General features: G+C 35.7%; 5 protein-coding genes, 2 long non-coding RNA genes and 1 other non-coding gene across 14 annotated transcripts; 4 read left to right on the forward strand and 4 right to left on the reverse strand.

Moving 5' to 3' along the window:
- Positions 1-4,507: 4,507 nt before the first annotated feature.
- On the reverse strand, positions 4,508-30,242 carry LOC128219072 (probable E3 ubiquitin-protein ligase MID2). Its single transcript, XM_052926891.1, has 9 exons — positions 29,858-30,242; positions 11,981-12,564; positions 10,969-11,064; positions 10,590-10,712; positions 10,152-10,259; positions 9,001-9,154; positions 7,848-7,985; positions 6,179-6,273; positions 4,508-5,610 (listed from the first exon to the last, which is right to left on the reverse strand). Exons 2-9 carry the CDS (start codon positions 12,548-12,550, stop codon positions 5,536-5,538), a joined length of 1,359 nt encoding a protein of 452 aa, XP_052782851.1. The 5' UTR covers positions 12,551-12,564; positions 29,858-30,242; the 3' UTR covers positions 4,508-5,535.
- On the forward strand, positions 20,104-27,651 carry LOC128219083 (uncharacterized). 4 transcript variants are annotated; one of them, XR_008258547.1, is made up of 6 exons: positions 20,104-20,127; positions 21,151-21,313; positions 22,403-22,479; positions 22,813-22,894; positions 23,673-23,803; positions 24,886-27,651. It is a non-coding gene; the product is annotated as an uncharacterized LOC128219083 (long non-coding RNA). The 4 variants fall into 4 exon arrangements; XR_008258548.1 differs by lacking the exon at positions 20,104-20,127 and having other exon boundaries at positions 21,098-21,306; XR_008258546.1 differs by lacking the exon at positions 20,104-20,127 and having other exon boundaries at positions 21,100-21,313.
- A 117-nt stretch (positions 30,243-30,359) lies between the features above and the next one.
- Positions 30,360-37,452, reverse strand: LOC128219075 (patatin-like phospholipase domain-containing protein 4). 2 transcript variants are annotated; one of them, XM_052926896.1, is made up of 5 exons: positions 37,216-37,452; positions 36,276-36,458; positions 34,515-34,754; positions 31,852-31,917; positions 30,360-31,165 (listed from the first exon to the last, which is right to left on the reverse strand). In XM_052926896.1, exons 2-5 carry the CDS (start codon positions 36,444-36,446, stop codon positions 30,884-30,886), a joined length of 759 nt encoding a protein of 252 aa, XP_052782856.1. In that variant the 5' UTR covers positions 36,447-36,458; positions 37,216-37,452; the 3' UTR covers positions 30,360-30,883. The 2 variants fall into 2 exon arrangements, with proteins under 2 accessions (XP_052782856.1, XP_052782857.1); XM_052926897.1 differs by lacking the exon at positions 37,216-37,452 and adding an exon at positions 37,068-37,162.
- A 1,066-nt stretch (positions 37,453-38,518) lies between these two features.
- On the forward strand, positions 38,519-49,075 carry LOC128219082 (uncharacterized). Its single transcript, XR_008258545.1, has 4 exons — positions 38,519-38,717; positions 41,567-41,762; positions 44,143-44,248; positions 46,039-49,075. It is a non-coding gene; the product is annotated as an uncharacterized LOC128219082 (long non-coding RNA).
- A 2,671-nt stretch (positions 49,076-51,746) lies between these two features.
- Positions 51,747-75,592, reverse strand: LOC128219074 (general transcription factor IIF subunit 2-like). The gene is made up of 8 exons (XM_052926895.1): positions 75,438-75,592; positions 74,175-74,254; positions 71,527-71,684; positions 69,262-69,297; positions 68,926-69,007; positions 67,328-67,424; positions 64,484-64,627; positions 51,747-52,763 (listed from the first exon to the last, which is right to left on the reverse strand). The coding sequence occupies exons 1-8, from the start codon at positions 75,522-75,524 to the stop codon at positions 52,653-52,655; spliced, it is 795 nt and encodes a 264-aa protein (XP_052782855.1). The 5' UTR covers positions 75,525-75,592; the 3' UTR covers positions 51,747-52,652.
- On the forward strand, positions 75,587-93,450 carry LOC128219073 (replication factor C subunit 4-like). Of its 2 annotated transcripts, XM_052926893.1 has the most exons (12): positions 75,611-75,660; positions 77,181-77,217; positions 77,775-77,903; positions 78,555-78,633; positions 78,930-79,009; positions 79,652-79,768; positions 83,415-83,484; positions 84,938-85,132; positions 85,825-85,950; positions 87,736-87,816; positions 89,024-89,140; positions 89,720-93,450. In XM_052926893.1, the coding sequence occupies exons 3-12, from the start codon at positions 77,782-77,784 to the stop codon at positions 89,816-89,818; spliced, it is 1,086 nt and encodes a 361-aa protein (XP_052782853.1). In that variant the 5' UTR covers positions 75,611-75,660; positions 77,181-77,217; positions 77,775-77,781; the 3' UTR covers positions 89,819-93,450. The 2 variants fall into 2 exon arrangements, with proteins under 2 accessions (XP_052782852.1, XP_052782853.1); XM_052926892.1 differs by lacking the exon at positions 77,181-77,217 and having other exon boundaries at positions 75,587-75,660.
- Trnan-guu (transfer RNA asparagine (anticodon GUU)) lies at positions 90,802-90,878 on the reverse strand. Its single transcript has one exon. It is a non-coding gene; the product is annotated as a tRNA-Asn (tRNA).
- Positions 93,451-97,818: 4,368 nt separating the features above from the next.
- LOC128219069 (uncharacterized) lies at positions 97,819-106,013 on the forward strand. 2 transcript variants are annotated; one of them, XM_052926888.1, is made up of 3 exons: positions 97,821-97,957; positions 100,579-100,655; positions 101,009-106,013. In XM_052926888.1, exon 3 carries the CDS (start codon positions 101,066-101,068, stop codon positions 103,268-103,270), a length of 2,205 nt encoding a protein of 734 aa, XP_052782848.1. In that variant the 5' UTR covers positions 97,821-97,957; positions 100,579-100,655; positions 101,009-101,065; the 3' UTR covers positions 103,271-106,013. The 2 variants fall into 2 exon arrangements, with proteins under 2 accessions (XP_052782847.1, XP_052782848.1); XM_052926887.1 differs by lacking the exon at positions 100,579-100,655 and having other exon boundaries at positions 97,819-97,957.
- The last annotated feature ends 13,095 nt before the right edge of the window (positions 106,014-119,108 follow it).

Here is a 119,108-nt window from a genome sequence, read left to right on the forward strand (position 1 = left end):
GGAAATCTTGTTCCGTTCCATTCCGCTAAATATCATTATCCTAGGGGATATTTATACTTTGCGGAACGAAACGGAATCACAATTTATAGAGTTGAAGACAAGGATTGTACATAATGCTGACTGTAATAGTGATATTTCAGTTTTATTAGTGCATGCACATTCAAATTATATGGCAAACATGTTTTTAAATTTAATTTGTTTACGATAATGATATAGTTTCCAACACGCACACTTAGGTCTGTAGGTAAGAGCGTCGGTCTTCGGGTCGCAGAGTCGCAAGTTCGATCCGGGAAGTTGGCAGTTACTTGCGGAGAACAGGTAAGTACGGGTACAGAATCCAGGAACACCGTTTAGGTTAACTGCCCATCGTTACATGACTGAAATACTGTTGAAAACGGTGTTATATAAGTTCCACATTTCTGTATTTGATTTATATGTTGTGATTTCTAAAAGTGACGAGTCTTCATTAGCAGGATATGTAGCCTGCGATTTTGTTTATGCATCATGAATGATTATTTATATGTGAAGTTTATACAAGCATTATAAAGGAGGAAATGGATATTGAATAACAAATCTTGTTCCGTTCCGTTCCGCTAAATATCATTATCCTAGGGGATATTTATACTTTGCGGAACGAAACGGAATCACAATTTATAGAGTTGAAGACATGGTTTGTACACAATGCTGACTGTAATAGTGATACATGTATTTCAGCTTTATTAGTGCATGCACATTCAAATTATATGTTTTTAAATTGAATTTGTTTACGATAATTATAGAAGTTTCCAACCCGCCCGCTTAGATCAATAAGTAGGAGCGTCGGTGTCTAAGTTCGATCCTTGGGCGGGCAATGTTCTCCGTGCCGATTTGATAAGACATTTAGTCTGACATCATTTGTCCTCCACCTTTGATTCATGTAGGGAAGTTGGCAGCTACAAATCTTGTTCCGTTCCGTTCCGCTAAATATCATTATCCTAGGGGATATTTATACTTTGCGGAACGAAACGGAATCACAATTTATAGAGTTGAAGACATGGTTTGTACACAATGCCGACTGTAATAGTGATATTTCAACTTTATTAGTGCATGTAATATCAATTTATATATGGCAAGCATGTTTTCAAATTTAATTTGTTTACGATGATTATTAATATTCTTTAGAATTTTATATAATACAAAATGAGTGTACTGGATATGACGGCCATTCGATACATATTAAAGAGGTCCTGATATCGCCAAAAAATATTTAGATTGTCTACTCATTTTTTTTTTTCATTCTTCAGTTTATATGAATAATAAATATTAAATTACTGCAACAAGTGCAAAACATTTAAATATATACATTTTATGGCGATAGGATTTCCTATATTGACTAAGTCAAGAACAAAGTTTTTTAAAACAGCTAGGTTGCATGTTATAAATTCGTGTACCTGTAATATACCAGGATGAAAAATTCCATTGACAAGAAAAAATAAATCTTGTTCCGTTCCGTTCCATAGAATATCATTATTCTATGGGATATTTATACTTTGCGGAACGAAACGGAACAACTGTTTGCAGTCCCGAAGATTTTAATATCCATTTAGAAGTGGGTTTTCAGATGGTTCAGTACGAAAAGCCCTTGATCGACTGTTCGCTAGGCAGTTTCAATATAGCATTATTATTATTTAATATATTTACATATTAGTAAAAAAATGCTGTGCCCCGTGTGGTGCCTCAATGTTTGTTCCGTTCCGTTTCGTTCCGTTCCGCAAAGTATAAATAGCCTTATTTTTTATGTTGATTGGACAAAGAAGAAGAAAGTAAATTGTCGACCTTGCTCTTTGACCGTCCGGAAGAAATATCTGTTCAACTTCACCTTAATTTAATTATGTCATTATATGGTGTTCCTAGATTGACTTCATATACTACAACTTATCCCAACGCATAAACATACATACTCATATCTATGCATCTCTCTATATCAAAAAAGGTCGGAAAATCATTATTTTTTTCACTTATAGCAATATTTTATTCGTCGATAATTTGCTGGCTCATTGGCTGTAGTGATGAAATGTAATCATTAAAGACTTCACTGACATAGAGAATGATGGTGTCAGACTTTAAATTATCCAGTTAATGCACTTTTCGCACCGGGTTCGACAACACAGAATTGTTGTAAACGGGATCCTCTACAATCATATGGAAAGGGGTCAGAAAAACAACGATGTCAAGTGCCTACTCAATACTCATACAGATAGTAACGATTTTATGGTTTATATTGAATTCGAGCTTTGAACCAAATAAATGATAGTATTAAATTAAACATACGTTAAAACACCACATACTGTAAAAATATATTCAGAGTTTATACCTTTCTTGACAGTTTCGTAGTAGTTGTGCGACTTTGAATTTGACACATCCAACGACGTGTACACCTGAGAATCATTATGACTGAAAAATAACATTAACTGATGTCTACGAGAATGAATATGCGTGCATAGATACAAAGGTACAATTGCAATTTCACAAAATCGAGTATCGTTTAGCTGTTATCCACTGTATTAGCCGAACAAGTACAGTGCTATTCTGCAACTGAATGCAAATCTTTCAAAGCGGAACATTGTTTGAAAGCCAGCGATGAAGACATGTACCGAGACATATCACCATGCACACCATTATGTTTATAAAGCGCTTGGTGTTATATTTAGGAATATACATTAACATTATTGTTTTTTTTATATAGTTATATATAGTTGTTTACTAATTTGCGTCAAATGGCAAACACCTTCATTCATAAACAGGTGAATTCTAAAACACTATAAAAAATGTTTTACTAAATGTTTTAACATACAGGTGCATTCTTATCACAGAAACTAAACATGCTGCGTCTTACAGTTTCAATACTTTATATCCATGCCTTTATCTTACCCATCTTCTCCTTTTTCTGAAATCAAATCGATAGTAAACATTGAAAGCGACATAAAAGTATGTTTGTGTTATTATTTCATTATCAATATATTTTGAAGGTGCATCTTGAAATACCATGTCAAGACTAATGCAAAGATTAAGTTTAATGTTTATGTTTCTTTATACTTTTGTCAACTGTGCTTGTTTCTGTAGTTTTTTTTATAAATACTGTTCCGTTCACAATAAGACATCATTCATTTATATGACTCACTTTGTTAATTCAAGCTTGATTGAATGCAATATGATTTACCATTTACGTTTAAACTTTATTCTGGATTGTTGGGATAAGAGTGAGGTTGTGCACACAAAGTAGTATAAACCCTCTGTAAAGCCTAGTGATTTAAAACATATTTGTTAGATGCTTCCTGTCCTTCGTTACGAGCGATGTGGTATAAGTTCAATTCATGTTGAAGACAGATCTTTTTAAATTGTGATATAGTTTTGAATACAAAATGCGTTTTACATTATATTACTGCTATCGGTGTACGAGGTTTTGTTTGCTTGTGAATAATTGCAGTTACCATCAATTTTATTTTAAAGGGACGCTTTTGTTTTTGGACCAAAAATTAGTTTCCCGAAAGTGCATTTGGAAACACTCATTTTTTGTGTCGCCTAAATAGGCGACATATAGGGGTTACTTTCCGTTTTCACTTTTCCGGGGTATATCTCGTAAACTATTAGTAGTATCAACTTGAAATTTCATATGTAGCTAGATCTCATTGAGGGCAATTAGTGCAGTTCACAAGAGCTGTTACTTTTGTTTATTTTACTCTTTGATACAGAAATTGCAGAAAAAAAAACAATTTGAGTACAAAAACTTATTCTGGTTTTAATCGGGAGCGAGCCCACCCTGGTGCAGTCAAGATTTTTTTTAGAAAACCGGAGCCCAAAATACGCGGCCAAAAGGACTTATACAACAGCTTATGGATATTTTAACCTTAATGGAAGACATTGGTAACATAACGTGATAATTTGATCAACAATCACATACTGAACATTTAATATGCTTTTGCCACAAAAAAGAAGAAGAGCGTAGGGCCTTGTGGGATAGCATAATTCACTGCTGTGGCGTGGATGCTTTTAAGTGTCTAATTCTTAAACCTCATAAGGGCCAGTGCGCAAAGGTGTTTCAATTTGCAACAACAAATTCTCATAATTGTTTGATGTTTCAACCAATTGCTAAAGCGTTAATTAACTTACTTGTAGCTAGGAAAGCTTGAGTTATGCTTACATGTTTTAGGCTTATGTGATCCATGACGTTTTTGTGTAACTTGTTACCATGCTACATGTATGCACGTTATGACTTTTGTAAATTAACGTTTGTTATGTACATAATTTTTGTATATCTATGTTTTATATTATACTTGTAAATATGTTTTGCTCTCCGTTATTGGAGGAATAAAACGTATCCATATATAACTCCTTTTTCCATTACGCATCAATCCTTTTGCAAATTGCGTTGCAAACGTTTAAAATTGCGATCTTCAAATATTTGAGCAAATATAAACATTTATTGAAGGGATGGAGCTGTCAGTATCTTACACTCCCTATGATTTGCCACACTTTATTTTTCGTAAAAAGTGCATTTTACAAACCATGAACGAATCCCTTTAAGAGATTGCAACTTAAACATTTTAGTAAGCACTAAGTGAACATCAACAAACAAAAGTTGTCTGTAAGTGGAACCTTTCTTTTGAGCACTGTATATTTTCTTTGTCGCAAATCTCTCAGAATCTCACCATCTACAATCTGAACTTTCGTTTGACAGATGCAAATAATAGAAAATGTATCCAAAAAGTAAACGTTCACGAATTACTTGCATATCATCGTATCCCAATCAATGGGTTTAATATTTAAAACGCTTTGACTTATGAGGCCTTCGCAAAGACAGTATTTAAAAAATGCAATTACTTATAACTGTTCATATATGTTTGAGTGATCTACAAAAAAACCGAGCTGGCGCTATATTTTCTGTAGATCATCAAAATTGGTCTCTTACTTACTTGGTGTATTGGGTACTTCAATCAAAATCAATATACGTAAAATTAATGAACAAACATTTGAAAAATTCTCGATTGTCATTCGCCTACACAAATATTCAAACACCAAATGTAACTATTTCCTCTCTTTATCTCTTTTGAGGGCACGTTATAATAAAAGTTGATTTTACCACGCCTGGAAATCACCTCACGGTTCTTACATCAACATCATATAGTGCAGTTCAATCGTAAATGCAATAATGTCTTACTCAATACTTTATATAATCAGAATCCGTTCGTCAATCCAACTGGCAGACACAGGGGCGTAAACACTTCATCATTTCCAGCTGCATTTTATATCTACATGCTATAAAGCAATGGATGGCCTCTTGATAAGGCACTAATACTTGGCGAAAATCAACATAATCCACCAACAAAGATAACGTGGAGTAGGAATTTGCCAAATGTAAAAGACAACAACAACAACACATTCAACAAGAAGTTGTTTATCACTCGAGTAGTCCTCCACATTTTTTGTGCTTAAAACTCGACCTAGTGATTTAGCATTTCACTGCATAAGTGGTTAAAATACTGATCCAGCTCTGTTCTACACGGGTTTGATTTCCTCTATGGCAGGAGGACCATACTCGTAAACATCCTGTTTGCCGTTCGGCCAGCACACCTGAAAACATATTAATATAATGCACCAGTCAACTGTAACCACGTCCCCCAAGGTCCGGGGAATAGCGGGGTGTTTAACTTTCGGTCCAGCAAAGCCCGGGTAAAATCCCCGACGAATGCCCCCGCACCCCCGGGACCTAAGGTAAGGCCTATTCCCCGCTATTTTTGGCGCGAAGACAAAACCACCGCATTCACCCGGAACTGCGCGGCCACCTGGATGGTAAAAACACGGCCCATTTCCCCGGTATACCCCCGGACCTCGGGGCGCAGTGGTTACATTTGACTGGTGCATAACTATATAAGTAATTGATCTAATGAAACATTTTCCGCTTTATTTTTACATGTTACGACAGTTCTTATCATCAAATAAATAAAATTCAAAACTTAAGTAAACCAAAAAGTAAAAGATTTTAAACATAAAAATTGAGAACTTCGAACCACGTTCCTTTCTATTTGTTAGTTTTGTTAATAACAACTTCAAAGAAAGTTTTTTATACTGACTTCATTTCGTACGATCTATTCTTCAGAAATGCTTTGCCAGATATGACCAACTACAGCCGGACACTTACTGTACACATAAGGCGATCAGTGCCTCTCTCCACGGCGATAACGGATCCCACGTGACCTGGCCCACCGTCAAACTGTCCGTTCTTCCAATCCTTTCCTATTGAATAACACATTTAGGTGGAGTTAATCATTATACATGTACAGCTATTGATCATGAAGAAAGCATCATTTTGTCCGTTAAACTGTATCTCTTCGAACATTATGGTTGGTAAAATAACATTATCAGCAGCACCGTCATAGCTTGTGTGACAGGAAGACGCGGGCGGTAAAATATCCAGACTATAAGTATCTATCATGTTTTGCCGGTACGGATTGAAAGATCAGACGCGAGGGAGCGCGCGTAAGCCGGTAACGAGGCTTGCCTAGTTACGCAGCGTGCCTGAGGGTCGGATATAATTATTATATTTTTCTTGCATATCTAATATTATGATTTGTGGGAAAATTGACGTAGAAAACGCACTTTTGTACATTTTACCAAAAAGCGCGTGCGACGTTGTGCACTGACGCCATTAGGCGCAGAAATTTATTATCACTATTGACGTCATATAGTTTCTCCAAAAATCGCGGTTTAACGATTATTTATTCTTTATTTTAAAGGCTTGCATACTTATAATTTTTATAACGCTTTATTGAAATGGCGTTATATACTTTTCATAAACCATACAATACAAGAAATAAGAAGTGGCGCGTTGTTGCGCTTGACTAATATTACATGGACGGTGAAAGACGGGTTTTTCCAGCACTGGTCACATGACCGGAAACACACGTCCGGTATGCAAGATTGGCATAAACCAACTACAAAGCAACTAGAAGATGTTTGCATAACGGACGTGTGTTTCCGGTCTTGTGAACAGTGCTGGAAAACCCCATGTTACACTACCATGGAATATGATACCGAATGCTACGGTAGTGCAAAATGTAATGGGGGTCAGAAACGTATTTTTAGGTTTGAGAGCTAGCTCAAGACTTTTGTTATAGACCACAAAAACTCAACTGAGTCCATGTGGAGTTGAAAATCATACAATCATAGAATATACAAGATTTCAATGGAAATCAATTCATGAACCACACCAGGAATAATGTTTGATAAGCAAAATAAGTTCATGTTTAGTTAAAAGTAAGAGTGTGTTATATTTTGCGTAAATTAACAGTGAGTGAGTGAGTGAGTGAGTGAGTGAGTGAGTGAGTGAGTGAGTGAGTGAGTGAGTGAGTGAGTGAGTGAGTGAGTGAGTGAGTGAGTGAGTGAGTGAGTGAGTGAGTGAGTGAGTGAGTGAGTGAGTGAGTGAGTGAGTGAGTGAGTGAGTGAGTGAGTGAGTGAGTGAGTGAGTGAGTGAGTGAGTGAGTGAGTGAGTGAGTGAGTGAGTGAGTGAGTGAGTGAGTGAGTGAGTGAGTGAGTGAGTGAGTGAGTGAGTGAGTGAGTGAGTGAGTGAGTGAGTGAGTGAGTGAGAGTGAGTGAGTGAGTGAGTGAGTGAGTGAGTGAGTGAGTGAGTGAGTGAGTGAGTGAGTGAGTGAGTGAGTGAGTGAGTGAGTGAGTGAGTGAGTGAGTGAGTGAGTGAGTGAGTGAGTGAGGGAGGGAGCGAGCGAGCGAGCGAGCGAGCGAGCGAGTATCCAATAGGAGGAATCATCGCTCAAGCCGTTAAGCACTATCCGTGCTTTCATATACTACGGTACCTCTTGTCACCGCTGTGTTTTGCTTCAAGTCAGGAAGTCTGGACGGCCTGACGGCAGGTGTCGGTCGCTTATTCATAGCAGGGGATCTCGGTATCCGCTCTGAAGGAGGCGGAGGCGCCTTCCGGGCCGGACGTAAGTCTGAAAACGTACGTAAGAAGGATCAACGTTACTTGATACTATACAGTTTGCTATACTTGCACCCTTTTGATACTCTTTCTTCATGAATATGCTGATTGAAAATGTGTCCTTTCTATTGAGAACAAGGCTTCAACACGCTTGAAATAAAGATTCAGATCATAGCACTGACAGTGCTGTAAGGCGTCCTAACCTACGCGGCCGTTCCATCAAGTATTGGAGCGAGTACACTGTTTAAAGTTATTAACTAGGTTATTGATCGCTCCTAGGGATTGAAAGCGTTCATTAAAGCTGCACTCTTATTTGCACGTAAGATTTACCACAAAACTTTTGTTTCCAAAATGGAGAAATAAATGTCAAAAACAATGGTTTTTGTGAACGACACCGAGTTTTATTTGCAAGAAATGTGCATAAAACACGGTATTTCTGCGTTATGAGACTATACTAGATCAGAGTAAATCCTTTAGCATTCACCAATCATTTCATATTTTTGCGTTTTCAGCAAATAAAAACACAGTTACAATCTTCTTATCAGGAATAAATATTTTCCATATATGCATTATTTAGTAAGTAGTAAGAGTGTCACTTAAAGATTTGAGTTTGACATTAAATATTCCGCTGATGATGTGTAACATGTAAGTCAGTTTGGCTGCAGTGGACCAGTACTATATAAATGAGTTTGAGTCATGCGAATAAACGATAAATTCGTGAAAGATACCGTAAAAAGGTGTTGCCAAAGAAATTCATACAGAAAAAAAAATGCATTGACTTATTTACTTGCAGGATTTCTATACATAGTAGAAGCTCATACATGGTGGAGCATCTGGTGGTCATTAGTGCACGTACAATCTTCACAACAAAAACATATCGATGGGTGAAAGCGAAAATCTTCATCTTTATTTAATGTCACTTAGAACCTTTTCGCGTTCACCCCTCGATATATAACTCATCCGAGGTTAAAATCAGGGTCAGTAGTACCACTAAGTGATGTTTATGGAAGGTATATGGTTGAATTTACCATCTTTCGCCCATTTCCATGATATGTTGGCCAGTTCCTTCTCTAACGGCCACGTGACTAATGTGACGTCATCTACACCTTTCGTCTGCGGAGGAGTATCGAAGCGTTCATCATTCAAGAGCTCGGACGCTCGAGTGGCGTGCGTGCGATATTGCTGAAGTTGTTTTGCGGTATTAAGTAGGTGGTATTGTTACGGGCAACTTTAGGACATGCATTGAGTTCAATATTACTCAAAAAAGTTTAAAATACAGTTTGCACATGTTCTTCAAAGATATACAATTATGCTTGTTAATTGAAAAAATAGCGACTTTTAAAATAAACTTTGGTCGACATGCGTTTTAATCGACTGCGTATAGATCATTTTTATAGATTATGCATAATTTATTTTATTTCAGATTCAGAGTTCAGAATTATTTTTATATATGACGTACAAAAATGTACTACTATTGACATGTATGATACTTTAGGGTTACAGTATGGAGTATTCCATTATATGCCGTTATGTTAAAAGCTGTACTCTCACAGATTTGATTTACCATTTTTACAACTTTTTTATATTTTGTCTAAATAAGAGCAAATTTTTACGTAAATAACTACAAAACAATGATATAAGATTGCTGACAAAAAATCAGATCATAGATTTTTATATTTCCTTTTGAAAATTAATGTTTTATGGCTTAAACCGTTACTATCGGTTTAAGAAAAATGCATAAAACATAATTTTTTAACTTTTATATAGAACCTGCGATGTAATTTTTTGTCAGCAGTCTTATATAAAAGGTTTCCATGGACTTTCGTAAAACTTGGCTCGTTCCTAGACAAATAAATAAAAAAAAGTTTTCAAAACGTTAAATCTGTGAGAGTGCAGCTTTAAACTTCAAATACGAAATCAAACGAAAACTGCTTCTTTTACACTCAAACTAAACAAGAAATGGGCTCCTTTAAATTCATTGGAATGCTGCAGTGTGTGATAAATCGATTTTAATAATATAAGTCTTTGTTCAAAACTTAACTTAGAACAATCATACACATTTATTAACATTTGGTGTATGTTTGTAGAGTAGACACATAGTCGTATTTTGTTTTACAAAAAAAAATGAAATCGTCTTAAGATGATGAAAGAGTTGAACACCATCCCAGATGAAACAAACCTTCATAAACGCCATCTTATTTTCCACCGCGAGACGCCGGATGCTGCTGATCTCGTCTGAAACATCCTTCTCCTTCCTCGAACTGTCGTCTGCTTTACCCATGAACGCCTGCAAAGAAAGGTCAAATAAATTAATATCCTCTAACTTGATATGGTTGCCATTTGATGTACAACATGATAATTAGTACATACATACATATAAAAGAAGCTCTCAGCCAACAACTATACAAAGCCAAATGTTATGTTGCATTAACAATCGTGCCAAAAATGTGACATTAATATCATATGCTGTTGTTTGGTCACCTCCAAAACCCTTACAAGGCACGGATGCCAGTTTTATGAAAATGTATGGTTCATAGTCAAAATGTATATTAGCCTAAGGGTCCCCTATGCTCATTAAACTGCACGATGTCGAGACTGTAGATTATTTAACTCTTACCTGCACCGTTTCCTGTTCTCGTCTGCTCAGTTCCTTCTTCATCTGCAACTCTCGCCTGTCCAACGACTCGCGCAGACGACCGAAGTACATTGTCAACTCTTGGCGCTTCTTTTCCGCGTCCGTCTAAAACAATCAACAAAACAACTGGCATTATGGTATGTTAGTCACTGTTTCTTATCAATTAAAGGTTGTAATTTAGTACTACAAAGAGCGCTTAGAAACCACAACAATTTTACCACAGTTAAAGGACGACGTTGCGTCCATTTATATTAACATGTACTGCCATCGGTTTCTATTGAAATAAAAAGCAATCCAATATGTAAGCATTTATCATTGTTCCATCTTATGTTGTTTTCAACAATTATATGAAAATCAAAACCTGTGTTTTCTGGGCTAATAATCGGCACGATTGTTGTGATGCTTTCAGCAGGCTCAGCCTCGATTCAAGGTCAACGGCAGAGGCCTTTAAAATGCCCTGAAACGTAAAGCATACTGTAAATTGACACCAGTTTAGTGACAATGAAAATACTAAAATTGAGCTAAATCCATTCGTCAAAGAATACTTAATACTTTTATTCTGTGGCACTTCCAGTGTATGTATACCACGTGATAAATTACGTCATATATGCTTCATCGGAGGGCAATATTTTGCTTAAAATGAAGACTTATTTAACAAAGGTAACATTTCTTTTACTACACCATTATAAATGAAACAAAGAGCAAGCTATGCCGCTTGAAGAGTCACGCCTTCGTTTTATTACAGGAGTTAGATATGGAGATTAGTTTCATCAAACACTTCGACAAACCTGTTTTCAAAGTTTAAAATGTTTTGACACTGCTCCGTCAGACGGCCGTATAGTGAAAAGGTTTGTCGAAGTGTTTTAAGAAACTAAACTCTCAATCAAACTGTGGTAAAAGATCAAAGGCGGGGCTCCGTAAGCGGCGTAGACTGTGCTATGTTTCATTTAAAATGGTGAAGAAATAGCAAATTTATCTTTGTTTCAATCTTCATTCGAAGCAAAAAGTTGCCTTTCGACGTAGCATTTATGCCGTAATTTATCACTATCCGACATTGGACTAGCTCTATATGGAAACATGGGACTGGAAAATCGAGATATAAGAGATCGATAAAGCAAGACTAGACTGTAGAAGCATTTCCCTTTAGGCATTATATGTTAGTTTATATTTAAATACGACGTCAAACACTATAACCTATTTAGAATGTATGATTGAACTCGTACATAAACCTTGTTTCAATTGTTTTGGCTATTAATTATCGTCAGACAAATTAATCACAAACATTTATAAATTTCACAAAAATTTGGCCACCAAAATTCTTATGACGTTTTTGCTAAAATAACACCTTTCAGAATTCTAAACGAACTACTTACATAATGATGTTCATACGCATCTTCAATGATGGCAAGGTTGTGACCACCGTGTTGCTTGGTGACACACTCGAGGCAGACCAGCTCTCCACACTGGCCGCAGTACAACTGGAACTGCCTGTCATGGTCTGTACACAGTATCCCGCCAGTAATTGCTGAACCATTCTTACACTTAGAAATACGAAATCCATGAGATTTATGGTTTGTTTGTGTCAAACAAATTAAACATAACGGTTTTGAACACGTTTTACAAAAAATCTCACACGTCATCCTGTGTTGTCTACAATATGGCAACTGGTCAGATCCTTCCGCCGGCCTTCTGTTTGGAACACCCTTCTCTTTCTTGTAAGTTTCAACAATTCCTGCCAGTTGAAAGTTTTTCGGCAGTTGGTCAATACCATTTCGCTCCAATTCGATTTCCTTACGACATTCTGGGCACCGGAACGTGAGGGAAGCAGAGAGTAGACCCTGGATACAGTGGTGACAGAAACTATGGAGGCACGGTAGGGCCAACGGGTCCACATAGAGGTCCATGCATATGGAGCAAGTCACGTGCTCTTCGAGTCCGGCCATTTTGACAAAAAAACCTATAAAATTTCAGATTTTGACTTTGACTATAAAAGGTATTTTAAAGCGGAAATAAATCAATGGAAGATGAATACAACTATTTCCTGCATGGGACAAAACATACTACCAATGGCTTTGTATTCCTGCTTTATGGAAATTAAAGACGGCGCTTGTTTAGCTTTTTACATTTTACGTCCGTATCATTGAGCATTCGTTTCATTTTCTTTTAAAGCTGCACTCTCACAGAATTACATATTTTGCGTAAATATTCGCAAACCAATGTTAAAAATTGCTGATAAAAGATCAGATAGCAGAATTAATGTTTTATGGCTTAAACCGTTACTAACGGTTTAAGAAAAAATCATAAAACATCAATTTTTGAACTTAAATGTAAAACTCTGCGATCTATTATTTTTTTTGTCAGCGGTCTAATATAACTGTTTTTCACGCATTTTAGCAAAATTTGCTCGTTCCAAGACAAAAAGTAAAGAAGTTGTCAAAATGTTCAAGTTGTGAGAGTACAGCTTTAAACCTACAGAATTTGAACTTTCACTTTCGACCGCACATGTATACATTAATTCATGAATTAAGAAGGGAAGAATATAATAAATTCATCAAGGAATGATTTATAAGCTTATACCATGCACAGTGTCTCAGTTTATTGATCAGAAAAGTGTGTTTAATAATTTGATGTGAAAGGCACTAATCTTGAAGCACCTGAACAAAAAAGTTAGATTTTCAAAGTATAAATGGTATTGTTAAGGTACAAACATTAATGAAATATAACAAGGAAGTGAAAACAAACATTGAACAGTGAATTATTTGAATCTAGAAAAAAATATTAAATCTAGAATGCTTAGACCAAGTTGAGATTGAGATCTTAGATGTCAACGCAGTGCATAGACCTATACACTATATGGATATGGACGATATACCGTGACAGTACGTACATTGGCGTTATATTCTATACCAGTATATACTGTGCACTATATTCTATTCATTTTCAGAGGTGTTGAGTGCTTCAACACCCCTGTTCTCTATACAATGTATACAGCCAGAGATTTTGAAGATTTACTTCAACTCCTCTGTTATAGTCTATATACATTGTGGAAGCGTGCACTATACTCTATTCATTGTCAAGAGGTGTTGAAGCAGTGCTTCAACACCCCTGTTCTCTATACAATGTATACAGCCAGAGATTTTGAAGATTTACTTCAACTCCTCTGTTATAGTCTATATACATTGTGGAAGCGTGCACAATACTCTACTCATTGTCAAGAGGTGTTGAAGCAGTGCTTCAACACCCCTGTTCTCTATACAATGTATACAGCCAGAGATTTTGAAGATTTACTTCAACTCCTCTGTTATAGTCTATATACATTGTGGAAGCGTACACTATACTCTATTCATTGTCAAGAGGTGTTGAAGTGGTGCTTCAACACCCCTGTTCTCTATACAATGTATACAGCCAGAGATTATGAAGATTTACTTCAACTCCTCTGTTATAGTCTATATACATTGTGGTAGCGTGCGCTATACTCTATTCATTCTCAGAGGTGTTGAAGCAGTGCTTAATGGTTAGTAATGCTTGAGAAGAAATGAAAATTTTGGCAGTTTTTCAGACAATTGAATTCTGTTTCATTGAGAGTTATCTTATATGACTGGATTGAAGGCATTCATGCTAAAGTCAGACTATTTTAATTATTTTTTTTAAAGCAAATGTGAAAACTCTTAATCAGTGACAGTGCAGCTTTAACATCCTTTTAGATTTAATCACTATGATTTCAAAATTATCAGACAAACATGATACTAGATGTATACTGTCTTGTTTGGAATTCTTGCCCTTATTCAGTATTGGTTCAATCATAGCAGTATTTATTTGAACTGCCTCTAGGTTAAAGTGTGATAAAATTCATAAGATGTCAAATAGATAATTATATAAGATTCACAATTCTTTGAAGGAATGAACTCCTGCTTACATGTCATATAACAAATTATGGACAAATACAGAACCTAATCCTAATAGTTTTTCTCCAGAATTATCAAAGGGGTCACTCTTAACAAAGATCTAGTATAAACTTAATAATAATTTCTTTAGTTTAACAATGTTATAAAATCTTGAAAGGCCATAGGCAGGTAGTTCTGACGTTCATACCCTTCAAAACCTTTGACAAGAGGCATGTCTATCAAATATAATTATGAATTACTGGTGTAAATGGGTAGTGGGTAATGCACATGTCAATTGTAACCACCACCACCCCCGTCTGGGGGTATACTGGGTGTGAATGCGGTAGTTTTGTCTTACCTATGGTATGTTGGATGCGGGGGGAATTTGGCAGGGATTTTAGTTCAGGATCAGTTCAGGGAATTTAACCTGGGGTAGGCTGGACCAAAAGTCAAAAGTCCCCGGACCTGGGGGCGGGATGTGGTTACAATTGACTGGTGCATTATGCTATTCATTTTGTTGCCCACTCTTTTGTTTTTGTTTGATAATCCATTGCACACAACTATAGATCAGGATCTCAAATACTATATATGTTGAAAATTGACAACTTTTGACATCAATGTTTTAGTTATAGTTATGAATAATGAGCGTTCATTCATTGCTTTTTTATCAAATCACAATCATAAGTGTTAGCAAAGCACACCACTTTGTGCAGTAATGTTTAATGCTGTGGCTCCTCTTATCAACCAAGCACTTGGGCTGTTGGTGGATAACCATTTCCCTAGTTTCCTCCCTGTCTGGTCACCTGTTTGAAAATTAAAACATTGATAATATATAATAATGACAAAACTTGAAAGTATTGTACACTATGTTTATACATTTGCTGAATTAAATGAATAAGCTAAGGAAATGTACATTCAAAACAAAAGGGCCAGCATGGCCCTTAATTGGTCACCTGATTAAAATGACCATGAACAAGTCAGTCAGGTAACAACTGGTTATGAAAGGTGTTGCTATTTGCTTAGCAGGTTAGTGGTTGCTGTGTTATTTGATGGTTGATAAGGACTCCTCAAAGAAGGCTGCTCTTTGTTAACAGAAATGAGAATTATGGTAAGCTGGTTGTTCCCATGGTCAATGGATGTTACGGTAATGAACCAGAATGTTGCTATGGAAGTAAATGATTACTAAGGAAGTAATTGGTTGCTATGGATGTTGGCTGTTGCTCAGGAAAAAATGGTTGCTAAATAAGGCATTGGTGCCTATAAAGGTAGTTAATGGATGCGTTGGAAGGAATTGGATGCTAAGGAAGTCATTGGTTGAATGGGGATTCATTTGTTGCTATGGATGAAGGTAGTTGCTAAGGCAATCATTGGTTGATAAAGAAGCCAAGGATTGTTTAGGAAGTCATCATTTTTTATGGAAGTCATTGGCTGCTGTAAATGAAGTATTTGATAAGGATGTCCTTGGTTGCTTATAAAGTGGTTGTTAAGGAAGACATTGTGAGTTTGGATTGTTAAGTCACTAAGTTAGACAAGTGGGTTCCTTAAGGGTACTACGAGGTCTACGATTTCCTCAACAAGGCAAAACCTTGCTTAACATCCTGCCAAAAGGTGATTATTATATTGTTGTAACAACTTGTTTCATAATCTTTGAAACTAAATACCTTTTAGTTTAGACATCAGTTTCTAAGGAATTCATACATTACTGCAGAAGTCATTGCCTGATTTGAATGTGTATCAATTTTTGTTCTAGAAGTCTATCATTAACAGGGGAACTCTGGTTAGGACAACTTTGACCCCAAGGACGAAACTTGAACAACATTCATAAAAAAAAATTATGAATTCTTTTTACTGCCTGTACAATGTACCTCGCAAATTCGGTAAAAAGTCAACTTTGGGAAAAATACAAAATCAGGCCAAAATTGCTTATATAATGGCAAATATACATTTTTTAACTTTTTTATGCATACCTTATGCTGTGAAAGAGTAAGACTTGTCAAGATTTTGTTTATATTTCAAGAAATTCATTGCTATTTTAATCCGGAATGTAATGTAATTTTTTTAATTTTGGGGAAAATGGAGTTTTTCACAATAAAAAAATCACTGACAATGAACTACAAACTCCAACATATAAACACCACATACACAAAAACAAATTGATCACATATATAAATTACTGAATATTCACATGGTCTTATGATATTATTGATGAATATTATAATGTTATTTTTAGATACCAGTTACGGGTAGTAGTAATGAAGAATACCAGATTACAAAATCAAAGTGGAAATTGGAACTATTAGAGAATCACTTTATTTGTGGGTAGGTCACTTAAATATTCATTGAGGTGAAAAGAAATTACCATATGATGTATTGCATATGTTTAACCGCTGTTGCACAATCATCATTTCCAAGTGACTGTCTTCATGTCCAGTACTAGCTTACAAAATCCCTTTCTAGAAAGTCAAAGACTTCATCTGATGCATCTTAAAAAGGAAGAATACAACACAATCATGAACACAATAAATGCAAATAATGTTGGGTATGCTTTAAACATGATTCAAATGCAAAACATCTTGGCAATTATTTCTAGAGCAATCTAAATGTCCTACATGAGATTTATTCTCTTATGAAAAAGTGATGTTTATGTACAAGCCAAATATACTAGAAATGTGTCAAGTGGACATTAACTTAAGTCTTGTGTTGCTTGGTGAATTGCATATACTGTGAATGAAGATGATTAACAAAAAAACAGGGATTTCTCATAATATGACAAAGTTTTTTTACCAAGTTTGGTAAAGATTATTGAGCCATACAATGTTTTTATCTGGACTGCATCGTCTTTTATTCTGGGCAGCATAATATGGAAATCCAGGCCATGTATACATCTGGGTTTTATCTGTAATGGACCACATTTTCCAAAATGTATGTAGGCAAATGAGTTACATGGAAATAAAAACTATCTATACATAATAATAAGTGATTTGTATACATGTGTTTACCTTGGTATTATATACCCATAGATATATTATATGACATAATATTGGGTTAATACAAAAAAATGAAAGAATATATAATTAGGTTAATGATAAATCAAGCAAATTTAAACTAACACAAACAATTATATGTATATATTTACATTATTTCACAGTAAAATATAATAGAAATTTATAAACATTGGCATAATGCTTAAATCAGGTATCTATTTCAAGGCAGTTGTCATTAAATCATAAAATTTAAAGCTGCACTCTCACAGATATACCATTTTTACAATTTTTTTGTCTTGGAAAGAGCAAATTTTTGCATAAATATCTGCAAACCAATGATATATGATTGCTGCCAAAAAATCAGATCGTAGATTTCTATATTTCCGTTCGAAAATTAATGTTTTATGGCTTAAACCGTTACTAATGGTTTAAGAAAAATGCATAAAACATTACTTTTAAAATTTAAATATAAAAATCTGCTATCTAATTTTTTGTCAGCTGTCTTAAATAACTGGTTTCCATGGATTTTCGCAAAAATTGCCTCATTCCAAGACAAAAAAATTGTCAAAACGTTCAATCTGTGAGAGTGCACCTTTAAGGTCAAAACTAGAAAATGAAACTTTAAACAATAAACTTAAAAACCATGACTTATGGTACAAGTATTTCCACATCGGAGCGGCTGGTTCTTACACACTGACAGTGACACACAATACACTCCACTCCTCTCCATTAACCCTTTATATATATATTACAGTCGAAACTCGTTGGCTCGATATCTCATGGCTCGATATCCTCGTTGGCTCGAACCAGATTAAAAGAACCGATTTTGTTTAACTCTTTGTTCATATAAAATTTGATCGGATGGCTCGATATATTGAGGGTCGATATTTCTCCACGCTCGAAGTCATTTTTGCGGTTCCAAGTAAGAATTTCACAATTTTGTTTGCTTGGGTCGATGTCATTTTCGCGGGTTCAGGTAAGAACCTCACACCTTGATTTGTTTTGTTGGCTTCATTTAGCACACGGCGCTAATCGATAAAAATTAATTCAATTTATTATAATTATTATCAAATTTGAATGACTTAACAGTTTGAATAAACATGCCATCACTTTATCTAAGTTCTTTCCCTAATTGTTATACATGTATAAATTTCAATGCATCCTTATATAACTAATAAGCTATGTTTTTGTTACCCACTGTTTAAAATTACTTGTTTGCTGTTTTCGCATAATTTTTATAATTAATAAAAACAATCAAATAATATTTTCTAAGTATCGAATAAGTGATGTTACGAACTTTAAGACGTGTAACTATGCCCAATTAATACTCTTCTTTCGCGGAGATAGCATAGCCAATAACAAACGAGGTAAACAAGACTTTTTGTAACGAATAATAAAAAAAATAACATTCTGTAAGCAATCCCGCTTGGCTCGATATTCTCGAGGCTCGAAGTATTTTGGCTGGTCCCTAGAATATCGAGCCATCGAGTTTCGACTGTAGTTTAAAGCTGACGGAGGCACTCCTGCCATGTACCGCTGCCACCATTTAAGTAAACCTGGGAGGAGAAGTGCCCTAGTGTGGAGCTTGAACCAACAACAACTGCTGGAACACTATCATGGCGCTGTAACCAACTGAGCTAACTGAACGGCTGGTTCTCATAGACACGATCTACATCTACAATAACTTTACAATGTACATGAATACATAAATAACTAAAGTATGAATGCAATGTATTCATGTACATTGTAAAGTTGATGTCTACTGTACTACTTTAAAAGACACATGCATGTACCCCAAAATTAGTTTTGACAGGCATGACTCACTAATGCCAGTTGTGAGCTTGTTCCTAGCTTCGATCAAGATATTTCTTCTGAAAATGACATTGAATACACTCTAAAGCCTAAAAGGCTGTAAAATATGCATTCAACATCTTGATAAGCAACTATCTTAAATAAATTAAAATATTAGGATACAGAATGATGTGAAAGAGACTTTAAAAATATCGCTGCATTGTTGGATGTTGGTGCTGTCATCTGATGATCGGTCAGCGGCAATGATTGAGGCAAGCATCAAGTATATTTAAATAAACATTGCACTTTAACAGATTAAATGTTTTGACAACTGTTTTATTTTTTGTCTTTATACAAGCCAATAAATGCATAAGTGCAAGAAAAACAGTGACACAAGACTGCTTAAAAAAACATTGGATTGCATATATATTTTAGTTAAAGCTTCACTAGTCCAAATAATTGTACGTTGACGGATTTTTTTTAGATTTTTGATATGGCGGGTTAAAGCATATAGCGTCTATAAAATATCATAAAAACAAGAAATATTACCAGATAATGTTATTTTATATTAGTTCCGTACACAAAAAAATAAATATCCAACTTATAATTATGAGTTTGACGGCTTTTTTTCATTTCATTCTGTCAAAACATAACGATATATACATGAAGGGCACCTGCAAGGCTTTAGGGCACAGTTTTAAATCGCTCGGAACATTTCGGCCATGGCCGAGTTGTTACGATTGTATAACGAGGTCTATCTCGAAGCTTTATCGGAGGAGGCCGAGCTATTACGATTGTATTGAGTTGTTCCCCTTCGCATAATTGTTGTCTGTGTCAGTCAACTTTCGTTTTATTGGAAAGGTAAACAACTTGTTTTAATGCACTTAATGCTTGTTTAGTGCAAAATAACATTTCACTTACATGGTAAAATATGAATATAACTCTTTATGATCAATTTCAACCATAAAATACTTCACTTAAAACAATTTCAAAATTTTAAAACACCCCCGTTTTTTGCACATTCCCGTTTAGACGTTAGGGATTGGAAGAATCCCGTATAACACGTCTATTATTTTAGACTAAAGCTTCACTATCACAGATATACCATTTTTACAACTTTTTTTATTTTTTGTCTTGGAAAGAGCAAATTTTTGTATAAATATCTGCAAACCAATGATATAGGATTGCTTACGAAAAACCAGATCATAGATTTTCATATTTCCGTTTGAAAATTAATGTTTTATGGCTAAAACCGTTAATAAACGTTTTAGAAAAATGAACAAAACATCAATTTTTGAACTGGTATATATAAAAATTTGCGATCTATATTTGTCAGCAGTCTTATATAACTGGTTTCCATGGATTTTCGCCAAAATTAGTACATTCCAAGATAAAACATAAAAAAGTTGGCAAAATGTTCAATCTGTGAGAGTGCAGCTTTAAGAAAATGATGTTTTATGCATTTTTCTTCCAACTGTTAGAAGCACTTTTAGCCATAAAACATTTTTTTTAACGGAATATGTCAGCAGGCTTATATCACTTATTTGCATATATTAATTTACACAGAAACTGGCTCATTCAAACTCCAAGACAAAAATAAAAAATAACAAAGTTGTCAAAATACATGTATGTGAGAGTGCAGCTTTAAGGAGTACTTCGTTATATCAATAAAATATACTCGTTAAACTGTCAATTGTTTACGTATCTACATAAATTCAATTACCTTTTGAACTAGAAAGTGTTATATTTTCAAAGAAAATAGCCATATACCTCTGTTCAGTGTCGGTCAAATTCGATGTTTCGAACCCGTTTGAACCTCTCTCGCGCGTGCTAAATACTAAATGACGCAATGTTTTGGACTGGTCTTCATTTTCTTCGATACAGGCACAACCGAGCGTAAATATTAAGCGAGAAAGTCTAGTGGAACGATGCAGGGTTCATTGGGTTTGTTTACAAAAATTCAAGCATCCGGTTAAGAAGACGACAAATAAGAATGGTATTAAGTTGGAAGAATGGAACTCCTTCCTGATTCCTGCACATGTAAGTTGTAAGTATTGACTATATCGGGATACCATACAGGACACTCAAGTGTTATTTTATATTTTCTTAGTTATCATGCAAATGAAAATAATCACTATCATTTAAAAGTTATTCAGGGATAGTTGCAAATGGTTTGTTTACATTAATTAGTTTTATGAATTTAATTGAATACACAAATTTTTATTAGAGCTTTGCACCAAATTAAATTCAGTTCATTTTACGGGAGTAACCCACACTAGCGGATCCAGAAAAGGGGTGGGACCCCCCCCCCCCCAAAAAAAAAAAAAAATATTCTGTAAAGAATCTCAGGACAATTATTCAAAAAATCTTTTGATCTTTGATATCATAATGGTAATTTTTTTTTACCAAAATGCAAAATGTAAAAAAAAAAAATCAAGTCAGAGAATGTGTTGGAACCGGTGTCGCCAAAATTGCAGTCCAGTGTTGTATCCACTGTGCTATGAAGGCTAATCCTAAACAGTTGGAATATTTAATCTTTATACCTAACTTGTAATATATTGGCGATTTTTTTTTATTGTAAATTATGTGGTACTTCAGTTAGTAAGTTTTAATGCATTGTACACATAGATACCAAGTTTATGTCAGTTTTCGTCAATTTTCTTTTTTTCCGCTATTTCATTAAACAGATTACAGCCCCTTTTAAACAAGTCTTTGGGAGGAACTGTTGGGGATTGTTATTAAAGCTGCATTTTCACAGATTTACCATTCTGACAACTTTTTTTTTCATCATGGAATGAATCATGCAATGTTAGTGCATAAATTATGTCCGCGAACCATGATTTAAAACTGCTGAAAAAATATCAGATAGCTGTTTTTCATATGTACGTTCATAATTGTTGTTCTGTGACTTAAATTTGAACACTTTCAGAAAAATGAAATAATAAGCAGATTTCTCAATACATGACTTCTGTTTTATTGTTAGCAATTAAAGGCATTGATTCTCTGAGATAATAATAATGTTAAAACAGTCAATCTGTGAGAGTGCAGCTTTAAGATTCATTTTTCCTAAGATCAGCCAAGTTAGTATTATAGCTAATTTTAGCTTAAAAGTAGGTGAATTTTATATTTGTTTCAGACCAGATACTCTTGAGGGACCAATTTAAGGGCAAACAGACAAACGTTTTGATGCAAAGAAAGCATTGGATTTGAAAGGTAGATTTTTAACACATATTTACATGTACTCAATGTCATTTACTAGTATAACATAATGTATTCAAGTATAAGATATTTCAAGTATTTGGTCAGGTTGTTAGGTTTAATTGAAACTGTTAAGCAAATAAATGAAAGTCCATGCAATTTTGCATGCACATGTTTGTTGCATGCAGATTTTACTCAGATGGCATAGGGTACAGTTACTCTTGTAACTTGCTTAAAATAAATGCAAATGATTCTGCATGTGTCTGAAGTCATGTTTTATTTTTTTCTACAAATTGTTTTAAAAAATGCAATTGTTTGATTTCCTTTCTTATGTGTTATGCATTGCAGTTCCCATGGAGATGAAAAATGGAGAGATTCTAAAAGTATGAAGATACTCCTGTGTATAATGAGGAAATCTTGTCAGTGAATGGTAAGTTCTCTTTGGATTAATTCTATGTATAACAATATAAATATGAGGTAAGCCAAGAAATGAGAATTTACATAATTATTCTGTTCAAACATACATTGACATATTAAATATAAAGACATATGTATGATTTGTCTCTGCTATTATACTCCTACCACTTGATGGTTAGGGTTCATTTGGACAAGTCTTCTATTATCCATAATTCCAAATGCTTCTGAGATTTCTAACACATATTAAATATGTTGAGGAGAAGTGCTGTGCAAAAAAACATTTTTGTTTATGGTATTTTAGAGTTATTGGTCTTTGATTATTTTTCTTTCACTTTTCTATGTTTTTGAGGTATTAACTTCAAACTTCATGCACATATTGGACGTGATAAGAAAAATAGCTGTGCATATGAATCATTAAATTGTGTATGGTAGTCAAAGAATTGTAAACCTTTGATTATTATCTTTATATTTTTTTTATTTTTTTTCTTCTCTTCATAACTTTTTTTCATTTTTTACTTTAATTTAACAAAACACTATTCTGTTTTTGGTATATTAAGGATTATTTTCTTATGTTTATTTTGTGCTTGGCAGTTTTAAAATTATTGCCTAATTGGTTACTGTATGCTTAAAAGCAAATATCACTCTCAGTGAAACCTCTTATTACAATAGGTGATAGCTGTAGTTTTTCATGGAAACAAGTGTTTGACAGTATGAGTCATTTTTTAGTAGCAATATATTATGTACATTTAAGGTATAAGTTCTCTTTTGCTAATCGTTCAGTTGTTTTTCAGTTGTTGCAATTGTGGACCAGGCCAGAGTTGTACTAAACCAACTAAGACACAATGAGATACAGGAATGACACAATGAGAAACAGGAAACAGGAAAGTGATGACTGATTGCCACCTGTTACAAATTCATCTAGGTACAGTTTTTTATTCCAGATTTGATACAACTGTAAACTGTTTTATGCATGCTATGATTATGTTCATCATGTTTGTTTAAGACCCTGATGATGAGGACTAAACTATTGATTATCCCTTGCCAAAAGGCAAAGTGGATACAGTAATTGTGTAATTGTGCACGTGTGTGTGCGTGTGCACGGAATGTAATCTTGAGCATAAATCCCCCAGGTATTAACTTCAAACTTCATATACAGATAGATCCCTATTGAGAAGAAGTGCAGTGTTAAGGGACCATAACTCTGTTTACAGTTCTTTTTGTAATAACCCTTTGTTATATTTCATACTGAGTTTTTGTCTGCAGCAGAACTTGAAAAGTCTTTGAGGTGTTGATCTCAAACTTCAAATATGTACAGATAGATCTCATTTAGCAGAAGTGCAGTGCACAGAAACCATAACTCAAGATTTTTTTTGTAGTAGTTGCCCTTTGTTAGTTTTCAATGTTATCCTTTGTTGTAATGCACAGTTGTGATCATGCTCAAATATGCTCATTGACATTAAAATTAATTGTCCAGGTTCAAATCCTGTAATAGAAACAATTATTTTCTTTCTGTGTTTAGCAAAGTTTATATGAACTATCTATCAATGTAAAATAAACTAAGATTTGTGTGTTTTTATCGTTTCTTATTTATTTGTATATTTTTTGTTACATATTTTTATGTGCATATATATATAAAATCTATATCACAAAAAGTGTGGCTAATTTGTAATATTAAGATATAATATGTATAAGAACTATCATATTTCAAAATCAACCATAGAGCTTTTGCAAGATAGATATAACTTAATGTATCTGATGAACAATAATGTGATTTTGGGATGCCAGCAATAACTTTTCAAGGTGAAAATATGTTCTTGTCATTGATTTTACATATAAGTAATCAGTATGCAAAGCCCTTTCAAATGATACTTATATGGGGTAACTATCAAATTTTAACATTGAAGCCAATGGCACAAATGAATGAAAAGCTCCTTAATAGTTCAATATTTGAAGCCAACAATGGAACTGTGTTTATGTATTGCTTAATGTTCCTTTTTCTTTCAGAAAACTCCCCACATCCAACAAGAGACAGTCTGACTTCAAAATCTTCATTGAAGGCAACTTAATGGACAAGACATCCGTCACATAAAGATTCACTAAAATTGGAATGATATACCAATTTTAACTTTTAACAGACAAATACATTATAGATTTGAAAATAGATTACCCTTAGATAAGTTGGATGATTAACATTTACCTCAACACAGTACAAAGTGCTCATGTTGAACTATTGTGATTGATCATAGTCTGTCCTTCATTTTTATTAACAGTTTCATACAGCGTTAACACTTTAGTATGGGGACTCATTTTTAGCTCAACTTTTCGTAGAATATGGAGAGCTATACTACTCACCCAAGCGTCGGTGTCGGTGTCACCCCTTGGTTAAGGGTTTGCGTGCAAGCACACATAGGTTAATATCTCAGCAACTACTTGAGGTATTGCATTGAGACTTTATACAATGGTACTCAACCATCCAACCTACTTATTTAAACAAGTAAGATAACTCTAGTTTGCATTTAATGTAAATAATAGGCCTTTATTATTTGACTTAGAAATTCTGGTTAAGGTTTTGCATGCAAGCACACATAGGTTAATATCTCAGCAACTGCTTGAGGTATTGCATTGAGACTTGATACAATGGTACTCAACCATCCAACCTACTTTTTTTAAACAAGTAAGATAACTCTAGTTTGCATTTAATGTAAATAATAGGCCTTTATTATTTGACTTAGAAATTCTGGTTAAGGTTTTGCATGGAAGCACACATTATATCTAAGGTTAATATCTCAGCAACTGCTTGAGGTATTGCATTGAGACTTGATACAATGGTACTCAACCATCCAACCTACTTAATTTTCCAAGTTATATAACTATAGTTTGCATTTAATGCAAATACTTGCGTTTATTATTTCACTCAGAAATTCTGGTTAAGGTTTTGCATGTAAGCACACATAGGTTAATATCTCAGCAACTACTGGATGAATTGCATTGAGACTTTATACAACCACCCAACCTAATTGAATAATCAAGTTAGATAAAAATTCTGGTTAAAATTTTGCATGTAACCACATTTATGTTAATATCTCAGCACATCATGTATTGCATTGAAATCTAATCTAACAGTGATCCATGCATGTTTCGCCAAAACTTTTCAATCCTTTCACTGAAAAGCAGCGGAATAGTCGAGAGCGCTGTCTCTGTGACAGCTCTTGTCTCTTTGGTCTTTATTCATACTGGCCAGAATATGTTTACCAAAAAAATCTTAGTAGAGATTGATAACTGTTCAGGTTGGACAAAAAGCATGTAGGTTGTTTGTTCTAATAATATAAACTGTAAATGCTTCAGAAACTATATATATAATTTTCATGATATTTGTCAGTATTTATTCTCGTCAACATTTAAATAATATTAGGTGAAACTTGTTTATTGGTCAAAATGTGTTTGATTAGAGTGGCCTCAAGTTCCACTTTATATGAATGAAATTTGGTCAAGTTTTAGAAAAAAACTATGTTCTAGTTTTATAGGCCATATTCTCTTCCCAAGCCCTCCTTAAAGAATGAATGTAGGTAAGATGAAACAGGAGTCACTAAATCAAGTATCAAAAGCCTTAAAAATTGCTATTCATAGAGGTATTGTTTCCTCATCATAAATCACAACTTAGCCAGCAAGACTTTACAACAAATAAGGCATAACATGTAAAAAGTTAATAATTAGGCACATATTTTAGTGAATAAAATCTTGTGAACATATTATTGAAACAAATAATGTGTCTGGTTCTGAGGTGAGCAATAAAGCACATTGCTTAGTAACAATTGAGCTAGCTCATTATTAAAAGTTTGTTTTAAACATGAATTAAATGAATGCAAATCATATATTATTATTTTTAATCTATATTTTTTTTTAGTTACCTTGTTCTGTTGTTAATTTCCATACTGACTTGGTCAATTATGGCTAATTGTCTAATTATATTTTAACTTCTAACCTAAATGTTTCATTGTACTTTTGAGTGTTCTGTTAACTATAATGCACATTATCCTATATGACAGTATAAATTCAATAAAACCATGGTTATTAAGTTCCATACATATTGGAGCACATGGTAAGCCTCTAGAAATGTCACTTCTTAAACCTAGATTCTTGATCTGTTCGCCACATTGTTTTGTTAATTTTTTGTTTATAAAAACAAATGATTGTTTAATGTCAAGGAAACCTTTTTAAAGTTAAAATGTAGATGTACATAGATAACTGTCAAATATTATTTACCATTTAATAACTGTCTAAAGGCAAAATTTCCATTCATTTTTATATTTGATTTGGGTCCCTAGGGTCATGGTCACTGTAACTAAAAATAGAAAAATGCTTGGTACTGAATAACTTCAGTTTTAATACATTTAAAACTGAATCTCACAATAAAGGCTGAAGTTCTTGTTGCATTGCAGCATTTCTAGTTAACTTTTTAATTTGACTCTTTTTATTGCTTTCGACAGGCACATATTACATCATTATTGTATTCATTTTTAAGACAAAGCCTCATTTAATTGAGCGTGCTGTCCAAAGACAGCTCTTGTTGACATAATTATAAGACACCTTATGTTATGGTTTATATGAACAATAGCTGTTTCTGTGTATGTTTTAGAAGAAACTTCCATTTCTTATCATATTGATGGACATAGATATACATACATGTACGGGATTATTGACATCAGATTCTTAGGATTAAATTTACTAATGTTCTGTTCATGTTCAAAATAGATACAGTTATGGTAAATGCATAGTCTTGTTTGTTTATAACATAGACAACCATGTCTTTTGGTTGTCCTGGTCTCCTGTCCTGTTATGTAAATTGGGTTTTATGGACATCTTCGATATTGTAGGTCCAATTCTAGTGTCTAGCTGGAAAAGTATTTAGCCTAGGGAGACCTTAGTTTGGGTTATCATGTTGGATATGTCTAAATGTTGGCATGTCGGGAAATGGCAATTTTAGGCTATGACAATTTAAAAATGTAGACGTTGCTGGGCAAGGCTCCACACCCAAGTGACTGTCGCATTATATTCTTGAAAAAATGCCTTGGGATTTTGGTTTGTTATGAATTTTGCGAGTCTGGCAAATATCTGCATTATAAAATTCATCGACATACAGGTGACAGAGAAAAAGGTCAATTTTCAATGATTTCAAAAGATTTATTAACTAAAAGGGGATCATCATAAATGAATACAGAGAACAAGGTTAGTTGATTTGACAGAGGATTGATGCAGAGCTTCAAAAATTAAGGAGACAATTTCAGAAAAATGCACATAAATGATTTTTGTTTATTTGTGTTGTTTGATAACTGCTGTGTGTCGATTTTTATTTAATTTCATTTTACCCCCCAAATCACACTTCACACAATACATGGTTTCTACACTTTAGGTTTGTTATACTGTATTATAGTATCTATTGAATACAGTAAAATTTCTGGTCATTGTATTGCAAAATTTGTGCTAATAATTTGCAATTTCAGAAATTCTCATTTTTATTTAATTTTTCAAACATTTTCCCCAAAATTCACATTTCACAAAATTACATAGTTTCTTTACTTTTGATATATTAAACTGTAATATTTATGAAATACAGTAATTCTGGTCATTCTATTGCAATATTTGAAAAAGTTATTGGCAAATTCCAGAAATTCTCATTTCCATTTAATTTTTCATACATTTTACCCCGAAAATCATATTTTAAAAAAAAACTGTGTTTCTATATAATATATAATAATGTTAAATGATATATATTAGCTGCAGTAGTTCTGGTGTTTTTATTGCAAAATTAGGCAGAGTTATTGGCAAAATTCATAAATTGTCATTTTCATTTAATTTTTCCAACATTTTACCCCAAAAATCATTTTTTGCGCCATATAATTGTTCTATGATTTAAGTATATTAAATATGTTGCCTGATATGACATAAATTCATCAAAACTATTTTTGTGCAGTTTTCTTCATTTTTTGTTCAAAAATCTCCGTTTGTATACATTGAATAGAGAACAGAGGTGTTGAAGCACTGCTTCAACACCTCTGAGAATGAGTTTAGTATAGTGCACGCTACCACAATGTATATAGACTATAACACAGGTTCAAATTTACAGATAGAGAATAGTGCACGCCACCACAATGTATATAGACTATAACAGAGGAATTGATGTAAAGTTTCAAAATCTCTGGTTGATACATTGCATAGAGAACAGGGGTGTTGAAGCACTGCTTCAACACCTCTTGACAATGAATAGAGTATAGTGCACGCTTCCACAATGTATATAGACTATAACAGAGGAGTTGAAGTAAATCTTCAAAATCTCTGGCTGTATACATTGTATAGAGAACAGGGGTGTTGAAGCACTGCTTCAACACCTCTTGACAATGAATAGAGTATAGTGCACGCTTCCACAATGTATATAGACTATAACAGAGGAGTTGAAGTAAATCTTCAAAATCTCTGGCTGTATACATTGTATAGAGAACAGGGGTGTTGAAGCACTGCTTCAACACCTCTTGACAATGAATAGAGTATAGTGCACGCTTCCACAATGTATATAGACTATAACAGAGGAGTTGAAGTAAATCTTCAAAATCTCTGGCTGTATACATTGTATAGAGAACAGGGGTGTTGAAGCACTGCTTCAACACCTCTGAGAATGAATAGAATATATACCGTGCACAGTATATACTGGTATAGAATATAACGCCAGTGTATGTACTGTCACGGTGTATCGTGCATATCCATATAGTGTATAGAGTCTATGCACTGTGTTGATATAAGATATCAATCTCAACTTGGTCTAAGCATTCTAGATTTAATATTTTTTTCTAGATTCAAATAATTCACTGTTATTGAATCATTTTTGAAAGGTTGGAATCTAGTACTTACTTTGTTTCCATACCAGGACTTACCTTTATAAATCAAGTATATCAACATTAAACTTGAAGGTTATCAAACATACCATAAATTAAATCCTCCAGTTTATCTCAACCTGTCTACCTCTCCGTTTAAAGACACAAGTTATATTATTCTATTGTATTCCCGTTTCAGTGGTATGCCTTTTAATGGAGAAACGCGGAGTTGAAACTGTAATTTACAAGTAGTACATGTATAACACTAATGAATAGAAGAATGCGGTGCAAATCGTACTTAAAGCAGTATTCAATACTTTACAAACATTTGTGGTATTGATTTTGTTTCCGTGTCCTATTTGTCGATACTGACTGGCGGTAGTTTATTTCCTTTGTAAGCACCGAGTTATCAATATTATATCTAGAAGCAAACGAAACTCTACTCTCAACATCATTCAAAATCATTATGACAAGTTATAGCAGCAGCAGTAGCAGCAGCAACAGTAGTAGCAGCGGTAGCCGCAGCAGAATGGTTTTAGGGTACGTCGCCAACATCAACACTATGTAATATATAAAAAATATACACTTATTTATTCATGCATTATAATTTTATTCATGACTCTATTATATTCAGGAGAATCAATGCTAAAATTATCAAACAAGTTAATTCAGATGTGTTTTAATTCGCTTAAACAACTCATATGTAACACACGCACACACGCACGCACGCACGCACGCACGCACGCACGTACACACACACATCGGAGCCACTGTCTTTGGCTTGGCATATGGTGTTATTTATTTGGCATTAAAAACACTCTTAAAGACCTAGTCGAAGGAATGTTTGGCATGATAATCCCCCGCTATGCATCTTCTGCTAATTGCACTGGTGTCACAGTAGGGGCCAGTTTCCTGTATATTAGTTTAGGGCCATTTAGGGTGCAACAATATAATGAAAGTTCCAAAACTGAGACTCAGATTGGAGATCTGATAAGAGAGATCAAGGCAAGTTGATTTAGATCAATACACAGAGGTTGTGTACTATACACCGATTTGGGTGGGGGGGGGGGGTGGACTTATAGAAGGCTTTAACTAGGCCTTTAATTTCAAATATTGCAACACCTCATTTCAGTCTATTAGCTTAATTTTTCTGTCATAACAAAAACCATGGCATCGCTGTAACCCTGTTCGAAATATCGCACAAGAACATCACGTGACGGTGGGAACATCGCGTGCACAGCGCGTGCCCCGTTCTTCTGGTTTACTCGGAATGTTTGGTTTTTCATGTGAACATGCATATTTCGACCTATATCGTCTTTCGGACAGATGTCTTGATGCCCGGAGAATGGAGAAACTGTTACTGTTCGGCCGTCCGGAAATGTGATGAGATTGTTCGTTAACCCTCCGTCCGTTTGGAACTTAAAGAAAATAAAACAGAACGTGCTGTTGCTGTATTATTATAAATAACATCACAAATAAAACAATGCTTTCGATATACTGGATGTTCTACGCTTTGACTTAGTTTAAATAAAATAATAAAGGGCAGTCCATGCATGTTTTCATATTGAATGCCCCAGACACAAGACAGACAACTCAAATTGACTGTTTAGTCATGACATTTTTCTCTCCCTTGAATCATATTTTCTTTAACTACACCCTTTAAAATGAAACAAAGGGCAGTCTATGTCGCTTAAAGAGCATCGCCTTCGTTTAACAACCAAAGTTTGATAAGATGATTAGTTTCATCAAACACTTCGACAAACCTGTTCCCTAGTAATGTTTTGATAGTGCTCCGTCAGACGGCCGATTAGTGAAAAGGTTTGTTAAAGTGTTTTAAGAAACTGAACACTCAGTCAAACTCTGTGATAGTGAAGTTATCTTTGTTTAAAGGCTTCACTCGAAGCAAAATATTGCCTTCCGACGTAGCATTTATGACACAATTTATCACGTGGTATACACACACTGTTTCCTGATAAAAATCATTATTATTACAATTTTTAAAATAAAAAATCCTTTATACAGCACTTGCCAACTTCGCGTTAACCTTATATCTAAAAAGTAACTAAAGTTTACAAAATGGAAATTACATTAACAGCATTGGTACCTTTCCATCAATTTTTGGGGGTGCCAGGCCGATGTAACCGGGAATGTAGCAGCTGCTGATCAGACACTGAAATGGAAACACACCTTAAAAACACAAAAATTCATTTAAAAAATATATCTGAAATACAAAAAAATTAAAACGGCCAAATTCCACCAATATAACAAGTAAAATCTGGGGGAAATGATCTTTTTGAGAAATATCTGGTACTAATACATACTAGAGTTTATGAAGTGATTCTAGAAATAGAAAAGGGAATTCCGTATGCCAAAGTTAAACTTTTCAAAATGCATTTGTGTAGCTTTATTTTGAAATTTTCTTTCAGCTAAATGGCCTAGTTTAAGCCTTCTATAAGTGACCCCCTCCCCCCAAAAAAATTCCAAAAAAAATCGGGAATGTAGCAGCTGCTGATCAGACACTGAAATGGAAACACACCTTAAAACACAAAAATTCATTTAAAAAATATATCTGAAATACAAAAAATTTAAAACGGCCAAATTCCACCAATATAACAAGTAAAATCTGGGGGAAATGATCTTTTTGAGAAATATCTGGTACTAATACATACTAGAGTTTATGAAGTGATTCTAGAAATAGAAAAGGGAATTCCGTATGCCAAAGTTAAACTTTTCAAAATGCATTTGTGTAGCTTTATTTTGAAATTTTCTTTCAGCTTAAAGGCCTAGTTTAAGCCTTCTATAAGTGACCCCCTCCCCCCAAAAAAAATAAAAAAAATCGGTGTATAGTACACAACCTCTGTATATTGATCTTAATCTACTTGCATTGATCCCTCTTATCAGATCTCCAATCTGAGTATCCTGCTGGGCAGTTTTGGAGTTTTCATTATAATATTGGACCCTTCAGGAAATTGGCCCCTACTGTGGCACTTTTGCAGCAGAAGATACACAGCGGGGGATTATCATACCAAATATTCCTTAAACTAGGCCTTTAAAGGCCTAGTTTAATCCTCCTCTAAGTGACCCCCCCCCCCCAAAAAAAAAAAAAAAAAAAAAAAAAAAACAACAACAAACAAGCAAAAAAAACGTGTATTTGTACACACCTTCTGTGTATTGATCTTAATCTTATTGCCTAATTGTCTTATCAGATCTCTGATCTGAATATCCTGCTGTGCAGTTTTGGAGGAAATGGACCCTAAATGGCCCTGAGCCAATAAACGAATAAACAGGAAATTGGTCCCTACCGTGACATCAGTGCAATTAGCAGAAGATGCACAGCAGGGGATTGTCATGCCAAACATTCCTTAAACTAGGCCTTTGAGAACTGTCTATGTTATCAAATGTACCAAACAAGAAGTGAATCACTACTTTACTTTTGATTGCGTTTATAGAAGCATTTACGCTCGGGGACTCGCTCATGTTTGGTAAAATGCACTTTTTTGGTTTGACGAAATAAAGTGTGGCAAATCATAAAGGGTGAAACAACTCCGATACTGACAGCTGGAAGCCCTCAACAAATGTTGATATGTGCTTTTTTTTATATTTTGTCTTCGAACGAGCAAATTTTTTGCGAAAATTCATGTAAACCAGTTATATAAGTCTGCTGACAAAAAAAATAAATCGCAGAGTTTTTTAAGTTCACCAATTGCTGTTTTGTGCATTTTTCTTAAACCGTTAGTAACGGTTTAAGCCATAAAACATTAATTTTCGAACGGAAATATGAAAATCTAGGATCTGATTTTTTGTAAGCAATCCTTTATCAATGGTTTGCAAATACTTACGCAAAAATTTGTTCTTTCCAAGACAAAAAAAGTTGTAAAAGTGGTATATCTGTGAGAGTGCAGCGTTCAAGTAAACGACTTTGAATAGCGTTGGCATCGCTTTTCAACTGAAAAGGTTTTTTTTTAATGTAGTTATCCTTATGTTTGTGTCTTTGTGGGCGTGTAGTTTTATTGTAAGTTTTCTTTTTTTCCTTTTTAAAACCAGAATATTTCTTTATGATTAAAGAGAATATTTTTTTCTGCAATATCGTTATCAAAGAGTAAAATAGTTATAATATATGTGTTTTCAGATGCATTACTGTAAGAACTATATTGGTACCGAAACGTAAGCTAGTCCCTTTAAGTATGTTGAAGATGAACAAACAGACGAGATATTGCCATACTTACAGATATGAAGGACCCGAATTTTTTTATCCTGTTTATTGAGGCGTTTTCATAAATGCAACTCTAATATTATTTTATTACTTGTTAGGGCAAACTATGTTATATTCACCATTCCTATTTCCTTCCATTAGTTGTGAGCGTTCGGGGGAGGGGGGGGGGGGGGGGTAAGCTTTTTTATACTCGCATTTGGGCCATGCCCATTCGGCGAGTGCTCCGTTAAGATTGTTAGTAATTTTAGTTTTTTTTAGCAAAGCGCACAGACAGAATTTAACCCTGCTTAGAGCTACCCTGGTTCTTTAACGTGCACCAGCACTGTCACACGGGACCCCCATTTAACGTCCCTCCCGGAAGACGATTAGTATTTTTTAGTGATGCGACAGGGAATCGAACTTGTAATCCCTGGATTGATAATTAAGTGTGTTACCACTAGGCCACGGATCCGTGTGTTACCACTAGGCCACGGATCCGTGTGTTACCACTAGGCCACGGATCCGTGTGTTACCACTAGGCCACGGATCCGCCGCAAGCATTCACATGGACTTACCTGAATGAGTTCATCTCTTGAGGTGTATTTTGACACGACTGTGTTCTTTGGTAGACTCCGCCCATCAAATGACGTCAGAGAAATATAAAGAATGCCATTGGCTCTATGGTGAGCATCATGTGACAAGGTACTGTCGATAAATGCCCGCACCGAATCCAGCAGGTTGTAATTAGGAGTGAATGACCCAAGTGGCTTCCGCCTCACTTCGTCCGATAAGGCGAGGTTAAACTGTGTACACTCCTGAAATATGAAACGATTAACTTTATTTTAAAATAATGTATCTAAAACAATTCATAAATGTCCAATACCATTATAAACATCTAAATATCGTGTAGTGTTTTAAAGCTGCACTCTCAAAATTGAACATTTTTACAACTTTTTGTTATTTTTTTTTGTCTTGGAACGAAATATATATTTGCGTAAATACCTGAAAACCAGTGATCAAAGACTGATGACAAAAGATCAGTTCGCAGATTTTCATAATTCCTCTCTGAAAATGATGTTCTATGCATATTTCTTAAACCGTTAGTTAACGGTTTAAGCAAAAAAAAAAAAACATTGAATTTGGAATGAAAATCTGCGAACTGATCTTTTTTCATCAGTCTTTCATCACTGGTCAATTCCAAGACAAAAATTAAAAAAAAGTTGGAAAACGGTTAATCTGTGAGAGTGCAGCTTTAATGTTTTGATTGACCTCGCGCATTTGGGCTGGCCAGACAGCTATTCATCCTACAAAAAGAAATGATATATTCCATGCCACGGTGCGTGTAAACCACGTGATAAATTGCGTCATAGATGCTACAACGGAAGGCAATATTTTGCATCGAATGTAGACTTTAATCAAAGATTACTTCACTATTTTTTCACCATTTTAAATGTTACATAGCGCAGTCTACGCCGCTTACGGGGCCCCGCCTTTGGTCTTTTACCAGAGTTTGATGGAGAATTTAGTTTCTTAAAAATTCGACAAACCTTTTCACTATACGGCCGTCTGACGGAGCACTATCAAAACATTACTAGGGAACAGGTTTATCGAAGTGTTCGATGAAACTAATCATCTTATCAAACTTGGTAATAAAACGAAAGCGGTGCTCTTTAAGTGGCATAGACTGCCCTTTGTTTCATTTTAAATATATCTTTGTTTTAAGCCTTCGTTTTAAAGGCCGAGTTTAAGGAATGTTTGACATGACAATCCCCTGCTGGGCATCTTCTGCTAATTGCACTGATGTCATAGTTGGGGCCAATTTCCTGTGTATTTGTTTATTGGCTCAGGGCAATTTAGGGTCCATTTCTATAATAAAACCTCTAAAACTGCACAGCAGGATATTTAGATCGGAGATCTGATAAAACAATTAGTCATTTAGATTAAGATCAATTCACAGAGGTTGTGTACAATACACGTTTTTTTTTTGTTTTTTTTTTGTTTGTTGTTGTTGTTGTTTGTTTTGTTTTTTTGTTGTTTTTTTTTGTTTTGTTTTTGGGGGGGTCACTTATAGAAAGATTAAACTAGGCCTTTTTAAGCAAAATGTTGCCTTCCGATGTAGCATGTATGACGTAATTTATCACGTGGCATACACACACTGGGCCATATCAGTATTATCCATCGTTTTAACTAAGAAATATTATCTTTTATGTTGCCAGAAAAGCTGGGTACTCTTTTATTACCCATATGGCTTCTCAAATATAGATTAAAACATGCTAACAAATACTAATTCAACAATATAATAATGATGGTAACAAATAATTCCTAAAAGTTCCTACTTCGACTTTCTCTGGTTCACAAACCAGTACAACTCCTGCAAGAGAGCCCGCTGACGCACCGCCCACTCGCTCAATCCTCGACAGGAACTTGGGCGCGCTGCTACGTAGAGCCTTTAATACACCCATATGGTATATGCCTAAGAATCCGGCGCCACAGAAGGAAATGTTCATTTTTCTAACGTGCTGAAAAACGACAATTTTTTTTTAATTATAATTGTGATCTCCGGTGATTTCTAGAGATTTATCATTGAATTGAAAATGGTATTCCTCTGTCCTTTTCGTCATAACACTTAAAATTAATATATATTTCGTCTTAAATACTAGTTATTTATTTAGCATTCAATAAATTATTTTCCGAATTTCTTTTATAAAAAAGCCGTAAAATTATATTTTACAAAGCTGGGACACAATATCAACGAAGTTATTTCCGAATTGACGATACGTTCGCATTCACTTTAGCGCGCTTTTCAGAAAAGGTACAATTAAAAGTCATCTTAAAAGTTATGTCATTTTAATGTATACCATAACAAGAAAACAAATGTTTGTTTCGGTGAAAACCAAAACGTGTGTTTTTCTCGTGGCTACACAACTCTCGAAATATAGCTTTTGGTGCTTACTCGGTAAAATATATTACGATCTTACACGCACACTTTTTTTATTTGACAGGATGATATTCTGTACATTTTCTACAATTTTAAATAGTTTCACGAAATAAGATGTTTTTCCTATTTTCAAAATGGACGTACATAACAAGCATCTATGTCTAGGGTTAAATCCGCAAATGTGGATTACCGGAGTCCGTGTTCCAAACGATGTCAAAGATTACTATCCTTTGTACCTCTCCAATAATTCCAAAATTAATCAAGGCAAAGAGAAAATATTCAATTTACTTCCTATTGTAGAAGACTGATTTCAATAAATATAATTAGCTTGCACTTACAGAGCACTCTGTCTGCCAAACATGTTTTAAAGTGCATCACTAACCGTCATGACCTTCCATCAGAAAATCTGGAGCAAAGGATAGTTTTAAAAATTATTTCTCTCTGAGTTTTGTTAACTTTTACGAAAATACATCATGTAGTGTGTTAAAAAAACAGTAACAACTATTAATTTGTTCCAAATGATCAGATCATTTATACAATGTGCGAAAAAGGTAAAACAAATGAACGGAATTAAATGTTCCCTAGTTTGCTACATTACATAATTAGTATAACCGTAAAGTACAGTAGACGTCTATTTTGGGGCAAATCGCCGGATATGTATAGTTCCCTATTTCTGCAAAGCGAAATTTTATTCTGCTTACCTAATAACCCCATATAGGGTTTTCTAAGATGAGGCATACATTAATCTAGTAATATTTCATGAAAACCACTTATCAAACATTAGCATTGAAATATCAAAATTGCGTTTATTTGGTGCATTAATACTGACGAACTTCTTACCGGTATGACTAAAATGCGAAAATAAGGTTATTTTTATGAAAATAAGATTTTGATAAAACTCTGAAAATGTATGCTATTTACAAACTACAATTATTATTCTGTGCATTGATAACTTAAATTGATCTAGTTCATTTTTAAAAAAAATAATTTAACAACATACTTTTCTCATTATTAATAGTTACATTTGTGTTTCTATATAAATGACTTGTTCACCGTCATTTATTTTGTATTCTGTATTTATATTCGGTTAAATAGCAATAACATTTTTATGTTTATGCTAATAAAACGACGACTTGACTACGCATGTGTTATGTAGACCAAATAAAAATATTTCAATATTTTTGGTTTAAAAATTGTCATTTACGACAACAAAGGGACAAAGTACCAGTTTAATAGTATATTTTCCTTTTTTAAATATAATTTTATTTTCGCGAAACTAACATAACTTTGTTTTAGCCAATAACTAACTATATTTTTTGTCAAAAATGTTATTTTCGCCAAAACCAACCCTATTACCGGATTTTTATCTAAATCTTATTTTCGCGAAAATAATTTTCGCCCAAAATAACCCTAAAGATTATCAAAATCTTTAATTTTCGCGAAAATAACTTTATTTTAGCCCAAAACTGACGACATTGATGTCAAAAAAAATATTTTCGCCAAATTAACAATATTTTCAGATTTTTATCAAAATCTTATTTTCGCGAAAAAAACTATTTTCATAAAAGTAATCGTATTTTAGTAAAAAAATATATGCTATTTTCGCAAAAATAGGCTATTTTCGTATTTTAGTCTTACCCACAATGCGGAAGTCCTGTCTCGGCTGCTCTGACATAGGAACGTTCTTTGAGTTGTGAACGATTTTGAAACGCCGATTAGGTTAAAAGGACACATAAAGATGTCTTGGGAAGCGTACAGTAAACAAATTAGGGAAAGTGGATTCGTGGCAGGAGGTGTGTACGACCTGACAGGCAACCCGTGGACAGAATTCTGTGACGATGTAAGTAAGGGCATTTCGTGACCGGCTTCTTTTTGAGTTTTGTGAACTGAAATTGATCGTCGTCAACTTGCCTTGGGAATAATATTCTTATTAATGGTCAAAAGTTATAACAACAAACCAGGCGTTTAGATTGCCATTTAACTTAATGTGTTGTTAACCTATCAAGTGATGTTCCAGAATTTTGTCACAGACAAACACTGTACATAACAGGTACCATGAACTTTGACATTATCCCACTTTGACTGTTTAGTGACCATGCCCAACCACTAGTCTAAAATAATAGACGTGTTATACGGGATTCTTCCAATCCCTAACGTCTAAACGGGAATGTGCAAAAAACGGGGGTGTTTTAAAAAATATTGAAATTGTTTTAAGTGAAGTATTTTATGGTTGAAATTGATCATAAAGAGTTATATTCATATTTTACCATGTAAGTGAAATGTTATTTTGCACTAAACAAGCATTTAATGCATTAAAACAAGTTGTTTACCTTTCCAATAAAACGAAAGTTGACTGACACAGACAACAATTATACGAAGGGGAACAACTCGATACAATCGTAATAGCTCGGCCTCCTCCGACAAAGCTTCGAGATAGACCTCGTTATACAATCGTAACAACTCGGTCATGGCCGAAATGTTCCGAGCAATTTAAAACTGTGCCCTAAAGCCTTGCAGGTGCCCTTCATGTATATATCGTTATGTTTTGACAGAATGAAATGAAAAAAAGCCGTCAAACTCATAATTATAAGTTGGATATTTATTTTTTTGTGTACAGAACTAATATAAAATAACATTATCTGGTAATATTTCTTGTTTTTATGATATTTTATAGACGCTATATGCTTTAACCCGGAATCCTGATCGGAACAACTACCCACTTTTGATACTAAACAATTTGTACGTGAAGGATTTGCCATATCAAAAATCTAAAAAAAATCCGTCAACGTACAATTATTTGGACTAGCCCAACCACCTGTATGAAATCTTTCGCCACATAATTTTACTTTTAATTCATTAATTGACACATAATTTTACTTTTAATTCTGGGCAGAGATTTTTCCCATGTGTACATTAAACTCAAGAGTTAGACCCACATTTCCCTCTGCATTTTTTATTTATCAAGGCCAATGGAATGAATTTATTGACTGTTCGGAGTTTGTATTTAAGGCCCTTGGAGGGTGAGGCTGAGTATAAGGTAGAAAAGTGGTAATCAACATGATATTGATTGAATTCCCAACAAAATATTTTGTAAACCATTGGCTAATAAAAAATCCTTAAATCCACTCAACTATTACTATATGTAAATCAAACAAAATATAGTTGTGAAAGTGAGAACAGACAAAATCATTTTCATAACCAGTAAAACGAAAAATAGACCAGTTTCCTCCATATTTCAAGATCACCCCTCGAAAGTTTCTTTTGATTGTCCACCAGTCTCTATTCAAATTTTGTAAGAATCCTCAAGTCCGCGTCATTTTCAATAATCTTTTCGAAAAAAAAACCACAACTGTACATTTTTAACTTTACGTTAGGCCAGCAAGTTCAAATGTTTTCTTGATAAATATATTCTGAGTGGGCATCTTAAGAAACACGTGGCCAGAATAAATCCAGGTTACGGTTCGCAGAGGGACATTCTGACCGGATCGGCACAAGATAACGCAAGTTTTTATGTACAGCTGGTTCTTGTACCCCATTGATAGCCCATGAGGCTTATCGGTTAGTTAAATATAGTTGAACAATATTGTATGTGATGACCTGGAATCAAGTGAAAGTAAATTATTAATAGCCGTCTGGGTCGAGTTTTGTTCAATCACTTTGAGTAAATAATGTGATAATACCCCAATAAGTGCCAAGAGACAATCTAAGTGGACTTCAAAGTTCATAAAAACTGAGTGTAAATATATATCCTGGGGTCGTGTTTTTTATGGCATAATTCTATTATGCCCCCTTCGAAGAAGAGGGGTATATTGCTTTGCACATGTCCGGCGGTAGATTGGTCTGTTGGTCTGTCGGTAGACCAAAGCTTGTCCGAGTGATAACTCAACAATTCCTGGACTTTTGGTCATTAAAATTGACATGAAGGTTGGGCCTTACCAGTAGATGACCCCTATTGATTTTAGGGCTCATCGGGTCAAAGGTCAAGGTCGCAGTGACCTTTAATGATAAAGAATTTTAAAACTTGTCCGAGTGATTACTCAACAATGCCTAGACCCATGGTCATCAAACTTGATATGGAAATTGGGCCTGACCAGTAGATGACCCCTATCGTTTTTTGGGGTCATCGGGCCAAAGGTGAAGGTCACAGTGACCTTGATTGGTTAAAGGTTGTCCGAGTGATAACTCGATAATGCCTGCACCCATGGCCCTCAAACTTTAGTTGGAGGTTGGGCCTGACCATAAGATGACCCCTAATGATTTTAAGGTAATTTGGCCAAAGGTCAAGGTCACAGTGACCTTCAATGATAAAAGGTTGTCCGAGTGATAATCAACAATGCCTGCACCCATGGCCCTCAAACCTGACTTGGAGGTTGGGCCTGACCAGTAGATGACCCCTATTAAATTCAGGGGTCAAAGGTCAAGGTCACAGTGACCTTGAACGCGAAAATTTGTTCGAGTGATAACTCAACAATGCTTGCACCCATGGCTCTCAAACTTGACCTTGGGTTGTGTCTGACCTGTAGATGACCCCTTATGATTTTAGGGGTCATTGGGTCAAAGGTCAAGGTCACAGCGACCTAGAACGAAAAAAGCTTGTCCACATAATCCTGACAACATGGCACTCAGGGGGGGCATAATCATTAATGTTTGACAAACATTTCTGTTTATAATTTTTTATTTTTTTTTCAGCCGAAGTATAAGTTCAATGGGCCTCAAAATGTTCCAAAGATATTAAAGGCCATAAAGGAGACTGCTTCCTGTGGAGAACAGATCTATGTCAATGATATGAAGCACATGATATTAACAACAGACGACGATAAAATTGGAGAGCTAACCGGCAAACATGAAGGGAAATCTTCATTAATTGCCATGCGCTGTGTACAGTGTAAGTAGATATTTTTTTATTTATGTATATTTGAGTGATAATCAAATTTGAGCTCTTTTTTCATAAAGAAAGTGGAGGTACATGTATTGTAAGTAACAGTCAGTAACAGCCTTAAAGTGTCAGTGTCTGCATGCAAAACCTTCACCAAAGACAAAAGTAATCAAACATTCAAGACATTCAAATTGAACTTGGAAACACATGTCAGATACAATAGTAAACACAGGTATAGCAAGGCCCATTTCTATAACTTAGTGATTATCAATTTATTCTTATTTCGACTGAAAAAGGCAGATAAGCGTTGGCGAACGCTCCGCATTGGTAAAGGGTTAATAGTGTTATTTTTATTTTGAAATGACATATGATGTTTTATAAATACCAGCTTAGTTTTTATTATGCCCCCCCTTCAAAGAAGAGGGGTATATTGCTTTGCACATGTCGGTCGGTAGGTAGGTCGGTCGGTACATCCGTCCGTCGGTAGACCAAAGCTTGTCCGATTGATAACTCAACAATTCCTGGACGTATGGTAATCAAACTTGACATGACGGTTGATCCTGACTAGTAGATGACTCCTATTGATTAAGGGGTCATCTGATCAAAGGTCAAGGTCACTGACCTTGAATGAAAACAGGTTGTCAGAGTGATAAATGGACAATGCCTGCACCCATGGCCCTCAAACTTGACTTGGAGGTTGGGTCTGATGAGTAGATGACCCCTATTGATTTTAGGGGTCATCGGGTCAAGGGTCATGGTCACAGTGACTTTGAAGGCACACTCCACAATTTCTGGACCGATGGTCACCAAACTTGACATCAAAGTTGGGCCTGACTAGTTGATGACCCCTACTGATTTTGGGGGTCAGTGGGCCAAAGGTCAAGGTCAGAGTGACCTTTAACGCGAAAAAGTTAACAAAGCTTCTCCTAGTGATATCTCAACAATGCCTGGACCAATGGACCTCAAACTTACTTGGCGCTTGGGCCTGACCTGTAGTTGACCCCTTTTTATTTTAGGGGTCATTGGGTCAATGGTCAAGGTCACAGTGACCTTGAACACAAAAAGCTTGCCTGTGTGATAACTTGACAATGCCTGCACACATGGCCCTAAATGTTTGGCAAACATCTCTTGTTTAAGGAATGATTTGCATGAATGATGTCATTATCGGGGTATGAACGCAGTTGGGCTTGTTGAAGTGTGTGCAGTCCGAAAGGACTCCATGCATACTTAAACAAGTGTTTATATCTATGATAATGCCATCAATCATGCACTTTATTACTTTTATTTACACCAAAAGTTCATTTTTTCTTTTCAGAATTGTTAAAAAATATTTTATTTCATGGTTAACCAAAAGTTCATTTTTTCTTTTCAGAATTGTTAAAAAATATTTTATTTCATGATTTAACCGGAAACAGTTTATCATATTATGTAACAATAACGCGGCAAAAAAATAATCACTTTTAAGCAATGATTTGCGTTGAAATTTATTTGCGTTTATTTAAGGAATGGAAGTTGAGGTGTAAATATTATTGCTTTAATAAATAAGATTATTTGCTATGTTACAATAAAATTATGGAAACTACAGGAACAATCCCAGTAGCAAAACATTGAACAAAGATCTGTTTGGAAGCATAAGGATCAGGGCCAAACAACACAAAAATCATACAATGCTAAAGAACAGCAATCCTTACAGAACAATAAAAAAATAATTATTTATAAACGTTTGGATAACAAGACCTCGTATGGTCAGCAAAATTTAAGTAATAACTCGCTTGGGGTTTAAACCAGTTGACAAGCACTTGACCTCACTCTTGTCTCCATATTTATCGATACATGCAAAAATAAACATATTTATGGTTAGTCTCAAGTTACAACCATTTTGGATGATGGGCGTGTAAGAGACTTTAGATGACTCCTGACAGGCAAGATTTATACAGACTCTGTGAGAATGTCATTGGGGGAAAAAGTTGCTAAACTTATAGCTATATGGCTGAATATATTTGTCAAAAGTGGAAGTTAAAGCTGCACTCTCACAGATATACCGTTTTTACAATGTTTTTTATCTTTTGTCTTGGAAAGAGCAAATTTTTTGCATAAATATCTGCAAACCAATGATAAAAGATTGCTGACAAAAGACCAGATCGTAGATTTTCATATTTCCATTAAAAAAAATGTTTTATGGCTTAAACCGTTACTAATGGTTTAAGAAAAATGCATCAATTTTTGAACTTATTAAAATCTGCGATCTGTATTTTTTTGTCAGCAGTAATGTATAACTGCTTGCCATGGATTTTTGCAAAAATTGGCTTTTTTTCAAGACAAAAATAAAAAAAGTTGTCAAAATGTTCAATCTGTGGGCTGCAGCTTTAAATTATGAAGTACTTTTCAGGTGTGGTCATTGGCATTGGTGGGGAGCAGACAGAGCCCAGAAATCTTAAAGAGAAGCTCTTAAAAGTTGCAGATTACCTTGCAACCAGCGGATATTAGTATTAAAGGTAGGTTTATACAAGTTGGTTGATGTTTTGCTATTTAACTTTTCTACTGAGGTCTATTCTGTCCTCTTTTGTTCATCATGTTGTTGTTTATACTCTTTTTTAGCTTACCAGAGCACGAAGTGCTCAAGGTGAGCTTTTGTGATAGGTCTTTGTCCATCGTCTGTCCGTCAGTCCCTCCGTCAACAATTGCTTAAAAAAAATCTCCTCTAAACTACCTGGCCAAATTCAATGAAACTTCACAGGAAGCTTCCTTGGGTGACCCTCTACAAAAATACAAGGGGTCACGATTGATTAACAACAACAAAATGGTCGACTTCCTGTTTTGCTTTAGAAAACATCTTTTCTGAAACTACCACTCCAAATTCAATGAAACTTTACAGGAAGCTTCCTTGGGTGACCCTCTACAAAATACAAAAGGGGTCACCATTGATCAACAACAACAATAACAGCAACAACAACAAAATGGCTGACTTTCTGTTTTGCTTTAAAAACCATCTCTGAAACTACCACTCCAAATTCAATGAAACTTTACAGGAAGCTTCCTTGGGTGACCCTCTACAAAAATACAACAAGGGGTCACGATTGAACAACAACAACAACAACAACAAAATGGCAAACTTTCTGTTTTGCTGTAAAAAACCATATCTCTAAAACTACTAGTGAAGTCCAAATTCAATGAAACTTTACAGGAAGCTTCCTTGGTCAACCTTCTACAAAAAGGGGTCACAATTGATCAACATCAACAACATTCTGACAAACTTTCTGTTTTGCTTTAAAAAACATCTCCTCTGAAACAACCAGGCCAAATTCAATGAAACTTGACAGGTAGCTTCATTGCATGATCCTTTACAAATATAAAACAAGGCATCATCAGGTAAAGATATGTTTAAATTGCAACATTTTTATTAATGCTTTATCACAGAGTTGTGGCCCTTAGATGAGTGTTTAAGGGCCATCATGGCCCTCTTGTTTAGAAATGTCAATGTATTGTCAAAGCGCTGGTAACTTCTATGGTTCAACAACTTTCAACTTTGGTCACAAATGAATAAAACATCGAAGATGTTCACATGAAACTTGGTACAGATGTTAAAGTTGACAAAACAGATATTTGTAGCAAGGTGTATCACTCAAACTAAACTAGGAGTTATTCCCCTTATCAAGCAACAAAAGCTTCCATTTCAGCGATTTATTTCTTAAAGAGTGAAAGCAATGTCTAAGGTTGTGAGAAATCGAAGGGATTCCTTTCGTTTCCACTAATTTAACTTTCTGGTTGACCTCCTAAAATGAACATCAGTAGCGGTTCCTACCCAGGAAACAGAATCAAAACGTGATTCTTGAATCTTCCAGCCTTAGTCACAATTGAGTCAGTGCTCCAGCCAGGATTTGAAATGGGCAGGGTGCTAGGTCTGAAAGGGCATTTCGATGCGCATTGAATGAGCCTAACGGGGCACTTGCAAGGGCCATTGTTCAATCCATTTTGTGTATGTGTTGTAACTGCTTTTAATACTATATACTATAATATCTTTACTTGAGTGTCAAAGTGATGTATATTTATTATTTTCATACTTCTTTTTGAAAATTTACTCTTGTAAAAAGGGCGGAGCAGGGTGTAGTATAAGGTCAGAAAGGTGCTGGAAAATGGCAGTTTATAGTGCCCAACCCTTGTTTAGGCCTAGCTGAAGCACTGAATGAGCTTTGATAAATAAGTACAATCCCACATATTTATTCTATAAGTTTCGATACTTCAATGAAGTTCTTTATATAAATGTACTCTTTCTTTCATCTTTCAGGTTGTGACATATAGACCAGTTTACCAATTAAATCTCCAGTTCTATGCATTTAACATCATCAGCTTGTGTTTGGGTCCTTGCCAGCTACAAAAGTGCATTTCATTTGTGAATTAAAGTGCCAAATTGGATTTTGTGATAATTTTGAAATGGCATTATGCCTGAAGACAGTTTTATTATTTACACATGGTGAAAGAATAGTTTTGCTTTTGGAGAGCTCTGCATTACTGATGTAACTTTAATTATCTTGTGTAGAGTTATGTCTGCCTTGCGTTGACCCTTTTTTTGTGTTGTCTGCATATTTTTCTTTCATATATTGTCAATTTATTTTCTTTTTTGCGGTGCGTGAGAACCAGGGGTCGTATTCATAAAGAATATTAGCGAAAAAAATTCTACCTAGTGGAAAGTTTCCTTATTTCTAAGTTGAATTTAAAGAAAATTAACAATGTTTGTACATCAAAAATATGAAAATAAACAATAAACATTTTAACCAATACATGAATGATTTTGATGAAATTAGAGAGTATTTTGAATATTCGTTATGAAAAATAGCGATTTGTTCATTCAGTTGAAAATATTCTCTAAATTGCTTTTAAAATGAATACATCCCTGGTATTAAACCAAAATCAAAAATTTTAGTAAGAATTTCTAAAACTGTAATGGTTGATAATGTATGAAATATCTGTATTTGTTTTAAGTTTGTTTAGAACTACTAATTAGGCCTAAAAAAAATAATTGTTTGGTTAGGGTTACATCCTTAAAAAAAATAGGTAGGGTAGGTAGGCTTTTTATTTTTTTTTATTTTTTTTTTTTAGTAGGTTTTATATAAGAAAATAATTTTCATCATTGGAGAATGGTGTTAAAGCTATCTTCTGTAGAAGCATTTAAGGTTTAAACTTAATATTAAAAAGCAATTTAAAAAAAAACGAGATTTTTTTTTGTTTTTGTTTTTTTTTTTTAATTTTTCTTTTGACTATAAAAACAGTAGGGTCGGCGCCTATTCCGTAGGTAGGGTCGGGTAACCCGAACCAAATGTATTTTTTTTTAGGCCTTAATAGATACATTCTCATGATTTTCTTATTATATTAACCTTCTAATGTACAATATAGGATTGAACCAATATCAAAATATTACTTTGATTGTTAGACTAGAATATGTCTGTTTCTTTATTAAAAGTTTGCACATCAACAGAATCAGAATAAGGATGTTTAAATGAATCAGAATGATAAACTTGTAATAATACCATAAACTGATTTAACTCCATCGATTTTTTTTTTACTGAGTTCAATTTTAATGCTATGAACATTTAAGATCTAATGGATTATGTATCTCAACAGTATTGTTTTGCTTTATAAGTCAATTTTTGATCATTTTTGTCAAACTTTGACCCCATTTTCAGTATTCAGTTGTGTTTGTTGGTAATTTTTGCCCAAATATAACTACATTTTACACTTGAGGTTGTGTACATGTATTAAAATAACTAATCCAGTATACATTTCTATTTCCATAGTTTATTTCATATTTCATTTTCCATGTTAAGAATGCCATACCAAAGTTCCAGTGATTACAAGACTATGTTTCTTTATTATTATTTGATGAAGTGTATCCATTGAACATTTAGTTTATACACATGCTCAACAGTTGGTAGAACAGCCATTATGTGCTAGCAAGAGTTTATGTTTGTGTTGGTAGAACAGTCATCATGTGCTAGCAAGAGTTTATGTTGGTAGAACAGCAACCATGTGTTAGCAATAGTTTATGTTTGTGTTGGTAGAACAGTCATCATGTGCTAGAAATAGTTTATGCTTGTGTTGGTAGAACAGCCACCATGTGCTAGCAATAGTTTATGTTTGTGTTGGTAGAACAGCCATCATGTGCTAGCAATAGTTTATGTTGGTAGAACAGCAACCATGTGTTAGCAATAGTTTATGTTTGTGTTGGTAGAACAGTCATCATGTGCTAGCAATAGTTTATGTTGGTAGAACAGCAACCATGTGGTAGCAATAGTTTATGTTTGTGTTGGTAGAACAGTCATCATGTGCTAGCAATAGTTTATGCTTGTGTTGGTAGAACAGCCACCATGTGCTAGCAATAGTTTGTGTTGGTAGAACAGCCACCATGTGCTAGCAATAGTTTGTTTGTGTTGGTAGAACAGCCACCATGTGCTAGCAATAGTTTATGTTTGTGTTGGTAGAACAGCAGTCATCATGTTCTAGCAAGGGTTTATGTTTGTGTTGGTAGAACATCCACCATGTGCTAGCAATAGTTTATGTTTGTGTTGGTAGAACAGCCCTCATGTGCTAGCAAGATTTATGTTTGTGTTGGTACTGAACAGCCACCATGTGCTAGCAAGAGTTTATGTCTGTGCGTTTATCTATGAGGTTTGGTGCAATTCATATAGCATTTAGTTAAATAAAACAGGTTTGAGTTCATGGTCATTGTTTTAACATTATTTAGTTTGACATTGCATCAAATTAATTGCCCTGCAACTTTTCTGCTTTGTGTCATTTCTTATTTGGTTTGATGTGTAGCTGGAATTATGATCATGCATATATTACAAAACGCAAATATATGTAAAATAAAATTTTGAAGTACGTTTGAAGAAGATAATTGGTTTCTTGTAATATTCTTAACATCTTAAGCCTCAGAATCTTTTAAAATGGCACAAAGTTTTCTCACATTTAAGTAACTTATTTTGTTTAACTGTCATGAGAAGAAAAGACTGACAACTTAAGTGATTTGTTATTGATATGTTAAAATCGGCTGATGCTTGTAGTGGTCTTCGTTTCACAATCCTGCCTATCCTGCTTTTTATGATGTAAAAACTAAAAAAAGTATGAATCTGTAACAACACTTTTTGACTAGGATGGGTTTTATTTCTCAATGAACACATATTGACAAATAATGTTAATGGCTGAACTTTTCTTTACAAGGAGGTGGTGTTTGAATGAAACCATGTGTTTCCATGTGTGCTATTATGCTGTAGATTTCAACTGTAGTATTCATTCCATGTTTAATACCAATAAAAATAAAACCTAAATTTGTTGTTTTAAGCTTAACTGCTTTTCGAAGAAAGAGTGGAGCTAGAACTGTATAATTGGCATAGCCTTTGTGTGTTTGTCATGCAAAACTTTGCATTTATCTGTATCCAACAACTAAAAAGCTGCTGTAAGAGGTCCAACCCACAAATAAATTTGTTCTGACCATACAGTTAAATTTTGAAGCCATTCCACCCCCATATAATTTGATGCCATTCCACCCATACAATTTGATGCCATTCCACCCCCATATAATTTGATGCCATTCCACCCATACAATTTGATGCCATTCCACCCCCATACAATTTGATGCCATTCCACCCCCATATAATTTGATGCCATTCCACCCATACAATTTGATGCCATACCACCCATACAATTTGATGCCATTCCGCCCCCATATAATTTGATGCCTTTCCACCCATATAATTTGATGCCATTCCACCCCCCATATAATTTGATGCCATTCCACACCCATATAATTTTGTGCCATTCCACTCCCATATAATTTTGATGCCATTCCACTCCCATATAATTTGATGCCATTCCACCTCCATATAATTTTGATGCCATTCGATCCACTCCCATATAGTTTGCTGTCATTCCACCCTCATATAATTTGATGCCATTCCACTCTCATATAATTTTGATGCCATTCCGCTCCCATATAATTTGATGCCATTCCAACCCCATATAATTTTGCTGACATTCCACCCCCATATAAGTTTATAGCCATTTCACCCCCTTATATTTTTCAAACATAAATAAGGTTATTTGCTTGTTGATTATTATGTAGTAAAATGGATGACCAAAAGTACATCACACTGTAGATATTAGTTTGTATATGCCCTTACACAGGCATAGAACAATCGAAAATTCATATACATGTATTATATATGATGTATATGTGGGTCTGATTTCTTACTTCACCTGGCAGCTGGAGGGCTGAAACATTTTCGGCCATGGGTTTATGGGGCGCTCTTGGGGTCAAAAGCGCACTGCTGTAGAAGAAAAAATGGCTTTTAGAAGCTCTTTTGAGGGCTCTCCTGACTTTAAATTGAAGCAAACTTGAATATTAACTTAAACAACTGAAAGCAAGCAAATATTTTTTTCTGGTTCAAAAATAAAATAAAAAATAAATATATATATTTTTTTTTTTTTTTTGGGGGGGGGGTCTCTTGGGCAGTTAGATCCGCTGAATTCCGCGGACAAATCACATCCCTGTACTTTGACTGTTACCATGACCTAATGACCTGGAAGCAACGGGATATCTCCTAGTTAGGGGCTACCTACCACTGAATTGTCATGGTCCTAATCAAACTGTTTTAAAGAAATTCTGCAAAATAAAGTTTTCATAAGACTGTTGACTGCAACATTGACCTACTGACCTAAAAACCAACTGGTGCAAGAAATTGGGGTAGAATGGGAAACTGTAAACAAAACCACAATATGTTATTCCTTTTGGCACAGTCAGTTGCAATGTGTTCATTATTTAGATTAGTTTATAAGATACTCATAAACACTAGTCCTTGATCGCCCTGGCAGTGATAAAATGGAAGTAAAGTAAAACTGTCGTTTGAACAAGAGGTCGAGAACCGGCAGTCCCTCGAGGTCGGCGCTTGGTCCCAAACATTTTTCCTTCTATTTTCATATTAAGTATACCTACGCTGCATTGAAACCTAAATATATCGAGGAGTCGAGCAATATAGTCAGTCCCAAGTACGCAAATCATGCACAAAACCTTATGGCTCCCTCAAGGTCATAATTTCACACTTTTTTCTGAACCCGTGTTACAAAATAAACAAATAATTGCTAGGTGTTAAAAATTTCGCAAGTTGTAAAAATTGCAATGACAGTTGAAAGGCAATTTGATAAGGTGTGAAAAACCGTTTATCACTGTTTATGCATGACCGATAGTAGTTGATAAGCGCATTTGAGAAGATAATTATGAGAAGTGACGAGAAGTTAATTGTGAGAAATGTAAATAAGTAATAAAAATATAATAAACACTGCCATGTCGATCCAACATCGGGACCTCTGAAAAGAATTCCTTCTTGTCACTTTGCTTTGCAATATGGCAATTTTGTTAAATAATAAACATTTCTATTATATTCATTTATTGATATTTCTTTTACATTTTATATTTAGTATACATTTAGTATACGACAGCTTTTGAACATATGAGTGATTTCCACAACACAACACATAATCGGTGTCTTAGTTAACAGACGACTTCAAACTTAAAATACACTGAAAGATATTTTATAACAGACTGGAGAATTGAAATTCGGTTTGCTCAAAACATTGGTTCCCTTGAGGTTTTGCCTCGGTCCCCGGCATCCTCGAGTGATCATTGTCTTAATGTTTGTTCCAATTAATTTCAAAACACACTCAACATAGCAACCCAAACGAATAAAGTATCACAAAATTAAGAATGATCGTACCGCATGATTACTTTTTTGAATCAATCTTTAGGTGTAGGAGTAATAAATTTCAACAGTTTTATTCTTTTTGTCAGTTCAAACATAGTTTATTTGACGTTGCACATATTTATTTTTTCTCTGTAAGACTGACATTATATCTAATGGAAACTTTTAATCTTATGACCCTTTGTTGTGTGCATGTTGAAAAGATGGCCCCTATATTATTCTTTAACAATAACAAAACAAAAGATGCATTATATATTTTAATGTCAAAAATTCATCAAGCACAATAATGGTATTATCAATGTCAGACAACATTGTTACAATGGCATGATCAGTGTCAGACAACAATGGCATAATCAGTGTCAGACAAAAATGGCATGATTATTGTCAGACAACAATGGCATGATTAGTGTCAGACAGCAATGGCATGATCAGTGTCAGGCAACAATGGCATGATCAGTGTCAGACAACAATGGCATGATCAGTGTCAGACAGCAATGGCATGATCAGTGTCAGACAGCAATGGCATGATCAGTGTCAGACAGCAATGGCATGATCAGTGTCAGACAGCAATGGCATGATCAGTGTCAGACAACAATGGCATGATCAGTGTCAGACAGCAATGACATTATCAATATCACACAACAATGCTAAAGTCGATGTAAGTCAACAATGGCATGATCAGTGTGGCATGATCAGTGTCAGACAACAATGGCATTATCAGTGTCTGACAACAAATGTCATGACCATAAATAATCATGAAATAAAAAATAACTTAAAACATTGGTAATGTATTCATTTTAGAAATATTCACATGATTTTTTTCTTATTTAGAGCTTAATATCATTATAATGTATTTTGGCCACTTCTGTATGACTATAAATATGAAGCAAAATAGCTAAGACACTGGGTTTGAATGATACTTTCAAATTATTGATCCTTATTGATAATCACTGATGAACACTTCAAAGTTCTGTCCATGTTTGATACAATTTTCTCTTCTTACAACATGACTGGACAATTGCTGAGCTTCACAAACCACACGTAAATACAAATACATATTTAACAACATGTCCTGTTGCCCAGCAACAAATGACCCGCACAGACCCTGCACTCTGTCCTTTCACCTTGACCCCTATTACCAAGGTCAAGGTCATTTATCCTCCTTGTAATGTCGGTACTCAGGTTTGAGTTCCCACATATTTTTGTGTGGTGCTTTCATGTTGTATGTACATAGCTCCTTCAAGATCTCCTTCAAGTAGGTCTGAAAAATACAAAACAATGTATGAAATGAAAGAAGGTCAATTCCTGTGGATTAATTATATGTGCATCATTGGGCCAATTGTTCAGAACATAATAATAATGTTAACAATGTTGTTAATTGGACTTTTGTTAACTTTCAAGTCTTTAATACTTTCAAAGTTTCATGGACACAAATAAGAACTGCAGTACTTTTCACAAACATTGAGACAGTTGATTCAGCAATGCTATTTTATATCAACATATAATTGAATATTATCCCTTTAAAAGTTAACAAAGATGTTGTTAACAATGATGCTGTTAATAACGTTGTGCATCGTTGTTAACTTTAACAAAGTTCTTAACAATCAGACCATTTTTCCATCCAAAATAATAGTTGTTTGTTTGTTTTTGCTGTTCTGAACCACTTGCTTGCCAAATTAATTGCTTGGTAAAGCTAAATGATTCAAAATCTAGTCAGTGATCCCGTTGGCAGAGACATGAGGGTAAACACTATTGATACCGTTGGCACAGAGACATGAGGGTCAACACTAATGATCCCGCTGGCAGAGACATGAGGGTCAACACTAATGATCCCGCTGGCAGAGACATGAGGGTCAACACTAATGATCCCGCTGGCAGAGACATGAGGGTCATCACTAATGATCCCGCTGGCAGAGACATGAGGGTCAACACTAATGATCCCGCTGGCAGAGACATGAGGGTCAACACTTATGATCCCGCTGGCAGAGACATGAGGGTCAACACTTATGATCCCGCTGGCAGAGACATGAGGGTCAACACTTATGATCCCGCTGGCAGAGACATGAGGGTCAACACTAATGATCCCGCTGGCAGAGACATGCGGGTCAACACTAATGATCCCGCTGGCAGAGACATGAGGGTCAACACTAATGATCCCGCTGGCAGAGACATGAGGGTCAACACTAATGATCCCGCTGGCAGAGACATGAGGGTCAACACTAATGAAGGATAAAACAAACAACCGGTATGGGCAGTTGACATACCTACATAGGTAGGAACTCCACCATTCTAAACTGTTTGCCATATATGTAACATTAAAGCTGCTCTCTCACAGATTGAACTTTTTGACAACATTTGTATTTTTTGTCTTGGAATGAGCCAATTTTTGTGATTTTTATATTTAAGTTTAAAAATTGATGTTATATGCATTTTTCTTCAACCATTAGTAAAGGTTTAAGCCATAAAACATAATTTTTGAATGGAAATATGAAAATCTGCGATCTGATCTTTGGCAGCAATCTTTTATCGGTGGTTTGCAGATATTTAGGCAAAAATTTGCTCTTTCCTAGAAAAAGAATAAAAAAATTGTAAAAACGGTTTATCTGTGAGAGTGCAGCTTTAAGATCATAATGACCAAATTCATCATGGTATTCTGAGAAATGATGATGAGGATGTTATCACAATGAACATTTCTTGATTTTAAACCAGACACATACTGTAGTTGCGAAGAACAATACGAGGATTGAGTGCCAGAAGGCGCTAAGTATCATTTAAATAAAGAACAGATATAACTAATTCTCTTTCGCCCTTCAAATTAGATTGTGTCCTGGTGCAGACCAAACATTTCAAATCAATAAAGTTACAGCCAGACATTGAGCAGATACATATTGTATGTTGCAAGGATGATAACTGATTAATCCATAGTTGAACAACTTTTAATCAGGAAAAGTGCTTGCCTTTCACATTTGCATTTTATCTGCACCATATACATAGAACACCCATTAGCTAGCCGGCAAAAACAAAGTATATTTAACTTCAGGAGTGATAACATGGGTTCTAAGAGATCGGAGATAAAGAACGAAAATAGAACCTCTTCACTTTCACCTCCCGGAATAGAATATTAAGAATACTTAGTACTGGTACAGACCGAACAGTGGCTCAGAACCACACAAATCACTGTACAGTACAGACTGAACAGCGGCTCAGAACCACACAGATCACTGTATGGTACAGACTGAATGGTGGCTTAGAACCACACAGATCACTGTACAGTATAGACCAAACAGTGGCTTAGAACCACACAGATCACTGTACGGTACAGACCGAACAGTGGCTCAGAACCACACAGATCACTGTACAGTACAGACCGAACAGTGGCTCAGAACCACACAGATCACTGTATGGTACAGACTGAACAGTGGCTCAGAACCACACAGATCACTACAGTACAGACCAAACAGCGGCTCAGAACCACACAGATCACTGTACGGTACAGACCCAACAGCGGCTCAGAACCACACAGATCACTGTGCAGTACAGACCGAACAGCGGCTCAGAACCACACAGATCACTGTACAGTACAGACCGAACAGCGGCTCAGAACCACACAGATCACTGTACAGTACAGACCAAACAGCAGCTCAGAACCACACAGATCACTGTACAGTACAGACTGAACAGCAGCTCAGAACCACACAGATCACTGGACAGACTGAACAGCGGCTCAGAACCACACAGATCACTGTACGGTACAGACCAAACAGTGGCTTAGAACCACACAAATCACTGTACAGTACAGACTGAACACCGGCTTAGAACCACACAGATCACTGTATAGTACACACCGAACAGTGGCTCAGAATTGCTTTTTATCCCAATGAGTTCATATAGGAAGTTAACAAGAAGTGGGCAAGTGATAAGACAAGGCAATATTGCCTCTTTCTTTTGAACAAGAAGTTAATACCATTATCTGCACTTTCAAATTTCATTTAACATGCGTTTAACTAGGTGAACAATATATTTACACAAGCTTAAATCATGCCTCATTTGTTCCAAGTTTTGTTTGATTAAAGACTAGCACCTCTCCATTTAACCCAGATAAATGACATGTGAATTGACAGATAAGTAACAGTCAACTCAGCAGAAAATTATATTTAAAAAAGCATTTATGGACTACATTGAAATGGTTCTGGATCAAATACAAACAAACATCAATCAAAGGTAAAATTCTCCATGTATTAAACTGAAGAGTACTTAAAACCAACCCTAAAGCCCATGAGGCAATATTTTCCCCAAAATAACATGAATGTTTCCAGGAGAGAAGTCAGTTCTGGACAGTATCATTTCAAATCCCTATAATCTATAGTAATTGGCAATTATTGGCCGCCTGATTCACTAGATTGAACATCTGGGCTGCATTACTTTCAAGCCCCAAATCCTATGCAATGACACAGTCGTATATCACAGAGCCCCGCAAGGGTTCATAGAAAAAGTGCATCTTTTTCATTGAATCACTCTATTTTAATTTAGCATTATTTTGATTCAGGTTTTTGCTCTAAGGTAAAGAGCAATATACTGGTTATCTTAAACTAGAAGATTGCAAGTCTGATGTGTTGCCTGACAAATTACTGTCGGCATTATAGCTGTAAGATTGGCATTTTATTCATTTATAGTAGGGATGGAAGCGAATATCCGAGTATCCGGATATCACGCATGTATTCGGATACCAAAATGGGTATTCGAATATTCGTTAAGAATTAAAATTTCAATGAAATAACTTAGCAGAGACATAGCAATTGTTATAAAACTTTTCAGATGAAATATTTCAGGTGAACAACAGTGTCTGTCGCGAAGCGGGTATGTGTCACAAATTGTCTGCTAATTGGGTGTTTGCACAAGGCGTGATATTGTGTCCTTGTGCAGCACCATGTGAAGTTCTATGACATTGTTTACAATAACAAGTGTTGTTTTTATGATCTCAGATGTGCTTAATTGACACTAATTGGCACTAGTTGATATTAAACGGATTGATCATTAATCCGTAGGAATAGATCGTCCAATCACAAGATAAGGGTCGTGCAATCAAAGCTATTAATGACCAATAATATTTTTGATGAATATGCATGAAGAAATTATTGCTATCTGAACAATAAATACAAAACATTTTGTCTTCTTATCCTTTCCGCAATTATATCCTTCATTACAAAACACCGCAGAAATTGTAGGTATTGCATAAAATCAAACAATGTAATGAAATAAAATTGACTATCAAATAATCATTTAACATGAAACCTGCTGATAAATAACAAACTCGAAAGCACGTGGCAGTAACAAAGCAACCACCGCGGCCGAAGTGACTATCAAATTCGCGAGGTGTTTAAGTGGTATTCATCATGAGTTTTATGACGTAAAATGAGTTGTTTAGCTTTGATTATAACATTATAAATTATTAAGACTGAGAAAGAATGAATGAAAACGCGAAAGTGCCATATGACGAATTATAAATTAAGTGGACAATTATGTCAAATAACAGAAGGTGGGTGACATATAATAGGAAATTTACTTATTATGAAAACAATGTGATACGAGTATCCGGATAGTATTCGAATACTTGATACGAATATCCGGATACCGATTTGGTATCCGGTTTCCATCCCTAATTTATAGACAATGATGTTGCCATTTTACCCTCAAGTGTAGGTGGCATTTGAACTGAAGGTAACAACTTTAATCCCGACAAAAATTAACAACGCAAAGTAACAAAGGGCAATAACTAAGCAAGATTTACGGATCTTGTTTAGTGCACTTGCCCTCAATGAAATCGATCTTTAACTATTAAGTTTCAGGTTGATACCTCTTATTGTTTACGATATATGTCCCTGACAAAATTTAAGCTTGAAAATTAACTAAGGGCAATAACTCTAAACATATACATGCAAGAGTTACTGTTCTTGTGCACTGCACTTGCCCTCACAATGAGATCTATCTAGCTATGAAGTTTCAATATGATGCCTCTTATATTCTTCAATATATGCCCCGGACAAAACTTTAAGCATGAAAATTAACAAAGTACTCTTAAACTAAGAAAACAAAAGTTACTGTTATTGTGCACTGCACTTGCCTGCCATGAGATCTATCTACATATGAAGTTTCAAGTTGATAATTCTTAATATTCTACATGATATGCCCCGGACAAAACTTTAAGCATGAAAATTAACAAAGGGCAATAACTATAAAAATATGGAAGCAAGAGTAACATATCTACATATGAAATTTCAAGTTGATACCATCAAGATTTATAGTTTACAAGATATTCCCCAGACAATCTTGTGCACTGCACTTGCCCTTAAAGAGATCTATCTAGCTATGAAGTTTCAAGCTGATACCTCTTATATTCTTTAAGATATGCCCCGGACAAACTGTAAGCATGAAAATTAACAAAGGGCAATTACTCTAAAACTATAGAAAGCAAAAGTTACTGTTATTCTGCACTGCACTTGCCCTCCATGAGATCTATCTACATATGAAGTTTCAAGTTAATAACTCTTATATTCTACAAGATATGCCCCGGACAAAACTTGAAGCATGAAAATTAACAAAGGGCAATAACTATGAAAATAGGGAAGCAAGAGTTACTGTTCTTGTGCACTGCACTTAAATTGCCCTCCATGAGATCTATCTACATATAAAATTTCAAGTTGATACCATTAATAGTTTACCAGAATTGCCCTGGACAAGTGAAAACAGGACGCGACCGCTGTCCCTGTCGCCGACAAAAGTAACCCCCATAATTGTTGCATAGTTAGGCGACAAAAAAATGATATTTTTTTAACTTCATCAATATTAGTGTATGGAGGGCAACCTGGATTCTGTAGTATTTAAACATCTCACCCAATGCAATACAATAATTCATTTAAAGCATGAATTGATTAATAAATTCATTTCTACTGCCATCATAATTATTTTCCAAGCACATTATATAAACAAAAGCTTTTAAGAATGAATGTTTGAAGAGGCTTGAAAATTAATCTTCTACTTGAAAATGACTTAATAATCAATGTACATTAGATCATAGAATCAAATATATTTTATCATGAAAATGCAGAAAAATGGGGATTAGGTATCAGTAATTTTAGATAAACAAGATATATATTCTTGGAATGTTGACATGAAGCTCAAAAAATCTATCATTCCAAATTGCCTGATGTAATCTAATGATGTCTCAAAGAGCCATTATCTTACAAGTCATAAACATTCATGTCATGAATCTGAGTGCATTATAGTGTTGTGTATACCACATTATAAACTGTGTCATAAATGCTACATGTTGAAAGGCAATATTTTGACTTTAAACAAAGATGACTTCACTATTTCTTCACCATTTTAAATGAAACATAGCGCAGTCTACGCTGCTTAGGGAGCCTGCCTTTGGTCTTTTACCACAGTTTGACTAAGAGTTTAGTTTTTTAAAACACTTCGACAAACCTTTTCACAATACGCCCGTCTGCAGGAGCACTGTCAAAACATTATTTTGGAAACAGGTTTGTCAAAGTGTTTGATGAAACTAATGTCCTTGGTAGAGTTGTAAAAGAATAATTATTTTGATTTAAGTTTTCATTTTAAGCAAAATGTTGCCTTCTAACGTAGCATATGTAATTTATTTATATAATTCCACACACTGCATAAATTTGACATGAAAAGTGAAATACAAGCTGAACAGTGCCACAGTGCAAACACATCGCTTTAGTAACTGTTATTGTTATTCAGTTAAAATGGGGAATAACTTTTACTTTATTATTATATATCATATTAATTGTCTTCAATTTCAGGTTTTATATTTTCAGATTTTAATGCCTGAATAAAGCAATTAATAATGTGAAGTTCACTAAGAATCTAAGTCAAGTTTTCCTACTTTGAAAAAAGCAGCAACTCTCACATCAAAGAAAGTATATCTGAGGTAAAGAAAACATTAAGACATTCTAAATCTAGCTTAAATCAATAACGGAAAGGCTTATCTACAAATGGGAAACAACTTCTAACAGGAAACATATGGCGGAAACTGCTAGGAATGAATTTCTCGGAAAACTTTAGACAGATAAGGAGATTACCACAATCAGCCCATTTAAACACCCTCAAAATATATCGGCAATCATGAAATATTGTAACAGATTGATAGGCATTATATTGCATGAGATTCCACCAGACCTTCTGGCTACTCATTTTGTTGTGATCAGAAAAGCTCATGATCTGAAGATGAAGTGATTTGTAAATTGTTTCTTATTTTTCAGGCATCCAATAATTTTATTGTATGATCAATAAAAATCCAAGCATTTGAGAGTAATGTTGGTCAAGCCTTATTGATTCAGAATCTGAACCAAGAACCCTAAGGGGCACATTTTTGTGGACCCTCATAATGAACACCAGAAATATCATGTTTTTTTGCCAAGGAAAATAACTTAACTGTCAGCTTATATGTGTGTTTAACATCAAGCTTAAATAAATCATTAAACTTCAGCTTATGACGAGATCGTTCAACATTTTCATTAATTTAAAGGCCTTATGTATTATGAGGCATCTTTGATGGAAGGAATAATAATGAACTGAGTAGAATACCAGCATATACAAATTCAATTGTGTAACATAATATTACAACATTGAAAATGGGATAACCCAGAAATGATGTCCTCTGAGAGTGATTTCAGCTCATACAATGAGAATTCATTAAGAGAGTCATATAAATATTGCGCAGACATTAAATATATTGCTCAAACTGGTAACCTTGACCTTGAGCCAGAATGCCTGAAATGTGGGTTCTGCACATCGCCTCGTTCTAGTGAACATTTGACCCAAGTTAAATGATTCTGTTAAGGAGGTTAGGAGATACAGAGCAGACATCAAATCTACACCTCGAAACCTTTGACCTTGACCTTGAACCAGCTCCACAGGAATGTGGGCTCTGCATGTTGTCTCGATGTGATTAACATTTGACACAAGTTAAATGCAAATGCTCAATTTTTTCGCTATGTCAACATCCTATTTCAATCCCTGAGGTCGAAATTTCACATTTTTCCTTGTTTCATATGTCAAACTGTAGACCGAGTTGTAGGTGCGAAAATATTCATGATGGTTTGCAGCATGTCACTAAATTACCGTGCATGTCAAAATAACAAACTGTCATAATTGGAGATTAATTGATAAGTGTGAATAATTTAAGTTGTTTGTTTATGTTTTTGATTAAAGAGACATTTATTGATCAAGCTGTTCATTGAAATGCACAAGGGCGCCGATGACACCATCATTGGCAAATTCGACAACATTGAAAGTTTCATAACGAAGACATTTCTCTATACTGCATTTAGCAATGATATTTGGACCATGTGTACTGTTTTGCAAACAAGCATCAATGTTGTCCTCCGATGATCCTGACTTTGACCTTTTGACTAACTTTTTTATTTTTAAAGCAACAGAAATAAAATTTTGACCATGAGTACAGTTTTGAAAGCAATTATTTTTTGTCAGATGACCTATACTTGACACATATTAAAATAGTTCATGCAACTAATCTGCTTACAACACTTTCTGTTCTCAGATGTTGAACGTGCAATGTTTTCAGGTAACACAAACACAAAACGTGAACTAAATGTTTGTTGCCAGTAGAGCATAGGCACTTATGGGCCTCTTGTTCAATAATACATTTGCTGTTTTTAGGACAGAAACAAGACAGTTCAATTGCAGAAGTCGGACATCGGACATGAATCAAACTCAAACAAGAAACGCCGCAATGCAACGAAACCAGGTTTTTAATGATTGACAGAAGAACTTCAGCCTGTGTCTGTTTTTCTATTTTTGGTAACAGTGACCTTGACCCTATAGAACCCAAATGCAATCCATTGAAAGGTATCCATACACTCTTCCTATAGACCAAGTTGGGTCAGGATATGTCATCCCTAACTAAAGTTATTCAGTTTCAACCGTTTTTCTATTTTTAGTAACAGTGACCTTGACCCTAGGGACCCCAAACGCAATCACATGAAAGGTATCCATAAACTCTTCCTGTACACCAAGTTTAGTCAAGGTATGTCATCCCTAATTAAAGTCATTCAGTTTCAACCGTTTTTCTATTTTTAGTAACAGTGACCTTGACCTTGACCCTAGGGACCCCAAATGCAATCCCATGAAAGGTACCCATAAACTCTTTCTATATACCAAATTTAGTCAAGATATGTCATCCCTAACTAAAGTCATTCAGTTTCAACCGATTTTCTATTTTTAGTAACAGTGACTTTGACCTTGACCCAAGGGACCCCAAACGCAATCCCATGAAAGGTCTCCATAAACTCTTCCTATAGACCAAGTTTAGTCAAGGTATGTCATCCCTAACTAAAGTTATTCCGTTTCAACTGTTTTTCTATTTTTAGCAACAGTGACCTTGACCTTGACCCTAGGGACCCCAAATGCAATCCAATGAAAGGTACCCATAAACTCTTTCTATAGACCAAGTTTGGTCAAGATATGTCAAACATTACTAAAGTTATTCAGTTTCATCGGTGAGTTTGATGCCGCCCCGCCCGCCTGCTCTCCCGAATAACGATGTTCGCCATTCTAATAACCAGGTTTCACTATGTGAAAACCTGGTTAAAAAAAAATGTGTTGGGATTGAGGATATTTTTTTGAAATTTGGATGTGTCAAATGTTCATTATCAGGATTTTTTTGCCTAGGTCCAGACAAAGTCGACATAACAAGTTTCGACTGTATGCTGAAGAGTAATTCAACCAAAAGTATAAATACTACAGGGGTCAGAACCAAAACAATTGTTTTTTCTAAATCTCTGAATAGACTGGTGAAAACAAAGCTCAAAGCTGTTGACAAACATGTTTTTAATTCAAAAGGATGATTTTTTTCTGTTGATGTTGCAAACACTCAACAGATATTCCTTGTCAGTCTGGATATAATGCTTCAATGGTTTTCTACTTGTGCACATGTACTTGTTTGAATATGGTCTTAAAAAAACAAGAGCTGTCACAGAGACATATCTACATATCTAATGTTTCAATGCAATACATGATATATTTGCTGAGATATTGACTTAAATGTAGTTACATGCAAAATCTTAACCAGAATTTCTAAGTCAAATAATAAAGGGCAATTATTTGCATTAAATGCAAACTAGAGTTATCTAACTTGGTTAATTTAGTAGGTTGGATGGTTGAGTACCATTGTATCAAGTATCAATGCAATACCTCAAGTAGTTGCTGAGATATTAATCTATGTGTGCTTACACGCAAAACCTTAACCATAATTTCTAAGTTGAACAATAAAGGCCTATTATTTGCATTATATTCAAATAATTGTTATCTAACTTCATTGATTTAGTATCTTAGATAGTTGGGAATACATATCCAAAGTTTCAATGCAATAACTGATATATTTATTGAGATAATGACTTAAAGGTGCTTACATGCAAAACCTTAACCAAGGTGTGACGCCAACCCCGACGCCGACACCAGGGTGAGTAGTATAGCTCTCCTTATTCTTCGAATAGTCAAGCTAAACATAAGGTAGGGCCTAAAAAAAAAATACATTTGGTTCGGGTTACCCGACCCTACCTACGGAATAGGCGCCGACCCTAACGTTTTTATAGTCAGTTTGAAAAAAAAAATGAAAAACTAAAAAAAAAAAAAAAAAAAAATTTCTTCTTTTTTTTTTTGCTTTTCAATATGTAGTTTAAAACCTTAATTGCTTATATAGAAGATAACTTTAACACCATTCTGCAATGATGAAAATGACATTCTTATATAAAGCCTAATAAAAAAAAATAATAAAAAAAAATAAAAAGCCTACCTACCCTACCTATTTTTGAAAAGGATGTAACCCTAACCAAACAAATTTTTTTTTTTAGGCCTAGGTAGGGTCAGGATAACAAAACAATTTTTCAAAGATGCACTCTTATTCCCAAATAAGATAAACCATAATTAATAACATTGTTTTAATATTCCAAAAAGCATGAACAAATGTCGAAAAAAGAGGTTCTTATGAAGGATATGGAGTTTAATTTGAAAGAAATTATCATAAAACACGGTATTTCTACCTTATGAGGCTATAGTAGACCACAGTAAATCTTTTAGCATTCACCAATCATTTAATATTTTTTGCGCTTTCAGCTGTTGATTAGACTGTTATAATCTTGTTATCGATACTTAATATTTTCGATAAATGCATTATTTAGTTAGTAGTTAAAGGTTTATCAGTCAAAGTTGATGTTTGTTATACATGTTTATGTATTGATTTTAAATAAGAGTGTCACTTTAAAGTTTAGCCTTACATTATGAAACGATTAATATACAGTCATTCTAAAAGTAAAACATTTTTACAGGCAAAATATTACATGAAAAATGATAAGTGATTGAAGGTTTATAAACTTCACAATTAAAGATTGAGCCATACCTCTTCTAATGTTATCTTGAATCTACACAGTGTAACATTATAATGATTACCAGTTTTGAAGTAAAGTTAAACCAAATTTAATAGCTACAGTATAAAAGTCCATAACAAATTGTCAAGCTTATCTTTATAATTGAACTTAGGGAGAGGTTTTCCCTGTTTAAATTAAAGAAGAAAACATAAAAGACTGAGAATTTTCCTAATTTTGCATGTCAGAAATGTATCTATGTTTGATCCACGTATTCAAGGTCTGACTTATGATTCAGTACTCTTAAAAGCATAAACTAATTGACTTGTAAATCCTTTACTTTTAAAGTAACTATAGCATGTCGAGCACTATAGCATGTCGAGCATAAATTGCTACTCAGAATGTCCCTATTGATTTTTACACATTTTATGAAAAAGGTGTTTCTGACAGTCATAAAATACAACTTAATTTTTTAAAATCACTTGTTTGGATATTTTAGTCTGTCAGAATCTAAGCTAAGACTTCAGGCCGTCCAAAAACTTCAGTTGTAAAATTTTAACATAGCACATACCACAGGCTGGTTGGTGAGTTTCACGAGGTCCTGAATGTTGTAGTATTGATGCTTCTCGAATATCTCGAACAATCGATTTTTCACGACTTCCTTATCGTCACGGATACGCTTCCCGCCTTCTTTCATCTTTTTCTCATGTTCGATCTGTTTAAAATAATTAAATGAGTTATACTATGAAGATATTACATAATCTAAAAGTCAAAGTTTCATGAATTTAACAATATTGGCAGTATACAGGTCTGGTAATACTGCCTGAAGGCCAGGTCAACGCCCTGGTAGGAGGATCAGCCTCTGGTGCGAACACATTTTTCAGTACTTTCAAACTCCTTAGAAGAGCTTACAGAGAATCCCAAGCTAGTAAATCAAATCTAATTTCTAAGTCATATTGACAGCTTAAGCTGCCTGTAACAGGCAGGTCAACTCTTATATTACTTAAAACATTTAACAGACCAATGCCAGCAACAATCAGTGTGTGGCCAGGACAGCAGGGAAAAGACAGAAGACAGAAGGGGGTGGGGATTGCATCCCTGCCAAAACTGCCTCACATATATTTTATGACATTGATACATATTCTACTGATTACAGAATATTTTGAGATGATGACTGATTTAATCCATTTCTTCAAATTCAATTTCGACATATACTGTTTAGGCATGAATCCCTCATACGGTAATCAAACGGACAACCAACTATTTGTCAAGATTAACAATAATCAGCCTCTAAAATCTTACAGAAAAGTAATAACGGTTTATATGAAACTGGTAGAGTGATAATGAAAAAAAATGCTCATGATTGGTAATAAGGAGAGCGATCGGCTAACAAAAACATTATTATATGTTTTATACTTCTTGGGTTAAAAGGAAGTATACAACCCGATGCTTGAAGTCTGTTTCAAGACGGACAAACACACAGACAGACAGAGCAACTTCTTTATGCTTCCCTTTGGGGACACAAAAATTTAAGATATCAAAGTTATCAGTATTACAATTCAGACAGGGATGGTAAAAGACTGTTAAGTTCAGTCCTGAAAATGTATGCTGTTGAGCTTGTTTCTAAAGTTTGTTATCTATTTCAGAGTTATACTATTTTTACTGCAAATGTCACACAGACTTTACAGCTATTTAATATTTTTACTGCCAATATCCAGCAAATGTTACAGCCTTACTATAGTCTGACATTGAAAGCTTTCAATCAAGATTTCAAGATTGATCCTGAACTTTATTATCCCTGAATCCCGAACTTGAGATGTTGTGTTTTAAATCATTACACAAAAATAATGAATCACATATTATTTCACAAGTCCAGTTAAATTAGAAATTGAAACAACAAGATTACGCCCTACGGTTGAGGATTTTGCAGGACTAAGCTATAAACATTCGTAAAAGTTGTAATAAGCTCAGTTGTTAAAAATTAAAATCATTTAAGAAGTTCTGCAAGCATTTTTCAAGTGCTCAAAGGAACATTATAAGTAAGTATTACAAGGGCTCTAACAGCTGATTATTGTCAATCGTGAAACAAGAGGCCCAAAAGGGCCTATGTTCTACTGGCATGGCTCTTGTGGTCATTTTCAATCCAGAGCATGTACGTTTGAGTAATTGGCAACAAATATATAGTTCACTTTTAGTGTTTGGGTTAGCTGAAAAGGCTGCACGTTCAACATCTGAGGACAGGAAGTGTTGTAAGCAGATTAGTTGCATGAACTATTTTAATATGTGCCAAGTAAAGGTAATCTGAGGGTAAAAAATATTTGCTTTCAAAACTGTACTCATCGTCAAAATTTCATTTCTGTAGCTTTAAAAGTAAAAAGTTGGTCAAAGGTCAAAGTCAAGGACATCCGAGGACAACATTAATGCTTGTTTGCAAAACTGTTCAAATGGTCAAAATTTCATTACTGTAGCTTTAAAAATTAATAAAATAAGTCAAAAGGGGTGGGGCCAGCTTTTGCCCAAGGGGTATTATTTTAAATGATATCAATTGCATCATATGATGCTCCACAACAAATATCAAAGGTATGGGCCTTGTGGTTTGAAACAACATTTTGAAAATATTGACACCCAGGGCAGTGCCAGTTTTGACCCAAGGGGCATAATTTGAACAGCCATGGTAGCCATTTCCCAATTTAAGGGGGATGGGGGGGGGGGATACAATCAAAACTGAAGACTGTATCATGTTCACAAGCAATTGTTTACAGACAAACTGATTTTTTAATACTTTCAAGGCCCATAATCTAGGCATGCTTGGTCGGATCTGGCTGGTTTTCGAAAGGAACCAAGCTCTAACGGATATCTAAATACTGTACAAGTTTCATCAAGATACAATCAAAACTAAAGACTGTATTGTGTTCACAAGCTAGTGTTTACACAATAGCATTTTTTTATACTATCAAGGGCCATAATCTAGGCATGCATGGGTGGATCTGCCTGGTTTTCAAAAGGAACCGAGCTCTAATGGATATCTAAATACTATACAAGTTTCATTGAGATACAATCAAAAATAAAGACTGTATCGTGTTCACAACCAATTGTTTACACAATAGCATTTTTTAATACTATCAAGGGCCATAATCTAGGCATGCATGGGCAGATCTGGCTGGTTTTCGAAAGGAACGGAGCTCTAATGGATATCTAGATACTGTACAAGTTTCATCGAGATACAATCAAAACTGAAGACTGTATCAATTGTTTACAGACGCACGGATGCACATACTACGTACACATTACCATCGCATAAGCTCTTCTGGCCTTTGGTCAGTAGTTTGGCCAGTAGAGCTAAAAAAGTAATCCACTCCTTTGGTTTAACAATAATGAATATCTATACGAAGGACAATGTAAAATGTATACACACATTTGCTGCATGGTTGCTGACTGGCTTGTAGGAGTTGGGGACGGTGGTGATCTGTTTGATTTCACGCTTTGGCTTGTTACAAAGCTCCCTCTGAAGTCTGAAGGAAAAAATGTTGAGATTATTGTCTGAAATACAAACAATGCAAAACACATACAGTTTTTCTCATCAGGTAAGATGAGAATCTTACTATACATGTTATTTTTTTGTCATAGTGAACATGTTTATTAAGTTTAATGTGAATTTCTACAAAAAAATGTTTTAAGTAATGGCCATAACTGAGCGTATGATGAAGATTTAACATTTACGACGTCAAAGATTCAGATGCATGATAAAACTATAAACAGCTATAAATCAACGCTTTGAATGCATGAGAACAGTATTACTAGCTATGACATTTAGGCTTTGAATGCATGAGTACTATATTAAAGGCTATAACACAAGGCTTTGAATGCATGAGAACTATTTTAAGACTGTGGCACAAGGTTTTGAATGCATGAGAACTATATAAAAGGCTGTGGCACAAGGTTTTGAATGCATGAGAACTATATAAAAGGCTGTGGCACAAGGCTTTGAATGCATGAGAACTATATCAAAGGCTGTGCAACAAGGCTTTGAATGCATGAGAACTATATCAAAGGCTGTGACACAAGGCTTTGAATGCATGAGAACTATATAAAAGGCTGTGGCACAATGCTTTGAATGCATGAGAACTATATAAAAGGCTATGACACATGGCTTTGAATGCATGAGAACTATATAAAAGGCTATGACACATGGCTTTGAATGCATGAGAACTATATAAAAGGCTATGACACAAGGCTTTGAATGCATGAGAACTATATAAACAGCAAACCCATCAAGGTTATGAATACATGACAACGGTATTAACATCTATGACACAAGGCTTAAAATGCATGACTATATTAACATCGAAGCTATGATTGCATGATGATTATAGTAACGGCTATGACTTCAAGGCTATGACAATACTCTTCATTGAAAAAAAAGATGGGTTTAAGGATATTGTACATTTCTGAATTCCAGATAGGGCTTTATGGCAAATTTTACCCCTAGATGTCTTTTCCAAAGAGGATGTCACGTTTTTAAAAAATAATGATAATTACCAATAAATATATTTCAAAAGGGAGAACCTAAAGAAATGAAGTCTTATTCAATTATCATTTCTAAGGTCAGTGCTAAAACAATCACTAACAAACAACATGTTCTCTCACGCAGACATTTCCCCTTAAAACTGAACAGGGTTTAGTATTGTAAAGGGAAGTAATCCCTGCATTAAATTGCATAAGCTCCACTTTTCAAAATTAAACTGATTTATACCTTACTTACAGAGTTGATACACTCACCAATTGTTAAGAAGAATGTTTTGATGAATTCTGACACATTTTAATATGCAAACGTTTAAAATCCATTGTGTTTTTCAAATTTCTCAAAGTGTACTTTTGCAATTACCGACCTTATCTGGAACTCTGACATTTGTAAATTTAAGACGATGAACATGTGCAAGTTTTGGAGGGAAATCAAATTTTTCCACTTAAAAGTATATTAAGCAATTGAATCATCACGGCTCCAATGCGCACTTTTTAAGCTGGAGGTAGCTCTTGTCTGCTACAGGCCGGCACTCGGCTCTCTGTATCACCTTGCCTTCGATGGCTACTCGCTCTAAAAAAACAACATCAGATTTTAGAATTTTAACAATTTTTTTAAGTGAAAGGACAGAAGCTGTTTAAACAATTTGTGTCGTTGATGCACAGTGCATGATGATTACATTCAAAGGCTAAATGCCAGGGGTACCTGATCTATATTTAAATGATGTGATGTTATGGTAACCTATATTTTTTCCTTATCTTTAATTTGAATTATGCAATGACAAATTCATTACTAATCATAAATTTATCATTTTGGTTTGAAATTACCTGTTATAATTTCTGCTGCTGAAGAACTGGGCTCACCTGAAAAATATGGTAACCCTTTAATTTCAATTTATAGGACTAAATTCCCATTCCGCTTATAAGATGACCCCCTAATTTTGCCTATGAAATCTTGTGTTTTTTTGTATGGACTTATTTATAAGACGTAGTCAATTTTTGAAGCAAATTCAGCACTTCATTCTCTCCAAGTCTGTGATTAAGTTCAAGCTAAGCAGTAAATTATCAACTGAATTTGTTGAATTGCTTGAAGAAAATCGCTGATTTTCTTGTCCACTGTGAGCTTTCTAATGTGGAGGTTAAGAATAGAACAAGGTAATGCTGTTAAGGATTTATTTTACGTGCGGTTACGGATTTATTTTACGGATCTTATTTTCTTATGCTCATTCAAATTTGTACTGAATTCAAACATTCCTGTGATGATTTGAAGGTTCACAGACGACAATTTATTGATTATTATTTTTCTAATTATATGGTATTTTCTAACTAGACTAGACGCAATGGTAGGAGTAAAATGGGCTCATACAGTATTCGACTGACCAATTTAAATACAAACCAAGCTTTTGATCTCACCCGCTCGTGTTTGTGATGTCACAAATTGTACTGTTTGATCCAACACACACGACATATTCCAATACATGTGTTAATAAAAAAAACTTTAGCAGCTGTTCGTTTGGATTGCAGTTAATGGGACTTAAATGAGGCGAAATAAAGAACCATTGATGATTGCGGATAAATTAATGTAACAATTAATGAAATGTGTATTGAAACCTGTCAGTTAGTCTGCATGATATACCGTACACAAAGCCTAATCGTAAGAAAAAAAATAAAGTTTTATTTCGGACATGGAAAAAATAACATGGTGAACAATATCCAAAATAGTTTCCTTATAAAGGTAGCAAAATGTATCTCCTGTGATCAACCATGTGTTTGGACAGACAACAAGCATTTGCCAATTAGAAGATATCGTATGTTCATCGTAGTGAAACAAAGCAGATGGTCGTCTTAATCCGATGGTTGTGACCTTGTCACTTTTATTGGGGTGTCATCAACAGACAATAAATCGGTCAGTTGAATACAGTTATGTTGAATATTACTGATTCTGATTGTAGTGTATTCTTTCTGAATATCTTATAGCCTCACTTATGAGACGGGCCCACTACTGTAACGTTAAAATCTGGACCCAATTTCCGTGTCTTTTAGTCGGGGAAATACAGTACTTCACCAGAATGTTCGCCTAAGTAATGGCAAAACTAAGTTACAGTGGAAACTCACTAAACCGGATCTACACAAAACCGGAATCCTCGGGATACCAGACTTTTTTCAGAGTCCCGGTTTTCCCCTTCTATTTTCAATGTAAAAAAATCCCTACAAAACCGGAACCCCGGAATTCCGGACAAAAAATCGAGAAAATTTGTTAGTTGTCAACGTAATTTTACCTCACAAAACCGGACGTTTATTTGTTCAAACATGTCAAAATAATTTTGTGTATTAGGAATTCGCGATTCGTGTGTCACTTTGTTTTGACAGCCGGTGCGTCGTTAAATATTACACCTGTGATGTTGTGAAAACTCGATAATCGATAATGATGATTGTGCTGTGGATTGACTGTCGCGCGATAATCAAACTTGTGAAAAGAAAATTGATTGAAACATTAATTTGTTTGTTGCAGAAAATAAAGAACTAGAAACGGTTATTTAGTGATCATTTTGGAGGGCTGTTTTATCTAAAGACTTCTATGATTCAATCAAATTAGAGCGGTGCGTTAATTAAACTATCAAACATACTAAACAAGCATTAAATTACGGGAGTTGTTTTATTTCAAGACTTGGAAAAAAGATGATTATAAAAACGCAGAAATGTTTAATTATGCTTATCACTTTTGCAAGTGCTTTAATCATGTCTCAACCTCTGTCTAAATGTCGGAGAATTGAACTGTCCCTAGAGGACAAAAGCCGTTAAAGGTTAACTCAGTTAATATTTTGAGTAAACTTACTCCGTACATCAAATCCTCACTAAACCGGAATCCTCACTAAACTGGAAATTTTGCCCAGTCCGGACCTTGTCCGGTTTAGTGAGTTTCCACTGTACTTACAAATCATTGTTCAGCTAATTTGTGTTTTCTCTCGTTGCTGTAACTTCCATTGCATTAATGTTTGTCAAACAATGATAAAAAACAATATCAGAACCATTTGCACAAAAAGTATTTTAGGGATATTAATCCAAGCCTAGAACTAAGCCAATAAGTCTTACTTTTCTTCTCTGAGAAGACGACAAGATTTTGGTTCCCAACTCCGGTAAGCAGGAACTTGTGTTCTTTAGGTGTCGTGGAAGGCATGCCGGGAACCAACTGCTTGGCCTGGTCATCGTTTGTGGAGAATGTTACCTCCGGCTTAGCTCCTTGTACACCCCTGAGTTATTACAAGTAGGCCATAAAGTAAATCAAATCACATAAATGAGTTACTAACTCCTTAAATCCTTCCTGTAAATGACACTCAAAAAGACTGAAAAAAAGAGATGTAATCAAACAAGACATTGCTTGGTATGCATTATCTCTGCATAAGAATTTTGAATAAGAAAAATAAATTCTTTGGTACTTTTTTAGTACTGGCATGAATAAAATTCAATAAGCAGATTTTCTAAAACATTTATGGTACAAGTCAGTTTAATGATATAATCAAACAAGAGCTGTCACAGAGACAGCGCGCTCGACTATTCCAGCGCTTTTCAGTGAAAGGATTGAAATGTTTTGACAAAACATGGATCACTGTAAAATTAGATTAGATTTCAATGCAATACATGATGTATTTGCCGAGATATTAACATAAATTTTGTTACATGCAAAATTTTAACCAGAATTTCTAAGTCCAATAATAAAGGGCAATAATTTGCAAAAAAACAGTTATCTAAATTGGTTATTCAAGTAGGTTGGGTGGTTGAGTACCAGTGTATAAAGTCTCAATGCAATACATGAAGTAGTTGCTGATATATTAACCTATGTGTGCATACCCGGTACATGCAAAACCTTAACCGGAATTAACCGGAATTTTTAAGTCGCATAATAAAGGGGCAAAAATTATAGAATATGCAAGATAGAGTTTTCTCCCACCTCAGATAAGTAGATCCAATAACTTAACCATGCTAGATATTCTTATCTTGCCCACGGGCGAAGATAAAATGCCCGTATGGAACTCCTTTTAATGGTCACCACATTGTAATTACCTCCCTTGTTGAAGACTTTCGTCAGTAGCATCAAGGAAATCCTGTTTAATGGTATATTAAAAACGCTAATTAATTATTTCTCCCTTCAAATGTCACCATAAAACAGTTTTCACACACCATTCAAGAAATAATGCTTCATTATCCTTAGAACTATTTAAAAAGACCGATTTGTCTATCATCATTTACTTGATCATTGCGCGCATATCCATGACAACCACATGATATCGCATATCCATACGCAATTATTTTCACTAAGCACAAAAGAGTTCCAGCACAAAATACATTTTTACTTAATTTTGTTTAACTGAGGTGGGAGAAAAAGCATCTACCATAGCTGCTCGTGTAAGATAGGTTCATCCCGACCCTCGCGCAGGGTGTTTTGCAGAAACTCGGTAAACCTTGTTTCCGCAAAACACCCTACGCTCGGGTCGGCCATGGAAGATACTTATAATCTTTCCTGATTTATTAAAAAGTTGAATGGTTGGGATCCTGTGCATAAAGTTTCAATGCAATACATGATGTACTGTGAAATCATTAATGTTCGTGGGGCATTAATGTTCGTGGTTTTCGTGGGTTGGGTGATCCACGAATTCAAGATCCCACGAAATATAAACCCTTTATTCACTTTTTCAATTGCCTTGTTACGTACATACTCTAGTATATTATTTACAGAGGTCGCAGTATACAGTGTTAAAACCTGTCTCACTGTATAACTAACGATTATTATTCTGTTAATATATTATAACTGCCTTTAACAAATAATGAACCAAATCAATTAAATGTGTTTTATGCAGCAAATGACAGTAATAAGCACGTGTTTAAGCGTGTTCTGTTAATGAAAATCTCCAAGTTTACAAGATGTGTGTGATGACTGTCTGTACTCGATTTTTTTTATTTTATGAAATAATTAATCGATTACTAGTACATTGAAGATTACTAAGCACCGAAGGTGACAATATACGCACCTTTTCGGTGTTTTCACAGTTTGCAAAATTCTTAATTGGCATTCAATGGCTTCCCCTATCTGTATTTATGATCAGGGTACATCTTCTTTTATTACCTTTATTCCCAATTAAATCGATAAGTGACATGGGTATATGCATTAATTGGCATGTCTTACCACATTAGCGAGTGTCATAAACCGAGTGACGTAGAAGACGGAAATCACGGGCCAACCACGAAATTTCATGCCCACGAACATTAATGATTTCACAGTATTTGAATTTCTATGTTGAATAAAAAAAGGCCATAATTTAAATTTAATGCAAACTAGAGTTATCTTACTTGGTTATTTAAGTAAATTGGATGCTTGAGTACCATTGTATAAAGTCTCAATGCTTACATGCACATCCTTAACCAGAATTTCTAAGTTGAATAATAAAGGGCAATTATTTGCATTAAATGCAAACTAGAGTTATCTAACTTGGTTAATTTAGTAGATTGGATGGTTGAGTACTAGTGTATAAAGTCTCAATGTAATACATCAAGTGGTTGCTGAGATGTTAACCTATGTGTGCTTGCACGCAAAACCTTAACCAAGGGGTGACGCCGACGCTTGGGTGAGTAGTTTAGCTCTTCTTATTCTTCGAACAGTCAAGCTAAAAACTACAAAGGCTATGACTCTATTGTGAGCGTCCAATCTGGTAAAACCCCAACAAATAGTCAATACATGAACCTACTTTAAACGGGTTATCTTTAGTCTTCCAACGTCACATTTCCCAGAGTTCTTCTTCCATTTCTCCGACAAATACTTAGGTACCTTGAAGACAAAATAGTGGTTTAGTTTGTGACAACCCAGATAATGTAACAACTAGCATTTATACTGTTTTCTTGGACAAAGGGGTGAACTGTCACTACTGGGTAAACAGAAGAGCTGAGCGCTATGGAAGCAACAAACCACTTTTTAAAAACCAATTCAGTTAAAACAGAATCAGTTAACCAAGATAATGAGCCAGTAAGGTTAACCAAGTCTTCATTAGCATGCACATGGTTCTAACATTTATGACTGGTAACATGATGGACATCATGTTATTAGTCCACCTAAGGGGCCGACCGAGTCTTTTGATGATTTTTTTTACTATAGCAGACTCTTGATGTCCACCATCCCAGCAAAAAGTAAAAACGGCCCTTTCGCAGAGATTCTCGTGGCCCCAATTTTTAAATCATCTCCGTTATAAACTCAAATTACTACTAAAATATTATTGCCTGCTATTAAACACATATTTATATATGTCATTATGTAAAAACAACATGTTCAAAACTAGACTATATTTATGCGAAAGTAACAACTCTAATGTCAAATTTAATCCAGGTTAGATCACTGTGGGGTATATATTGAACAATTTTGACATTATTATTCAACATAGATGCACGATATTACTATTTATTCTTTCACCCGGTGATGAATGGTAGAGAGTTGTAGCATTACAGGGATACATAAGAAATGTGAAAATAATAAAAATTATGATCGCTCATTATTGTAATCATGTTACCAAATATTCTATCCGTCAGACACTCACCATCAGCAAGAAATCTCTCCACAAAGATATGTGACCGGGTGCTTTCATCTTAAACAGTGTAGCAAATGTGTGAAGTCATGCATTCAAATGGCGATAATTACTAGTTATTATCACCTTTCAGGCAGTGTGCCATCACACAATAGCCACTATATAATACATATGTGGTTCACTTGGTCCTGAAATGGTACACTTAGGAACTTGTTCACTTGTGAAATGGTTCACTTTGTCCTGCACCCCTTTCATGACATGAACTATTGAGTAGGAGTTTGTAACCGGGCGGTACCGAGCAAACCCATAGGCCATACACCTGTTAGGCTAGTGAACAACGACAAAAGTTATTCTATCCGAAATGTTTCTCTATCCGAATTATAATCTCTCAGGAAAAGAAAAATTAAAAGTTTAATTGGAAATCAATTGACTGACCTTTACCAACCATACTCCACGACCTGCAGCAGTGAGGTCGACCTCCTTGACCTGTTTTACTTTCTCTTCGTCGATATTTGCGGACATTTTAGGTTTTTTTGTGTTATATGTTTCTTTCGTCTTTCTTTATTTACCGAATCAGTAAGGCGCTTGAGGAAGACAAATCAAGCGCCTTCTCTCTCAGATTTTGGCGGGGTTTTTAGTGGAAAAAAGAAACAAAAAGGTGGGTAAATCATCTCTTAAATAATGTACAAAACGACATTTTTCAAACATTGGCTTAACTTCTTTTATTGTAAGATCCTCTCATTTCGTCTTTTGTGATACTATCTAGGAAATGTCAAAATGAAACACATTTTCGCGACTGACATTTATTTTCACAATTGTCAGCACAATCTGTCTCCAGTCCAGTACTAAAGTACCTGGGTTAGTTTGACTCAAAAAATATTTTTAAAAAATAATAAAACCCTGGCAGTCACAGTGACTGAGAAAATGTGCTGCCAGACCGGTCGAAACTCAGAGGCCTCTCATCAGGGCGAGTCCTCTACTGACTGAGCTACTGGACCGCTTACACACCACCTCATTACATGTTAGGTATCAGCAGCGTGACACTAACAATTGGACATTCATTGTGTTCACTTTATTAGCAAAATGTTGCTTTCTGACATAGCATTTATGACGCATTTTATCACATGGTATACACACATTGATATAACCAGGCATAAATTCCAATACCGTAATTCACCTAAGAGTTTGGACACTCTAAATGTTCGGACACCCATAATTATTTTCCAAAATAATTTATTTTGCGTACTTAATTTTCGGACACTCAAAGGACTTCAATCATAAATTTCACAGTTAACAAGTTTCACAGACGAAGATTATTGATTTTTATCTTTACAATGCCTGGCTAGATTACCTAACGTATACACCCCTGTGACAAGTTAATTAGTTAATACTACCCATCCTAAAAGATTTATTGCCTGTTGAAAAGGAAGTGTGATATATTTATTGGAGGATTAAAGAAACAACAAGGGGAATCAAGGGACTAAGAAAACATAGACATGACATGTTTGTAAAACGATCTGCCAATAAACTTCCAAACTTGTACCACACTTATAGACTGTATGAAGCAATAATCGTACAGTTATACATTAATCATGCATAGCAATGTCCTTGCTCTCCACGAGATCCTCGTGGGTATAACTGTAAGTTATGTGACGTCACACAGTGTGACTCTTTGATCTGAAGCCGATACAATGTGTTTATTCAGTTCAATGCATGTATAAAATGGTGTTTTAATTAACTTAGTGAAGGATTTACACTTATAGGCGTAATAAATAAGTTTGACCATTGATTACTATGGATAAATTAATAAGTGGTAAAATGCAAACATGAAGAAAAAAGGCAGGTTAAACAAACATGTAAATAAATTGTAAAAATGGTAATTTTCTATGTATTCGGACAGCGAAAAAATAATTAATTTAAGGTGTCCGAACTCTTAGGTGAATTACGGTAGATTGTATCTCAATGCACTGGTAATTGGCACATCCAGGATACTTTTTCAAGCATTTATGGTACAGGTGTAAAAAAACATTAAAGAAGAAAATATATCACTCAGAAATATCGTTAAATGAATCATGAGACTCTCATTATATTAAACTAAAAAAACTTCTGTTTTCTTTAAGAGTAAAAGTACTGGAGTAGAGTTTATATTTCAATGGGAAAAACTAACCTTATTTTCAGAGGGGACAGTGGAAATAAACACCACCACTTATATAAGGTAAAAAAACAACCTGTGATATAATAACAAAATAGAAAAATATGTCAAAAGGTCGAGTAGACAGAATAAAACTTTAACCTTCAGACGGACAATATCGAGAAATGCGCTCTGAAACAGATAATATATGTGCCAGGGCTTGTGTCATTTTAAAGAGGATATGGGGCTGCTATAGAGGTCCGGTGGAACACCGCTTCCTTTGAGCAAATATTCTATTCTTTTTATTAAATAATTGTAAATCCTTTTCATACTTTTTTGAAGTTTTATATAAGTTCTATTAATGCGCATAATGGATCAATGTAACTGCTAGGAAGCTGTATATCGCAATATATTTCTTACAGATTATTTTATCAGCTCATGGCTTAGTTATTTAATGACTTATTTCTTTTAAGAACTTTATCTAAATTATGAATTATGATAGACATAAAAAAATAGACTATTTTGTTATATGGTGCATTAAATTGCAACGCCTTTTTTGTACAATAACTGCCCCCTTTCCTTAAGACACTAATCTACAATAGTTTGTCATTTTGATAAAAAAAAGAAGAATCATGTTCTAGCTTCAGAATGCATGCCTTCCTGAAGACAGGAACCATTGGTCCGGGCAACAAGGAGAAAACAGATCAGCCGGCAGGCACATCGAAAGACTCCAAAAAGAAGACCAAACATGTACCATGGGTGGAAAAATAGTATGTCTTTCAGCGTGTGGTGACGTGTGCAGCAGTTACAAAGTTAAAATAATAAATAATAAAAAATCACCTCTACAGAAACAAAAGATCCTCAAGCTAAATTTTCATTAAACAAATATATGAAGAGGCATGTTGAAATTTTCATTAAATGTGTTGGCTTAATAATCACAATCAGCAAATGTGTATCTATCAATAATTATTAATCATTCCTCTGCCAAGGACTTGCAAACATTGGGCTGGATGGCCCATCAGACTTGAAAACTAGGGGTCATTTTCAGAAATGGTAGGCCTGTCTTGTCAGAGTGACAATTTAAAATATTGATAGAATCTTTATTATAAATGGTGATTTTCTATTAAGCAACTATTTATTATTATATAAACATTCATTTTACCTTATAAATGTTGTCACATATTACAGCTTAAACCTTTATGAACAATGATGAAATTGGCAATACTCTTGTTGATAATACTCTAGAATTTTGATGAATTTTAATTTTAACCACGCCAAGCACTGCAGGCTTGGCAGATCACTTATAAGTTGTCAAAGAAATCAGTTTCCTCTATTTCTTCCGTTATACTTTCCTATGTACATTTAAGGTTAATGAAATTATTTTATAAAATACTATAATAATGCTGATTGTGTGTTTCCAGTCGACCAAGGACGATGGATGATGTGGCTTACCAGGATGAAGTTGTGGCTGTTCTGAAGAAGTCTTTGCAGGGATCAGATGTAAGGTTACACCCTGTCACTTGAGTTCAAGCAATTAGTCCAAATCCTAACTTTATTAATTTAAAAAAAAAACAAAGGCAAATAATATCAAATCAGATGTTGATCAAAGCCCAGCAAACATTAAACAGTGGTGTCCTTTTTGGCTTATAATGCTAATAATTAATACAGTAATTTTGTATGTAATTAATATACTGTACACTTCTGTGCACATGGTTAATGTTGACTATAAACTCAAGTACTTATGACTAATTTCTCAGATTTTGTCTGAATCTGAAGTGATTCATTTCTACATTCAGCTTCCCAACTTGCTGTTCTATGGTCCCCCTGGTACGGGGAAAACTTCTACCATCCTGGCAGCATCCAGGGATCTGTTTGGGTAGGGATCAGGGTTCTCATTAAGATTCGATTAAACTGTCTCAAATAAAGTTACCGGCCAGTATCTACTTATTCTACAAAAAACTCTTTCACTTATTTTTCCATATTTGAAATGGCCAAATTGCCATTTGAACCAACTTTTTTGGCCAGCAGTTGTTTCTTTTTGAGAACACTGGTAGGGATAGTTTCATTCATACAGGATATTACATGAGTCACAATGAATTAGATATTCTATATTTTGAACGACCACAAATGTGATAGAATAATTCTATTTATATCATAATTTGATTGTTTACTGTGCTAAATACACTTCTGCAAAATGCTGTTAAAATATGACATGTCAAAATTATAACACTAGTTTTACATAAAATTTCCAGAATAAAATGTCAAAAATAATTATATAACACCAATCAATGTTGGTGATGCTGTTTATGATATAAAATTATTTTTTTAACTTGGAAAAATGTTTTGTTAGAATTTGGCAAATTTAATTAGTTTGTTTAGCTAATCAATTATATAATATGGAGAGGTCAGAAAACTTTTATTAACTAAGAATATTGAGTGTGATTAATCAGCTGACCGGTTATAGCGAGCTAACATGTTGGGATAAAAACCAAAACTACTGAATGCCGACTTCTTACAGAGATATATACAAGACAAGGGTGCTGGAGCTCAACGCCTCTGACGAGCGAGGAATCAGTGTGGTACGAGAGAAGGTGAAAAACTTCTCCCAACAATCCGCCAGCGCTGTCAGACCAGAGTAAGTGGTTAAAGAAAACACCAAATAATCTCGAATTTGTATTCCACATAGATATATATTCAAATAAAACTTGGTACACATGTTTCCAGAAACAATAGGCGCATGTGTAGCAAGACCCATAACTCTGGCTTAGATTATTGTCCGGTACTGCTCATCGTTAACCCTTTGCATGCTGGGTAAATTGTCGTCTGCTAAAAATTGTCGTCTGGTTTATTCTTAATTTCTTTCAGTTTACTTAAAACTTTGGGGATATATTGACTGAGTGGCAAACAGCTTGGAACCTGACCAGGTGCCGAGTTACTCGGTGTCTGGTCTGGTTCCAAGCTATTTGCAAAGCCTTTAAAATCACCATTAGGGCTGCCACGATATACTGGTATACCGGTATATCGCGGTACGAAGCAAAAATAAACGTACCGCGGTACAACATTAGTGTACCGTTTTTTTCCGTTAAAATTCAATTTTCAAAATTTTCGGTCTTTTCATAATTGTTTACATATTTCTAGTCCAAAGTTAAAGACTGAAATGATATAGAAGTTTTGAACTCCGTGATGGTTTTATTGTTGTGTTTGGTTCATTTGTTTTTAGTTAGATATGTTCTAGTCAACATATGATATCATCATATCTATGAATTGTTTAAGCACTTTGCTATTTTGAATAAAATCTTCCAATTCGAAACAATATTATTAATACCCCCGGTACACAAAAATATCGCGGTACGTATCGCGATACGCTGCTCTTGTATCGCGCTATACCGCGATTCGGTCTTGGCGTATCGTGGCAGCCCTACTGCCCATTGATAATTGTCGCCTGCCAAACCAAGGGTTCGGGAGGGGGATATTAATTTGGAGTTGTTCGTCCTTCTGTCAAACCTTTTTCTGTCTGGAACCTTATCTTGCTAGGGATTGGGATGGTAAAGTTCAAACTTGGCCAGAGTGCTCCTTTTTAAACGAAACATCTACCATAATAGTTTGTCACATTGGATCAAAAACTTGGTCACTATTCAAAATCTTAGAAATTCTTTGCAACAAACTAGAGGCATTATATTTGGTCCAATATTCACCAAACTCTATCTGAATGGTTCACTTGATGACCCCTTTAAGGGTCACATGTAATAAAAAATTAGGTCACTAGGATTTTTGTTTTGATCCATATCTTGGTAGGGATGGGTTAAATCTTTTGAACATACTAGAGGCAAGATAAGTTGGTCAAATATTTATGAAAATTATTGAGAAGGTTTTCCTGAATAAGATCATTAACTAGTGTGAAACTGGGTCACAAGAGGTCAGAAACTAGGCCAAATCTTTGAAAATCATGTCAGAAACCATAACCTGATAATCAGAGTATTTGCCTTGATGAAATCTGAGATTAGTTTGAAATTGGTCACAAAGGGGAAAAACAAGGTCAATAGGTCAAGTATTAAAAAACTGTGAATACTCTATAGGCTTCATTTTTTGCAATATTTCTAATCCAATCTTGATGAAACCAAATCAGATTGTTTCTCGTGATAAAATCTTGTTGGTTTGAAAATGGGCAATCATAATGTGGGGTCAAAAACATACCCAATAGTTATTAGAGTCCATCACTCTGCAGCCCTTGTTGAAATATATCAACAACACATGATTTTCATTCCATTTACTTTGCCTTATAAGGTGGGGATATAATTTTAACAAATTTGCTTGTTTAAAAAGTAAAGTCAAAATGTATAGCCAGGCCTTTGTCTACCCATTTCAAGGGTCAGATTATCTCACCCTTTCCCAATGCCTAATATGTTTTATTTTTCCAAATTTTGATAAAAAAAATCCCAAATGAAATGAAATGCTGTCATAAAAAGCCTGGCTTCTCAACTTTCACTTTGCCCCTTACCCAAGGAAATAATTTATTTGAAACAATTGTTCATTTACAAATATAAATGCATTTATCAGCACTTTGGGGTGACATTCGTGATTATTTACACTAATTTCACAATGAAATGTAGCCAATAATGATGATTTCGTTGATTATTTTTATTCCCAATGTTGGCACTGATTTCACAACTTAAAAAAACTCAATTTTTGCAAGTACTTTATCCCACATTGTCAAAAAAGGCCTGAAATTTCTTCCCAAATTTGTAAATTTAACATCACCAAATTTCCCAATTTGTTAAGGGTCTTTTTCCCAAAATGGACAGAAAAACCCTTATAGCAAGTGTAGGCATTTATTATACCTCCCTTTCGGAAAAAGGGTTTATTGCTTTGCGTTTGTCAGTTGGTAGGTAAGTGGGTAGACCACAGTTGTCCAAGTCAATGCCTTGACCTAACTTGACTCGGAAGTTGGGTGTGACCAGTAGGTGACCACTTTTGAATTTGAGGTCATCAGCTCAAAGGGTCAAGGTCACCATGACCTTGAAACTGAAAACTTGTCTGATTGATTAGTCACCAATGCCTAGACCTATGGTCCTCAATCTCGACATGGAGACTGGGTCTGACCAGTAGATGACCCCTTTTGAGATTGAGGTCAAAGGTCAAGGGCACAGTGACCCTAAAAAGCTTGTCCATTTGATGACTTGACAATGCGTGCAACCATGGCTCTCAAACTTGACATGAAGGTGTGTGACCAGTAAGTTACCCTGGTTGATCATCAGGCCAAAGGTCAAGGACACAGTGACCTTGAATGCAAAAAGCTTGTCACAGTAAAAACATTTGACATGAAGGTTTTGGGTGTGACCAGTAAATAACCCTGATGACCCCTATTGATTTTGAGTTATCAGGTCAGATGTCAAAGTCACAGTGGCCTTGAATGCAAAGAGCTTGTCTGAGTGATTACTAGAAAATGCATAGACCTTTGGTCCTTAAACTTGACATAGATTGGATGTAACCAGTAGATCACCCCTAAAGATTTTGGGGTTGTTTGAGAAAAGGTCCAAAATTCTTGTGCATTTGAGTGTCCCCAAATTTTACGTGGAAGTTTGATGTGACCAATAGATTATCCCATTAGATTATGGGGTCTCTGTGTCCAAAGGTCAAGATCAGAATATGAAAACCTTTGTCCAAATGCTAACTTGACAAGGCCCATAATGATGGTCCTCAGCTGGATGTGGAGGCTGGGCGTGACCAGTAAATTAACCCTATTGATTTTGGGGTCATCAGGTCAAATCGGCTTGCATTTCGGTCCATGAAAATGTTTAGTCAATTGTCCAAATATTCCTGACAACATGGTGCTCAGGGGGCATAATGTTTGACAAACATCTCTGGTTTATTGTTGAGTTATGTCCTTTATTTGAACTGAAAAAGCAATAACAAATGAGTGTTCACGTTTTTTTTTTCACTTCCCTTGACCCATTGAAATACCTGTATCTTTCTAATGTCGGATGTCCAAGCCTAAGCATCCACTGCCCTCGAGAGACAAAGACTTACCAATAAACTTTACGATGTTTAATCAATGCTTCAGCTTATCTATTATTCAAACAAAGGTTGAGATACTGTCATAGTCTTGGTGTCAGCATCGTTGTGCATCAACTTTTACCTTGGCCAAATCGCTGCACACGTCGTTAGCAAGGCAAATAACTCTGACTTCAATATATTTTGAGTTATGCTCCTCAATTGACAAATTTATAAGCAATGTGTGTGTTTTGCTGTGCTCTTGTTTATGTCAATTTATATATTTACAGTGGTAAACCCTGTCCACCGTTCAAGATAATCATCCTTGATGAGGCTGACTCCATGACAAATGCAGCACAGGTAGGCTCACTCTAACATTATTATGAGCTTGACTTTCAATGGTTCAAATTTGCTTCGATAAAAAGATGTCTCTTTGAAATTTTGGCTAATGTTGCTTTGTTTTATTGCTTTAGTGCAAGTATGGGCCGTTAAAACAGTCTTGGCTTGTTTAATCAAGAATTTCATATACAGTATTGTGCACTTGACGTGAATATATTCTTTGATACTTAAAAAGTGTTTAACAAGGAACAGTGAATATAATACCAATCAGTGCATTCAATGCTTCACCTACAGCAACTATGGATGAATCTCTGTTATTATTGAAACATATTGAAACAACACCATGAAAGAAAAGTATCCAAATAAAAAAAAAAAATCTAGATACAGAAGGAGTTTCCTATCAGTTTCTAAGACTTTTACCGACCAAGTAACACGGCACTCCTAATTCTTTGGTCCACTGATCAGCTAACGGAGGGTGTGAGAGTGAATAGCCGAGGAAAGTGTGAAATTACATTTCATGTCCGGTATGCCAAAAATCTGCAAAGGAAAACGTAAAGTGGAAGTTCAGCGAAGAGTGTACTGTAGTATTGTGTCTGAAACGTGTTTTGTATGCATCATTTCTAACATACAGTACATTCAGGATTTTATTATGGTCTTGGGTGTTTTATATGTGAACACAGTGGATCTATGCAGAAAAGATTCCATGCAATGTTTTAAACCTTAATTACTACATAATTAACAGAATGCAATTCAATTTTATCTGGAAAATGTTTGGAACTGTCTGTGGTTACCTGAAGTTGAGCTTCTGTCATTCCATGAAAATTTGGTGTCCTTGTTTCCTGTTGGTGTTTACTGTGACACTGTTAGTGTAGAATGTTTTAAAAATGTTAATTTTGAAATTGCACTGTAAATACATGCATGCCGGACAACATTCTTGTTCATATACCACATATGATAATTCTCGGTGCAGTTTGAGTATGGAAGAAGTCAACAAAATAAATATTCAATACTTTTCTACAAAATTGTAAGACTTTAAGACCAGGGCTTCCGTTAAAGGAAGTTTGGAAGTATATTACTCCCTAGAAATGGGTTAAAACTTACAAAAATAATTCCTTGGAAGTACAAAAACTTCCATAATTTTGAAGAAAACTTCCAAAGTAGAAAGCTTGGAAGTTTAAAATATCAAAACATTTTGTCAATATTACTTTTATAGTCATAATTTCAATCAGTTTAAGTGTCTTAAGTAATGAATTATAATAATATAACTTAAAGTGCAAATTATTTGATTTTTAATATATTTGTTGAAAAACAGTTGAAAAAGATATTGTATTATGGAGACTTGAACTTCCATTATTTAGTGTAAAACTTCTAGAAATGATAGACAGGAACTTCATACTTCCAGTTTCAATTTCTTAATGGAAGCCCTGCTTTAAGATTCATGTTAAGTTTATAGCAAGTTATTACATGTTTTCAGTCAGCCTTAAGAAGAACCATGGAAAAACAATCCAAGTCCACACGCTTCTGTCTGATCTGCAACTACGTCAGTCGTATAATAGAACCCATTGCTTCTCGGTGTGCTAAGTTTCGCTTCAAGCCACTCGCTGAGGAAATCTTGACGAAAAGACTGCGGCATATCTGTGAGGAGGAAAAAATAGCTTGTGAAGATGAGGTATTTTTCAAATTATGCACACAAATACCCATAATTTAGGTAAATGGGAACTATCAGTGAACTGCACATAGTTTTCATTGTTAGATTCACAAGTTCCATTTCCTTATGCCCTGATAAGGTCTGGTAGTGGATTAACTGGTTTGAAAGTCATTAGCAATAAGCAGTGTCCATTGATTAATAAACAGATCTCTGGATAAGTCAAGAATAAGGGCCTCAAATATTTGCCACAGTGATTGTACTAATTTCTTGCATCAATAGGGATATTTCCCACAAAAAGTCCAGAATTACGAACTTTAAAATCCCATAACTTCAGTTTTAGTATAGACATTTAAACAATTTAAACAGTTCTGTAAATGTCTTTTTATGTAGGTACAATTTTCCTACATGTAAATGCACATTGAAGAGAAAAAACACTCATGTTGCTACCTTTTGATAAACTCATCAGTCCTTCAAGATTTTCATTGACATATACAGTCGAACCGTGTGGCTCAAACTCCAAGGGATCGGGCGAAATACCTCCAGCCTCGGGGATCTGGAGCCAAGTAGGAATGATAACCTTCAGTATAAATAAATCGATCCTTAAAATCCAGTCGAGCCAACGAGGAAATCGAGCCAATGGGCTTCGACTGTAGAAGGTTATTCTAATGCACTGGAGGACAGTCTTACACTGAAGTATGTTTGTATTATACCAGGCACTGACAGCGCTGCTGAACACATCGGAAGGTGACTTGCGGAAAGCCATCACATTTCTACAGAGTGCTGGGAGGCTGAAGTCAGAGGCTACAATCACACAGGCAGACATATATGAGATCGCTGGGGTAAGTTATAGTTAAAACCATGGGAGAACCAACTACATGATACAGACATCAAACGTGAAATCTCTTTTATGACAAGCCAAAATTTGAGTGTTAAAATTAGGGATGCAAACGAATGGCAAAATTGATATTCGAATATTTGATAATTCTTTCGATCGAATATTTGATTACCGAAATACATATTTTGGAAGATATAGTAAACTACAATTATTATTCGCTTAAGTATTAGCCGGAGCAATTTTTCCCTACTTTGTCGTATCCAGTACTCGCGGCGGACCCCGATTTTCCCCAAATGTTCCTTTGAAAGTCGCAATTTTCAGGGGAAAAAAAACAAATACATTATAAACAGACACAACAACAAAATTTCAATTCCGCTGCTTTTATATGTGTTTACAATGTGAAATAAGATGGATTCCTAGTCAATTAACGTTTTGCGCCAACGAAGGGTCTTTCCGTAGGACAAGCAGCCTCATTCTGAGATTGACCTCTAAATTGACGAAATATAACTATGGCAAACCCAAACCAACTAGGGAACTAGTAAAATAATAAAACACACAGCTGAATTTGCAGCCGAGACAAAACATTGGTGTTAAAGCTGATTCCTAGTCAGTTATTGTAAAAGTAGGGGGACTTTTTACAGTAACGGACGATATGTCTCTAAATGACATATAACACGTCACATGTTTAGTGTATTGTCATCACATTTACACCTCTGGCATTAGGGGCCAGTCGTTGTAAAAACAAAAGAAACATACTTTATAAACAAAAGGTGTTTTAGGCAAAAGGTTTTTATTCTCTTTATTGAGAATTAGTTTCATTACTCTTTTTTTTCAAATATTCGAATATCGATTTTGACATTCGAATACCAAACGTTTGATCGAATATTCGAATAATTGTTTGCATCCCTAATCAAAATGGCACCCTCACAGATTTACCATTTTGACAACTTCCTTATTTTTTGTCTATTATTGCGTAAATATTAGCAAACTAGTGATATAAGGTTGCTGACAAAAGATTAGATTGCAGATTTTCATATTTCTGTTCAAAAGTTAATGTTTTATGGCTAAAAGCCTTACTAACAGTTGAAGAAAAATGCATAAAACCTCAATTTTTAGCTCGTCTGTTTTTCGAAGAAAAAAAGTCGAGTTATTGTGATAGCCTTGGCGTCGTCGGCGTCGTCTGCGTCTGCGTCTGCGTCGTCGTCGTAGTCCAAAAACTTTAACCTTACCTCATAACTCAAAAACCGTTCAACATTTTCACATTAAACTTGCTACACGTGTTCCTATTAACACTATGCATGTTTATAGCAGGTCATATAATTTTGCCTTTAATTAATATTGAGTTATCCCCCCTTTTCGACTTGGAATTTCATCAGACGAGCGTTGGCACCCACTCCGCGGTGCTCTTGTTGAACTTAAATATGAAAATCTGTAATCTGAATTTTTGTCAGCAGTCTTATATCACTGGTTGTCATGCATTTTTGCATAAATTGGCTTGTTCCAAGACAAAAAAAATTAAAATGTTGTCAAAATGTTCAATCTGTGAGAGTGCAGCTTTAAAAGCAACATTGAAAATGTTAAAATGTTGTCAAACACTATTTTCAATCAAGTACTTTGTCAAAATGTTCAATTTGTGAGAGCGCAGCTTAAATGTTCTACTTTGCATTAAACATGGTAAAAACTTAATAATCCATCCTTATGATCAAGCATTCATGAAGTTATCTGACCCACAAATATGTGAATTTGTGCCTGTTTCTTCTTATTTGTGATATTTGTTAATTACTTCTAGGTTATACCAGATGACGTTATAGACGGTCTCATCACTGTTTGTCATTCCAACTCTTACGAGAAACTTCAGTCCTGTGTACAGGTACAATAGCTTTTACTATTCACTAACACAATGAATGTTGGCATCAATTTTGTTTTTAAACTTTGTTGAAATAAACTTTGTTCAAAATGTTTTACTTTTCCCTAATAAACAAACATCAAACAGCAGCTGGCTAAAATACTCATTTGAACAGTTTTTATATTTCCAAGCCCTATATAGTTCAATTTTCTTTAAAATACCATGCTATTTATAAGACATTCTCAGAATGTCAGACTCTTATTCCTGGAACACTATTTATAAAAAAACCTCTTGTTCGACACTTCAAATGTTTCAGTAAGTCACATTAAAGGTGGTTAAGATACAGAATATAATCAAAAAAGTGTCTCTGATGTATCATATGGTTGCACTGCCATTTCATTTTTTGCAATATATTCTATACACATGTGCAAGACTTCAGCCAAAAAGAAAATTCATCTGAAAATTTCCGGAATATACATTGACCAACACCAGATGAGTCATAAATACAATTGTAACTATCCCATCTTCATGAAACTTAATCAGAATGTTTTGCCAGCATGTTATTTAAGACCAGTGTGAATATGGGTCATCTGTGGTCACATACTTGGTCTGTAGGTCAAATATTAAGACAACGTTTTGTGTTCATCCAATTTTCAAGAAACTTGGTCAGAATATTTCACAGCATTTACGACCGGTTTGAATATGGGTCAACTAGGTAAAAAATGAAGAGAAAATTGTGTGTTAAAAGTTTCTTATTTCTTTCATAAATTCTTGGCAATTATTCAATTTTCAAGAAAGGGTGTTCATAAGTCTACCAGTCTAGTTCTATATTTTGATATTGTATATATGACCTTGCATACTTTGTATGTTTCTTTCAAAAATAAAATCTGTTTAAACCAAGAAACTCAGTCAGAATATTCTGAATTAAACCCTTGTTAAGATACAAAATATGATTAAATAGTTTCTCAGTATCAGATCAAGGGATTTAAGCATGGCTAATCAATTCACTGATTCCTCCCTATGTGTTTTCTCATGCTACTTCTATGTTGGTGTGTAAGTGTAGTATTTGAGATCAAATATTGGGATTTAGATTTTTAGAGATGTTGACAGACAGTTAAAACAGCCTGATTAATTTTGAGGAAATTTTCAAAAGGGGAAAACCATTAACTCTTACAGACTTAATTGTAGAGAGTCAAATATTCTTGAAACCCAACTAGTTTACCTTATACAGGACCTGATGAATGAAGGCCACGCTGCGTCCCAGTTGATACTCCAGCTGCATGATAAACTGGTGGAGATGGACTCGCTAGGGGACAAACAGAAGTCTCTTGTCCTCGACAAACTCGCAGTAAGTAATGCTGGTCTTAACATGGAGTTATAATGGGCTATTTAAAACTGACTCCTTATGATTACTTATCTGTTTAGGATTTTGCTGTATCATCATTATGACCCCACCATTGGTATTTCAAACAGTTGCAGTATTAATTGTTGGGTTAACAATTTAGTAAGGAAAGCTTTGTCCTTACTATCTGTTCAGGAAAGTTAAAGATGCACTCTTACTCCCAAATAAGGTTTACCACAATTTATACTATTGTTTTAATATTCCAAAAAGGATTAATAAATGTCGGAAACAATGGTTCTTACGAAGGATACCAAGTTTAATTTGAAAGGAGTGAGCATAAAACACGGTATTTCTACCTTATGAGACTATAGTAGACCATAGTAAATATTTTAGCATTCACCAATCACTTAATGATATCAGTTATTACTATTTTCCAAACATGCATTGTTTAGTAAGAAGGTAAAGGTTTATCAGTAAAATTTGAGGTTTGTTATACAAGTGTATGTATGGATTTTAAATAAGAGTGTCACTTTAATCCTTAAAGTCATTATGAAGATAAGTCATTAAGTTGAAACCAATTTTCAGGTTGTTGACAAATGTTTGATGGATGGAGCAGATGAGTTCCTCCAGCTGATGGCCCTGTGTTCAGTGCTTATGAAGCAGATTTGTCAGCCTGATCAGTGAGCGACAGTCAACAGTTTCTACCTCTGTGACAGTCAACAATTGTAGAATACTTATGCAAGAAAAACAGACTAAAAGTCATAATAGTGATAAAAGTGTGGCTTAAGGTGCAGTCAACAGTTAGGGCATCATGGAAGTCAACAGTTTCGTGTACTCACACTTAAAAGATGTAAAGTTTTTGATGATATTACATTAAAAACTTCATTACTTTATTAAGGATTGTTGCCTAGAGATGCCTACAATCAAAGAAAAGGTTTAAAATAAGCCAATGAACAGTGGCAGTCAACAGTTGCTCTCTGAAATATGTGACTGCAGAGTTACGAAATAGTGGCTTGTTAAATAAGATGCATTTGAAGATACTTTTTTATTTAAGCGTACCGGTAACCAATATGTGCTTCGCAAAACTTGTGCCCTTTATGGACAAACAACTGGAATCCGAGTGATAGGTAATTGCTACTGTAACCACTACTGGAGTTTTTGAAATATTACACAGCAAGCATGAGATTACATCTTTTGTATCGTTGCAATGAGGAGGGTTGGGTGTTGTTACTGTTTTGTGCACTACTGCGTGCGCATTTTTAGTGCTATTCATTTATGATGTCATGTCAACAGTAATCACACTAGTTGTTTATAAAATAAAATTTTACTGTCTTATAATAGCCATGTCATTTATGATATAAATCTTAATATAGATACTAATCTGCTTTGTCCAGTTATGATGAAACACTGTCTGCTTTAGAAAGCCAACACCACCATTAACTGACTTGGTGGTGGTGTTAGTAGTTTATACTCCGGGTCCCGGCGTGAGCACATTGAAGGGTCCCAGAGTGACAGTTCAACCACCGCACACCTATCCTGGGCGGTGAACCAGTACTAGGTGCCTTCACTTCTGCAAGGAACTGACAACTTCTGTACATGCCAGGGGCAGTGGTACAGTGCGAATGGTCGTAGAAAGAATTTCATAACCAATCACAACAGAAGTAACCTGGTCCGCCCGGGAATCGAACCCGGGTTGTCCGATTAACAGTCCAACGCTCTACCGACTGAGCTAACCGGGCGGACCATTAACTGACTTGAAGCTGTAATTGGTACAAATTATGCATAATGAGTGTACAAATTATGCATTATCAGTGCAAACAAGTCTGATCTGGAATTATTACTGATTGTTGTTGTTGAAACAGTGAACTTTTTTGCTGTTCGTTTGGAATGTAAGGAATGTTCTCTGGTAAAAATTATCATTATGTCACATTCAGGGTTCTCAATAAGTTTTGGTTGAACTGTCTCAAATAGTAAAGTAAACAATCAGCTTCTACTTATTCTACTGAAAATTCATTTAGTTTTCCAAATTTGAACCAGCCCTATTGCCATTTGAACCGTCCATTTTGGCCGGCAGCTTATTGAGAACACTGCACATTAACATGTTTTATTATATGAATTATTTTTGCTTTGTTTAATGAAGTTAACCATGATAAATGTCTTGATATGCCTCAATTACTTGTTTGATTGACAGTTTTCCTTGCATTAGATATTAGTGAGGTAAAATTCTGGAACACTTGATTTCACAAAAGCAATATAAATTATATATATATTATTTAAATCAAATGTCTTTAAACAAAGGAGTTCAGTTTGTTAACGTAAGTTATTGTGTATGTTAAGCTCATCTGACCAAGTGCTCAAGTGACAGCTATGTTTGTTGCCAACATTTTCCTTAAAAAAAATTCTCCTTAACCACTTGGCTAATTGCTACCAAACTTCACCGGAGTGTTCCTTGGTTGGTCCTCTTCCCGATTCCTCGAAATGAATTGGTTTCATATAGAACGCTTGTTGTCATGGCAACCAAAAGGAAAAAGTTTGAAAATCTCCAGAAACAGCTGGCCAGATCTCAAAATAATTTCATAAAAACATCCTAAGGTGGTCTTTAATTGGATAACTTCAAGCTATGTTAAAACCTGGTTCACAAAAGACTTGCCAACGGGGCAGGGCTTATTTCACTGTATGTCTATATGAAAACTTTGAAAATCTCCTCCTCTGAAACCGTTGGTCAGATTTCAAAATAATTTTAAAGAAATGTTCCTAAGGTGGCCCTTTATCAAATTTAAGCCATGTTGGTTTGTCTAAAACTGTCCAACCTATGACTTTCTTAGCCACCCACCAATGACTTATTTATTTACAAATGACTACCTAGCAACTACTTACATCCATAGCAACCAATGACTTCCTTACCCATCAAGGACTTCCTTACTTAGTAAAAAATGGCTTTCTTAGCAACCATTGATTACCTTTATAATAAACTATATCCACAGCAACAAATAAATCTTTTTTTCAACCAATGACTTCCTTGGCAACCATTCACTACTTTAGCAACATTTTACTTCCTTGGCAACCTTTAAGGTTTAAGCCACCAATGACTTCCTTTCTTAGCAACTGCATACATCTAATTCAAACAATGACGTCATTAACAACAATTGACTTCCATAGCAACAGTCTGCTTCAATCACATCCGTTGTCCCTGGGAACAAATTGCTGACAATGTCTTGACTTCCATAGAAAAACTGTTGATTTCCCTTTACAAGGACCAACCTCCTTATCAACCATCAAGTTACTTGGCAACCACTTACTACCTAGGCAAGCAGCAACATCCTTAATTAATGACTGACATGTTGGTCATTTTAATCAGGTCGGTGATTAAGGGCTATCTTGGCCCTCTAGTTCTTTCAGCTATCATTACAAACATATGCATAAAGGTTAGTGTAGCTCGATTGTGTCATAAGCTAAAAGCCTTTAGAATCACTCTTCTGGGCTGGAAACCAGTACTGGCCCCAATATTACAAAAATATTCCAGTCAAATTGCAACCCTAACTCATTTTACAACATGAAAACATAATATGATTACAAATCTTGCATGTTTTTATACTTTTTGAAAGATGTTATATGTCATGAAATGTGTTGATAAAAATAATGTGTTGATAAAAAAAATTGTCATTATTTCAAAGAAACTTAAGTCAGGCCCTAATTTCTCGAAACTTCTTAAGCTTAACAGGCTTAAGTAGCTTATTTCAATTAACCAAAATACTTACTTAAAAAGAATTTAGATAAATGAAAAAATACTTATTCTGATTATCATGATGATAATTCCTATCTTAAGTATAAACACTCAGTAGTTAATATTACGAAATTTATTGAAAACCAAAAATAGTAAGCTTAGCTTAATCCTGTTATATTAAAGGGACTTAACAAGTTTCGAGAAATCGGGGCCTGGGCAAAAATAGACTTGAGTAATTGTTAAAAAAACAAGAAATTTACTCAAATACATTTCTGGCAGTAGAATATTATTCCCTTGAAATCTTCACCAAAGGCATAAATCAACATATTTATATATTATTACATAATAGGATGCCCCTCAAAGGTATAAAATCGTATGAGTTGAGACTGAGATGGAGTTTTGGCTATAGTTTTTTCGTGATATTGGAGCCAGGTGTCAATTTTGAGGGGCCATGAGAAAGTAGCCCTTGTGGGCTGGAGAGACAACCTCTTGGGTGAGAGGCGGACACCTTAACCACTAGACCATACTCATCCCTCAGTCTACTTCATTCTTGAAGACCAGGGACCAAACAGTTTATTCACCAAATGTAAGGGAGGGGGGGGGGGGGGGGGCATTTATGTTAAGGTAATAGCAAAAGGTACTTGTATATTCATCATCATAATCACTGAAATGTTCATGCATAAATGAAATGATATTATCAACAGTTTTGTTGAAGTCATTTCAAAATAAACACAAAAAAACATGAGCACTTGTCTTGTCATTTGTTAAACTACAATTTAAACCAAATTGTCTATACAGGGGAAATGGTTTGCATTACCTCTTACACGCAATGTGTTTTATATAATAAGAAGAGTGTATACTACTCGTAAGCATGTAAAACATTTCATCAGATTTCCTTAGTTAAAAAAAAACAACAACATAGAAATCATGAGTGATGTTATTCAATGATGATACATTTCAGAGCACTGATGAATGGATTCAATCAGTGGTTTCTTAGATGGCTTACAACAAAAAATGTTGGCTACTGGGCATGTCCTTGTAGTTTTCATTTACATTGGAAATACCATAATGCACTGTATTCAACCAATAGCTATGAACTTTTAATGTTTTGAGATCTGCAGCACTGATCAACTCAGAGAGGCTTGCTTAAAAAAGTCAATGTTGTCAAAAAAAACCTCCCAACATGGTTCAAGATAATAGAATAGAACTTGGTAGACATGTTGCCCGAGACAGAATGCCTACACATTTGGCAAGGCCCATTACTCTGGTTTAAAATGTTGAGTTATCCACTTTAAATATTGCTGTTCCCTCCGCAGAACTATTGTTAAACAATCTGTCCTCAATGTGTGTGCATTATATAGTGTGGTCCATGATCAACGATTACTAATATGTTCTTATTCTGCAAGCAGTTTTGGAAAGTTTATATAACCACATGCATGTGATATTACCAAAACTCAGTCCAACAAAGAGCCATGCAACTTGCTTGTCTGATACTCCTTAGAACTGTTTTGGTTTAAGTCTATAACAATTGCTATGCCTGTAAAAACATCGTTTTTAGAACTTAAATATAAAAATCTGCGATCTACTTTTTGTCAGCAGTCTTACACAACTGGTTTCCATGGACTTGCGCAGACATTGGCTGGATCCAAGACAAAAAATAAAAAAGATGTCAGAACGTTCAATCTATGGGAGTGCAGCTTTAAACAAAGAAGGTATAAAACTTTTACACTTGTGTTAACTGTTTTACCTTCCCTATTTGGAACTCCTCGGCCATTTTCCATCGAAAACAACTTCGGATGTATATGGACGGTTTACACTTTCAGAAATCTTTACATTTAACTACACTGCAAGTAGATCGCGTAGTAATTTCAATTTAGCAGTTAAACTTAATGACTTTACTCTTGGGAAATCTTAATTATTTATGCAATATAACACGTCACATTCAATTAATCGAAACACGTTAAAACACAACAATTAATACTATAATTCAGAAAATTACGAACTATTTCTACTGATATAACCCCGCGGCCTAATATTGAGACAAGTCATACATATTATAAGTGGTGTGAAAACAATAAATCCCTTTTTAGAAGAGATTTGATAGCGAATCTTAATACTATTAATACTATATTCAACGATTTGCACTCTTCACGGCCATGTGACATTGATAAATTGGTCGAAGAATTTTCGTCTGTCGTGCTCAAAAGTGCGGACCCGTATTTTAAGAAATGTATTTATTGCATAACAATAGTAATAGTTACATAAATAAATCCTTAAATGCCTGGATTGACCACGAATGTTTTACGTTCAAAAGGGTGTATTTAGAGGCACTCAATAACTTAAACGTATATAAATCAGTTTTGTGTGATTAAAAAGTGTGTATTTAAAACGCTTGTTAAAAAGAAAAAGACAGCGTATAGGACGCGTAAAGCTAAAGAATTGTGCCGTGTCGGAGTTGCGAAGTAAAAAACCAAAATAATTCTGGAACCACTTTAAATCTAAAACAAAACAGTATTTCAGACAATATTGACACCGAAACCTTTAAGGAATACTTTGCCGGTCTGTACAATGATATACGCTCTACACAAATAGACGAAATAGATAATTTTATCAACGATACTGTTTTTAATATCGATGATCCCACATTTGAGGCACTTAACGTTGCCATAACTCCTGAGGAAATTCGTCTTGCTGTAATAGGTATCAAACGTAATAAATCCTCATGTCCGATTAATAATTTACGAAATGAGTTTTTTATCGATACCATAGATATTTTAGTCGGTCATTTAACGGACTTATTTAACATGATTCTCGACGGTTATTTTCCTTTGTCTTGGTCATACGGTTTCGTCGTACCGATACATAAGAAGGGTGACGTTAATGACGCCAACAATTATAGAGGTATTACCTTAGTTAATTATCTAGGAAAAATGTTTACACTTGTGCTCACTTAAATTAGAGTCGAAAACTGGTTCGATGAAAATAACTTGCTGTCGTATGCCCAGTGTTTTCGAAAGGGATCTAGCACAGAAGATGCAATATTTGTTTTACATAATGTTATCGAAAATGCCATTTTTAATAAATTACAATTACCATGCGCATTTGTAGACCTAAAAAAGGCATTTGACTCTGTTTATAGGAATGCTCTGTGGTACAAACTATTTAAAATGGGGTTGGATGGGAAACTACTTAAAATATTTAGGGCAATGTATTCTGTGGTAAAATCGTGTGTCAAACATTGCAATTCCGTCTCCAATCTCTTTGATATTTCTATTGGTTTACGCCAAGGACAAAATACTTCGCCGGTATTTTTTGCATTATTCCTAGAAAATCTAGAACTGTTTCTACAACAGAACGTTGACTGTGGTATTATCCTATACGATTTATGCATTATGATATCACTTTTTGCAGACGATATGGTAATAATTGGAAACTCCGTAAATATAGCAAAAACTAAGGTCGTAGTATTCCGTAAAAAAGGACCGGTTAGGGCTAATGAAACTAGAGTCTATAGTGGCGTACCGCTTGAAGTAGTTGACAACTTTAACTATGAAGGCACAGTATTTTACTACACGAGCACTTTCGCTTTAAATAATCAATATGTAGTCGGTCAGTCTCTTAGGGCTATAAACTTATTAAACAAAAATATTTACAAATATGCCGTACCTCAGAAAATTGCACTTCAATTGTTTGACTCATTTGTAGGTTTCATCCTTAACTATGCAAGTTCTGTCTGGGGGTTTTCAAAATCGAAAAATATAGAAAAAATCCACCTAAAATCTTGCAAATCGCTTTTAGGAGTTAAGCAAAGTACATGTACAGCGGAGAATTAGGGCGTTATCCAATATATATGTATTAACAGATACGTGCTAATTATTAAATATTGGTTCAAAGTACAACAGTCTAATAATATTTTATTAAATTTGTTATACGGTAAATCAGTTGATTTAAGCGAGGAAGGCCTCACAATTTGGGCATCTAACGTTAAATGTTTACTTGAGGAGAATGGATTTTAGAAGTCTGGGTTAATCCGGGAAATTATAATGTCAAGCTCATTGCTCCAGTCTGTAAACAACGTTTAATTGATAGTTTTCAACAAAAGTGGCGTGCTGATATTGCCAACTAGTGCGAAACTTAATATTCTATATTTGCATCTACACAGTACGTTTGACATGGCTGAATATCTTAATTTATTATATAACAAAACTTATAGAAAATACCTCACTCAATTACGTGTATCAGCGCACATGTTACGTATTAAAACTGACAGGTACGGACAAAACAGACTGCCAAGAAATGAAAGATTATGATTATTATGCCATACATAGGAAATTGATGAAGAATTTCATTTTGTTATAAGATGTAATTGTTTCGATGACCTGCGTTCAATTTTTATTAAAAAGCATTCTTATGTAAAACCCAGCATGTTTAAATTTACTCAACTAGTTAGTAGTAATAACATTAAAGATGTCATGTGTATTCAAGCATTGACAGAGCGTCTTATTTATGACCGCTTTACCATGTAATGATTTGTAGTAACGATCTGATATGACTACTATGAACGTGGCCCTGAAGGGCCTCCGTTCAAAACAACTTTTGTAAAATATTTTTTTGAAGAAACCTATTAATAAATGATATTGTTTAAGTCGTAACCGTATAATCACTGTTGTGACCGCTAATCATCTGCATTTCCATAATGTATCTAAATAACTAGATAAACAGCTTCTTATATCTATAATTATTCACAATATTATTATACGTGAACATTCTCCATATTACTTGAGCTATTCTTCAATTGTTATTGATATTGGCTACCTTGTAACAATGATCACACGTTTGAATATTTCGTTTAATTGTGTATATTTGTTTGACGAGATGCTTTGTTGCATAAGTCGAAATAAACTTCTGATATACCTGCGTACGCCCGAGGCTGTTATCGATTGTAAATGGCCGAGGAGTTCCGAATGTTACATTCCATATCGTAATTTGTATTGAAAAGCACAGCTTGCGAATACACCACCGCTGACATTGTTGGTTTATATTCAGGCATTGATGAGAGTATGTGTGTAACCATGTAATTTAGATTTAAGATGCTTAAGGTTCGTATTTTCCTTTATATTTTGACTTAAAAGTTGACTTCAGTCATTAACGAAATAATTTTGAAGACGTGGCAACATATCAATGTTTCATGTAACAGTTTATGCTTAAGTAAACATGTAATCAACGTACATTGTAATGGTGTTTCTAAATTGAATAGCAATATGTTTTGAATGTTGAAAGCCAAGTATGAAAACGTTAAATGTTTGAAAACACATTTCGTTTTGAGGTTTTGTCTTTTGGGGAAGGAACACATAAATTATAACCTGTACAACATGTTACGGTGTGTTAAGGAGATTATTGATTTTGACGAAGGAATACTGTTTATTAGCTGTTGCATTCAAACGAAATACTTTAAAGCTGCACTCTCACAGATTGAACGTTTTGACAACTTATTTATTTTTTTGTCTTGAAACGAGCCAATTTTTGCGAAAATCGATGGAAACCAGTGAAATAAGAGTGCTGACAAAAAATTAGATCGCAGAATTTTATAAATAAGTTCAAAAAATTATGTTTTATGCATTTTTCTTAAACCGTTATTAACGGTTTAAGCCATAAAACATTAATTTTCGAACGGAAATATGCAAATCTGCGCTCTGAACTTTGTTCAGCAATCTTTCATCATTGGTTTACACATATTTACGCAAAAAATTCCTATTTCCAAGAATTAAAATAAAAATGTTGTAAAAACGGTAAATCTGTGAGAGTGCAGCTTTAAACCAAGCTGTTCCAGACAATTCAACTATTCAACTATTCGTAAGGAATCCGATCAACATGATAGTTCTCTGATAGCTTCATTAACAATATCTTTATATTTTGATGCCTGCTAACCCCATAGAATGTTTTTATAAGGTGTTTGATTGCTAACTACGTGAATGAATTGACAAAATAACACTATACATACAGGTATGAAAGCTCGAATGGTTGCTCTTTATATCAACTGATATCGGACATAAATGACTTATTTTGCAATCTTTAAAGCTGTACTGTCACAGATTTACCATTTTTACAACTTTGTATAAAAAAATTGTCCAAGAAAATTGTTGAAAAAAGATTAGATCGCAGATTATCATATTTCCGTTCGAAAATTGATGTGTTATGGCTTAAACTGTTACTAACTGTTTAAAGCTGCTCTCTCACAGATTGGACGTTTTGACAACTTTTTTTATTTATTGTTTTGGAACGAGCCAATTTATATAAAAATGCATGTAAACCAGTGATATAAGACTGTTGACAAAAAATCAGATTGCAGATTTATATACTTTAGTACACAAATTGACGTTTTATGCATTTTCTTAAACCGTTAGTAACGCTTTTAGCCATAAACATCAATTTTCGGAAATATGCAAATCTGTGATCTGATCTTTTGTTAGCAGTCTTATATCACTTGTTTGCAGATATAAACGCAAAAACAGGCTCATTCCAAGTCAACAAATAAAAATGTTGCCAGAACGGTAAATCTGTGAGAGTGCAGCTTTAAGAAAAAATCATAAAACATCAACTTTTCAATAAAAAAGTTGTCAAAAAGTTCAATCTGTGAGAGTGCAGCATTAAAGATTACAAAAATCATTACTTATTTTTGGCGTAATCTTTACATGTTCCTTTTCTGCACACAAAATCCTTTTAAATGGTACCAAAACAACACGGCACCCGGGCAGCAACAACACGATTTTAAATTTTTTAAGATGGTTCCGAAAACAGTTTTCAAAATGTTGTAATCGCGCGATATTGTATGTGTTTAAAGCTGCTCTCTCGCAGATTAACTGTTTTGACAACTTCTTTGATATTTTGTCTTGTAATGAGCCGTGTTTTGCGTTAATGTCAGGAAATCAGTGATATTAGACTGCTGACAAAAGATTACATCGTATTTGTTCATTTTTATATTTGAAAAATGCTGTTTTATGGCTAAAAGCGTTACTAACAAGTAAGATCTGTTCAATTTTGTGAGGTATCTTATACAGTCGAATCCCGTGCGCTCGAACTCCCAGGGACCGGTGAAAATACCTCGAGTCTCGGAAAAATCGAGCCAAGTGTAAACGTTGACCTTCAGTATAAATAAATCGATCGTTTACATCTAGTTCGAGCCAACGAGGAATTCGAGCCAAGCGATTTCGAGTCAACGCGTTTCGACTGTATTACTGTATTGATGACATTTAATGCCAAGTTTATGCAGTTTAATCCGAGACCAAAAAAAGTAACAAAAAATGTCAAAACTGTCAACCTTTGAGAGCGCAGTTTTAAAAACGTTTATATTAAAGGTTACACAAAATGTTTTAGAAACGGTTCAGAACATTGTCAAAACAGATTTTTATCACGGGATTTTGTATGGTTTTAAAAAGATGTCAAACATTTAAGTCAAACCATTGTATGTTATGTCATATATTCTTCTCTCAATGTGCACACTCTTTATTACATGTCCGTATTTAGGTTTGGTACATGAAATTAAATGACACAGGTCCAAGTCTATAAAACACTTTCATGTCCAATATCAGAATTGTTCTCTCAAATTCTTTGCAAAAGTTGCCTTATACGTTTAACAGATTTTGAGACAATAGTCAGGCTAAATGTGGTTTATGGAGTCACTACCGTCCAAGCCTCTCAAATATGTGTTCACTTTATTCAGTTGTAGGTTCAGTAGGGCGAGGATTCTTTGATTCACTGCCATGTGTCAATTAAAAGAAATAAAGCATGCAACCATGGGTAGGCACTTCCGAATTGGTGAACAGTCGAAACCCGTTGGCTCGAAATCGCTTGGCTCGAATTCCTCGTTGGCTCGAACTAGATGAAAACGATCGATTTCTTTATACTGAACTTAAACGTTTTCGCTTAGCTCGATTTTTCCTGGGCTCGAGGTATTTCCACCAATCCCTCGGAGTTCGAGCGAACGGGATTCGAATGTAATTAGCTCTCGACTGTCTTCCTAATATGGCATGTTCTTCATAATTGAACTTGTTACGTTACTTCCACGTTTTCTCATAAAACTTTATAAAAACGTATATAAAATTTAATAATTCAATTGATATCTTTAATTTTATTTAATTATTGTTTTTCAGATATCTTGATGATCAATGGGTCATTGCAAAAGAAATATTTGATAAAAAAGCCTTACGATGGAATACAACCGACGAGTACAAGCTATTCTTTCCAATATTATGGAAGATATTGGGGTGACACGGTTAACCATTGCAAAACGACGAAGGACTTGGCTTATGAAAGAAGCGATACGATCAGTAAAAGTTTCATTGCAAATTTACAATGCAGCTGCAGAAACGAGATTCAAGAGATTTTACTTTGGAAGCCAAAGTGAGGCAACGACTACTTTAGATATGGGATCAGACATTGATATGCTCTATTGTATTGAAGGTAGTCAAGTTATATGCAAAATGGGTGATTGGAAATATGGCACCAGTAACTTGTTTGTTAAAAAGGACGAACACACTCCGCCACAACACTGCAACCTTTTATTGCTGAAACTTGAAAGCCCAGAACCTGATAGGTTCTTTTCTAGTTTAGATGATGCATCTGATGATGCAATATGTTTAGACGAAGAAGGCAATTCTTTTCTGCTCAATATAGTCAGCTCTTTATATCTTAAAGAGATTTGCCTTCCTGACGAGCACCTGGCAAAACATGGTCCATCAGTTCACTGGGACCCCAATTTTGATTTTGTAAAAGCTTTCAACTGCCCAGCACTGCCAGAAGAATGTAAATACGCCTTTGCTAGGCCGCGTCCAGGGCATTGGCCAAGTGCAAGACTGCTTGACGAAGCAAAGACTGTTGGCGCGTTTGTTGTACCTCAGTGGTATAGCGAAACCCCAACAAATCCGCCGAAACATCCAAATAGGGGACCGTGTTTGAACGATTACTTTCAGACAGTAAATAAAAGAGCACTACTTGAATGGAGATTTTCAACGTCAAACATGGAGAGGCTTTTTGTCTTTGATTGGAATTTGCAACAGTTGAAGGCCTATGTTCTATTGAAAATTATTCGAAAGACATTCCTGAAACCTGTAATTGGGGACAGACTTAGTACGTTTCACATGAAGACGGCTATGATGTTCACCATTGAAAGCTATCCTCCTCATATTTGGACGGATGATAACATTTTGAACTGTGTCAGCCTTTGTCTCACAACTCTGCTCAGATGGATGAAGCTGAAATACTGTCCCCATTTCACAATTGCTAACGTTAACTTGTTCACTGGAAAGATTCACACACACGAGCTACCCCGATTGATTGAACTTATTTCGAGCTTAGTTTCAACCCACATGCAGTGTGTTTTTGATATTGAAATGGACTACATTGGCGAAAGACTTTTTAGCAAAGTTGCAGGCTTTCGATGTCCGTGTCCATCTTGGATTCAAGCTAATGGCTTGGTGGCAGTTTCGATGGCAGCCGAATACACTAGCGAATACTTCAAATGCTTGGTGGAGATTATGCACGGACTCGAGAAGATGGACTACAGCGAAGTTGTTTTGATGATTCGACGGCAGACTGGTATTTTGAAAAAGTGGTGTGACAACGGAAGCGACCTTGAAAAAGAAGCTGCTGGTGTACTTCAGCCGATGTGGTCAACAGCATCAATCAGAGTATCTAAGTGTATGGAGCTGAAAAGAAAGATCCCACAAAAGATTATGGAAATGAATACTTTGCGAGATGATCTGGGTTCAGTTCCATGTAAACTGAAGTATGCCTCAATGTTCTATTGCAGTGGTCAGTACAGCGCCGCGGCAGCGATTTTGTCTGCTTGTGAACGAAAGCTCGCCACTGCTGGATGGCAAATAACACTCATACCCGGTCGCGAATGCAGATTTCCTTTAGGAGGAACGCACAGCATATTTATAATGCGCTCCAACATTGAACTTTTCCATTCCATCATAGTGACGAGTGTTGTGTTTTCTCGCCACGAAATGCATTCTCTACCTGGACGTCTTGTATATGAAATGTTCAGAACTGTTACCAACGAGGACAAGCTGGATAGACACCCATACACGGACATCTGGATGGATTTTGCCGTGGTTGATCCTGTCCCTTTCCTGTACTATCTGCAGTTTCTTACATACACTGAAATGGGAGACGCGAACGAAAAACAAAGAGCTTTGGACAAGCTGGTTGACCAAATCAAGTTTGATAATGGTCAGTTTGAAACTTTACTCAATATGCTTGGCCATTGTTTAGAATTGAACGGAGAATACGTGGGCGCCTGGAGTCTCTACAAAGCATCCCTGAGTCGCTTTCGTCGCAATAACGCGACTGTGTGGCATATGTGCATATTAGTCAATCTGCTTATCAGCAATTGTTTTATCGCTAAATAACAAAGCGTATATGTATACAGTTATAATGATAAGAGAAGTTTATTGTTCAGATCTTAACACATGTTTCGAGTGAAGCTGGAATCACCAAAAACATAATCTTTAATTTATTTATTTTCGTTTGTATTTGAATGCCAATTGAAAGTACACACTGCTGTTTTCATAATTAAATGAGGACAATATATTGTTAATCAAAAGAGGAGACAGTGTGTACCGAAAAGTTTTACAAAGAAAATAATACAAATATGCCTGAGCTGCCTAGGCTTTTATTTCGAACAAATCTCAGATTTGAACATCAACATGAACAACTGCTACATATAATGACAAAAGTGATTCTGGAAATGATAATGAAGTATAGATCAGGCGTATTCCGTTAATGTTTAAGTGTTAATTTGAGTATGTGCATGGCATGGTATCTCCGTGGTTTGGTGTTTCCTACCTATGTTTGTAATGCATCTGTGCGCGGCAGGTTGTCTCCGCGGTTAGGTGTTCCCTACCTATGTGTGTTATGCATCAGTGCGCGGCAGGTTGTCACTCTAGTTTGTTCTTCCCTAACTATGTATGTAATGCATCTGTACGCGGCGATTTGTCACCCTAGTTTGTTATTCCCTAACTATGTATGTAATGCATCTGTGCGCGGCAAGTTGTTTCCGTGGTTTGGTGTTCCCTACCTATGTGTGTAATGCATCTGTGCGCGGGAAATTGTCTCCGTGGTTTGATGTTACCTACCTATGTGTGTTTTGATCTGTGCATGGCATGCTGTCTCCGTGGTTTGTTGTTCCCTACCTATGTGTGTAATGCATCTGTGCTTGGCATGCTGTCTCCGTGGTTTGGTGTTCCCTACCTATGTGTGAAATGCATCTGTGCGTGACAGTTTGTCTCCGTGATTTGGTGTTCCATACCTTAGTGTGTAATGCATCTGTGCGTGGCAGGTTGTCTCCGTGGTTAGGTGTTCCCTACCTGTGTGTAATGCATCTGTGCGCGGCAGGTTGTCTCCGTGTGTAATGCATATGTGCGTGGTAGGTTTTCTCCGTGGTTTGGTGTTCCCTACCTATGTGTGAAATGCATCTGTGCGTGACAGGTTGTCTCCGTGATTTGGTGTTCCATACCTTAGTGTGTACTGCATCTGTGCGTGGCAGGTTGTCTCCGTGGTTAGGTGTTCCCTACCTGTGTGTAATGCATCTGTGCGCGGCAGGTTGTCTCCGTGTGTAATGCATATGTGCGTGGTAGGTTTTCTCCGTGGTTTGGTGTTCCCTACCCAAGTGTGTATTGCATCTGTGCGCAGCAGGTTGTCACCCTGGTTTGTTGTTCCCTACCTATGTGTGTAATGCATCTGTGCTTGGCAAGTTGTCTCCTTAGTTTGTTGTTCCCTACCTATGTGTGTATTGATCTGTGCATGGCAGGTTGTCTCCGTGATTTAGTGTTCCATACCTATGTGTGTAATGCATCTGTGCGTGGCAGGTTGTCTCCGTGGTTAGGTGTTCCCTACCTGTATGTAATGCATCTGCGCGTGACAAGTTGTCTCCGTGCTTAGGTGTTCCTCACTTATGTATTTTATGCATCCGTGTGTAGCAAGTTGTCTCCGTTATTATTCGGCTCCAGAAATGTATCCCCATATTAAATGCCAATCGGCGGGAAAAGTGTTTTTGCTAATTATGAAAATGGTCGTTTTATTCACGTTTATTTAAACGTAGCTCTCGGTGCAACCTTATGTGAAGCATGCGTTGCAAATTCAAGGAAACAACCTTTCAGCGGGGAATTGTTCAAAAGAGCCAAAGTTTTTATATAAGCACGAGATCTGATATGTGCGAATCCATGCTCGGCGTACCATTAATTAGCGATTGTTGTTATTAAAACAAAAGTTATTTCTACAAAACCGACTGTCTTTAGTTGTAAAATGTAGTAGCAGGAATTTATTCATAAATCGATACATAAATTTTACTCAGTTTACTTGTATATTTAGAATACAACCTACATTTTTATCCAATGCAATTGCAGATAGATACCCATTAAGCACTATAGACTTAATCATTAGGAATATTAACTTTCGCAGGGGATTAAAGGTCCGCCTTCTGCCAATCATCCGATACACACTCCCTGCGTCAGATTTTGCGTTGTAAATGTATCAGCCAATGAGGTATTCTAAGTCAGTTAGATGACCTGAAGTAAATTCTTAATAAATAATAATGGGTGGAGTCATCTTACTATTACTTGGGCTGCAAACTTTCATTGACAATGTACGTGGAAAATGTTGTAACGCTGTATGATGATGTGGACCAGTCAAAATGTGTCGGGTAATGCACCAGTCAATTGTAACCACGCCCCCTCAAGGGTCTGGGGAAAGCGGGAGAAATGGACCGTGTTTTTACCTTTCTTGTGGCCCCGCAGAGCCGGGTGAATGCGGTGGTTTTGTCTTTGCGCCAAAATAGCGGGGAATGATCCTAACCTAGGGTCCATTGAGTGCGGGGGCATTTGGCGGGCATTTTACCAGCAGTTCGTACACGTAGAGTAGGGATTTTACCCGGGCTTGGCTTGACCGAAAGTCAAAGTCCCCGCTATTCCCCGGACCTTGGGGGCCGTGGTTACAATTGACTGGTGCATAACGCTAGTTGCACGCTGGGTTTTTAAAAGAAATCATGTCCAACAGTATTCGTTCACTCTGACACTACATTATTGGTGTATTTATATGATAGAAGCTAGTCATGTGTCCCTGATGTACGCATACCAATGCATGTGAATCATCTGTTTTAATTAGCCATACACACCCGCATGGTTGAGAATGTGGGTGTTTTTTTTTTAAATATTTATATGAAAAACTACAGAAACAAGCTCAGTAGCAAAAACATACATATATATATATATATATATATATATATATATATATATATATATATATATATATATATATATATATATATATATATAAAACTAGGTATGTTTATCAAAATTGTTAGGTTCCGCCTTGGAACGGTCAGTAAAATGTAAATTTACATGAGGGTTTAAACCAGTGCACAAACCTCACTTTTATCCCAACAATCCTAAATAAAGAAACAAACGTAAAAGGTAAATCTTATCAAAGTATGCATTCACTTGAGGAAACTTAATAATAAAACAAATAATGATAAACTTATAGGTAAATCCCAAGTACTTCAATGATTAGAGATACCAACTCTATCTACAGACGAAGGAATACAATTCAGAGCACCTAATGCAAAAACTTTTCAAAGATACGATGCAGTCATTGTTTGAAACAATGAGCATCACACACAGTCTGCCTTATAAAATAAAAGGTTTAAAACTGTGTGATCATAGAGTTTTATAATAAAAAGCATCATTGTACTAAAACTGGGAACAAATAACGAAAACATTATTAAAAATCATCACCAACTTATAAAACCAACTTATTTTCAATCATAAGGTTGTTCAGTCCCAACGTATATTTTAATACAAAGCAAATCTCATCCTTAAAGATGCACTCTTACTCCCAAATAAGATTTACCACAAGTAATACTATTGTTTTAATATTCCAAAAAGGATGAATAAAGTCGAAAACAATAGTTCTTATGAAGGATACCGAGTTTAATTTGAAGGAAATGTGCACAAAATACAGTAGTTCTACCTGATGTAACTATAGTAGATCACACAGTAAATATTTTAGCACTCACCTATCATTTAATATTTTTGCGTTTTCAGCTATTAAATACACGGTTACAAACTTGTTATAAGTAATTCATATTTTCCATAAATGTATTATTTAGTTAGTAAGTTAAGTTTTATCAGTCAAAATGTATGTTCGTTATACATTTGTATGTTTTGATTTTGAATAAGAGTGTCACTTTAATACACAACGCGATGAATCACTTGTATGTGTGTGCATTGCATAACATAAAAATGTATAACCATTTGTAAAATAAACAGGTTAGTCCGTGCGTCAGTAATCCGTAATATATACCATTCGGAACTCCTGGTCATTTTTTTTATCGAATACAACCTCTAAATAATAGCAGGAGGAAGATGTCCCATTTATATCGTAATAAAAGGCGAATATTGGTTTCTGGTATAACATGATGTCGAATACTGTTAAACTGTCATCATTGTTTTATAACTACAAATATACTCTGACTATGTTTACAGTACTAAAATATCAAGTTAGTTAATGTGCGTGAAGTTAGCAGCACAACAGCATAGCAGCAAGCTGCCAGCAGCAAGTTGATATGCTGCTGGCAGCTAGCTGCAGGCAGCTAGCTGCTACATTTTTTAAATATGAATATAATGATTTATATGAACTATATACTACTTTAGTTAATCATTGTATGCGTTCCAGCTGTTTGTAGGATTATAAATAGTGGTAAGAAAAAATAAGATTTTACTGTTTTAGCTTAATGTTTGGTAAACTTTTGATTACTTCGGGTCTTTTTGATAAGCGGTCCACCAACACAGTTATTTTCTTGCGAAAGAAAAATTTCTCGGGCCAACGGGACCATACCAACTAAACGTAATCTTTATTGATAGTAAGGAAACTACAATGCCTAAGATTTGACTACCATTACGAGTAGGTATGATAAATGTTCAAATACCATGCGGACGAAAAGTGCAGGGATGAACTAGGCCACGAGCCCTACAATGTGTGCTATTTCGATAGTTGGAGCTTTTGTCCTGAGTAGGCGAAAATAGAGCTCGAAAATCGAAATTTGCTGCTGTAAAAGCCATTTTGGGGACGCACTGACCCGAAAATTCGAGTAAGGGGACCATAACGAAAAGTGCAGGGATGAACTAGGCCACGAGCCCTACAATGTGTGCTATTTCGATAGTTGGAGCTTTTGTCCTGAGTAGGCGAAAATAGAGCTCGAAAATCGAAATTTGCTGCTGTAAAAGCCATTTTGGGGACGCACTGACCCGAAAATTCGAGTAAGGGGACCATAACGAAAAGTGCAGGGATGAACTAGGCCACGAGCCCTACAATGTGTGCTATTTCGATAGTTGGAGCTTTTGTCCTGAGTAGGCGAAAATAGAGCTCGAAAATCGAAATTTGCTGCTGTAAAAGCCATTTTGGGGACGCACTGACCCGAAAATTCGAGTAAGGGGACCATAACGAAAAGTGCAGGGATGAACTAGGCCACGAGCCCTACAATGTGTGCTATTTCGATAGTTGGAGCTTTTGTCCTGAGTAGGCGAAAATAGAGCTCGAAAATCGAAATTTGCTGCTGTAAAAGCCATTTTGGGGACGCACTGACCCGAAAATTCGAGTAAGGGGACCATAACGAAAAGTGCAGGGATGAACTAGGCCACGAGCCCTACAATGTGTGCTATTTCGATAGTTGGAGCTTTTGTCCTGAGTAGGCGAAAATAGAGCTCGAAAATCGAAATTTGCTGCTGTAAAAGCCATTTTGGGGACGCACTGACCCGAAAATTCGAGTAAGGGGACCATAACGAAAAGTGCAGGGATGAACTAGGCCACGAGCCCTACAATGTGTGCTATTTCGATAGTTGGAGCTTTTGTCCTGAGTAGGCGAAAATAGAGCTCGAAAATCGAAATTTGCTGCTGTAAAAGCCATTTTGGGGACGCACTGACCCGAAAATTCGAGTAAGGGGACCATAACGAAAAGTGCAGGGATGAACTAGGCCACGAGCCCTACAATGTGTGCTATTTCGATAGTTGGAGCTTTTGTCCTGAGTAGGCGAAAATAGAGCTCGAAAATCGAAATTTGCTGCTGTAAAAGCCATTTTGGGGACGCACTGACCCGAAAATTCGAGTAAGGGGACCATAACGAAAAGTGCAGGGATGAACTAGGCCACGAGCCCTACAATGTGTGCTATTTCGATAGTTGGAGCTTTTGTCCTGAGTAGGCGAAAATAGAGCTCGAAAATCGAAATTTGCTGCTGTAAAAGCCATTTTGGGGACGCACTGACCCGAAAATTCGAGTAAGGGGACCATAACGAAAAGTGCAGGGATGAACTAGGCCACGAGCCCTACAATGTGTGCTATTTCGATAGTTGGAGCTTTTGTCCTGAGTAGGCGAAAATAGAGCTCGAAAATCGAAATTTGCTGCTGTAAAAGCCATTTTGGGGACGCACTGACCCGAAAATTCGAGTAAGGGGACCATAACGAAAAGTGCAGGGATGAACTAGGCCACGAGCCCTACAATGTGTGCTATTTCGATAGTTGGAGCTTTTGTCCTGAGTAGGCGAAAATAGAGCTCGAAAATCGAAATTTGCTGCTGTAAAAGCCATTTTGGGGACGCACTGACCCGAAAATTCGAGTAAGGGGACCATAACGAAAAGTGCAGGGATGAACTAGGCCACGAGCCCTACAATGTGTGCTATTTCGATAGTTGGAGCTTTTGTCCTGAGTAGGCGAAAATAGAGCTCGAAAATCGAAATTTGCTGCTGTAAAAGCCATTTTGGGGACGCACTGACCCGAAAATTCGAGTAAGGGGACCATAACGAAAAGTGCAGGGATGAACTAGGCCACGAGCCCTACAATGTGTGCTATTTCGATAGTTGGAGCTTTTGTCCTGAGTAGGCGAAAATAGAGCTCGAAAATCGAAATTTGCTGCTGTAAAAGCCATTTTGGGGACGCACTGACCCGAAAATTCGAGTAAGGGGACCATAACGAAAAGTGCAGGGATGAACTAGGCCACGAGCCCTACAATGTGTGCTATTTCGATAGTTGGAGCTTTTGTCCTGAGTAGGCGAAAATAGAGCTCGAAAATCGAAATTTGCTGCTGTAAAAGCCATTTTGGGGACGCACTGACCCGAAAATTCGAGTAAGGGGACCATAACGAAAAGTGCAGGGATGAACTAGGCCACGAGCCCTACAATGTGTGCTATTTCGATAGTTGGAGCTTTTGTCCTGAGTAGGCGAAAATAGAGCTCGAAAATCGAAATTTGCTGCTGTAAAAGCCATTTTGGGGACGCACTGACCCGAAAATTCGAGTAAGGGGACCATAACGAAAAGTGCAGGGATGAACTAGGCCACGAGCCCTACAATGTGTGCTATTTCGATAGTTGGAGCTTTTGTCCTGAGTAGGCGAAAATAGAGCTCGAAAATCGAAATTTGCTGCTGTAAAAGCCATTTTGGGGACGCACTGACCCGAAAATTCGAGTAAGGGGACCATAACGAAAAGTGCAGGGATGAACTAGGCCACGAGCCCTACAATGTGTGCTATTTCGATAGTTGGAGCTTTTGTCCTGAGTAGGCGAAAATAGAGCTCGAAAATCGAAATTTGCTGCTGTAAAAGCCATTTTGGGGACGCACTGACCCGAAAATTCGAGTAAGGGGACCATAACGAAAAGTGCAGGGATGAACTAGGCCACGAGCCCTACAATGTGTGCTATTTCGATAGTTGGAGCTTTTGTCCTGAGTAGGCGAAAATAGAGCTCGAAAATCGAAATTTGCTGCTGTAAAAGCCATTTTGGGGACGCACTGACCCGAAAATTCGAGTAAGGGGACCATAACGAAAAGTGCAGGGATGAACTAGGCCACGAGCCCTACAATGTGTGCTATTTCGATAGTTGGAGCTTTTGTCCTGAGTAGGCGAAAATAGAGCTCGAAAATCGAAATTTGCTGCTGTAAAAGCCATTTTGGGGACGCACTGACCCGAAAATTCGAGTAAGGGGACCATAACGAAAAGTGCAGGGATGAACTAGGCCACGAGCCCTACAATGTGTGCTATTTCGATAGTTGGAGCTTTTGTCCTGAGTAGGCGAAAATAGAGCTCGAAAATCGAAATTTGCTGCTGTAAAAGCCATTTTGGGGACGCACTGACCCGAAAATTCGAGTAAGGGGACCATAACGAAAAGTGCAGGGATGAACTAGGCCACGAGCCCTACAATGTGTGCTATTTCGATAGTTGGAGCTTTTGTCCTGAGTAGGCGAAAATAGAGCTCGAAAATCGAAATTTGCTGCTGTAAAAGCCATTTTGGGGACGCACTGACCCGAAAATTCGAGTAAGGGGACCATAACGAAAAGTGCAGGGATGAACTAGGCCACGAGCCCTACAATGTGTGCTATTTCGATAGTTGGAGCTTTTGTCCTGAGTAGGCGAAAATAGAGCTCGAAAATCGAAATTTGCTGCTGTAAAAGCCATTTTGGGGACGCACTGACCCGAAAATTCGAGTAAGGGGACCATAACGAAAAGTGCAGGGATGAACTAGGCCACGAGCCCTACAATGTGTGCTATTTCGATAGTTGGAGCTTTTGTCCTGAGTAGGCGAAAATAGAGCTCGAAAATCGAAATTTGCTGCTGTAAAAGCCATTTTGGGGACGCACTGACCCGAAAATTCGAGTAAGGGGACCATAACGAAAAGTGCAGGGATGAACTAGGCCACGAGCCCTACAATGTGTGCTATTTCGATAGTTGGAGCTTTTGTCCTGAGTAGGCGAAAATAGAGCTCGAAAATCGAAATTTGCTGCTGTAAAAGCCATTTTGGGGACGCACTGACCCGAAAATTCGAGTAAGGGGACCATAACGAAAAGTGCAGGGATGAACTAGGCCACGAGCCCTACAATGTGTGCTATTTCGATAGTTGGAGCTTTTGTCCTGAGTAGGCGAAAATAGAGCTCGAAAATCGAAATTTGCTGCTGTAAAAGCCATTTTGGGGACGCACTGACCCGAAAATTCGAGTAAGGGGACCATAACGAAAAGTGCAGGGATGAACTAGGCCACGAGCCCTACAATGTGTGCTATTTCGATAGTTGGAGCTTTTGTCCTGAGTAGGCGAAAATAGAGCTCGAAAATCGAAATTTGCTGCTGTAAAAGCCATTTTGGGGACGCACTGACCCGAAAATTCGAGTAAGGGGACCATAACGAAAAGTGCAGGGATGAACTAGGCCACGAGCCCTACAATGTGTGCTATTTCGATAGTTGGAGCTTTTGTCCTGAGTAGGCGAAAATAGAGCTCGAAAATCGAAATTTGCTGCTGTAAAAGCCATTTTGGGGACGCACTGACCCGAAAATTCGAGTAAGGGGACCATAACGAAAAGTGCAGGGATGAACTAGGCCACGAGCCCTACAATGTGTGCTATTTCGATAGTTGGAGCTTTTGTCCTGAGTAGGCGAAAATAGAGCTCGAAAATCGAAATTTGCTGCTGTAAAAGCCATTTTGGGGACGCACTGACCCGAAAATTCGAGTAAGGGGACCATAACGAAAAGTGCAGGGATGAACTAGGCCACGAGCCCTACAATGTGTGCTATTTCGATAGTTGGAGCTTTTGTCCTGAGTAGGCGAAAATAGAGCTCGAAAATCGAAATTTGCTGCTGTAAAAGCCATTTTGGGGACGCACTGACCCGAAAATTCGAGTAAGGGGACCATAACGAAAAGTGCAGGGATGAACTAGGCCACGAGCCCTACAATGTGTGCTATTTCGATAGTTGGAGCTTTTGTCCTGAGTAGGCGAAAATAGAGCTCGAAAATCGAAATTTGCTGCTGTAAAAGCCATTTTGGGGACGCACTGACCCGAAAATTCGAGTAAGGGGACCATAACGAAAAGTGCAGGGATGAACTAGGCCACGAGCCCTACAATGTGTGCTATTTCGATAGTTGGAGCTTTTGTCCTGAGTAGGCGAAAATAGAGCTCGAAAATCGAAATTTGCTGCTGTAAAAGCCATTTTGGGGACGCACTGACCCGAAAATTCGAGTAAGGGGACCATAACGAAAAGTGCAGGGATGAACTAGGCCACGAGCCCTACAATGTGTGCTATTTCGATAGTTGGAGCTTTTGTCCTGAGTAGGCGAAAATAGAGCTCGAAAATCGAAATTTGCTGCTGTAAAAGCCATTTTGGGGACGCACTGACCCGAAAATTCGAGTAAGGGGACCATAACGAAAAGTGCAGGGATGAACTAGGCCACGAGCCCTACAATGTGTGCTATTTCGATAGTTGGAGCTTTTGTCCTGAGTAGGCGAAAATAGAGCTCGAAAATCGAAATTTGCTGCTGTAAAAGCCATTTTGGGGACGCACTGACCCGAAAATTCGAGTAAGGGGACCATAACGAAAAGTGCAGGGATGAACTAGGCCACGAGCCCTACAATGTGTGCTATTTCGATAGTTGGAGCTTTTGTCCTGAGTAGGCGAAAATAGAGCTCGAAAATCGAAATTTGCTGCTGTAAAAGCCATTTTGGGGACGCACTGACCCGAAAATTCGAGTAAGGGGACCATAACGAAAAGTGCAGGGATGAACTAGGCCACGAGCCCTACAATGTGTGCTATTTCGATAGTTGGAGCTTTTGTCCTGAGTAGGCGAAAATAGAGCTCGAAAATCGAAATTTGCTGCTGTAAAAGCCATTTTGGGGACGCACTGACCCGAAAATTCGAGTAAGGGGACCATAACGAAAAGTGCAGGGATGAACTAGGCCACGAGCCCTACAATGTGTGCTATTTCGATAGTTGGAGCTTTTGTCCTGAGTAGGCGAAAATAGAGCTCGAAAATCGAAATTTGCTGCTGTAAAAGCCATTTTGGGGACGCACTGACCCGAAAATTCGAGTAAGGGGACCATAACGAAAAGTGCAGGGATGAACTAGGCCACGAGCCCTACAATGTGTGCTATTTCGATAGTTGGAGCTTTTGTCCTGAGTAGGCGAAAATAGAGCTCGAAAATCGAAATTTGCTGCTGTAAAAGCCATTTTGGGGACGCACTGACCCGAAAATTCGAGTAAGGGGACCATAACGAAAAGCGCAGGGATGAACTAGGCCACGAGCCCTACAATGTGTGCTATTTCGATAGTTGGAGCTTTTGTCCTGAGTAGGCGAAAATAGAGCTCGAAAATCGAAATTTGCTGCTGTAAAAGCCATTTTGGGGACGCACTGACCCGAAAATTCGAGTAAGGGGACCATAACGAAAAGTGCAGGGATGAACTAGGCCACGAGCCCTACAATGTGTGCTATTTCGATAGTTGGAGCTTTTGTCCTGAGTAGGCGAAAATAGAGCTCGAAAATCGAAATTTGCTGCTGTAAAAGCCATTTTGGGGACGCACTGACCCGAAAATTCGAGTAAGGGGACCATAACGAAAAGTGCAGGGATGAACTAGGCCACGAGCCCTACAATGTGTGCTATTTCGATAGTTGGAGCTTTTGTCCTGAGTAGGCGAAAATAGAGCTCGAAAATCGAAATTTGCTGCTGTAAAAGCCATTTTGGGGACGCACTGACCCGAAAATTCGAGTAAGGGGACCATAACGAAAAGTGCAGGGATGAACTAGGCCACGAGCCCTACAATGTGTGCTATTTCGATAGTTGGAGCTTTTGTCCTGAGTAGGCGAAAATAGAACCCGAAAATTCGACTGAGGGAACTTTAGCGAAAAGTGTAATGTTGAACATTCTTCGTTTAACGCTCCTTTGGCTCATGTTCAGCTAGGCATTGTCAGGTTCATTCGAATCAATCATGGTTATTTAAAACTCATTAAAAAGTATATGTAACTGATTTCCAGGCAGGGATCTATTCTGCATGTCAATGGAGATTTATTACCGCCGGCTAGTAGACAACAGGTTTGAATCCTAGGCGCTGATTTGCAATTGAAGTGGGTCCGTCTAACGCAGGTTCGAATTAAAATTGCCGAAAATAAAACAAACAATTGGCGAATAACACCTGCTCAACAAAAACAATAGCTTTATATATTTAGAGACAGATATTGCCAAAAATTTACATTTATTGCTTTATACTAAGAAATTTGCAATCCCCAGTTCGCATCTAACGACAAACATTCTAATGCCGAGCAAACTATTGACTAATACCGTACATACGTATCAACGAAGGGTACACAGAGGTAACAGTTTGGATGGTATAAAAGGTACGGAGTGTAACCAGTGTTTAAGTAGAGGGGGACAGAGGGGGTTTCATTAAGCAAATTCTGTGTCACAGATTTGCACCAAAAAGTTGTTTTTTTCTGTAACGAATCTCAGGACATTAATCTAATAGAATTTGTTACGCTTTGAGTGTCATAATTGTAAAAAAGTACCAAAATGTAAAAAAAAGATTGTGTCCGAGACTGGGTTCGAACCCGCGTCGCCAAAATTGAAATTCGGCGTCTTCCTTACTGAGCTACCATAACTATGGGAGACATAATTAAATTATAAAGCTATGTCAATAGTATCACGTGATAACACCGACTAGCCAATCACACATAAGGAATGAATTCTACCTGGTAGACATACCCAGTAATCTTTTTTTAATGGCAAAATACAATATAACTGCTAAACTTAAATAAATTGTAAACTATGTGGTACTTTAATTAGTAAGTTTCAATGCATTGTACACATTTGCAACAAAGTATACGCTGAACTATTTAAACAACATATTAGACATTGAAACACTGATTTTAAATCCTCATCATCCTGTCATTGGAATGTTAAGATAACAGTGACTTTGATTGTTAAGAAATACTGCAGATCACAAGTGTTTCCATTTAACTTCTAGAGCAGTAAAGATTCTGAAGTTATGAACTATTGGCTCAGTATGTTCTTGTACAAAATAAATGGCTGTGTACGGCTGTATCATGTCAAGTAATTTATTTCTCTACATTTATTTCCGTACATACTAAAACCTTTTAACGATTTAGTACGTGAAAATGATCGACTTCTTTCATTTCAAGTGAAACATTTCATCTCTTGATCTCTGGTTATAGTGTAGCCCTTTGTTGAGTCATTTTAGTTGCTATTAGCAGCCACCCGCTGTGATTTAATTTCTGCTCCCATTATCTGGAGTTCCTTTGATGATGCTTAATTAATATACTATAAACTGTCAGCAGCGGGCGTTTCTTATGTAATCAACTTAGATCTGACCTATTTATAACTTTTTCCAGCAGGGGTCGTTCACTGCGTTTGTTTGATCAAAAATTTGATGGTCAGTAACACTTACTGGCAATGACATCATACCATTTATAACTTGAGAAACAGGTACTGTAATTTAAAATTAAAGATTTATAAAGCAAAGCGACTCATTTAATATTTTATTTAAATTGTTGTACTGTTATAATAATTTATTTGTGTTAAGAACTATAAGGCAAAACAAAGATTTGGTTAGGGTTAAAACAAGCATTTTTTATAAGGCTTGATTTAAGAATATTGATATAAGAACGTTATTTTCCATTGGCGAATAGCGTTAAAGAATTCCTGTATAAAACGTAAAAATGTTTAAACTACATATTAAAAAAGATGCACTCTTATTCCCAAAGAAGATGTACCACAAGTATTAATACAATTGTTTTAATATTTTTTAAACCAATCGGTAGGGTCGCGCCTATATGTAGGTAGGGTTTGTAAGATTTGATTGAGGTTTTTTTCTGTGTCATTCTTTCTCTTCAATATTTAAAATATGAAAAAAGCAAACAGTTGCTTTCAATAATAATAAAAAGTAAATGTTGTGCTTAGTTTGTTATTTATAGGGTGGAGGGGACAGAGCCTTGAATCCAAATTTCGAAATTATATTTGCAACTTTTAAGTGTCCAAAAAAACAACTTTCTGAAATCCTTAAAAGATGCAGAGATCAGTTTCGTTTCAAAATTAAATTTGGACTCACTGACAGTATAAAATGACCAGATTATATATAAAAATGTGCTTTCTATAAGCCATACATTATAAGTTTAGAACCCATCATGTTAACCTTTCTCGATCACCAGAATGTTGATGATATGTGACTATACTCTGGTTCAATCGCCAAGATTCGGAGAGCCGACAGAGACAATTTCAGCCAATCAGAGGCGTTTCACTGTATTCTATTAATAGATTATCTTGCAGTCGGTAAACCTTGGCGATTGCCTATAGCCAATGAAAAAGAGCCTAACATAACACAAATAAAATTAGAACACCTGAAAGCAAGCGTGGCATGAGACGGCTTATCATACTTCATGAATGATGATTCACAACATGTGTACCGCATTTTGTTCTAACACTGCGGAAAATGGTTGAATTTACGGGAAAGAACGGTCCCGTACATGGGTAGGTATAAAAGAGTGGCCGGACCGGACCAAATGCGGACCAACTGAAATCTCCGAACTGTTACGGAAATCGTTCGGAAGTTTACCTAATTTCCCGACCAAATTAAAATACGCATTGCTATGTTTCATAGATATTTTATTATGTCTGGTTAAAATAATAATAATAATAATAATAATAATAATAATAATAATAATAATAATAATAATAATATTAATAGTAATAATAATTATTATTATTATTAAATACATACATACATACGTACATACGTACATACGTACATACGCACGTACAAACGCACGTACAGCCGCACTTACAGATGCACGTACAGGCTCACAGACAGACATAATAAAACTTTAATAAATATAATATCTATAAAACATAGCAATGATTATGTTTATTTTGTCCGGTCCAGCCACTCCAACACAAGATTAGAAAAAAACGAACGAATTCCGTAACAGTTCGGAGATTTCCGTTCGTCCGGATTTGGTCCGGTCCGGCCAGTCTTTTAAACCCAACCACATAAATCTTTAATATACGGGCGTGTTCGACCCAGTACACCCAACGTGTACGGGACCCGTACACGAATACGTATACGTAACACCACGTGTACGGACTTCCGGTTATCCATTCCCACACCCGTAGATATACGGAGTTATCAATAAATATAAAAAAATGTCATTTTTTGTATTTCTTTTACGTACTTTTGAAGAAAAACATATTTTATGCATAGCATTTTTGGCAAAAATATATATATGTATGTACGGAGCCCGTACACTCGCATGTTCGGGATGGATATATAATAATAATAATAATAATAATAATAATAATAATAATAATAATAATAATAATAATAATAATGAAATAATAATAATAATAATAATAATAATAATAACAATAATAATAATAATAATAATAATAATAATAATAATAATAATAACAAAAAATAAATAATCATGATAATATTAATAATAATGATTTAGTTACATTGTGTGTTATATTTCCTTAAATAAATTTTCTTCTATTTTTCTTAAAGCGTTTCTATAATACTAACGCTTTAAGAAAAATAGAATTTTCGGCAGATTGCCAAATAGTTGAGATCATTATTGTGAGATATCTTAATGACAGAAATGAACACATTGATGCCAAATTTAGCTCAACTCAACTCAACTCATGCCAATGGGTGGGTTAGGGTCAACCGCTATCAATGAAAATAAAGTTAGTAATGGGTAATAAATTATGAGAAAAGTAAGCTTACAATTAGAGCCGTATTAAATACATTTAGGAATAAAAACAATCTGGTTTGCTGCTTCTTAAATTGGACGGACGGACGGACGCACGGACGGAATGACGGGCGGGCGGGCGGGCGTCCGGTCGGACGGGCGGGCGGGCGGTCTTAAGGATGGACGGACGACCAGACATGTTTTTGTCGTAATCATGTTATTTAACGGTTTCTTGCCAAAAAAATAAAAATGCTCCGACTATCTGCACTAGTGAGTGTGGCGGATCCGTGGTCTTGAAATAACACACTTGACTATCAATCCAGGCGTCACAGGTTCGATCCCCCGTCGCATCACTAACAAAAACTAATCGTCTTCCGGAAGGGACGTTAAATGGGGGTCCCGTGTGACAGTGCTATACACTGGTGCACGTTAAAGAACCAGTGTAGCTCTAACATTCAGGGTTACATTCTGTCTTTGCACAATGATCCAAACACCTAAAATGACTAACAATCTTAATGGAGCACTCGCCGAATGGGCAAGGCTCGAGTGCGAATATAAATAAGCTTACACACCCACACAGTAATGAGTATGTCCGCCCTGTTAGCTCAATCGGTAGAGTGTAAAACTCTGAATCGGACAACCCTGGTTCGATTCCCGGGCGGACCAGGTCACTACTGTTGTGATTTGT

Source organism: Mya arenaria, chromosome 15 (assembly GCF_026914265.1).
Source record: "Mya arenaria isolate MELC-2E11 chromosome 15, ASM2691426v1".
In the NCBI taxonomy this organism is placed as follows: domain Eukaryota; kingdom Metazoa; phylum Mollusca; class Bivalvia; order Myida; family Myidae; genus Mya; species Mya arenaria.

Bases quoted from the DNA above. Each gene is read 5' to 3' on its own strand.
- LOC128219075 (XM_052926896.1), bottom strand. From the start codon at position 36,446: ATGAACATTTCCTTCTGTGGCGCCGGATTCTTAGGCATATACCATATG. The intron at 34,755-36,275 runs GTAGGAACTTTT...TTCATATTTCAG, and splicing joins GTGAACCAGAGAAAGTCGAA to GAGTGTACACAGTTTAACCT. The intron at 31,166-31,851 runs GTACCAATGCTG...ATTTTCTTTAAG, and splicing joins CCCCAAAAATTGATGGAAAG to TTCCAAACGGACGGAGGGTT.
- LOC128219072 (XM_052926891.1), bottom strand. From the start codon at position 12,550: ATGGCCGGACTCGAAGAGCACGTGACTTGCTCCATATGCATGGACCTC. The intron at 10,713-10,968 runs GTTTTGATTTTC...TGATTGTTTTAG, and splicing joins TATTAGCCCAGAAAACACAG to ACGGACGCGGAAAAGAAGCG. The intron at 7,986-9,000 runs GTAAATTCAACC...GTACGTTTTCAG, and splicing joins ATGGAAATGGGCGAAAGATG to ACTTACGTCCGGCCCGGAAG.
- LOC128219073 (XM_052926892.1), top strand. From the start codon at position 77,782: ATGCATGCCTTCCTGAAGACAGGAACCATTGGTCCGGGCAACAAGGAG. The intron at 77,904-78,554 runs GTATGTCTTTCA...GTGTGTTTCCAG, and splicing joins GTACCATGGGTGGAAAAATA to TCGACCAAGGACGATGGATG. The intron at 78,634-78,929 runs GTAAGGTTACAC...TTCTACATTCAG, and splicing joins AGTCTTTGCAGGGATCAGAT to CTTCCCAACTTGCTGTTCTA.
- LOC128219074 (XM_052926895.1), bottom strand. From the start codon at position 75,524: ATGTCCGCAAATATCGACGAAGAGAAAGTAAAACAGGTCAAGGAGGTC. The intron at 74,255-75,437 runs GTCAGTCAATTG...TTTGTCTTCAAG, and splicing joins GTGGAGTATGGTTGGTAAAG to GTACCTAAGTATTTGTCGGA. The intron at 64,628-67,327 runs GTGTGTATACAT...TATTTTAAACAG, and splicing joins TCAGCAACCATGCAGCAAAT to ATCGAACATGAGAAAAAGAT.
- LOC128219069 (XM_052926887.1), top strand. From the start codon at position 101,066: ATGGAATACAACCGACGAGTACAAGCTATTCTTTCCAATATTATGGAA.